This window comes from Panthera uncia (genome assembly GCF_023721935.1).
Source record: "Panthera uncia isolate 11264 chromosome E2 unlocalized genomic scaffold, Puncia_PCG_1.0 HiC_scaffold_20, whole genome shotgun sequence".
NCBI lineage: Eukaryota > Metazoa > Chordata > Mammalia > Carnivora > Felidae > Panthera > Panthera uncia.
In genome coordinates this window covers 18,886,168-19,029,938 of record NW_026057589.1, presented here as the reverse complement: position 1 = coordinate 19,029,938, position 143,771 = coordinate 18,886,168, and the positions used below count along the sequence as shown (strand labels likewise).

At 48.4% G+C, this 143,771-nt stretch overlaps 2 protein-coding genes and 1 pseudogene across 4 annotated transcripts in view; 1 reads left to right on the top strand and 2 right to left on the bottom strand.

Moving 5' to 3' along the window:
• Positions 1-32,268: 32,268 nt before the first annotated feature.
• On the bottom strand, positions 32,269-92,077 carry GAN (gigaxonin). Its single transcript, XM_049622965.1, has 11 exons — positions 91,558-92,077; positions 62,908-63,022; positions 59,944-60,294; positions 56,981-57,198; positions 56,641-56,762; positions 53,347-53,459; positions 52,285-52,434; positions 51,084-51,220; positions 50,285-50,413; positions 40,702-40,811; positions 32,269-40,612 (listed from the first exon to the last, which is right to left on the bottom strand). Exons 1-11 carry the CDS (start codon positions 91,722-91,724, stop codon positions 40,431-40,433), a joined length of 1,794 nt encoding a protein of 597 aa, XP_049478922.1. The 5' UTR covers positions 91,725-92,077; the 3' UTR covers positions 32,269-40,430.
• Positions 85,711-87,183, top strand: LOC125916645 (40S ribosomal protein S21-like; annotated as a pseudogene).
• Positions 92,078-111,225: 19,148 nt separating the features above from the next.
• BCO1 (beta-carotene oxygenase 1) overlaps positions 111,226-143,771 on the bottom strand; it is a 59,272-nt gene continuing 26,726 nt past the window's right edge. For all 3 annotated transcript variants that reach the window (XM_049622886.1, XM_049622887.1, XM_049622885.1), the window contains 9 exons: positions 137,742-137,871; positions 136,037-136,184; positions 134,296-134,443; positions 131,738-131,958; positions 128,739-128,996; positions 120,795-120,900; positions 117,682-117,776; positions 115,546-115,657; positions 111,226-113,581 (listed from right to left, as the gene is read on the bottom strand). In XM_049622886.1, coding sequence (XP_049478843.1) covers positions 113,352-113,581; positions 115,546-115,657; positions 117,682-117,776; positions 120,795-120,900; positions 128,739-128,996; positions 131,738-131,958; positions 134,296-134,443; positions 136,037-136,184; positions 137,742-137,871 — 1,448 coding nt within the window. In that variant the 3' untranslated portion in view covers positions 111,226-113,351. The remainder of the gene's footprint in view (positions 113,582-115,545; positions 115,658-117,681; positions 117,777-120,794; positions 120,901-128,738; positions 128,997-131,737; positions 131,959-134,295; positions 134,444-136,036; positions 136,185-137,741; positions 137,872-143,771) is intronic.

The window sequence follows — 143,771 nt, the reverse complement described above, 5'->3', positions numbered from 1 at the left end:
AGACCAGAAACCAGGGCCCGGGGCCTTCTTTCTGCTTTGTGCGTCTGCTTTTCCCCACGTCATCCTTGCCCCCACCCTGGCCTTCTCTACTGTGTCACTTCAGCAGGACAGAAGGTGGCCATTTGAGAGGCCATCTGGGATCAAACTAGGAGCTCTTTGGCCCGCTTCCAAGGGAAGGACTTGGTTAGCTCAGCTTGGGCCAGATGCCCACCCCAGCCGGTGTTGGAACCAAGTTGTACAAATGTGGTTGCCGGCGACCAGTCCCCAAAGGTGAGAGGGATGGTCATACAGGTAGGTCATTGTGAGCCAGGCAGCACCCCCCCCACCCCCGCCCGCCAGAAATGTCTGATTGCAAGTGACATCCACTTCTTTCGCTGTGTTCCCCAACCTCATGCATTTCTTTATTAATAATCATAGCAAATAACCATGTAGGGCTTACCGTGCACCAGCTGCTGGGCTAAGCGCTTTGCATAGGTTGGCTCCTTAATCCTCACGAAAGTGCAATGAGGTTTATTTTGTGCATTGCACAGATGAGGACACCGAGGTACGGAGAGGTTAAGCAACTGGCCCAAGGTCACGCCTGCACTCGGCCAATCTGGTACCAGACCCACTCTCTTACCTGCTCGTGCTGTGTTTTCCATTTTAGCCCCAATCGTGCTTTTTGCAACTCCTCTGTTAGCCCAAGTCTCTCAAAATGAGAAAAAACAGAAGACGAGGAAGGAGAAGGATGTAATATCTGACATTTCACAAAAGCATTCAACAGTCGACAATGGAAAACACTGGGACTTCACTGGCTTTCTCTTTCTCTCTGTCCCGTTCTGAGTTAGAGTTGGGGGACAGGCATGGGTAGCATTGCTGTTGCCTCTCTGTGCAGCCCTGTGACACCTCCCTGGCCTGGAACACCGGGGACAGGGTCGGCCGCTTCTTTATGCCCTACCCTGTACCTACGCACAGCTGAGAAAACGTGTACCCCACTTCACGGTTTTCAAAATGCTTCCGAAAACAGGCAAAGAGATCAGTGCCAATGCCGTCCCTGTGACACCACAGGGAAAGGGGGTTTGTGGAAAGAATGTACACGTGAGAACCCAGCCGACGATGAACAGCCAGGCCTTGGGAGGGACGGGAGTCACGGCAGGGTCTGCACAGAACCTCCTGTCTCCCCTCTTTCTCCCTCATCTCTGTGGGAATCTGTTCCAGTGCCCCCTGCCTGTGTGCCTGGCACAGGGCCCCAAAAGGCCACCTCACCCCAGTCCCCCAGGGCCTCCCAGTTTCCCACTCCCAAACGTCCACGTAAAGAATCTGATGATCTGGCTACCCTTTATCCAGCCGGGCCCCCCTGAGCCTCAGGTTCCAGGCCCCGGGCTCAAGAAGGAAAGCAGCTTGCCAGAAGTCTCCCAGAGAAGGCGCCAAGCCAGGACCCTGGTCTGTCAGCACCTGGGTCAGTCTCATGGGGCTGCCGTGACAAAGCCCCACAAACTGGGCAGCTTGGACAACAGAAATGTATCCTCTCCAGCTCTGGAGGCTTGAAGCCCAAAATCAAGGTGTCAGCAGGTGCCCTCTGAGGTCTAAGGAAAGGAGCCGCGTTCACGCAGCTTCCCGTGGCTTGCTGGCAGTCTCTCGTGTTCCCTGGCTTGTGAGCGCATCCCCCCCCCATCCCTGCCTTCACGTTCAAGGCGTTCTCCCCGTGCGTGCCTGTGTCCAAAATTCCTTTTTTTATAAGGACACAGTCATATTGGATTCAGGGCCCGCCCTGCTCCAGTATGACCTCATCGTAACTTACTACATTTGTGACAGCGCTATTTCCAAACCCGGACCCAGTCGGAGGTCAGGGGGGTTAGGACTTTGCAGGGATGCCCCCACCCCCAGCTAGTTCGCCCCACAACACACCTCACTGCCCAGCCCCGGAGGGCGTGGCTCTTCCTGTTTCCTCTGGGACAGGCAGGGACACCCAGGTCTGCCCTACTGTCCTCGAGTGCACACCAGGGTGTTCAGAGGGAGCCCCTTCGGGTGGCCCGGGTGGGGCATGACTCAACTCTGGTGAAGCACTTAGGCAGTTTTAGAGGCATTAAACCTGAACAGCACACAAGGGGCTCATGAACCTCATTCGGCATGGACAACAATGACCCCCAAGATCAAAGCTGGCCGGTGCAACCTCTGACCACGTAGCTTCATAATGACAGGTGGCTGTGTCCTGAGCCACTCATTCAGGTAAAGGGGTTATTTCTGTATTTATCTCCCCCCCCCCGTTTTGGTGGGGCGGCTAAAAATCTTAAGCAGATTTTGAGAGGTTAACTAGCCAAATCTACCCTGAGGATTTGTTGCATTTCAGAAGCCCTGGATCTGGGTTCAGGGTGGGAAAGCTGGCTGGCCCTGCCCATTTCTCTGGCCATGACAGACATCACCAATCTGCCGTGGAGACCTACCTAAGATTGCAGGTCGGGGAGACTGGGGTTCAGAGAAGGGAAGGAGCCTTACCCAAGCCCAGACAGGTGGATAAAACCAGGCTCAGAGCTCCTGACCCCTCACCGCAGAGCTCCCTCCCACCGACCCGCTTCTCCGCTCCAGCGGCTGACGGACACAGAGCATTCCTCATCTGTCTGCTTGTCGTCTGAGTTTATGATGTCAAATCCCAGCGGAGGCTCCTTCTTCTTGTTCCACCTGCCCCAGCCCCTGAAAAGCAGGCTGTGCGATCCCTCTTGCATGCCTTTGTTTTCACCCTCTCCTGGGATTTCTACAGCTTCCCACACCTCCCTGTCTTCAGGGCCTCTCTCCTGGTATGGCATCCCTCAGCCCCAGGGAAGGAGCCCATCCTGGTGCCTGCCCTCCCCCGTTGCCGCTGAGCCCCTCTGGCGCTGGTCCCCACCACCGGCCCCACTGTGTGTCACCTCCCACTGCCCACGGGGTCCTTCCTGGGGGCCTAAAGGATGGGCCAGCCCAGCATCAAGGTGAGCACACTGTGTGGCCACAAACCAGTGGCACTGTGACAAGTCCTCACAGTCCAAGAACATCTTGAAACCCATTACTTTCCTTTTTACAAAAATGATACATTTTCACTTGGAAAAATAAAAAGATACACTAAGTATAAAAACCATGGGGTGCCTGGGTGGCTCCGTTGGTCGAGCATCCAACTCTTGATTTCGGCTGGGGTCGTGATCCCAGGGTCACAGGCTCAAGCCCTGCATCAGGCTCTAACCCTGAGCGTGGAGCCTGCTTGAGATTCTCTCTCTCCCTCCCTTGGCCTCCCCCTCTAAAAATTAAAATATAATAATAAAAATAAATTAAAAAGCAAATCATAATGACTATTACTTAGGTACCTGGTCTAGTCTGAGCACAATGTACATCTTAGCTCATTTAATCCTCAAATGAGAAATTCCACAGACAAATGAAACAGTTTCATCAGCAAATAAATGGCAAGGCAAAAACAGGGGAGAAGGGATAGTATTTAGATTTTAAAAGACTTAAAAAAAGTGTTATCAACTGGAGGGAGGCAGGCAGATGGGTAGGCGTGTGACAAAGCATGGTAACGGGTTAGTGATGGAGTCTGGGGGATTGTGCCAGAGCCCACGGTAAAATTCCTCCACTTTCGCTGGACATTTGGAAATTGTCTTAATAAATTGCTGGGGAAAAAGATATAATGTGTGGACCTTGCAGATCCCAATTCAAGCAAATCAAATTAAAAAGGCATTTATGGGATAGCCAAGGACGATTAACCACTGATGAGATATTAGATGATCTTCAGAAATTGTTGAAAAAAATTTTTAGGCGTGACCATGGTATTGTAGTGATTCTCTTTTAAAGAGTCTGTTTGGGATTTGCTTTAAAATAGTGAGCAGGAGGAAGGACGGATGAAACACCATCGACGATTACATCGCCAATTGTTGAAGCTGGTTAATGGAGGTCCATTGGACGGTTCCTTCTTTTGTGGGGGGTTGAAATGCCCATAATAAAGAATTTAAAAAAACCCTCTATAGGGGGACGCCTGGGTAGCTCCGTCGGTTAAGCGTCAGGCTCTTTATTTTGGCTCAGATCATGATCTCACGGGTCTTGGGTCCAAGCCCTGAGTCGGGTTCTGCACTAGCCATGCAGAGCTGTTTGGGATATTCTCACTCTCTCTCTCTCTATCTCTCTCTCTCTCTCTCTCTCTCTCTCAAAATAAATAAATAGACTTACAAAAAAGCCCAATAAACAAAAAACCAAAACGCTCTATAGGTGGGAATTATTATTTTACAGTTGAGGAAACTGAACTGAGGTTAAAAGACGTCAGGTTATTTGCCTGAGATCATCCAGCCAGAAAATCCCTTAATACGATTAAAAAAAATGTCCTACCTGACATCCTATCTCCCATTCCCCACACCCTGGTGAATACCCACCTAGAACCTCTGTGTGTATAAAAGGATTTTGCATACCTTCAAAATATATACACTGCCTGTCTGCCTCCCCATGGAACACAAATTATGTTGGTGCGTCCTGAAGCATAGATTTCTGATTTTGAACTATGAGAAAGGAACTCAGCCATATAGAGCAGCCCCTAAGCCGAGCACTCTTTGCCTGGGCCATTTAGAGGACACTCACTGGCCCTCCAGCGTCATTATCAGGGCATATGATTGTCCCCATTTTCACAGAGAAGGAAACAAATTCAGAAAGCTAAAGTGGATCGTCCAAGGTCACAGAGCTAGTAACTGATAGGAAATTCATGCACGTATTTGATGATGTGATTTGAGTAAGGTCTGCCTGTCCCTATCGCCTGGACCCCCAGGAGGGCAGCAATCCTGTCTGCTTCCCTCACCACCTCCCCTGACAGAGAAATAAAGATTTGCTGAATAGACAAAGGAGCTCTCAATGACAGGCAGCTCTCTGCCAATGAGCTAGATGTCCTTTGTAAAAAAAAAAAAAAAATTATGGGGGCGCCTGGGTGGCTCAGTCGGCTAAGCGTCTGACTTCGGCTCAGGTGATGATCTCACAGTCCATGAGTTCGAGCCCTGGGTCGGGCTCTGTGCTGACAGCTCAGAGCCTGGAGCCTGCTTCAGATTCTGTGTCTCCCTCTCTGTCTGTCTGTCTGTCTCTCTCTCCCCTCTCTCTCAAAAAATAAACATTAAAACTTTGTTTAAAAATAAAATAAAAATTTAAAAATCATGGTAAAATACACACAACCTAACATTTGCCACCTTACCCATTTTTAACTGCACGGTTCTGTTAAGTTCAGTACATCCACACCATCCACCTCCAGAACTCTTTAATCTTCCCGAACTGAAACTCTGTCCCCAGTAAACACTAATTCCCCATCCCTGGGGCCTCGTAGCCGCCATCTGACTGCTCTCGCGCCTCGTGTGAGGGGACCCATACAGTGTTCGTCCTTTTACGACTAGCTTATTTCACTAGGCAGAATGTCTTCGAGATTCATCCAGTTGTAACATACGCCACAATTTCATTTTGAGGCAAATGAATAACATGCCATCGTATGTATACACTACATGTCAGTTATCCACTTATCCACCAATGGACATTTGGGTTGTCGCCACCTTTTGACTATTGTGAGTAATGCCGCTATGAACATAGATGTGCACACGTCTCTGAATCCCCGTTTTCTGTTTGTTTCTTTCTTTCTTTCTTTCTTTCTTTCTTTCTTTCTTTCTTTCTTTCTTTCTTTCTTTTGTTTTTCATATGGGTAGATGTCCAGAGGTGGGATTGCTGGGTCATAGGGCAATTTTTATTTTCCAGCCACCCTTGTGAATCCACTTTTATGCTGTATTTTTCACGGAGTCACGAGCCATTCCGTGTTGCCATGTTTTGGGGACTTTGGTGGCCAGTCATGGGTCCCAGGGACATGAAGCCCTTCCTGCCATTTTGGTGCACGCTCCTTCCTGTCTCTGCCTGGTCTGCCAGAGTCAACTTAGCGCTCACGACTCAGCTTCACAGACTCAGGCTAGCTTAGGGTCCCCGTCCTAATTTACATTATGTGATCTTTCCGGTCATCACGTGGGAATGTTCCCTCCTCACTCTGGGGGTAGCAATAGCCATCATCTTGTTCTCTGCCCTCTCTCTCTCATGTCTACCGCTAAACCGTCAGTAAGTTTGCATGATCAAATATTACTGAAGTAATTAAGTAGTTACCTCCTCTCCTGGGGGCTGTTTCCACCCTCTCAATATTAGTAACAAAGCAATGACAAAGAGAGGATTTTTTTTTTAATGCTGTTGAACCAGTTCCTTAAGATATATTTCCAGGGGTGGGATAGCGCATCACCGGATGTGGGAGTGGAAGGAGGAAATGAAAGAAAATGGCGGACTCGGTGCCATTCACCGAACAAGGGAGCCAGAAGGAAGCGTATGTTGGTGAGGGAGACAGGTGTTGGTCTGTTCCTTTCCCACACCCTGTCGGAGAAACTCTTCTCCCCACTTAGTGGGGTTGAATGTGTCCAAAAGAGGTGTCTACCCAGAATCTGCAAATGTGACCTTATTTGGGAAAAGGGTTTTGGTAAATGTAATTAACTTCTGGAACTCAAGATGAGATCATCCTGGATTAGGGCGGGCCCTAAATCTAATGACAATCCTTGGAAGAGAAGAGGAGGGGACACAGACATAGAGCAGAAAGACAGGCAGAGACTGGAGGGATGCGTCTCCAGGCTCAGGACAAGAATTGCTGATGGCCGCAAGGCGTGGAATAGGTCCTCCCTTCCGGCCCCAGAAGGAAACAATCCTGATGATACCTCGACTTCAAACTTCCGACCCCCTGAACTGTGAGAGAATACATTTCTGCTACTTTAAGGCCCCGTGTTTGCGGCAATATGTTATGGCGGACCCAGGAGACTAATACAGAGCCCGTCCCTGCAGCCCCTTCCAGAAGGATGCACCCAGCGTTCAGGCTCCAGCTGGGCTCATCCTTGGGGACAGGCACAGGTGTCACTGTGTTGGGTGCTCTACTCTGTCAGAGGGTGGTCCCCAGGTATGCCACGGATGCTGATGTCGGGGAACTGGATGCGGGGCCTGGGTCCACCAGGGATCCCAGAGTGTGGAATGGGGAGGGGACAGCCACTGGCAATCCGTCTGGGAAAACAGAATTAGACTCTTCTCACACATTACACACACAGACAAATTCCAGGTGGACTGAGGCCAGGACTTGAGAAACAAAACTTGGAATGATTTAGTAGGAAATATAAGGCATTATTTCTATGACCTTGGGGTAGGGAAGGATTTCTTAACAAGATAAACCTTGGTGCTTGCAGCATTTGACTACATTAAAATGAAAAACCTCTGCACATCAAAGAATAAACAAGTATAAAGATGAGCTAAAGACCAGCAGAAATGTCTTGCAGTGCAGGCTGGGATCCAGGATTTACAAAGAATTCCTACAATGTGACATGAGAGGTAACACTTTCTTTGTTTTTTTTTTTTTTCTTTTAGAGACAGAGAGTGGGGGAAGGGCAGAGGAAGAGGGACAGGGAGAGAGAGAATCTTAAGCAGGCTCTATGCCCAATGCAGAGCCAGACGCAGGTCTCGACCTCACGAACCATGAGATCGTGACCTGAGCTGAAATCAAGAACCGACTGAGCCACCCAGGTGACCTCCAAATTCACACGTTGAGACCCTAATCCCCAGTGCCTCTGAATGTAACTTTATTTGGAGACAGTTCTTCAAAAAGTTAATTGAGTTCAAATGAGGTCATATAAGTGGGCCCTAATCCAACAAGACTGGTGTCCTTATGAAAACGGTAACATTTGGCCACAGAGACAGAAATGCACGGAGAGAAAGCAATGGGTAGACTCCGGGCGGGGAGAACGGCGTTTGGGAGCCCAGGAACGCCCGAGGCCACCAGGCCTGGAGTAGATTGTCCCCTCCTGACCTCCAGAAGGAACTCATCCTGACAACACCTTCACTTTGGACTTCCAGCCTCCAGAACTGTGGGAGAATAAACTTCTGTTGTTTAAGCCGCTCAGCCTGTGATACTTTTACCGTGGTGGCCCTAGAAAGCCAATACAGCCATCGACCAAAGAGTGGCTCATTAACTGTGGTCCACGCACCCAGTGGGGAACTACATAAGAGCATAAGCAGTGGGCAAAGCAAGCCACAGAGCCGTGCAGACAGCTTAGTACCGTTGACGTAGATGTGGACACACGAAAACGCTGGTTTTCACAGGCGTACGTGAACGGTGGTCACACCGAAACACGCGTGGCAAGAGACGCGCAGGAGAGGGGTGATGTATCCCTGCAGAGAGAAGGAAAACCTGGATCCAAAACAGCCCCCCTGAACTCAGGGCCTTTAGCTGTACCTAGAATGTTATGCTTCTTAAAAAGAATTGAGGGAAATACGGCAAAATTCACGCGTCCAACAAACATTGCCCGCTAGGTGAGGGGCGGGGTGGGCCCCAAGCAAAATTGCACACGAGAGTCTGGGTACATGCTCCTTAATTCGTGACACTTTTCCAGGCACACTGCACCCCTTCTCCCGGCAGACATCACAAAGGTTTGTCTGTATACAAGACGAGAAGTATGTCAGAAAGAAGTACTTTACCCGTATTTCTGAGTACACTGTACACACACACACACACACACACACGCACACACACATGCACACACATGCACACATGCATGCACACAGACTTGAAAAGGAGCAGCACAAGATAGCAATTTTCTCTCCCTATTTTTTCTTTTATAAAGAGACAGAAAAATCCAGATACACCTTTCACATCGTGTTAACAGGAAAGAGAAGAACAAAAATATGCCAAAGGAGAAGCTGCTGGCAAGACAAAATGAACCCAGTTTCCAGCAAAAAAGGCATGCAAATCCCAGAGCCTGTAAACCTACAAGGGCCCAGGAGGAGATGCAAAGAGTAAACAAATACATGGAAAATGTTCAAACTCAGGTGTGGCCAGAATCCTACCTCCCACCCCCACCCGCTCATGTCAGGAGGCTCTGGGGGCGGGTGGGGTCCGAGAGTTACCGCCTGAGCTGGCCAACTGGGAAAACAGAGGGAGGAAAGCCCCACGTCTTCTTTCGGATCTGAGCAGTTAGAGTTAGCCATCGATGCCGGGTCGGGGCTGGCGAGTGAGGCAGGCCCAGCCACCTGGGGTCTCGTGTCAGGACCAGGCAGACGGGCTCCTTGGGGAAGCAATCTGGCAGCTTGTGGCTAACACTGTGAAGTTGTTCATACCCTTTGACTGAATAATATTAGGCTTGGAAAACTATTCTAAGGAAATTATCCTTTTTTAAAAAATTAAAAAGCTACTGGAAAGAAACGGTTCCCCGCAGAGTTTTCTGGAAGAGAAAATAAACCCGAAGAGTCCACACAGGGCAATGGCTTCGTACGTCACGACCCGTCTGGCCAGGGACACTGTCACACAGCCACAAAAAATGTAACTTTGATGACTGCGGATGACACGGAAAACCCGTACGACATCAAGGGGTATCTTATGGAACAGAATAAAAATGATACGCCTGTAACTTCGCAAAATGCTTCTGGTTGAGGACCAGGCTGGCAGGGAAGACGCAGAGAGCGGTAGGTGTGGTGGGGACAAGGGAAGATTTTTTTTTTTAATTAAAGATTGGTTTTAATCCCCTTACGCTGTCTTTCATAAACCAAAGAAGCGAAGCTGGGGATTTTCTGCACAGATAGGCTCACGCACGTTGTCAAAGCCACCACTTGCCAAGACGGTCTTGGGTGCACCGGTGGGAATGGCAGATGATTGGAAGCAACCTGAATATTCAGAATATTCATCGAGAGGAGAATGGCTAAATAAGGCGGGTGCACCCACCCAAGGAGGACTATACAGCTGTTAGGAGGAGTAGGTCAGCTGTATGGTCATGGGATGATTACTAAGATGCATTAAGAAAGGCCAAGTACAGAAGTGTGTAGAGAATGCAGTTTGTGGAAAAATCTCACACACACACACACACACACACACACACACCACCCCTCTTACACAGGCAGGGACTGGCTCTGGAAGGACACGTTGGAACTCTGTGGAAGACAAGGACGGGAAGGCAGTCACCTCCACTCTGCATTTGGTGACTGCCGTGAATTAAACGGTGAATCCAAGGACACCTGGGTGGTTCAGCCAGTTAAGCGTCTGACTTAGGCTCAGGTCATGATCTCACGGTTCGGGGGTTCAAGCCCCGCGTCCAGCTCTGTGCCGACAGCTCAGAGCCTGGAGCTCGCTTCCGATTCTGTGTCTCCCTCTCTCTCTGCCCCTCCCCTGCTCCCGCTCTGTCTCTCGGTCTCTCTCTCTCTCAAAAATAAACATTAAAAAAAAACTTTTCGTGGTGAATCCAAAAGGATATGTTCACGTCCTAACCCCCAGAACCCGTGACTGTGACCTTATTGGAAAAAGAGTCTCTTAAGAATCTCCAGATGAGGTCAACCTGGATTACCTGGGTGGGCCCCAAGTCCAATAACAAATGTCCTTATAAAAGACACACAGAGAAGACTGGCGGAGAAGATGACAGCCATGTGAGGATCAGGGCAGAGGTGGGAGGCATGTGGTCACAAGCCCAGGAGCACCTAGAGCACCACCAGAAGCTGGAAGAGATGAGGAGGACCCCCCCCCCCCCCCCCCCGCCCGCCCAACCCATAGCCTTCGGAGGGAGCCTGGCCCTGCCCACGCCTTGATTTCAGACTCTTGCCTCCAGACTGTAAGAGGGCAGTTTCTGTTGTATTAAGCCCCTCACCGCGTCGTCACTTTTTAGGGTAACCCTGGAAAACGTGCTGGCCCGCCTGGTGGACGGCCTGCCGGGTGGGTCAGAATGGGGGTTACCTTGGGGGTTACTGACTGGGAGGGGAGATGGGCGGCCCGGGGGTCGAGTTTTACATGTTGATCTCAGTGGTAGTTTCTCAGAGTAGACATGTATAAAAAATCACGGAGCGGTACGCTTAAGATGTGTTCATTTTACGGTATGTTAACTATACCCTAACTTTTAAAAATTAAGAAGTTTAAAAATTAAAAAAATTTAATGAAAAAATTAAACATTAAAAAGGAACGATGGGTCAGGAGATCCCCTACAGAGAGCTAGACACTTCATTTTGAAGAGGTTTCGGGTGGAGTGACCAAAAAAAAAAAAAAAAATTGTGTTCAGTACAAAGAGTCGGTACAACGGGATTCCCAGGAACCTTCCAGCAGCAGACGGGATTCTGGCAGCCATGTGCACGCCTTCGCCCAGCAGGTTGTCCACCAAGTGCTGGTGGCTGGCCAGCCTGCCTGCCTGCCTGCCTGCTGGGGGGCTGTGTTGTCCGTGCCCGCCATGGGCACCTGGCACCCGCCTCGACCTTGCTCTGCTTTTGGTCTCCCATCCACCTGGAAGGCAGAACGTCCGAGGGCTGAGCCTGTGAGACCCTGGGCACAGCCCCGCCCTCCAGGAGCTCCCAGCCTGGTGGGTAGAGAGCAGGCGTCTACTTGGTCATTTACACGGATGCTGTGCCGGGACGGGCCGGCGTCCAGGATGCTGCAGGGAGGTCAGAGTTAAGGCGCTCATTCCACAGAGCCCAAAAGAAGAGCAGGGATGTGCCTGGCAGGGAGGGAGGGGCTGGGGAAGGGTTTTCCCAGGCGCAGGGAACCGCAGGTGCAAAGGCACAGAGTACGAAAATAAAAGATCCACAACATCCAGGAAGCTGCTCACTGTGCCGGGAGGGTTCGGCTGGTAGCAGCTGAGGAACGTGCCCACAATCCCGGAGACCGGTTGCTTGCGGTCTGGGAACAGATTGCCTTCTCTGGAAGGCAGCGCTAACCTGGCCTCCTACACAACCTCTTGCGGGTTTGAGGAGGCGCAAAAGAGGTAACAGGAATATTGTGAGGATCACAGCTCACTCTAAAAAGATGGTCTTCACTGTGTGTCCTTGTGAGTTCGTACTCGAGATGCCACACAGAGCATTTAATGCAGGCGTAGAGTCAGGGGCGGGATGGTGGGGGAGGACAGCGGATCCGAAGCAGGCTCTGCGCGGACAGCAGAGAGCCCGACATGGGGCTCGAACTCACAAACCGTGAGACCACGGCCTGAGCCGAAATCAGATGCTTACCGACTGAGCCACCCAGGCGCCCCTCAGTGTGTATCTATCGAGTGCCTACTATGTGCTGACCCTGCTCCCGTTGCCGCGGACAGAGACACATGGCAAAGGAGACACCCGCGTGAAATCAAAGGTATTTCAGGTGCTGTTAAAAGCTAAGGAAAAATCAAGTGGGCTGCAGGGAGGCCAGGGAGTGGGGAGGGTTTGATCTTGGGTAGGATGGCCCTTTAATTTTGTTCTGGGATGCATCGCACTCTCCAGGTACTTAGTTGGTGCTCCAAAATTGTTGTTGGACGAATCCTACAACATAAAAGGCACAAGAGACCTTGAAGATCACCTGCTCCCAAACTCTCAGGTACAGGTGACGAAACGGAGGAACAGAGAAGAGAAATCAGCAGCCACGTGTCGCTGTAGCTATGGAATAGACCCCGCAAGGAAGACGGCCAGGCCGTTTGCTAGGTGACCCCGCGGCTCCACAAACGGTCCTCCCTGCCCCTCACCCACCACAACCAGTACAGGGCAACCCCTCATCCATTTGCGGCTGGAAGCTCGTCGAAGCCTGTGGAGCCGACCCTGTTCGGGGGGAAGGGGGCACTGACACTTAGACGCTGAGCCTTGCCTGCGTCCCGGGCCAGCCGGATGTCAGCAACCTTCTCCGCAATTGCAATTTCTGGGAAGATTCCAGACGCCCCTGCCTGCCCCTCTGCCCCCTCCACTGCCTGGCGTGCGTTCGTAGTTATTCGGCTGACCCGGAGCCCGGCCAGCTGTGGGGACCCCCACGTGATTGGTCACCCCTGGGCTACAGGTGCGGCCCTGTGCCGGCCCCCCCTTGGGGCTGGGCCCCAGGGGTGAGCAAGGCCTGGGCCCCACCTTCCAGGCGCTGCCCTCCAGCAGGACGGATGAGCTGGGGTGGCGGGGACGGAGGGGGAGGCTGGGAGGCGGGAACGCTGCTGTGTTCAGGTGCAGGGAGCCTGTGGGTGTGGGCTGGGCGGGTGCCGGACACCCCAGCAGGGCAGGGTCACCCCTGGGGCCGGTGGCGTCCCGGCGAATGTGTCTGGGGTGGAGAAGCCGCTGGGTGTGCTGAGCAGGGCGGCAGGGGAGACCCACCGGAAGATGCCTCTCTAGGGGACCTGACACTCCAGACTCGTGTCCCGGTTTGCTGTGTGACCTGGGGCCCGTCACCTGACCTCTCTGAGCCTCATTCCCTCGTCCGAAACAGGAATAAGAATACTTCCTGGGCTGTTAGGAGGATCGAGTGAGCGCAGCACAGAGGCAGGAACCACTACCAGGATCCCGTCTTGGACGAGAATTTACGGAGCGCCTCTCGTCTGCCAGGCACTCAGGCTGACCTGGGGGGCAGAGGTGAAGGCCAAAGGCTCCTGGCCTCCCGGGGGCGCCGAGAAGGGCGGTCACCCAGCCTGGCAGTCAGGGTGGGCTTCCCGGAGGAATGACAACTACGTGAAACCTGCAGAAAGAGTAACCCCTCGGTGAAACGGCGAGGGAGCCGGTGGACGGTCTGCCCCCCTCCCCCGCTGTTGTTTTCCTGGGGGCACGATTGCCCCTCCGAAGGCTGGAAATTCGTCCCGACGACACGTGTGTGGGGGCCACAGGCATTCGGTGGCAGCAGTGGGCAGGAAGGCTACCTGTGCTGCCCCGTGCTGGCCAGGCCTCCCTGACGAAGAACGGGTCCGAGTCCCGCAGGACGGTCCGACGCCTCACAGGGCGGCACTCGTGTAGGTGAGTCCCTGCCAGACGTTATCTGCGTCTAGAATCCAACTTCGTTTTACATATAAATGCAAATTTCTCTTCCCTGCCCAGTTTTATAGTCGCCGACTTTTCCGGGACTGCAACCACCGTGTCAGCGGAGGGAAGGTTGTTCTTTGTTTCTTTTGGACGTTGACCAAGAGCTGGTCGCCATTTCCAAAAACCACGTCACCCACGGCCTCACCCACACGTACACCTGTGACCATCTGCTTTTGTGGTCGCGGCCTTCCTGGGGATCCTGGAACGGGGCCAAGCTTCCGATTCCTTCTTTGTATCTTTGAGGGGGTCCAGCATTCTCACATACGACTTGATGGTCAGTTAGTTTCCTTTTAATCCTTCCCCTTGAGATTATAAGCAGGGCATCGTGTCGTTTTGGAAACCACACATACAGGTGAATTACACACCTATAAATTCAACTTCGGGACGGAAAGTCACATGACCAAGTATCAGTTGTATAAGCGAGGCGGCAGGTCTGAATGTTTGCGAGCCCCGGAGTCAGGAGACGGGGAGGTGGTTTCGCGAGGGCGAGCCAGGGCCGAATGGACGCGGCGGCCAGCCCTCGGGGCACCCACCAAGAAGCCCGCGTGCCTCGGGAACGAATCAGTCATGTGGCAGTGACTCAGGCCAGGGGGATCGGAAGGTCACACGGGCCCCTCTGAAACGGTGCCCTCAGGTGGGCGTGGCAAGGGCACCTCTGCCTGGTGTTGACCCACCTGTGTTCTCATGTACGCATCTCGGGTGAGGACGCGGCTCTGAGACCGGCTGCGTGTACGCGGCTGCCCCCGTTCGGGTCGGGAAGGCAGAGGCCCTCTACGGTGGAGAAGACTTTGACACAGAATCTACCCAAGACGCAGTGTGTCAGGAGTGAGGACGACTGCATCATCCACCAACGCGGCCGGGAAATGCCGAATGAAAGACCCTTCCGGGTCAGTCGTCAGGCTACCCGGATTGAGTCCACACTCTTGTATTCACCCGGAGAGAGAGAGAGAGGTCCTTTCTGTTAACAAACAACGGAGGGTCCTCTGGGACCAAAGTGCACACATATTTAACAACTATCAAGCGGAGGGTCCTATTTCCAACCTGCCTGGGACCCCCATGGTCATGCCCTGTCACTTAGAGGGATGAGCCGGACATTGGCCAGATGACCAAGGGGGTCACATCAAGGAGCTGCACCTTCATCCCCAATTTCATGGGAGGCCCTTGGTGGGTGTTGAGCAAGAAGTGATGTGATCAAATTTGCATTTGAGAAAAGTCATTCTGGGGGCCGCTGGGCGGCTCAGTCGGTTAGGTGCCCAACACTTGATTTTGGTTTAAGTCATGATTTCAAGGTGGTGGGATCGAGTCCCAGGTCAGGCTCCGTGCTGCTTAAGATTCTCTCTCTCTCTCTCTCTCTCTCTCTCTCTCTCTCTCTCTCTCAAAAATAAATAAACACTGGGGCACCTGGGTGGCTCAGTCAGTTAAGCATCCGACTTTGGCTCAGGTCACCATCTTGTAGCTCATGGGTTTGAGCCCCACATCGGGCTCTGTGCCGACAGCTCAGAGCCTGGAGCCTGCTTCGGATCCTGTGTCTCCCTCTCTCTCTGCTCCTCCCCTGCTCACCCTCTGTCTCTTTCTCAAAAATAAGTAGACATTAAACAATTAAAAAAAAATAAACAAATAAATAAGAGAGCAGTCATTTTGGCTACAGGGTACACAGTGGATGGGGGTGGGGGCTGAGCCTAGAGGCGGGGAGGTCATTCAGGAGCCCGGGGGGGTCGAGCAGGGGAAGAAGATGGTGGCCCAGATTGTCTAGGGGCAAGAAATGACAGCAGGGGCTGTGGGGGTGGACGAAGGTGGCCTGAGTTGTCTGGAGGGTGGGGGTGGGGGACAGAGGTGGCCTGTCGTGTCCTGTCTGGGTGGGGGCAGAGGAGAGTGGCCTGGATTAGCAAGTGGGCGTCGAGGAGAGTGGTCAAGCGCAAGCCTTCTGTAGCCCACGGTCCTTGCAGGCATCAGCCACACGGTCCTGCAGCAAACCTCTCTGGCAGGTCCATCGGGATGATGGTCACCGTTTTTACAGACAAAGGAAACGGACGACTTAAGCCCTTGCCATGGGCACCAGGGTGACCACTGTGGCCACAAGGCACCTGCCTCTCGGAGAGATTCTAGAGCTCTTTCAGGGGAATTGTTGACAGGTCCCAGATTGGACGTGTGCTAAGGGAGAACGCATGGACCATCCGGGGTCTGCCTGACCACACACAGGGACAAAGGACTGTGGTTCTTCTGTTGGGCCTGGAGCCTCTAAGCCAGATGCTCCAGCCGCAAACCCGGTGCTCAAACCCCCCAGAGTCAGGGGTAGCCTCGATGGGGACCACCCCACCCTTCGTGCCTCCACCATCACCAGCAAGAATCACCCAGTCTTGTCCAGAGTCCCGCGGCCCCCTTGGGGAAACCTGGCTGAGAGGTGAGAGAGCGAAACCAGAGACCTTGCTCCTCCCCTGGACACCAGCCGGGGTGGGGACCCAGAGGACTCCCTCGCCCTGCTGGTAGGAGCCCCTGGCCCTGTGGGTTTGGGGCGCCCTCTGCCGGCCGCTTCCACCGTTAACGGGCTGAGACTGGACATGCTTCGGGAATTGATTTTTAGGGTCTATGGCAGGGAGGGGGCAGGCTGGGAAGAGGGTCTCCTTTCTCCGCGGGTGGGGAGGGGCAGACAGTCACAGGGAGAAGGTGGCCGGTCCCCCAGCGATGAGAAAGGATGCGGCAGATAAGCCTATGGTTTCCAGTTCAGATCCTGTGTCCCCCTGTGTCTGCCCTGTGGGCACCCCCGACTCTGTCCCTCCCACAAGCCATCTTTTATGGCATCTCTTAGGATTCACAATAGTCCGCGGTGATTACAGGATTACAATTATTTCAATGGATATGACTGCTACCACTATGTATTTTATTGGATGTTGGGTATTATCTACTGGATATCGGATTCATAGTAGCCCACGGTAATAATGGTATTAAAATTATTTTAATGGGTATAACTATTGCTCCAACATAATTATTGGATATTCTTTGAAGGGATACAACCACTACTCCTACTTATTATGGATATTTTATTCAGTATTATTTGTTAGACATTGGATGTTATTTATTGGCTATTGACTATTATCAGATATCATACTATTTACTGGCTACTGGATTCACAGAAGCCCATGATAATCATTGTATAAAAGTTATTTTGTTTTTTATTTATTAAGTTTTTATTTATTTACTTTGAGAGAGAGAGAAATCGCAAGCAGGGGAAAACAGAGAGAGAGAGAATCCCGGGCAGGCCCTGCCCTGTCAGCACAGAGCCTGACGCGGGGCTCAAACTCACAAATCCTAAGATCATGATCGGAGCTCAAGTCGGATGCTTAACTGGCTGAGCCACCCAGGTGCCCCTAAAAGTTACTTTAATGACTAGAATTACTCCTTCTATTTTTGGATATGCATTTGAGTGATAAATAGGGCTACAGCTATCACTGATGGAGTAGCCATGATGTGCCCCACGTTCATTACTTAGCTTAATCCTCATTTCTATTATCCAGCCCATTTTTCAGATGAGAAACCTGAGGTTCCCACAGTCTAAGCGCCATGCCCAAAGCCACACAGCTCGGCAGGTGCGGACTCTGGTCAAACCCTGGGCTGGACCCCGAGGTCAGCGCGCTCTCCTTTCCCGTGCCGGCCCCCTCAGCTGAGCCAGAACACAGGCCCTGCCTATTACGTTGAGGACCCCTCATTCGTCCCGGAGGCAGTGGGCTCGTGCGCTTTCGAAAGCTGCTTACCTTCTGCTATCCCCCGGAGCGGCTCTGTCTGGTAGCTCCTTGTCTGAGAGGCGGCTGAGGAGGGCTCAGTGCAAATGACATCGGGCCTGGTACGTGTGTACCCCGAGTTCCTGCAGGGCCCTTAGCACTACTGAGTGGAAGGTCAAGGATCCCCAGGCATCCTGGAACCCCTCACTCCCGAGAGTGACAGGACTGCCTGGAAGTGAGGAGGGCTTTGGGCGAATCTGTCTCTGTGATCGGCAAGGTCATTTCCTGGGTGGGGATGAAGAGCTTCTGCTCACAGCATCTTTTCAAAGCCAACCCACGTCAGCTCTGTGGGGTGAGCCCCAGGCTGGCAGCACTTTATGGAGACCCAGTAGGTCAAAAAGACCCCCTTCGGGTTTTCTCTCTGGGGAACGGCAGGAGAGACGTGGAGGTGGGGGGAGAAAGGCAGAGGCAGAATGACTCCTTACTGAGCGGCCTCCACGTTACTGGCCAGGCTCGGTGTCAGGTGTTTTCCGTTTGCCATCTCACCAGCTCTGTATGCGGCAATAAGCACTCATTCTCCCACGGGGAGACTGAGGCATGCAAAGGCTAATTTCCTTGCTCAGGGGTCGAGCAGCTGGGGAGTGACAGGTGAAGGATTTCCGCGCTCCAAAACACCCTTGCTTTTCCCATTAAAGGGACATTCGTATCTGGCCTGTGGGCCACTTTGACTTCTAGATCTTTCTCTTGTCTGGGTTTACAGAGGCCTGTCCTTTCCCATCTGGCAGCAGTGTGTGATGTTTAAGTGTGCAGGCTCAGTGATCGGCTTCTCTGGGACTTAATCCTGGGCCTGCCACTCTCTGGCGCTGGATAAATGACTTCACCACTCTGTGCCTCAGTTTCCTCATCTGTAAAATAGGGATAAGGGTAACAGTACTCACCTCCGAGGGGTCATGCGAAGAGTAAATGAAATAATATTTACACATATAAAATTCTGAGAGCAAGGTACAAGATAAATGCTCAACAAATGTGGGTTTTTATTCATCCGGGTGGTAGCTCTCGGCCCTGGTTGCAAATCAACCCGGGAGCTTTAGAAAAATGCCAACGTGCGGGTCCCACGCCAGAGGTTCTGACTCAATTGGTCTCAGGTGGAGCCCAAGTGTGGGTGTCACAGCTCCCCAGGTGATTCCAATGCTTAAGCAGAAGCGAGATGCACCGGGCCAGAGTTTCCACGGCAGGGGTGGCGTCCGGGGCACCAGGGACAGTGGGTGGCACCCAGCAGGTGTCAGGAAATGCTGGAGGGCTGCTCGGATGCCCTTTGGGTCTATGTCACTCTTCATCCGGCATCAGGATCCCGGTGAGTTTGGATCTCACCTCCCATCAGGTAGGAGGGAGGTCACCCACTCAGACCGAGGTCATCGGTCCGAAATAAAGACGAGCTTTGTCCCATCCTGAAAGTGTCTAATGCAAACATGAAGTCATCCCAGGCCTGCCTCCGCCGGGGGCTGTGGGAGATCCGCCCGGGGCTGAGCCAAGTTCCTGAGAATCCCCGAGAAGGGACCCACCCTGTTTCCTTCTAAGTCACATGCTGCTGGCCCCTGGTTTCCCTGGGATGTGCCAGGAGGAGAAATTCAGGTTCAGCGAGGGGGTGGGGGTGGGCAGACGCCTCTGAGCTCCGGCCTGTGGCTCTGGTCTGGGTCCACCCCTTCCAAGTCACTCAAATCCCTGTCCCGTGACACATGCTGGCTCCTTCCATTTTACAGATGACTTCAACTCTCTAGGTCTTTGTTTTCTCGTCTGAAAATACCCCACAGGTTTTTGTGAGGATCAGCAACGGAAGAGAGGACGCGTTAAGGGGTGGCCGCAACTCGGTAGTCAGGCTGGCGGCTGTGACGGGGGTGGTCCAGGAGGTGACCGGAAGTGTCCTTCTGGAGGCGGCCTGTGGCCGAGTCACCGAGGGGGGCGGGTGTAGCTGGCAAGGCTCAAGGCCTGCGGCCCCTGAGGGGAGGGGCTGGGGGCTGGCAGAGAGGAAACGTAGCCGGCACCACAACCAGACCCGTCCCTTGCTAGGATGCGAGCATCTCCTCCAAAGACACGAAGGGACCTGGATTTCCCATGCCCCTGTGCGGGCCAGGCGGGGGACGGGGTATGCGGGCACCACAGGCGTCTCGGGTGAGCCTCCTGGCAGCCTTTCAGGTGGATGTTAGCCTCTGTCCCCATTTAAAGACAACGCGATGGAGGGGCGAGCCCTGCAGGATGCGTGTCCAACCACCCAGGCATGCAGCCTTACCTCCTGTACTTGGTTTGCTCGCCCGATGGGATGCGGCTGAAACGGCAGCCAGGGGTCTAAGGGACCTCCCTGAATTACCTGTTTAAAATAAGAAAATCAGGGCTGCCCGGCAGGTTCATTCAGTAGACCATGCGACTCTTGATCTCGGTGTCATGAGTGCAAGCCCTACTTAAATTAATAGATGGGCACCTGGGTGGCTCCATTGGGTTGAGTGTCCGACTTCTGATTTGGGCTCAGGTCAGGATCTCATGGTTCGTGGGTCTCAGTCCCACATAGGGACAGCATAGAGCCTGCATGAGACTCTCTCCCTCTCTCTCTCTCTGCCCCTCCCCCTAGTTTGTGCTCTCTCTCCCTCTCTCAAAATAAATAAATAAAACTTTATCTTTTTAAATATTTATTCATTTTTGAGAGTGAGAGAGAGCACATGAGTGGGAATGGCACAGAAAGAGAAGGGGACAGAGACTGTGAAGCAGGCTCTGCACTGACAGCAGTAAGCCCGGTGTGGGGCTCGAACCCACAAACCATGAGATCATGACCTGAGCCGAGATCATGACCTGAGCTGAAATCAAGAGTCGGACACTCAACCGACTGAATCTCCCAGCACCCCAAATACATAAAACTTCAAAAAAATGAATATAAACTAAAAGAAGAGGATATAACGGAAAATGAGCCACGAGTCTAGGAAGCTACGAGGTCCCTCTGCAGCTACCGGGTCACCTCTCATCTCCAGCTTGGTGTCGTGTGACGCAGGGCGGGCATTACAAATGTTTGCTGACCTAAACGTTTACTTATTCATTTTTCCAGTGAGTATGTATTGAGCACCCACTGGGTGTTATAGGAGGCACTGGGAACCCAACAGGGAACAGGAAAGACAAGGTCTGGGGGTTAACGGAGTCCACATCCAGGGAGTGTGTGGGGAGTGGGATGCACAGGGCAGAGAGACAAAACAGAAGCAAAGGTGGCCAAAGGCTGTGATAAGGGCTATGTGTCAGTTATCTGCTGCTGCATAACAAGCATTCCCAAAACACACGGCCCCAAAGAACCACCATTCATTTCCTCACAGTTCTGCAACTTGGGCTGGGCTCAGCGGGGAGCTTCCTTTTGCGGATCTTGTCAGAGGTCACCTGTAGGCTCAGCAGGCATCGGGCGGCTTGACCGGGGGCTGGAGGGCTTCAGAGGGGCTCACGGCATCTCCTCCTGCCCCCCCGTTAATCTGACAGTCTAGCCTGAGGGCTTCCCCACATGATGGCTGGAACGTTTCTGGGCCCGGCTCTGGAACTAGCTCATGGTCACTTCTGCCGGGCTCTGCTGAGTGAGTCACTGACCGGCCCAGATTCAGGACGCAGCAAAATGAACTCCCGTTTTTTGGTGGCAGCAGCCGCAAAATCACATGGCCATGTTTTTTAATTTATCCCAGGCTAGGAAAAACATAAACCGGGGGACGAAATAGGGAAGAAGCCAAAACCAGGCCCATAGACATATCTGTTTGATCGGAACGGTGTTATACTTCTTTGAAAAATGGAATTAACTTTAAATGCAGAAGCTTGGGGTGCCTGGGTGGCTCAGTCAGTTAAGCGTCTGACTTCGGCTCAGGTCATGATCTCGCGGGGTTCGAGCCTCACGTTGGGCTCTGTGCTGACAGCTCGGAGCCTGGAGCCTGCTTTGGATTCTCTCTCTCTCTCTCTCTCTCTCTCTCTCTGCCCCTCCCCTGCTTGCATTCTGTCTCTCTCTCTCAAAGATAAAATAAACATTAAAAAAAATAATAATAAATGCAGAAACCAGAGCCTTTCCTCCAGGTTTCCCAGCTTCTTTGGAAAAGTCAGGATGCATGGCAACACTGGACCCCATTTCCACAAGGCAGCACAGTGACCGGTGGCCGCCTCCACTAGCTGGCTCTCCCTACCGATTGCTTACCCTGGGGCTGGGCGTCTGTTCCCACTCAGGACTCGTGAGCTATTGTTGCCCTGACAGGAGAGCTGAAGAGGACAGCGCAACATCGCCCCAACCTGAAAGGTGAACCGAGAAGAGCCCGCTTTTGGCTGTTTGTGTGTTATTTGTATTTGTAAAGAGTCAGCAGTGGACTCTCTATACCTCTTGCTTCGCTTTGGAATCCCTTAGGCCTTTTCGGCATCTTGGGTCCTCCTGATACAGAGCGGGGGGGGAGAGGAACAGAGAAGCTCTCCATAAAGCGGTGCCATTGATAACACACCCTGAAGGATGAGGGGCCAGCAAGACTGGTAGGTGAAGGTGCACAGCACGTGCCAATGTCCTGTGGTCACAGAGGGCTCCCGTGGCCGGCCGGAGGGCGTGTCAAGTGGCATAAAATGAGGCTGGAGCAGTGGGTAAGGGACACCTTGCAGTGCTTCAGAGCCTAGAGCATGAAGGTCAGGTTTCCTTCTCAAGGTGGGGGACAACAGCAAAGGGTTTTTAAGCTGAGGGGTGGGGGAACACGGTGGGATTTCCAAAGACTGCGAAAGCAGACTGCAAAGGGAGGGAGCTAGGATTTGGGGGGGGATGGGTTTTTTACAGAAGTTGAGCGGCATGGGCAGAGATCAGCGATGAAGACAGGAGGGGCTGTCTGTCGAGATTCCTGGTCCTCGATGCTGTCTGAAGGAAGCCTGGGTAAGGAGAGGCCTCCGGGAACTCAGGTGGGCCCAGGGACTTGTAGTAGAGCCTCGGTAGAGTAGAAAGTGTGAGTGGCTCAGGGGTAGGGAGTAGGACCAGCGAGCTCTGGCCAGTGAAAGTCTTGGCCGCATCTGGCCAGCAGTGGAAGCAGGTGCATCATCTCCAAGATGTCTAAAGATGGATGGTTCGCGGCTCTGGCTGCACGTTAGGGCCCCCCGGGGCCCACTCCTGGGCCGCTCCGGACTAGTCAAATCTGAACTCCTAGAAGTTGGGATGATGGGAGTTCCCGTGGCTGCCGTAACAAAGGACACAAGCCAAGCGGTTTGAAACAACACACATTTATTATCTTGCCGTTCTGGAGGTGGAAAGTCCAACAAGGAGCTCACTGGGCTGAAACCAAGGGGTCGCACGGCTGTCTGTCTGTGGGAGGCTGCTGGGGGGTGGGGGGTGGGGGAGAATCCGCCTCCTGGCCTTTTCCAGCTTCAGGGAGGCTGCTTGTACTCCTTGGCCTGGAGCCCGGGGTCACTCCAACCCCTGCTGCTTCGCTTGCACCGTCTTCTGTCTGCCCCTTTGGCCTCCCTGTTACAAGGGCCCTTGTGATGGCATGAGGCCAGCCTGGATAATCCAGAATAATCTCCCCATCTCAGAACTTCTAACTCATCTATCACATCTGCAGAGTCTCTCTTGGCCATGTTAGCTCACTGGTCTGGGGATCAGGACGTGAATGTACTTGGGGTACGGCCGGCATCTTCCCATCTGCCATGGGAGTTAAGGTACCCCGAGGCTTTTGTGCAGAGCGAGCCTGCTGAAGTTGGGGGGCGGGTGCCCTGAGCACAGCCGCCTCTTCTGGCCACGTCTTGGGGCCAGGTGCTGGGGGGGGGGGGGCCACTGGAGGGGACACTTCGTGAGTGCCAGTCCCACGGTATTGTGTCTGATGACAAAAAGAGATGGGATCAGAGCACAAGGACACTTGTTGAAAAAACACAGGCCGCGGTATCAGACAGACCTGGGTCCAAACCCCCAGCTCTGCCTCGGATCAGCCACATGACTTGGACCAAGGAACTCAAACGGCTTGTGACCTTCCCATCTGTTAAGAGAGAATGTTGTGAGGGGAACCAGCCGCACAGGACCCGTCACTGGGATGGTAGGTGTTAGGTGGCTGTTGGCCACCAAGTCTCTGGGCAGTTTCGAGGGCGCAGGGGGAGACCGGCAAGGGGAGCCGACTCCCCAGGCAGGTGATGTCTCTTCTTCGTCCTCCCTCCCTGCCTCAGGGCTGCACTGGGTTCACGGAGAATCTGGAGAATCTGGCCAGGCTGGAGTTGTCAGTGGGTTTCCCCTCTCCTGGCCCTAGCTGATAAGTATATCCTGCCGGATAAAAACACACCTACCCTGCGGTGGGACTCCCAGGCCGGGGGTTCTCCAGCCTCAGGGAGCGGGCATCGCGTTACAGGCTAGCTGTGGTTCGATCCAGCTGAGGTTCCCGGGCAGTGGCGAATGGGTGTGAGGTCTTGCCGCCACCCTGCCATGTTCTGGGACTGAGCGGGGGCTGTTGCTGCCCCTGGGGAAGAGGCGGGCCGGGCTGGGCAGCGCGACAAGGTACAGACCATGGCTTCTTTTCAAGCCTGTCTGTAAGTGGTCGCGCCCACTGAGCTAAGAGACAGAAGCCCAGCAGCCAGCACGGGGTCTTACCGAGTGTTCTCAGCCACAGCCGCAGACTAGCTCAGTTCTCCCCGTGACCCTGTGGCCGCAGGTCCTGTCACTGTCCCCTGGAGACCTGAGGCACAGCATGGGGGGCGGTGTGTGTGGAAGGCTCTAGCCAAAGCCTGAGTTGGTGGCAGAGGCTGGATTTGAACCCGGCAGTCCGGTGCTTAACTGGTAGGCTGGTTCCTCTTGAATCTAATTCAGAAATGCAGTTCGAAAGGCTCCTTTCACTTTCCTGATGGCACGGATCACTCCAGGCACTGCAGGCCCGTGGGTGTGCCAGCTCCGAGTGGCCTCCCCAGGGCCCCACGGTGGCCCTCTCTATCAAGGGTCTGGCTAGGTCAGGGCCCTGGGCAACACCCACCACTGTGCATGCGAAACCCGACTCCCTACTTCCTCAATCTTCCCAGCAGTATCGGGGTTGATCTGTTTTCTTAACTGCTCTATTCCATCCCTCGTTGTTTTTTTAAAGTTTGTTTATTGATTGATAGAGAGAGAGAGAGAGAGAGAGAGAGAGAGAAAGAGAGAGAATCCCAAGCAGGCTCCATGCCGTCAGTGCAGAGCCTGATGCGGGACTCGATCCTGTGACCGTGAGATCATGCCCCAAGCCGAAATCAAGAGTCGTATGCTTAACCGCCTGAGCCACCCGAGGCGCCCCCATCCCTCACTACTTTTTATTGAGGTGAACTTTACATAACGCAGACCACTGAAAAGTGCACAATTCGGTGGTATTTCGTACAGTCACAATGGTGTGCAAGCGTCATTTCTACCCAGTTCCAGAACATTCTCGTCACCCCGTGCCCGTTAGCACTCTCTCCCCACTCCTCCCTGCCCCCGGGCCCTGGCAACCTCGAATCTACTTCCTGTGTCTAGGGATTTGCCTTTTCTGGACATTTCACGTGAATGCAATCATGTCATTGTGATGTGGCCTTTCGTGTCTGGCTTTTCGCGCAGCATGACGGTCTCAAGGTTCATCCACATTGGAACGTGCACCAACGCTCCAGTCCTTTTCACGGCTGGATAATATTCCAGTGTGTGGAGAGAGCACGGCTTGGGTATCCACCCGTCTGCTGTCTCCACCTTGTGGCTAATGCGAGCACAGGCATGCAGGTGCTGTCTCAGTCCGTTTTCAGTTCTCCTGGGCATATACATACACACACCGAGGAGTGGAAGGACTGGCTTGCGAACTCTGTGCTTAACTTGTCGAGGAACCGCCAATCGGCTTTCCACAGAGGCTTCGCCATTTCCCATCCCCACCAGCAGCACGGGAGGGCTCCAATCTCTCTTCGCCCTCAGCAACAGGCATTTTCTCTCATTTTTTGACAGCTATCCTCAGTGTGTGTGATGTGTTCGTCCTCCTCTTTGAAAGCAGAGCTGGGACACCATCCGGCCCCACCTCACGGATCCAGCCGAGGAAATGGGTTCCCAAGGTCACCCCAGAACTCGAACCCTGGGCCTGTGGCCCCTGCAGCGCCCCGCCCCCACCCCGGGGCACCGTTATTAGTAGGGAATGAATGGCATGCAGAGAAAGATCCTTGGGTACAAACACGCTGGGACCAGTGAAAAGCAGCTGACCCAGCCCTTAGAAAAAATCCGGAGCAGACGACCCGGAGGACGCCCAAATTTCAGAAGCTACTCTGAACCTCAGGCAATTAACAGCAACGACCTCCATCGGGTTCTCCAGAAAACTACAGGTTTCTTTTTTTCTGGTACCAAAACACAGGAACAAAGCAGTACAGGTTTCTTAAAAAACAAAACAAAGGAAAACACACACCAATTCACTCAAACCTGGTCTTGTTTTTTGTTTTTTTGTTTTTTTGTTTTTTTTAAAGAAAAGACCTTGGCTCTCACCGGCTTTTGTTCCAGCCAAAAGTGGTGGCAGCAGCAGCATGGGCCCTCCTAAGTGGCTCCCATCTGGGAGTCTCCGGGACTAACCCCTTCGGCCACAACATCGTTTGATCTGCCACCTTGGCCATCAAGGGAGCAAATGAGTGGCTTGCAAAAAGGCCTGTCCCCTTTCCAGAGAGACAGGATGCTGGACTGCCTGGCCCTGGAGCCCAGCTCTGCCCCCTCCCCGCCCACACTGGGGCCCGTGAATTTGGTTAAGTGACAACTTCTCTGGGTCTCAAGTTTTTCTGCTGTAAAAATGGGCTGTTGGGAGGATGAAGCGAGTTAACATGTGACGTACTCAGCAGCCCCTGTCACAGAGCTGGTGAACAAGGTATGTATTCTCTGCTGTAGCAGCCACAGGTATTAGGAGGGTGACAGGGTCAACCCCACGTCCCCCACATCACCTGCATCACAGCAGCAAAGCACCCCCTTCCCCACCGATAACAGGCAACCTGGGGTATATTCCCCCAGGACTGGGTTCCTTAATATACGTTATATATATGTATATTATATATGTTACATATATGTATCACATATGTGAATTCATTATATATTCATATATTCATTTTATATTACATTCACATACATAATACATATTCATCATATATTCGCATATACATATGTATCCATATGTATCCATATGTATCCATTCCATTTCTTCTCTTCCTGTGACGTCAGGAGTGATTCTGGCAGACTCCACCTGACTTTGACACGTGTGGTAGATTCTCTAAGCTCTTTGCCCCTGACCTTTGGGGAGAGGTGCCTTTGGCGTTTTTTCAGTAGCAGTGGTCTTTGTGGGTTTGCTGTCTCTGGGCACGGCGGCGAGAGGAAACTACAGAGGATTCCACGTGCCACAGACGGAATTCTGCAACATACAACGAACGGCACCCTCGCTATCAAGGTCCTCTATTACCTGACAGTCTAATGTCTGTCTGTCTTCCAGGGAAGGGAAACTTGCAACCGTTTTCTGGGCAGGACAGAGTAGCGACTTCCTCTGATAGGGCCGGAAGCCACCGAGGCAACGCCAGTGGAGAGTGCCTGTCAAGGCATCGATCTTACATCAAGAGCCAGGATCCAGGCAGCTGAGACCCAAAGCGCTTCAGGTGTGGCACAAAGGCAACCTTCTGTTCGGAAATCAAATCGAGCGACATCGATAGTGCAAACTTAGGCAGGAGCCGCTGTAAAAATTAGAGCCAATCAGAATGCCTTCCCCATCAAATTGTTTTATTAGGCTAAACAGCTTGAACGACTCATTTTGTTCGGTACCCTTCTAGAAAATATTTCAAGTTTTAAATGAACTTCCAATACATAAAACAAAATTACTTTACCATAGACAAATTTCAGATCAAAATACAACACTCTGTTTTCTGTTTTCTTACAGTTATAAAACCCAGTCAATACAAACTACATAAAAAAGATAAAACACTTTCCGTGATCCTCGGTACAAGAGAACAGCACGACGGCAACGTGTTCCCAGAGCACAAACCCCGTGCGCGCGGAGAGGGATCGACCCCCGGTTACCCCGCAACACACGGAAGCGGGCCGACAAAGTGCATGCTGCCGGATGGGACAAGGCGGACACACCCCCTTGGCATCAGTGTTACTTGTAAACCATGAAGCAACTCTGTGAGAAAAGTTACGGATTCAAAATTACTTCAACTTCGCTACATTTCACGCCAGCACAGGAACAGAAAGTTACTCCACAGAACAAACCCACAGAACACACGAGCGCACGTGGACCACAGGGTGTTTGAGACTGCGACGCTCCCGCGAACTGTCCCACAGTGTGAGCGGTACGACTCTCTCGGCTGCAGCTTCCCCGTCCTTCAGGTCGTTTCAACGGTCCGTACCAGGTCCTTCGAGTAGCTTCTGCGTATTTCACGGCAAATCTCTTGCCTCTCAGCAGCAGGTGTTTGTTTCGAGATCGGGATCCCTGGCTGCACACAACACCACCCCGGCTGAACACACGTCTAAGCAGACTGCTCAACCCGGAATCTTCCCAGATAGCAAAACCTGCGGGATTTACACTCAAACGATCTGTCTGTGTCGTGTCAGAAAATAGAAACGTGTTCGTTCAACAAATGCTTGTGTTTTAACCAGATGAGTCCTGACACGGCGTTTTTTTTGAGTTGGCTATTTATGAAATTCTCCTTACGGTATGAAAAGCGGCAAAACGGCAAATCAAAAGTGTGCTAAAACCCACTTCTCGACAAGGGCGACCGTCAGGTAGTTACGCCTGGAACCACACGGGCAACCAGCCGGGCCAGGGCCCACAGTGAACATCAGCCCTGAGTCTCGGAGAGTCCAGTGGGATTTACAGCCCCGTTTTAAGGAATTCCCTTGACACTTTGCTCACAGCAGGAGAGCTGCATCAAACAGTAGAGACCGAACGAATCTACGCGTTTATAACGAGCTACGGATGGACCTCCTTCCCAGACAGACACGTGCATCCCTGTCGCCGGGAACATTAACAGCGATAAAACGGACTCTGCCCCAGCCTGCCTCCGGTGCTTCCGTGGGACAGTTCCTAACGAGGGCGGGAGGGGGCAGCTGGGGCGGGGACGTGCTTTTGTTCAATCCGCTGACCACCCCGGTTCGGCGGAGGCGTCACCGCACAGCAGGCTGCCGCGGCCACGGCTCCTCCTTTTGTACGGCTGTCACAGTTCACAAATGGTACGATTCGAAACAAAGTATCACTGCGTCCCTGGCCACTCGAAGGGGTACAAGAGTGAGGCACCAAACAAATGCTGTGCTACCAGCGGGTCAAAATGAAAAGAATCCCATCAGTAGAAAAAGCCACTGATGATTTAACTAAGCAAGTGTTGCTAATATCTGTGCTTTTCTCAACTAAAGGCCTCTTGGCACACCTCCCACCACAAAATTACCTGCCCCCTGGAATGTGGCTGTTTTCAAGGACAACTTGAATTCTGAGGTCCCATGTAGGAAAAAAAGATGCTGTGAACCCACATACATTGGTTTGTTTTGAAGCTGATGACACCCTTTTGCCCCCCCCCCCCCACCAGATCCTACCTAGTTTTTTTACAAAGCGTTAAGAGTCAAGTTCAATGAGCACATGCTAGATTAATAATAGCACATTTATTTTCTGGAGTTTCTTCGGAAGCAGAAATCCCTTTTGAAGAAAATAGGAAAAGATGGTCTCTCTCTGATTGTAAACGAGTGGTTCTAATTTCCGATTCTGCTCACAACTTGGAGTGGTGGTTTTAAGTTCCGAGCCCACCAAGAGACAAGGAGACCACGGTCTCGCTCTGCTCTGGTGGATACAATGATGGTGCAGAGCCCGGGGCCCGGCCCCCAGGCTCTGCGTGTGGCCGAGACACAAGGCTCGCTTCTGCAAGCGTCCGAGCCACCCGGGGCCTGACCACGCCTTGCCGGGCCATCTGAGGCCCGCACGGCGCCTCGTGGCCTGGTGCTGAGGTAGAGTACGTGTGGCACCTCGAGCCCCTTCTCCCGGCTCAGGGAGGAGCCCCGAGGGCCTCCGGGCAGGCGTGGCGGGCGGGCCGAGCTGGGGCCCAGGGAGACTGTTCTAGCCTACAGCTGCTTAAGGAGCCTCCACTGTGTCGTCGCGGGCCGGGCCTCGGAGGGGAGGCTCCGGCCCAAACTCTCACCCGGGAGGAGGGGGGGGTGGCGTGGACTCTGGGAAGCTCCCCGGGGCCTGGGGGACGGGTCTGGCTCTCTTGCAGCCAGGGCCAGCTGGCTGTGGAAAGTGCTAGTCACAAAGGCTGGGTCAGGAGCTCCTAGAAGAATGCCTTTTCAGTAAACACTTTTAGGCGAATGGTCTGGGGAACAAGAAGAGTTGTGTGTTTGTTTTTTCTTTTTCTCGCCTTTTTGAGATACATAATTTAAGCAGTTAAAACCTCCGGCTGGGACAGGCGTAGGATGAGGAGCAGAGGGCGGGATGGGAGGGGCAACCAGAGGGTGTAAACAGGATGAGATAACCTCTTCCACCCTGACCCAGTCTCTACACTGGCGCAGGGAGATGCGACAGGCGCGGAGGGGCCTGTTTCCCCGGAGGCCCCACCAGCGGGGTCCTTGGGCGGCCGCGGCGGGTCGTGGGCAGGAGGACCAACACTGGTTCAAACAGCGCTTCTCAGTAAGCGAAGACCACTCAAGAAATGGGGAGAAAATATACCCAAGTGACGAGAGCACACAGACGGCTCCCTCACGAGGACGTGGGTGCGAGCCCCCACTGGCGCCTGTCTTTCTCTGTTTTGGGACAGATCTTTGCAAGGCCGGGGGTGGGGGCGCAGAAGAGACACGCAGAGTGAGGGGCCGCCTCCGTCTCCTCCAGACTGAGACTGCCATGTGCCTTCACAGAAGAGAGAGAGCAAACCACAGAATCGGATGCTTTGGAAATTCTTCTCAAAGGACGACGAGAATCCACCCCAAGGCTGCCGACTGCTCAAGCTAGAAGGAGCCCCAAGAGGTGGCCCAGCACACGAGCCCCCTGGAGAGCATCCCGGGCCGGGGGGTCACCTGGGCCCTGCTTGAAAGAATGCAATTTTACTCATCAGCTTTCTTAAATCTGCACAGGTACACGACAGATTTAGAGCAAAAAGTATATAAAAAGCAAGAATCGCTGTTCTGGATGACAGAGTGGTTTTAGGGAAATCTCTAGAACTAGGCCTACTTCTGAAAGCTCTCTGAAGAAGGCTGTGGCTGCTGGCCAGGGGCTGCAGCCAGAAGGCAGAAAATGGGCAGTGGGCAGCGGGGAGAGGAGGAGAGGGAGCACAGGTTGAAAATAACAAAGACTTTTGTCCTCAAAATCAATGAAGTACAAGCTCCCCCTTCCCCACATCACTCACTCAACTGTTTACTAAGCTGTTCGTCTGCAAGGAGCTTTGGAGATGGTGCCCAATATCCTGCCACAGGTAAGAACCCTCTCACCGATGCTGGCGTGCTGTCAGTCACAGCCGCAAGGACTCATCCTAGGGGGCACTTCCAGAGACGAGCACTCAGTACCGCAGAGGCCACCCATTTTTCCACGAGGCCACTCTGTCTCTGTGTCCACTGCTGGCCTGAGCCATGCACACCGGCTCGCTCTAAAGACATCCCCACAGGCCAGAGCCTCAGGCCTCCGGAGGTCCTGATTCCAGCTCCCAGAGCGCCTACCACCCACACTGCCGTCCCTTGGGGGGCCCCAGGCTTGCTCAGGTCTCTCTGATGGTGGCACCTAGAACTGGCAGCTAAATGCAGTGGCCCAGGGGCCCATCTGGGGCAGCCCGTGGATGAAGGAGCAGAAGACGTCCTTTTCTAGCTACCAGCCCACTCCCCCAACAAACACTATTCTTTTTTTTTTTTTTACAAAATTTATTATTATTATTATTTTTTTACTGTTTGTTTTTGAGAGAGAGACAGCACAAATGGGAGATGGGCAGAGAATGGGGGGCGGGGAGACAGAGGACCCGAAGCAGGCTCAGTGCTAACAGCAGAGAGCCCGACACGGGGCTCGAACCCACAAACTGTGAGACCATGACCTGAGCCGAAGTGGGACGCCTAACTGACTGAGCCACCTAGGCGCCCCATAAAAAATTTACTTATTTTTTAAAGTAAGCTCTATGCCCAACACGGGGCTTGAACTCACGACCCTGAGATCAAGAGTCGAATGCTCTACCAACTAAGCCAGTCAGGTGCCCCTATTCTTTTTTTTTTTTTTTTTACCGTGACAGTGTCCATTTTTTTTTTTTTTTTGAGAGAGAGAGTGCAAGCTGGAGTGGGGCAGAGAGAGAGGGAGACAGAGGATCTGAAGCGGGCTCTTCACTGCCAGCACAGAGCCCGATGTGCAGGGCTGGAGCTCATGAACCGTGAGATCATGACCTGAGCTGAAGTCAGATGTTTAACTGACTGAAGGTGCCACTCTTCTTTTTTTTAAACAGTTGGCTTGTGTTCACATTGTCAGTGATTCCCCTCCACCCCCCACCCCGCCACGTTTTTTTTCTTTCTTTTTCATTTAGGAACTATCTCCTCTGAACCTAGATACAAGACTTTCTATTTAGCCATGTATTAGACTGTAGCATCACTAAAGACCCTAACACCCAACACTTCATCCCTCCCAGCACTTTTCTCTGCCTTTTATACTTTTATACAAATCACTAAGAAAAAGAGTAAAAATGGACACTGTCACGGTACCACAGAAGCTGTTCTCAGTGGCACTGTCTGGCATGGCTGTTCGATCCATTTCTCGGCCCTTGTAGCCCTGTTTCTACTTCCTGTTTTATTCACAAAGGTACTAAGAATGACTTTATACAATGTCTTACATGCTGCTAAACCCGCCAGTCCCAGAGTGCGAACCGGAAAGGAAGCGATGTGATGAAAGGAATTAAGTAGCTCACTTTCTGCATCACTTTGTTAAATAACCCTTCTTTATCCAAAGGGGCGGAAGCTCTACACACACACACACACACACACACACACACACACACACACACACAGACACGCACGTACCTGTAACAAATTCTGTTTGTTTTTTTGCTTTAGTTTCACATGGCATCCACGTTAAGAGAGAATAGGTATACTGATCTCAAACAGAGATCTAGAAAATATCCAGTTGATCTGACCAGGGTACTCTACTACTTGTGGATTTTAAGGGAAAAAGAAAAATCAACTTCGGTAAAGAATTTAAAGTATTCTTAGAGGGCTTCATGACGCAAATTCGGAACGGAGGGTTATTTAAAACAACTCTAAGTGGTCTAAGCACGCATTAGGGGATGCTGCAGCTCTACAGAACCATCCTGGATCCAGATATTAGAGCAGTGGAAGGAGAGCAGTGGCCTGGGTCCAGGAAGTAAATCATTTTATCAACAGATACATCCATTTACTTGTAGGTCCCACGGTGGCAGACGTCCGAACGCGGAAGTGCCGAGGTCAGGACGCGCAGCGAGGGCACCGACGACCGGAGGCCGGGCTGGGTGGCCACGGCGGCCACGGTCACACGGTGGCGCCAGGCTCTCATCGCCCTCACGGCTCTGGTCCTCAGAGCAGCCCGAAGACGTAAACACCCCTGTCGTCCTACGTCTACGGGTAAGGAACCGGGCTTCAGGGTTAAAGGGCTCCCAGCGGTCACAAAACAGCCTTCGGTGCAAGCCCTCAAACCCACCTGTGCCTGGCTCCGGGGCCCGTGCACGCTCACAGCCACTAGGCTTGCTTGCGCACGTCCATAAAGTGTTTACACAGGTTTTCCTCGAGATAATCGAAAGGAAAAGGCTGGGGCCCTGAAGCGGTAAGTGTCGGTTCTCTTGGAAACCACTTAGGAAAATGTCTCACGCCTGCTGCCAGACCCGCTGGTGCTGACGTCCTGTCATCTGGGGAGAAACTCTGCCTTTCACCCTCAAAAGCACAAGCTTAAAAACTAGATCATGTCGGAGGGTAACGGCAGTTCTGTCGCTAGCTTTTATCTGGTCTCTACGTTATTCCCGGGACGCTAGGTTTTTAGGAACGGGCAGAAGTCTTTTGGGCACCAGGGATGCTGGGTAATTCCTGTAAGAAACCGCTCCGGGAGGAGGAAGGTCTGACTGGAGGAATCGATGGGCCTCGGGGCGGCTCGCTCCCCTAACTTACCGACCAGGGAAGGCGACAGGCGCTGGCGAGGACAGAGCCCGCCGTGCGCCGTGCGGAGAAGGCGCGTTCCACTGATGCTCAGAAAAAAATCCAATCGCTCGTGATTTTAAGCATCCTGCAGTTCTAAGTTGTTTGGTCAACCTCAACCTTGTCCTTTGGAAACACTTTCAGATTTCATTTTAAAACTCTAGACTGTCAGAATGAAAAGAGAAGAGGAATCTACTAATGAGCCTCTACTGTCATCAAAATTAAAAGATTCTCGGGAAACAAATTCATGGAAATACACTTAATAGCTCCTTAAACCAACCACAGTAGCACCTTAAGACAAAGAAAAACAGTAGCCCCAAGCATCTGAATTCCCACCGCTGGGTCAGATTACAGGTAGACACCTTCTCGGGTCTGATCCTAACAAGGATGGAGAGTAAGCCCTCTGTTTTACACAGCAGTGGTGTTTAAATATACTACTTTTCTACATCATGAAAACATAGCCTTTTCAAGACTCTTTAAAGTTCAAGTTGAGTTTCAAGTAATCACTTTGCAGCAGCTCTAGGAGAATGACTGTTCCTCCTGATTAAAAGTGCCTGTTTAAAAAAAAAAATAGTAAAATGGAAAATAAGCCTTAGAGAATTGTATTCCTCAAGGCCGCCTGCTGCTGGCTTCCAGGCTTTTGTTAAAGGACAGAATGTGTTGAATTCTCCTAAATTGGCAGGGGGTCAAGCACAACACCACATAATGAGGTAGCGGAGAACAGAGTTTTTCCTATAAACACAAAGAACAAGGGAATAGGTGCATGTAATTCTCATCCAATTAAACAGGAAACACGATAAAGCGAGCTACGTATAGTCATATTCATACCAAGTTCACGGGTTTAACTGGAAAAAGTTTTACCCAAGGTTCTAAAGTATGCCTTATTTGTAATTGATAAGCAGGAACAATAAAAATAAAGTTTTAAAACCTATGAATTTTACTTAAATGCTAAAAAGTAAGGTCTAATAAATATAATTCGTTGACCAGAAAGATGAGCCTGTGTCTACTTGGGATCTGAATCATCCAAAGTGGCCACATATTTATATGGGTCGTAAGAACGGGCGATCTTTCCCTGTGTGATCTTATGCAGCATGTATGGGCTACACCTGTGTAATTGCTACACCCAACCAACGTGGGGCTTGAACTCATGACCCCAAGACCAAGAGTCACCCGTTCCACCAAGTGAGCCAGCCAGGCTGCTTAACTTATCAGATATCTGATGTGATGAGGAAGGGAAGAAGTCTAAAGACCCAGTCACTGACAGAACTTCGGGGACAGAACTGAACATGAGCAAACCTTCCTCGACCGCATGCATTTAGACCAAAGAACACAGAATCTTAACTGAGCTCCTCAGATGTCATGTAAATGCATTGTAAAGGTGAGAAGTATTTATAATTAAAAACAGAATCACGTGAGAAACATGCAAAAGTTTTAAAAGTTTTACCAGTTGGCTTGCAAACAAACAATAGCAAACATAAGAGTTCAACACCACTGAGACTTTCCCACCAGCAGGCAGCAAAGCCTTGACCTGATTTCATGTCCTTCTCCAACCTGGGTAAGCAAGTCACAACCCACCTTTATACCATGCATCTCCATCATTTCTGAACTGGCTAGGAAGAGTACCTCAGGGGTTATTAGAGAGCTAGCAAAATACTTCCTTCTACCTTCGAAGACACACTCTCTTCTCCCTTACTGTACACGTGGTAAGAAAAGAAATATAAACGAAGTTTCTGCTCTTTAAGAATAAAAAGTGCTTTTCTGTCAAACACACTTAGTACTTCCGTTCTTATAACTTTAGTCAATTCTTAAATTTCCTATCCTATCGCTAACTGACAAAGAAAACCAAAGACCTTTCAGCTGATGTCTGTATAACTTTAAAGGACATGTTTGAGGGCTTACGTTATACCACAAATGATTATCTTAGGACTGAAAATACTTGCATGCCTAGAAAATTAAGCGATTGTCTCAGAGGCTGAACGGTGAAATGATAATACAAAGACCTGGCTTCTGCTTTGGGTTTCTACTTGCATGTGAGGTGGGAAATGAAGCCGTATCTCCTGGGCCTCAGAGACTGCTCTCTGTCCAGTGGGGCCACTGCACCCATCATGGAGAAGTGAGGATCACAGCAGTATGTTCTGGAAAACACCCAGAGGCACGTGTAAAAAGCAATCAATCCCAACACTAAATGTGATCAGTGGTATTAGGTGTGCTGAGCATAGTAGGGTCCTCCAAACCCTAAAGAACATATGGAAACCACAGAAGTGTGTGTGTGCACGTCGGGCACTTTGTGTGTTGTATCTGTACTAGTTTCTCACTCTAGAATAGGAGGCCAGCACATCTGCATACAAAGCCTCTCATTTAAAATCCAACAAAATAAATCGCTCTTGGAGAGGGCTTCTCAATCCCACAAAGAACATCACTTTGATCACAAGGGTACTGTACTCACTGGCCAACCATTTCCTGACTACCTGCTGTGTGTCAGGCACTGGGGTTAGCAGATGGCCAAGACAGGGTCACTGCCCACGAGGAGTTTACAGGCTAGAGGGAGAGCAGCATGACAGCCCCCCCAGAAATCCAAGCAGAATCCCTAGGGGGTCCTCCATAAGCATTTGCTGATTAAACCCAGGGCAGCTTTTCTGTACAAATCCGTCTCCTCCCTTCCTGGCTCCCCCAAGGCTCTCACAGACATGAGGGGCAGCCACGGAACGAGAGCAAGCTCACACTTCCCTTCCACCAGGTGCTTTTTAAGGGGGTCCCAGCACCTTTTAAATCCATGCAGGGGTGCCTGGGTGGCTCAGTTGGCTGAGTGTCCGACCTCGGCTCGGGTCATTATCTCATGGCTCGTGAGTTCAAGCCCCGCGTCAAGCTCTCTGCTGTCATTGCAGAGTCTGCTTCTGGTTCTCTGTCCCCTTCCCCTGCTCAAGCTCTCTCAAAAAACAAACAAACAAAAACAAAACACAAAAACCAAAACCCAAACATTAAAGAATAAGTAAATAAATCCACGCAAAGTGCCACCTCATTCTTTCCCCAGATATTCAAATGTCTCCATCTGACCACAGGAGGCATCTTCTAGAATCAGAAAGGCCAACAAGAAGGTAATACTGTAGCATTTTTAGCACTCCTTGGGAAACTTTTTGGTCTGGTACACAGGAGGAGGAACATACCAAATGGAACCCCAACGGACCAAGGCAGCTGACGAATTTCTCTAAAAACCCAACTTACTACCATGAGTAACTGAGGTGACACAGCAAAGACAGCCCTATCCCTACCAGGTCAATATAAGGATGTGCTTCCTGCATATTGCAGGGAACCCCCCTCCCACCCATGAATTATAAAAATGGCACCCCAAAGCATCACGAAAGTGGTAGTACAATATAACAGGACACTTTAGCACAGGGAGCACACCATCCATCATCGCCCAAATATTCTTTTCTGGTTGCTGCGGTTTGAAAACAGCCTACTGTTACCTATCAACTCCTCACAGCAATGAAATAAAGAACTAATGAAAGAAACAAAGAGTTCAAAGATTTCCAAGGCCAAATCTTTACAGCTATATCGACTATACTAGTTGGTAAGCACTGTTTTAGTCCCACTGAAGGAATGCAAACACCAGGTAAAACTTACTATACAGACTACGACTCTATGAATATTTACACCCAACGTGAGTTGAACATAGTAGTATAAACTGAAGGGCCACAGGCTCAAGGATTTATCGGAAGCACCAGGAGACAGTAATATATGTAGTTTGGAACTACAATTTTAAAAGTAAACATGTATAAACAGACTTACCAAGTCACATAACACACACACACACACACACACACACACGCACGCACACTCTGTCCCTCACACTTTTCCCTCTCACAGGATAGAAGCACTAACACACACTCACACACACACACAAAATGAAAAACAAAAAACAAACCCCCAAAACAGCACTTCATTTTAAATTAAATACTTATATGTTTGAAAAATCTATATTTGGATGTTAAACAAACAAACAAACAAACAAACAAGCCTACTTTAGACTGTAGCCTACGAGAGATCCTTTAAATATTCACTGACTCTAACCCCGAAACAAGTTTCCTTCTGTTGGCGGGATAATGAAAATAAATTGCACTTCCCCCAATGATATTCATTTAAAATTTTAACATCTATCCTCAACTGCCTATTCCAACCTACGCCTGGTAAAAGTGCCTTACGGAAAAAGAAGTATTAAAAATTTATCGAGAAAAAGATGTTTCAAGGCATAAGTGGAATGTTAAAACAAACCTGCATGAAATGACTTAAAATTTATTTCACAATACTGAAGTAACTGTCATTTACAAAAAAGTCACGATTAATTTTGGAGCCTAATAAAATTAAATATATTCCTACCCTTCAGCAGAATATTTTTATATTTATATATAGGAAAATAACAGTTTGGCACTTAGCAGTTCTTGTTGGTTATTGCATCCCGTATTATGTGGCAAATTTATTTTAAAAAACATCATCTAATTTCTGCAGCTACCGTGTCAATGAACTGAATAAAAAACTAAAAAAGAACTGTTTTTATAAAATGAATTGACTAAGTCATGCAGGCACTGATAATATTGCAACAATATTGCAATAACCCATTCACTCCTCAACAATGAATTGTCTCCTTGGAGAGGCCTGGTGTGGGAAGAATTATAAACTTCAGAAATTAAGAGAATGGCTTATGAAGAGAATTCAGAATTAAGAGAAAGCCTGCCATGGCTTTCACAGGACATCCGTTACTGCTTTACTGTATGTCAGATGCAACTTCTGAAGGCCAAGGTTCGGTTCTGTTCAGGAGATTTTACCAAAGAAAATTCACTTCTTCAGCAATTTGTTTCCTCTAAAAAACGAGTATCTAGCTGTCAAAAAAGAAAGTCTGCTTTCTTTGCAGTGGCCGCGTAGCTTGCTTTGATGAGAAGACATCCCAGGTATCACTGGGACGGTGTGCGGACGACAGCTGACTGGTACACGATTCAGAGGAAAAAGGCCGGCTTTGCTTTACGTCTCGAATTCGATTGTGTTACGTGAATGTGTGGCAAATCTGGCCCGGGGCCTCTGATACAGAAGATAGACACCTCACGCCTTCTTTCAGCAGTATCTTCTCCACACACAACATTCTTTAGAACCCCCCCCCCCACCCCGACAAGTCTTCCTTCAGCAACGTTTACAGCATTGTACTGACTCCTAACAGATGCAAGAAAAAAAAACCGCAGATAGGAGGTTACCCTTTTTTCTGTTCACGGTTGGGGAAACACAAGCGAGGTTTCCTATGCATGTTAACAGCGTATAAGCATTCCATCTAGGAAGTTTCTAGAAGAAACTCCTATTCTCAAATGTATAAGCAAAGGATACATTGATACATTTATTAATCATTAAGACAAAATACTGCTTCTTACAGCCATTTACTGAGGGCGGTGGAAACTGTAGAAAACAATTAAAATTGAAGAGCTCTGTATTAAATTGATTAGAAACCTGACATTACATAAAATTCAAATTATGATGTAACCAAGCACTTTGAAGTCCCCGATTTCACACTAAGGTGGCATAATTCGAATGGAAAACAAAGTATCTTACAAGGTAAGTGCTACTAATGACAGATTTTCTCCCCGCGGTGGGAAGTGCGGCAGCACGGGGAGACAAGGGAAGGTGGGAGAGTGGAGAAGCAGAGAAGAGATGAATTTGCTCTACTATGAACAGAATGAAATTAAGTTGAGGTAGTTTTATTCTACCAGCCAAACTTTACTTATAATGTAATTTGTCTAAAACTCTTGCTAGTGAACGGCATCGAGAAAATTCTGCTACAAAGACTAGATTCTTAATGCAGGTTCGCGCTCTAAGACAGGTTTTCAATCCGAAACAGTAGTAAACGACACTCTGTGTGCTTTCAGACAGATTAAAGTTTTTTGATCCCTATATATTTTGTCTGGACAGCTTGTGCAGTCACAGCAGACCTTGGTCACTTGTCTGACTCGGGTCTTTCTTCTGTAACATCCCTTACTCTGCTAATCTCCTCGTGTTTACAAAATGGTTCTGGTTAACTGAACAGGAAGAACGAACGGCACGGCACGGGACCCTTCACAGCTCCGAGAGAACTACCCCAGAAATTACGGCATGACGTATCTAAGTTAACACAGAAGCTAGCAACTGCCTTTAAACTCGCACGAGGGCTGCAACCTGACTCATTAATTTATCGAACCTTTAGATTACTAAGATAGAATGTCATGAGAGAGAAATTTTATCTTAGTTTCAATTCATGATAATATAGTTTAAAAAAGATTCTGAGGACACAGTACTAGTAGTAAGTGGAGACTACGTGGCCCGATCTAACATCTTAGGCACAAACCTGAATCTGTCGGGCAGGGTTAGGCATGGTATTTCCTTTCAAGTGCAGCAGGAACGCAGTCTCGGTGTGTTTGGATACGTTGATTTGCATATACGGATTTCTGTTGTTTCCCCCAGCCAGGTACCGGAACACAGCAGTCGCTCGGAAAGGAGTCCCCTTCCGGGAGAATGCACCTTAGTACGCTAACTTCGATATTTTACATGACCCCGATTCCCACTTCCCTTTGCCTCTACCGGATAGTTACTCCGTTCGTCTGCAGACACATCTACCTGGAGGAACGGATTCCTCCAAGGGAGCTTTTTCGACAGTCACGGGTTCTCCGCGAGAGGAGCTGAAGCGCGGGCTTCTAAGCGTTACAGTAAAACCACCGGAGATACGCTGCCACCTCTGGTCCCCTCGCAGAAAGCCAGGTTATGGTGCGCCGGGTCAGGAGCTCTGCCTCCGCTCTGCCGCCTCTTCAGGGTGAATGAACACGGATACGGAATAGGCCTTGCTGGAGCTGCAGGCGGAAAAGCTTGCAATTTGCAATACGTAAGGCTGCACAGCCGGTGCGGCGGAGGTCGGACGGGAGGAGCGGTTTGGTATGGTGCCACGTCCCCGTGCTTCTTTTAAACTCACGCACGTAGTCGTAATTGGTACCTGAACCACAAGAAGCAGCACAGGTGATACAACAACACGTCTTGGAATCGCCAGAAACAGCTCCAGCAAAATCGCCGTAACGTGCTTACCTGTATCGAGATCTCCGATAACATAAATACTGGCTCCTATGGGGACAGCTCCATAAACAAAAGAAGAACTGGCGGGGATGCATAAATTCTGGTCGTTAAGGTAGATCCACCTGAAAACGAACAGACAGACAAAACGAAGGAAGTCAAGAGGATGAGGTCTAGGAAGACGACAAAGGTGGTTGGCCCGTCCAGAGGACAAGGCGCCGCGCCAGTTCAGCTCAACCTGTTTCCCCATTTCCTTCCTGTCACTATGGATGATACCTTATTTTGTCCGTTCTAGAACGGCACCCACTTTGAAACACAAAGTGTACGCACTTTTCAATCTGCTTCTTTGGCTCTGCAAAACGTTCCCGAGACTCAGTACCCCGTGGCTTATACCATACTTTGTTTCTTACAATTTTAAGTGGTTTTCCATTGTATGGATGTACCAGAATTTGTTTATGCGTTCCCTCGCCCGTGTTCCTTTGGGTGCTTTCTGGCGTTCAGCTCTTGTGAATAAAGCTGTTTTGGACACTGGAGTGTAAATCTTCTTTGCGGATGTTATGTCACAAAACTGGTTATACAGCTAAAGCTGTATTCCACCGGGTAAGGAAATGCCGCACCGTCTTCCAAAGTGTTGTGCCATTCTCCGTCCCAGTGAGCAACATCTGAGGCTTCCTATCGCTGGGGATTACTGCCAGCTCTCGGGAATGTGGGTCTTTCTGATTTCGGCCATGTTCGTGGTGTGGGCTTGCGGGCTTCCCGGAAAAGAAGGATGCTGGGTGTCTCTGTGTGTGCTCACTGGCCATTTTATCAATCTTCTTTTGTGAAATGTCTGCTCAAAGATTTGCTCATTCTTAAAACTGGGTTTTCTATTTTCTTCTTGAATCGTAAGATTCTTTGTGCTTTGGGGATACAAGTCCTTTGTTAGATACGCAGATCATGAATATTTTCCCCGGCTTGTAGATTATCTTTTCATGTTCTTAATGGAGACTTTTGAAGAAGAGTTTTTAATTTTGATGAATCACAATTTATTCTTTTCTTCCTTTCTTTCTTTTTCTCTCTCTCTCTCCCTCCCCCCCTCTCTCTCTCCCTCTTTCTTTCTTTCTTAAAGGTCACGCTTTCTATGTCCTTCTAGGAAATCCCTGTCTATTCCAAGGCTGCAGAGGTTTTCCTCTTATGCTTTCTTCTGGAGACTTCACAGTTTCAGCTTTTACACTCACGTCTTATGACACATTTCAAGTTGAATTTTCGGTACGGAATTAGGTAGATGTTCACTTTCCTTCCATGCAGACCTCTAATGGCTCTAGTACCATTTGCCGAAGAGACGTTTCTTTCCCCACTAAATTGTCTTGGCCCTTCTGTTGAAAATCAATTTAGGGGCGCCTGGGTGGCTCAGTCGGTTAAGCGTCCGACTTCAGCTCAGGTCACGATCTCGCGGTCAGTGAGTTCGAGCCCCGAGTCGGGCTCTGGGCTGACGGCTCAGAGCCTGGAGCCTGCTTCCGATTCTGTGTCTCCCTCTCTCTCTGCCCCTCCCCCGTTCATGCTCTGTCTCTCACTGTCTCAAAAAAAAAATAAAAACGTTAAAAAAAAAAAAAAAGAAAATCAATTTAATAGGCACTAAAAGGACCCAGGCCTCTAAAAAGATATGGCTGATTCCCCAGGCGAGACAGAAAACGCAAGATGAGCCTGGAGTGCCTTGTGCGCCTGACAGGAAGTGCTTAAAGGACGGGGTGTGTCCGAAGGACACAGAGCTGACAGGAAGGCATTCCCAGTGGCCAAAGCTGGAACGGTTGAGCAACAAAATAAAAAACGATAGCAATGCATTTATAACTCACAGAGTTGCGCGGTGTCCCAGCCAAAAATGCGTAACCAAACCTCAGCTTGATCATGAGAAATCATCAGACACACCCAAATTAAAAGACATCCTATAAAAACACAGACCAATTACCTTCAAGAATACCATGGTCATCAAAGGCAGGGAAAGACCAAGGAACCATCGCAGATGAAAAAAGACTAAAGAAACACACCTGAGTATGTTGTTGGATCCCACATGGGATCCCAGAGCAAAGGGAAAAGAGATTAGTGGATGAGCTGGTGAAATTCGAATGAAGACTGTATTTACTTAACAGTGCTGTACCAACGTAAATATCCTGATTTTGCTATCTGTACTATGGTTACATAAGATGTTAACATGAGGAGAAGCTGGGTGCATGGCTTAATGCAGACTCTATTTTTGCAACTTTCCTATCAGTGTAAAACTTTTCCAAAATAAAAGCGTTTTTTTTCGTTTGTTGGTCAGTTTGAACACCACCACCACCAACCATAGATTCTGCTATATAATGGCATTCGCTTAAAGTGATTGGACCAAACAATTTCCCTTTAATAGCTAAAGACATAGCTGCGGGTGTAGCAGACCTCATCAGACCCCGGGATTGTATCTAAGCCCTTAAGAACTACCACGTCCATGGGGCGCCTGGGTGGCGCAGTCGGTTAAGCGTCCGACTTCAGCCAGGTCACGATCTCGCGGTCCGTGAGTTCGAGCCCCGCGTCAGGCTCTGGGCTGATGGCTCGGAGCCTGGAGCCTGTTTCCGATTCTGTGTCTCCCTCTCTCTCTGCCCCTCCCCCGTTCATGCTCTGTCTCTCTCTGTCCCAAAAATAAATAAAAAATGTTGGAAAAAAAAAAAAAAAAAAAAAAAGAACTACCACGTCCAGGCCTACACTCGTTACTGGAGCGCAGGGCGTATGGACGTTATTCCTGTATCTCCAACTCTGTGCTATCGAGTGTCCAGGAAGACGGCGGCTGAGATCCAGCGCATCTCCGTGTTAAATACAAATGTGAAACTGTTTCACTAAGAGCAGCACTTTCCTTTCAAAGAACTCTTCCCAGATTGTTACAAAGCAGCAGCTTCCATATTTGGAATTCTAAGAAGCACGGACCTTCCGAGATCACGTAACCACTGCAAAGCAAGGCTAATGTAAGGCTGCCAGAGTCTTAAGCCCTTCGTGCAACATTTGATTCATCTTACATCGGAATGGTGACTGGTACCCAGCAGTTTGCTGGGACTAGGAATGGTTTGGTCCCTGCTCCCAAAATGTCTCTAGGAAATAGGGAAACGGAAACATCCAAGAGCTCTCCCTGAAAAGTAAAAATGGGGACCTGAACAGGCCTTTGAAAGAAAGTGTCTGAAAACGGCAAACTACAGTAACTGGCTTATTCACATTTTATGTCTTCAGGGAGAAACATCACTATTGAAGCCCTGACATTTCAATTCTTCCCAGGCTCTGAATCAAATGAAGCCAGTGAGTGTCCCCAGGCCTTGTCTCCAGCTGCACCCTACATCCAGGACCAAGGCCAGCGGGGAGGCACACGACCCCTCCAGGCGAATCCATGACGGGGCCATGTGTATCCGCACGAGGGTAACCGGCACTGCTGACTGAACATCTGTGACTAGATTATTTACTGAAAAGCACATCAGAACACAACAATATTTTGGCATAATTTTGTAGAGTTGAGAATCTCTCATTATTCCTCCCTGGAATAATTAAACAAAGCTGAGGCAATCGGTTTATGTAGATGATCTACCAAATTTGGTCCAAAGTGGATCAATGACTCAGAGTTCCTGGGTTTCAGACAAATAACCCTAGGTGATCTATTTCATATAATGCGGAGGCTTCAGATGAAATAAAACTGATACAAAAACTTAAGTGTATCGTGTATTTACCTGCTGCTTGTAAAACGGATATAAAACGGGCACCTGGGTGGCTCAGTCGGTTAAGCGTCCGACTTCAGCTCAGGTCATGATCTCACAGTTCGTGGGTTGGAGCCTTGCATCAGGCTCTGCGCTGGCAGCAGGGAGGCTGCTTTGGATCCTCTGTCTCCCTCTCTCTCTGCCCCTTTCCCCCCCAAAAAGACACATTAAAAAAAACAAAACAGGAATAAAAGGCATACGGTTTTGCCTTTCTTTCTCTGCCATCTAGCACCTCGTCGACCTTGGACAATTTAGCTGTCATGTGTCAAATGCAGAGACCAAACACCCCCACTGACATCGAATGACCTGTGGGCATGAGCTCAAGTGGCCAGTGTAAAGTGCTTTGCGCAGCGGCCAGCACCTAGCGGCCGTCCCAGAGTGATAGTCATTTTTGTAACGGACAGGGCAGTGGTATGCCTTTAGTTACAGTGTTTTCAAACACGGTCTTATGAGGACTTGAGGCTGCAAGGATGGTCCTCTGCTAACTTAGAATGAGCAATGTCCCCTGTGAAGGAGACTTCAGAATATAGCCCGGCTTGTGGCAGTGAGCTTTAGAGAGAGCAGGACAGGAGGGAAGGTCAGGGGAGGAGGGACAGTGAAGAGGGGAGAGGGACGGGCGATCAACTGGAGAGGAAAAAGACAGAGGGAGCTTTAGTGAGGTTCTGCTTCCAGGAGGGAGAAGGAAGCTCTTAACAAGCTGATCCCCCTGGGAGAAAGCAGGTGCCATAAACTTCGGGCAAGAGATCAAAGCCACTGCCCGACGGCTCTGGAGACTAAGCCAAAGCAGGCAGATTTGGGGAAAGAAGGTGAGAGTTGAGCACACAACCCCAGGGAAGGAGCCTGCCAGTGGTCTGGCAGTGTGGGCCAAAGGCAGCCTTGAGTCCGTGAGCCCGGAACCGTGAGAACTTGAACCTGAGGTGGGCCTCCAGAACTGAAGACGGGCTCGAGCGGCTGTGTGCAGCAGGTGTTACAGCCGCCAAGGAATCCTACCAGGTGCGTGGCTGCTAAAACTGTCAGCACAATGCTCTGACAGCACCAGAAAGGACCTCGGGGCCCCGACAACGTACCATTCACGATGTCCGGGACACAGCCCAGAATTACTCAACCGACGAAGAGCCAGAGAAAGGAGGACCCATTCTCAAGGGAACAAACCATAAACAGACACCAACTCTGACGTGCCCGGGGTGCCGGGATGATCTATCAGGTGGGGACTTGAACGTGGCCAGAGTAACTACGCTTGAGAGAGAAAGGGAAACACGCTTCCGAGAAGATAGGAGATTTCGGCAAAGAAAGGAAGAAATCTAAAATTCTACCTGAAGAATCTGGCAAGGGAAGAGCAAAGCAAACCCAAAGTAAGTCAAAAGAAGGAAATAGTACATGAGATGAGAGCAAAACACAGTGCAGAAAATGAAGGGCCTTGAAAAGATGAACTCCGTGTTGGGCTTTGCCAATAGGGGGCGCCGGAGGGACCGCGAGGCCAGGTAGGGGAAAGGGCTTCTTTCCCGGGCTTGGTGTGCCTCTTTTCTTCCTCCCGCGGGCTGCAGGCAGGAGGCCTGGAGGTGCTTGCCCTCAGCAAGGTCCTCTGCCACCCAGCAGGCCGCTTCCTGCACACCAGCTCTGCCCCCAGCTCCCCGGCGTCCTGCACGCAGTGGCCACGGAGCACCCTTGCAGGGTGGGGAGGCCTCTTCCCAACATGCTCCTTCTTAGGGTACTTCTCTCAGCCCTAAAGATAGTAGTGGCTGCACTGCCCAAATTAGCTATTTCTGCACTCCTCAGAGCTCTCTTTCACCCATCAGCAGTTAACCACCTCTTACTAGTGAGTGATCGTGTGAATTACGTCTTCCCTGTTCAGATGACTGGTGTGGTTTCTGCCCCTTGACTGGGCCACGGCTGAAACAGATCTGGTCAGGAGTGCGGTTCATCTCCCGGTGTCTTACAAAGGCTACTTCCTAACCATCAGATTCAAACAGCATAACGCCAAGGGGCAGACCAATAGGATGTCTTAATGGAACACCAAGATGATCAAAATCTCCCCGGACTAAAAGAGGGCAGAGAGCAGGGCTGACGTGGCTCTGAGGCCAGGCAGTGCAGGGGTACCACTGGCCCTGCCAGGCAAACTGCTTCTGGGAGTCCTTGCATATCGGTATGAAGAAAAAGCAAGAGCTAGGTCAACAGCAGCATACCAAGGCCGGGGACCGCGTTGCATAAGGACACAACATCCACATAAAGATACTACATCTGGGACTAAGTCTGTGATCCGTGTAACGATCTGATTATGTTTATGAAAGCACACGGCTGTTGTCCAAAATCCACCTGCCTTTTCTACCTTTTAGGCGAATTAAGTGGGGACGTGAGAGGTAGCCCCACTCTTGCATTTTCAAGTCTTTGATGGCAGAACCAATTTCTGTCAATTGCTCAAGGGGACAGAACTGCTTCCGGTCTTCCGTCGTGGTAGGGAAGGAAAGTTACAGCAGACTTCCCTTAGCCCTTCTTACCACAATGGCCCCGACCCCGCGGGAGAACCAACACGGGATTCCGCCAGCTGTTAAGTAAGTCTGCTCAACTACACGTTCAGGGATCAAAACATGAAACCGACAGGCCTTGACTTCAACAGTCACCATGACTGGTCTATAGAAACCAAAGGGGGGCATCCAGGCTGAACGCACGTGGGGAGGCCGTCAAACACAGGATGCGTAAAGAAGGGGGCTGGAGTGCAGGACACGGAAGGAAGAGACTGGAAAAGGCTGAGCATTTCTCTTAACCTCAGAGAGCGGGGAACCCCAGCAGGGGGTACACACTACCATCTCTGTTCGGTAAGCAGTGGGGAAATACCAAGAATTTCCAGCGGGAGACTGCAACGACCGAAGTCCGATTCATCTTTCAAAAACACAAATAGGGAACAAGTACAGGAAACCTGGTTAGAAGGCTAATGATGCTACACACAGGGCGGCACGGACACAGTGGGGCGGGAGCAGAGAAATGAAGGCGGGTGATGTGGAAAATATGCCAGAGTCTAAAAAAGGGGACAAGACTGGGCGATGGATGAGAGGTGAAGCACAAGACAGAATCGAAGATGAGCTTTTCTGGGTGTGGGTAACCGGGAGGGTGGCAGGACTAGTGAGGGAGCCGTGACACCGGGCGCAGTAGTAGGGGATGCCTGTCATTCTGGATTCACGAAGTGGCTGCTACGACGTGGCACGAGTTAGGGCAATTTCTTTGCTCTCCTTCAAACAGTTTTGTTTTTAGTCAGAAACACAGAAAATACGATATGGCATTTTTCCAGGAAAGTTTTAACCTAAAAATAGGGAACAAAGACAGGAAAGACAAGAGATTACTTAAAAACAATAAATGTTCTCCAATCTCACACAGATTGCTCATCTGGCAACAGTTTCCATGGTATGCAAATATAACATACTTGGAAACATCTGCTCTGTTGAGAAATAAACTCCTGCTATATGTAACTTTCTTCCTGTAGAGATTTATGGGAAAGCCTGTGTTTTAAGGCCATACGGTGTGGTGGCTGGAAAGGTGACTGTGTGGCCAGAGTGCCTGAGTTCAAATTCCAGCCCCACCACTTGTGAGACCTGTGTGTCTTCGGGCACATTACGTAACCTCTCTGTGCTTCGATGTAAAATTGGAAGAAAAGGAGCACTGATACTCAGAGGGTTGCTTTTTGAAGACCGAATGAGTTATGAACGAGTTAATCCACGGCACTTACTGTTATGTATATCTCTAGTGTCACCTAAACAAGTAAGAATCGTAGATGTCACACTGACAAGAGAAATTCAGCTTTCCTCATTCTATTATTTAAAAACGAACACTGGCGGGTGCCTGGCTGGCTCGGTCGGTAGAGCATGTGACTCTTGATCTCGGGGTCTTGAGTTCAAGCCCCACATGGGGCCTTGAGCTTACTTTAAAAACTAACAATGCACAGGGGTGCCTGGGTGGCTCAGTCAGTTAAGCACCTGACTCTCGATTTCCCCTCAGGTCATGATCTTACAGTTTGTGAGTTTGAGCCCTGTGTTGGGTTCTACGGTGACAGAATCCCTGCTTGGGATTCTCTCTCTCCCTCTCTCTGTGTCCCTACCCTGCTTGTACATGCATGCTCTCTCTCTCTCAAAATAAGTAAATAAACATTAGAAAACAAAAAAACTTAACACTGGACAGCTTAGATAGAAGGAAACTAACAATCCCTGAATTTACTTGGAAGTGCTTTTAAGTAGCAAGGAAGGAGCCATGCTCTTATGTCTAATACTTACGAACCGAAGGCAAGTAATACACTTACATTCAAGATTATCAACTATAAATATGAAACAGCCTGAAAGAAATATAAAGGTTCTAGTGATTTATAGCATATCAAGGACAGACTGAGAAACTGTGTAGCCAGATTTAAGTCCTATAAACCAACAGGGACAGGGAAGAGTGAGGCATCAGCGGCCTTAATTATTCCAGCAGACAAGCGGCATTCTATAGCTCATGCTGCCTAAACAGTAACTCGGTCATCACGAAAAAGGTGCGTGTCAGTATTTTACCAGAAATCAAACGCACTGACCAGTGCTTTTAAGTCAAATTGAGCAGACGGTCTCAAGATTCAGTCGGGCAGGAATTAACACAGTACTTTATACCTTGGACAGTTGGCCCTCACAGTAATGTATCAAGAGAAATGTAGAAAGTCTTTGAAATTCTGCCCCCCCCACCCCCCACCTTAACCCCACAGCAGACATTCTCTCAATTGCTCTCAAACTTTGTCTAATAAATTTTCCTAACACTGTCTATTCCTGTAATTGAAGGAGGGAAAAAGGCTATGCAAATATCCTGAATATAAAATATGTTAAAAGTTAGGTGACATTTATTTCTATCTCTAAAGTCTTGGAAACTGCACCTTGTTTGCCCTAATCTAAAATGGTAAGAAATTAAATGCTGCATGATAGCACCCCCTTCTGGTAACACGGTTGAAATCCCGTAACAAGACGAATTTTCCCATGACCTCTAGGATTTAAAGGGAATAGTCCTGTTTAGTGGCTATCACAGTAAGATGTGTGAGAGGCGAGAAGGGGAGGGGGCGGGTGGGAGGGTGCCCGCTCTACAAGACAGGTATGGCAACCTATCAGACGCTTGAAGACTGACACCACACTTCCATCCACAGAACCAACCTTCCATTGAGCAGCTGACACAGGTAAGGTGTGCTGCTGAAGCTAAGATCCAGAGCTGGCCGAGCTGAATCTCGCCCCTAAGAACCTTAGGGTTAACGACTGCAATCCATGAGACATGAATTGAATGTCCCGGCATCACAGACTGAGGAACCTAAATCGGACCGGGAGGTGTGAGAAGGCTTTCTCCGGGCAGCAGACCATCAAGCACAGTCTCGGAAAAGGCCATATTAATTGGATGAATATTGGAAGGGAAATTTTAGGCAAAAGGAATAGTACAACAGCACAGAGCTGAGATCATCGTAACGTGTTTGGGGGGAAAATGCTGCTCGGCATGACTCAAGCAAAGCATCTGTGTTGAAGACTAGCAGAGAGAATAGACAAAGGCCGTATCATGCTAGGTCATACATGCTAGGTTAACGAGTTTAAACTTTAAAAGCTATAGCTTTTTTTATAGCCAAAAATGATTTTAAGTAACCAAGGATCGAGGTCTGATACAGATTTCGGAAACACTTTTCAATGGTTTTAAGGTTAGAAATACTTCTGAAGTCAGATTAAATATCTAGTGGGCATCAGGCATATGTCCTAAATGGATGAGATAATTCAGTAAAGTAACTTGAAAACCAAACTAAACAACTCTAAGACATGACTGAAAGCGTAAAGGAAAAGTTGCAGAAGTTACGTGAAACCGCTCATAATTACCTTTTAAACTCATCGTGGTAGAATTCAGACTTGCAAGTGACCATCTCACTGCCCTGGATGTCTTCACGACTTCTGACTCCCCCAAAAACATACAGTTCCATGGCAACTCCACAGGCCACAGCTCCAAATCTGAAAGACCACACAGAGCATATCAGCTATTGGATTTACAACCTGTGGTTGTAAATGGATTGATTCCCTAACTCCTCTTATGCTTGTTGTAACACCATGACATACAGGGTTTCATGAATATGTGGGTCTTCCTTTTTAGGAAATGGATTATTCATGGACTTTTTTAAAAATTTATTTATTTATTTAATATGAAATTTATTGTCAAATTGGTTTCCATACGACACCCAGTGCTCATCCCAACAGGTGCCCTCCTCATTGCCCATCACCCACTTTCCCCTCTCCCCCAGCTCCCACCTACCCTTAGTTTATTCTCAGGCCTTAAGAGTCTCTTATGGTTTGCCTCCTTCCCTCTCTGTGACTTCCCCCCCTTCCCCTCCCCCTTTATTTATTTTTGAGAGACAGAGACAGAGAGAGTGGGCGGGGGAGGGGAGAGACAGAGAGAGACGGAGACAGGATCCAAAGCAGGCTCCGCACGGTCAACGCAGAGCCTGACGTGGGGCTGAAACTCATGAACCATAAGATCATGACCTGGGTGGAAATCAGACGCTTAACTGACTGAGCCACCCAGGTGCCCCTCATTTACTTTCAGAGAAACCAAATGCCAAGTCAAGACAAAGGTTCATTTGAAAGAAAGGGGGGATCTACAAAGTCCACGTCCACGCTCTCCTACCTTCTCTCTTTTAGCGGACAAATAGCAGTCCACTGCTGGGTCCTTGGGTCGTAACATTCCACAGATTCGAAGAGTTTTCCATATGATCCTCCGCCCATGGCATAGATTTTCTTTTTCATAGCCGCATAGCAGCCAATCTGAAAGGAGAAAGCAACAGAGGGGAGGCAAGACTGATTATTCAAGTTAGACAAAGGCTACCTTTAGTCTAGAGGGCACCCTAGGGTATCTGGGAAAGGATCTGATTTTTAGTAGTCAAACTATGGTGTTTTCCAACCTCACAAACACAGGATTTTAAAAACGAGAAGAGGAGGAAGCACACATACTGTTTGTCAAACTCCATCTAATACTGTTACACTGAGATATACAAATACCGTAAGTTTTTAAAGTTTATTTATTTATTTATTTACTTATTGAGAGAGAGAGAGAGAAGAAGAAGGGAGGGAGAGAGAGAGAGCACATAAGTAGAGGAGAGGCAGAGAGAGAAAGAATCCCAAGCAGGCTCCGCACTGTCCATGCAGAGCCTGATGCGGGGCTTGATCTCACAAACCGTGCGACCATGACCTGAGCCGAAATCAAGAGCCGGACACTTAACAGACTGAGCCACCTGAACCACCCGGGCACCCGAAGCCTAGTTGTTAAGGGGGCTTTCCAGGCTCTCCATTCTTCCACCACTCTTCGAAGATTCCAAGATTTAGATTCCATCTTGAATGGATGTCACTTAGTTCCTGCTCCGAAGTGAGCAGGGACCGATAGTGGGAACCCAGCACTTGAGCTGTAAATACCCACGGGACTGCCCGAAGGTCTGGCGTGATCAAGAGCCCCTCCGTCCCACACCAGGGAATGGGGGCCGTGTCTTCACTCTACTCAGTCTGCAACGGAGGTTCTTGCCTGCAGACTGCGTCTCCTCAGGCCTGAACAATGATTGAGAAAACAGGTCTGGAAGACCTGCTCGCTTCCTAGGACAGCGCCCTCGGGACACATCTGGCAAGCACGGGTGTGGACACCGCAGGGCCCACCATCAGGGTGAGCACTCACACGCTATCCTGGCGGACGGCTGGTAACAGAGGCGAGCCACCGACAGCGACAGAAGTTCGCGACACTCGTTCTTCTAACGCTGTTGATCCTACTAAAGGGCGTGTGTGGGAAACGAGCAAACGCTAACTTTAAAACCCAACGAGTAATCCCAAGACGTGGTTCTCACCTTTCTAACCATGGTCAAGTCAGGTTGCTTTGTCCAGGTTTTAGAATAAATGTCGTAGCGCTCCATGGAGATCAGCTCTTTCTCACCGTCTTCTCCTCCTAAAATGTACAGCATTCCATCTATCTCCACAATTCCAAAATTATGCCGCGGCTGAAAAGACAGCAAAGGTCTCTGCACACGGAAGGCCAACTGCCAGACTGAAAGCAGGTAGCCACACGCTATTACAAATTACAGATACCATGATATTCCAGAGTTCCAGGCTCAAAGCCTTCTCTCTCAGATATTTGTGATTTCGCTGGCAGCTCACCCTTCTGCCACAACAAAGAACCCCCATCCCGGAGCGATTCCGAATAAGGGAACCACCCATGTGATAAAAAATCACTGGTAGAATCATTATTTCTCACTCGCCGTGGCTCACAACAACAGTACCTTCTGGGTGAATAAAATTATCCGTGTTTAGTTAATTGTTTCCAGGTTGGTGTGAAAGCCAAGTAAGAGCCACAGCGACAGCGCTGCCTGAGGCTGGGAGAGGCATGGGGAGGCCAGGCTCACGCTAAGGCCATCTGGAATGACAGAGGCCTGAGGTAGCTCACACTCGTTTGCCAGCAAATACTTCCTTAGCGTCCCCACTGTGCCCGGGATTGTCGCAGCACTGAAGATAGAGCCCTCAGCACACAGACAAAATCCCCGGCCACCAAGGAGTTTGTGGGAACGCTAAAAATGCCCAGCACGTGAGAAGGTGCCATGCCTCACGAAGAGAAAGAAAACAGGAAGTGTGGTGGGAGCTGAGGGGCCGACGGAAGGCCTCCTGGAGAGTGCTGTGAGGACACTGAGGGAAACAAGGAGCGAGGTGCAAGGGCATCTGGGAAAGATCCCAAAGCAAGAGCGTGCGTAGGCTGGAGAAAGGCACAGGGAGGAGCGGGAAGGTGGGCACTAGCACAGTGGGGGTGGGGGGCGTGTGGCAGGCTCCCTGCTTCTCCTCTCACATCTCTGCAAATGCAAAACAAAAAGCGCTAAAGGGAAGAAAGACACCCTCTCAAAGCAAATGAAAAAGCTTTTTACCTCATTCATTGGCGGCAATGCAGTCCACGTATTTGCATCTGGGTCGTATTTTTCTCCTGAGCTCAGGGTCTGCTTATTTTCATCTTGGCCCCCAAATACAAACAAGAATCCCTCTGCAAAAATCAAATGAGACACACAAGGAAGTTGAAACTTTGGTCTCCACCCCCCTCCTGCCGAATATAAACGCCCCAGCTGTAGAGACAGTATGTGGAGACAACTTCTCTAAGTACAACAGCAGTGGGTGTGAGGTCTTGACCACAGTTCACTGGATCCTTAGTGAGGGAGCCTAATCACATCTGAGAGTCACTATGACTATTGTAGCTCCCTCAGCACCCGAATGCATTCCCATTGCCCTACAGCATACAACCAAGACTGACACCGCCCATGCAGACACTGGGCAGCCGCATCAATTCTATTTCCCCTTTGTGACTCTCAGACGGCTTCTCATCTACAGCCCACGTCCGCTCGTTCAAGACCCAGGAGCACTCAGATCCAGGGCACCGTGGGCACTTCGTATTCAAGACAGGATCTAAGAGTCACTGTTCAACTTCCTGTTTCAGGTAATGGTGGATCCGATTATTTATACCAATTCTTGTGCAACACAGCTAACCTCCTGGACCAAACAGTTTTGAAATGAAATAATCTTCTGAAAAGAGAAGAAGCCAACAGGACAGTATGGCAAAGCTTGAGATAAAGCGGGAGCTGGAGAGGTTACCAACCATGGAAACCGTTTTGCTCTGAGGGCATTTACCAATCTGGGAAATTTCCAACCTATCAGGTAAGGCTTTGAGGGCATGAAAAAGACAGAAATCAAAACCCCAGGCCCATAGAAAGTGTGGCTTCTGGCAGGGGAGCCTCTCCCAAGTTCAACCAGAACCAGAACCCAGATTTAAATCTCCTTGCTTGTCTGGAAGACCTCAGGGTTTGCATCTGATTTCCAGTAATTACAAATTTATAGTGTTTACAGGCAACTGGAAGAAACAAACGTAAAACTTGTGTGGAAGAAAGTACCTTTATCTAATTTTTAGATTAGAATATTCTAAGATTCTAGAGCACTAAGTTATTCCTATAAACACTTTTTAATAAAATGACCAGCACCCACCCAAAGATACTAGGACATAGAAAGCAGACTATGAAGAAGAACCGGCAACAGAAGACAATAGGAAGCAGCCTTGCAGAGACTTCAAATTTCAAATACTGGACTAATCAGAAAGCCAACAAAATGACAAAGCTTACTATGTTTAAAAACTGAAAGACACATTTTAAGATAACTCTTGGGAAAAGGGGACTACAGAAGTGACACAGCAGATTTAAAAAAGATCTAAAGAGAATTTCCAGGAATAAAAAAAGAAAAAAAAACTAGATTACAAAAAAAATCCAGTAGGTTGGTTTAATGGCAGATCTGTCAGTGTTAAAGAGAGCACTCATTAAATGGAGGGTACATCAAAAGAAATCACAAAGAGGGCAACACATGGAAAGACAAACACATGGAAAACAAAACAAAATGAAGGCAGGAGGCTGAGGACAGAGCAAAAAGGAGTAGCCATGTTTAATCTGACTTCCAAAAAGCAGGAGGAGAGAGGACAATGGAAGAAAGGCGATATTTAAAGACATGAACATGAATAAGAATTTTCCACATTTGAGGAAAGGCCAAGCCACAGAGGTAAGATGCCCTGAAATTCTATACCCAGCACAAGTATCCATTAGGAATGAAGTCAAAATAATGACATTTTTAGACAAACAAATCCAAGTGTTTGCTACCCGTAGACCCACATTAAGGGAAATTCAAGAGGATGAACTTCAGGGAGAAGGAAAATAATCCTAGATGGAAGGTCTGAAGAAGAAGAAAGAAAAACAAAGAAAGTGGTGGATAGGCCGGTAAACAGACACTCCATAGATACATATATAAAACATAGATGAATAAAACATGTTTATATGTAAATATTTATTCATAAAGTCCTATTTTAATACTGCAAGACTGTGGAACATGAAAAACAGCAGAAATGCACTTAGACTTTGATAACTTAAGAATACAGGCTATGGTTTCTATGATGACTTTCAAAGGAATATAGACAAAGACTATAACTTCTAACCTGGAAGAGAGGGAAAAAAGTGAACGACAAAAAAAAAAAAAAGCCCATCAGTTAAAGCAAAAAAGAGGGGGCACGGGCAGGAACAGGAACCACTCGGTCACCTCACAGACACACTCACTACAGCTGGACACAACCCCATCCTCGCTGTTCAATGTTTCTGAAGCACCAACCCCTCCAGGAAATCTTGCAAAATTCATGACACTGGAACCACAGTGGTGGGTGTATGTGTGTGAAAATCACGAATATATATACATACTATGGGAAGAAAATGTGAGGAAGCTAATTCTGAGAAGACAGAACAGGGAAATCAGACCCACATCCTGTTGGCTACACCGCTGCCTCCCGCTGCTTATTCCTAACAATTAACTTCAATAACCTTGGAACCCACAAAATGATTCCACTTCTGTCCTATGGTTTAGCTTTAGCCAGCTCTATAATCTGGTACAGCTTTCAAAATCTTTAAAGCAATGGTAGCGGGCAAGAAGAGACTATATAAGAAGAGGGGTTCCAGGAAGACGATTGACAGTAATTAGAATTTAGTGAAATGGCACCTGTGGGTGAACCCAAGTGGGCAGGCCCAGGTGCAGAGAAAAGCAGCCAACAGTCAGAAGGCAGCAAGTACAACCTTTCCCATAACCTCGAGGAAGGCCTTTGAATGATGTGGAGCTGTTTTCAAACTTGCAAAGGTCAGTGAAAGATACTTTCTATTGTAATGTAATTTGAAGCCTTTGAAGGAAAGTAATATTTTCTGAAGTCTCACACGAAATGCCTGCTTTCACATAACAGCTTTACTTTTGATACAGTTACTATAATTCTGAATGGCATGAATTTCAAAAATGGGGCTGGTGTGGCTCAAAGGAATTCTGTGTTCAGGGTGTGGCCACACAGGCAACTGATGGGAAGAGTCACTGAGTCCTGCTTTTTCATCAGTTACATCATCAGGGAAAATGCTCCTCTACTAAAATTCTCAAAAATAGCTCGGTATGAGAGATTCAGGAGCAATAAAGACTGACAGAAGACACTCTCCTCCTTACAGAGTCTCGAAGGCTAGAGCTAGACAGAAGATGTCACCAGAGAGATAATACAATTATCTCTCAAAATTAAACTTAAATCTCTACAAGGTTTTGCGTCATTCTGTACAGCCCTGACATTACATATTACTTGATCTTGTGTTTAAATAAAATTGACCACAGAATGGTACCTGCTGAGAGAACTCCGTGGTTAATTCTTGGCATGCTTAAAGGGGCCAGTTCAATCCAAAGCTGCCTATTAGGGTCATAAAGAGGGCACATACATCGCATCGCTGCTGTTGGTTTCCGGGAACTAAGGAAATAAATAATTGATTAGCAGTTAAAGTGCTTTATATAGTTCTGCTCACAATAACGATGACTAGTTTCATTGCTCTCGAGAACGTTTAAAACATTTTTAAAACTCTATTGCCATGATGCTTAGATACCAAAAACAACACTATGAATCCCTGCTCGCGTGGAAATAGCTCTCCCCTTACACGACTGTTGAAACGATTCACGTCCAATACTCACACTCTCTCTTCTCCACCCACAGTCACGATGCACTCGGAGTAACCCCGCGGCTTGAAGTTCGCCAGCATGGCCTCCCCCTGCTGCGGCTGACTCAGAGGTATGTTGCTGCACTCCTTGACGATTTCTCGCACCAACGGTTCGTTCAGCATCTGTTCCCGTAAGTAGCTGGAGTCTAACCCTGAAACCCAGAGCGCTGACATCACGTCCTTCATGTGGACCTGCACGACAGGGTAGAAAGAATGGGGAGAAAAACAATGAAGGATGCAGCACACAGTGTTTAGAACATCCCTCTTCTGGCTCACGGAGACCTGAAATGAGTAACAGCTCATTGGCGGGCAAGTCACAAGCGCGGGCGCTGCGTGAATATGCTTTACCGGCCCCTTTCCTTCCTACTTCCCACGGCCTTAATAAATAATACAAGTTTAACTTGAAAAATAATCAGTTCTGGGGTGCCTGGGTGGCTCAGTCGGTTAAGCGGCCGACTTCAGCTCAGGTCATGATCTCGTGGTCCGTGAGTCCAAGCCCCGCATTGGGCTCTGTGCTGACAGCTCAGAGCCCGGAGCCTGTTTCAGATTCTGTCTCCCTCTCTCTGACCCTCCCCCATTCATGCTCTGTCTCTCTCTGTCTCAAAAATAAATAAACGTTAAAAAAAAAAAATTAAAAAAAAAAAAAAAAAGAAAAATAATCAGTTCAGATTTATATCTGATACAGCACCGAGAAGTTTCAAGCGGCTTTCTTTACACCCTGAAGGGTCACCTTACCAACGGGAAACCTTGGAGCTCGGCTGGAGTGGCCTTATTTCACACGGCTGGATGTGCTGGGAGTTCAATCACATTTACGGAAACGTTACACACAGTAATAGCTTGATTCGATAAGGTGCAACAGGCAATGAAAATGGAGCAACATTAATATCACAAGATTGGGACGCCTGGGTGGCTCAGTCAGTTGAGCGTCTGACTTCAGCTCAGGCATGATCTCGCGGTCCGTGAGTTCGAGCCCCACATCAGGCTCTGTGCTGACAGCTCAGAGCCTGAAGCCTGTTCCAGATTCTGTGTCTCCCTCTCTCTCTGCTCCTCCCCCACTCACGCTCTGTCTTTCAAAAATAAATAAATGGTAAAATAAATAAATAAATAAATATTACAAGAAAAATATAAAAAAGCCAAAGTTCACAAGAATCCTGAGTACTCTGTGTTTCTTCAATTATTATTGTTAAAAAATATCTAACATGTATAGTATGAATTATATACTTTTCACAATGGATCGTTAAACTTGAACTGACGGCAGCATTCTACACACGAGGCGAAACTCCTTAATGAAGTTTTTCTTGATTTGGCAACAGTCGTTTTAGAGTATACTCTTCTGTATCCTGAGTCATACATAACAGCCTTTAAGATATGAAGTCTGTAAGTCTTCGAACCAAAGGAGGAAGAAATGCCTCTTGTTTCCCTGGCAACCTCATCACTTGAAGAAGAAAGGAAGGGGCAGCTAGTGACGGTGGTCTCCACGAGCAGCAGCGAACCGAGAACGCTCCTATCTCCTTTCCTCATCCACCTGCCTAACGTGGAAAAGAGAGCGCTAACTACCGTACTGAGACTACAACCATACAGCAGCGTGTATTTCTGTATCATACCATGTAAGAGTTTCTATCTATAATATAGTAGTCCATCATTTCTACAGAATTAAAATTAAAGTTAATTCTACAGAATTAGAATTAAAAGCCTACAGAATTAAAAGTTTTTTTTTTTTAATTTATTTTGAGAGAGAGAGAAAGAGGGAGAGAACGTGAGTGGGGAAGGGCAGAGAGAGAGAGGGAGAGAGAGAGAATTCCAAGCAGGCTCCACGCTGTCAGAACAGAGCCTGATGCGGGGCTTGAACCCACAAACCGTGAGATCATGACCTGAGCCAAAATCAAGATTCAGACGCTCCACTGATTGAGCCACCCAGGTGCCCCAACGGCCCTACAGAATTTTCACTAGAACCTCAGTCAACAGTTACAGAGAACAATTAACAATGCAATGATACATTCTGAAAACTACTTTAAAACCTGACATAGTTCTTTTTTTGCATACAGTAATCGATGCTGGAGTCTATAAATATTGGACTCAAAGCTCTGTGATTTCCTCCGGCCCCCAGTGTAGAAACAATGTGGCTCTAAAGCCTGATATTCTCTGAGACCCTTCCTCTGCAGCTGTCGCTCCCAGACTCATCCCATCTAGAACTGCATCACCATGAAGACGGCAGAGAGCTCTCCTGCCTTCTGCTGAACGGTGTCCATCACCCAGGGAGAGTCCCCTCCCCTCACCCGTCTGCCAGAGCCTGTGTGCCCCCTCTCGCTCCATGGCCTCTGTCAGAGTCCCGCACGGGTTAGCCCAGTAATGGTGGACGGAAGCATGCTGAACAAAAGAGTGGGGACGCTGAATTTCTATAATCTCCAGCCTAAGCCTGAGATGCATTTTCCCATTAAAAACAATGTACAAGAGAGATCACGTTCCTTACAAGTACTAAAGGTTTCATTGCTATATTACAAGTTATGTGAGCTTTTGCAGTGTGGTCTGAAGAAACAATGGCTCCAGTGATCCTATGCAAAGATGTACCACAGACACCTTTTATTTTTTTAAATGTTTTACTTACTTTTGAAAGAGAGAGAGAGAGAGCAAGAGTGAGCAGGGGAGGGGAAGACGGAGAGGAAGACAGAGGATCTGAAGTGGGCTCTACAATGAGAGTGGGGAGCCCGATGTGGGGCTCGAACTCACGAACCGTTCGATCATGACCTGAACCAAAGTCCAACGCTTAACCGACTGAGCCACCCAGGCGCCCCCCACAGACATCTTTTAGATCACAACTTTGTAAGTCCATCAGGCTGAAGGGGAAAGACAACACATCTATTCTGTGGATTAAATAAACAAATGAATGACATAAGTAAGTAAGAAGGCAAATTAGACCATGTTATACCCCACAGGTACCTTTCTTAGCTCTGTATCGTGTGCTATCCACCGGATCACTGCTTCAAACACGTATCTTTCATTGCCAACATTTAACTTCTCCAGAGAAATCACTTCTTTAAGCTTCTGTGGACTGAGTTCTAGGAACTCTTCTGTGCTGCTGACGTCTCGGAAATGAGTCTCCAGGTACTCCGTGGCCAGGTAATGGACGTGGTGCAGGCAGTAATGAAGTGCAAAGTCGCGGATACCGATGCAGTTCTCTGCGGCGATGCAGCCTTCTAAAAACTCACAGCACAGAGTTTTCAGATCCGTCAGCAGGAGCAGGTCCGCTGCCTGCACAACATCTTGGATTGTGTCTTCGCTCAACCGGATCTGCAAGAGTATCATCAATATTTTACATTGGAATGTACAGATTGAAAACCCAAACCGCTAACCTATTAGGCCGAACCACACGAAAGCTCCACTTTTGTAGGTGAAAGATGATCGAATGAATATTGGCAACGTCACACGGTCCAGCCTAGGGCTTCTTTGTCAAGAGGAGTTCGAGGGCACCCGGTGAACCCTCACAAAACATGAGCAGCACGTGGCCGGCTGACTTTTCCCAGGGCTTCCCTTGCTTTACCGACATGAACCACCATGAACCCTCCGCAGGCGAACTGTCCACCCTGCTCACTTCCAGGCCTATGTGCTGGGAGTGGACAGGTCCGCATTCTGTGGTCAACTGAAGGAGGTTTCTTTAAATGCCAGCCCCGAAACTGTGGCACATCTTGCCTCCAGATGTATCACATTCCGTCTTTTGCCAGGTGGCACGTCAGACACGCCACTCTAGCCCCTTGGCGAGGGGAGGGCCACGCTGCCCGAGAACCTCATTCCCAATGCCAAACATCGCACTCGGTGCGACCCGTGCACTCTGGTCTCAAAGGTACTCTCTGGCAGAAATCCCTAAGGTAGTATTTCTTGTTTATCGTTACGAATTTCGCTTTTCCTTAATCTTCTGATTCTTCTTCCTCCACCCACTTGACAGTTTCTGCACGCAACACGGAGGCGACGTAAAGAAACAAGTCTCTACAAGACCGCCACCATCACAACAGTCCAGATTCTCCTCTCCCAAAGAATGGATGCTTCTCCCACCCTCGGAAATGAGAGGGAGGGATTCCAGGTTACAGGACCACAGGGAACATTTTACACATTCTGCACCACAGATGCAGAAAAAGAATGTATGACTGCCAATCACCTTAGAAAGCGAGCAACACAACTGTGGAAAGAAGTGTGTCGAGTAGGTCACAAGTAGGGAAACCTTTCCCTTTTACTTGAGGTGTTCAATTCAGCCACAAAACAGCGGCTAGTGGTACACCAGTCAGATACACGCATGTGAAAACACCACGAAATTCCATCTCAATTAAGACTAGACTGTCGGGGCGCCTGGATGGCGCAGTCGGTTAAGCGTCCGACTTCAGCCAGGTCACGATCTCGCGGTCCGTGAGTTCGAGCCCCGCGTCAGGCTCTGGGCTGATGGCTCGGAGCCTGGAGCCTGTTTCCGATTCTGTGTCTCCCTCTCTCTCTGCCCCTCCCCCGTTCATGCTCTGTCTCTCTCTGTCCCAAAAATAAAATAAACGTAAAAAAAAAAAAAAAAAAAAAAAAAAAAGACTAGACTGTCAAATCAAGAGTTCGTTATAACTTATGCTGCAACTATGGTTTTAAACCATAATTAATTTAAATTGGGGACAAAAAACACAGAAGTCAATCTATAAATAAGGTTTCAAGATTCAAATCCAAGCCTGAAAAGGAATATGCTCTTATTGGCTTATAACTTATTATAGCTGCTGCTGAGCTGATTTTAAAAGTGAGATGAGAGGCTGGTCCTCAGCCTGGTTTTGTGATGCTCCCAATTTTGTGATGCTTCGGTATTTTAAGGACCATCCCAAAATTAATCTAAATTCATTTATTTTTAACAATCACACACAAAACCTTACATGCCCACAACCCCCCCCCCCCCCCCCCACCTAGCGCTCAGAGGAAAGAGAAGAGTGTTCAGAGAAAAGAAAAGGGGAGGACATCATGAAATTAACCCAAAACCTTCAAAAGGAATGACAATCACCAAGGTTGACCAAATGAGTATATTCAGAGAAGGTAAGCAGTGCGTCCAGAATGCTTAGAAAACATGGAGGAGATGGCTCTTACAAACGAGAAAGGTAAAACAAGATGAGGAAGGAATAAGGGAGAGAGTAGGAGAGAAGCTCTCAAAAAGACTCAAGATAAAATGCATTCTCACATAACTAAATGTAAGATATGCTACGTTCCTCCTGTCATAAGCCAGCCCTGGCGCGCACCTACGGTCATTCTTGGGAGCCCTCGTGCTACACTTCAAACCACGTAATCAGGGACTAGGGGCTCGAGGATGGCGAAGAAAAAGAAAGAAGTCTAATCACTCACTTTCTTCGCTGGGCTTCATTAAATCCCCCAGAAATGGAAGTGGGCACAGAGAGCAAAGGGACACGGGCAAGAACGGGGTACAGCAGGGATATTGGTCCTACCGAGGCAACAGGAGCCAGGAATCATGAATACAGGTGCCTGCCATTAGAGTAAATCTCAAACTCTTTATTTCTACAAAATAAACTCCCACCGCCCAACGAAGCTCCCATTTCCAGGCTATGGGTACAGAGTAAGATGGGGATTAAGATTTAAAAACAAACAAACAAAAAAAGACAGCCGTGGAAGGAGCACCCAGTTTCTTCCTCTCTCACAATGGAAGGTGGAGGTTGGAATGATAAATACAAAAACCGGTACGGGGTGAAGATTCTACCCAGTCTGCTCTTAAGAACAGAGCCCGGCAAGAACAGTTGGGTGCCATTCCCAGCAGGAGAGGCGCGTCACACGGACAATGACAGATGAAGAGGGTGGGGATGCTCCGTCACAGAATGATGAAGGAGACCCTGACCTTGAGAGGCTTCTCCTTAGTCTTCCTCCCTGTGTGTCTCATCATACCTGCCCACTGAAGATGTAATCCAGGATCTCTCTCATAACCATTACCGATATCCCTTCAAGTTCAATCTTATAGGTTGATCCATCATCTTTTGGAGGATTATAGTTTAACTTTGTCCTAAGAAAGGGAAAAAAATGTAAAATTTCTATGAAAGAACAGACATAGCTGTAAATATTTATGCAGTAAAACTCTATAAAGTAGATTATTTATCAACATATGAACCCCAGCTGGGAAATGTAGCTTCTTAACTTTAGGTTAATATACAGATATTTTTATAACTGTCAACTACAAAACACTTGTTCCAGGGTTCAGAACGACTTCTTAAAAACCAAAACAGACAACCACAGAACTGAGATCCACCTGAGCAAGGATCTCTGTCTACTTCACCTCGGGAGACCCACCCCATTAGGCTTATTTTTTTCATGTATTTAATTGCCTAATTATTTTCAATAATGTAACAAGGACCCCACGAGCCTACCACCCAAAACAAAAGCTGGGACCTTGACTTCCACCTGCTCCTACCCACACATTCCTTCTCCCCATTCACCCCTCTGCAGTGACTATCCATCCTAAATCCTGGGTTCCATCTTCCTTTGCTTCGTTGTTATTCCTGTACCCACGGAACCGCTCTCCTGGGGGTTGCAGCCGCAGCACCCTCGCCACACAGGTGCTGAATTATCTCCTCTTGTTTGTGGCCACGTGCGTTTCCTCTTCTGCAAAACACACGCTACGTTCAAGTCTCTTGTTCATTTTTTTAAATTGGGCTCATTGTCTTTGTATTGAGGTGGGGGAGTTCTGTATTATATTCTTGATACTAATCCTTCGGCAGGCTTCGCGCTTTTGTTAAAGGTGATGAAGAACGTGAAGCATTTTTTCACAGTGAATGCTTTTTAGGTCTTGTTTAAGAGCTGGGACCTTACTTGACGTCTAAAAGATGTTTGTAACTTAGCAGTGAACCTAAATTTGACTTAAGATCCCAACCCCACCCCTGGAGGCTGGGAACTGGTCGTAAGGGGCAGCTGTGAAAGGAGGGTGAGCCATGAGCAGAGAACACACGCAGGGTGACGGTGGTGACAAGGAGTCGAATTCCCAGGTCCTGCCTCCACGTACCTATGCGACTCCCCGTGAGGCCCTCCCCAGCGCCAGCAGAAGATAAGTGATTTACACCCTGAAGGGTGTAAGACTGAGGCTAGGTCTGGACAGGGGGGAATATCAGGCACGTTTGAGGGTGGGTATATACTGCACCAGAAACAGAGAGAGCAAAGACTTGTTTACATACTGAATGCTGCGACCATCAATCTTTTCCCCCTCAATTCTGCTCTTAAAATGTTAAAAACCAGACCTACATTCTCCAGACAAAAATACCTGGAGGATGTGATCGGCCCTGAAAGCAAAGGCCCAAAGATAAGGACATAGGTCTACCCCAAGAGCACATGACTTCAAAATTCTGAAGGAAAATTATTTCCCACCTACATTTTTATAACCAGCCAAATGTCAGGATAGGGCAGATATTTTCAGCTGTACGTGGTCTCAAAACAAACGATCTCCCATGCGGCCTTCTCAGTGTGCTGCTGGAAAACGTGCCCCAACAAACAAGTGAGTACATCAAGAAAAAGGAAGATTTCAGTCATGGAAAGACATGACCCAACTCGGGGAAGAAGTGCAGTGAATGCAGGGAATGGTGCAGAATGGTCTTAGGGCAACAGCTGTATACAAGCAGAAGGAAGCCAGTCCATCCTGGTGCCAGCGGGAAGCCTTGGGAAGCCTTGGGAGCCCCTGAAGACCCCGAGAAGATGAAACTGATGGGACAGATAATATATCTGGAGGTGCGAAGAAGATACGCAGACATCCTTGTTTCCTCCCTGTATTTCAGGTCTGCTGTTGCCCCTACAGTTCCTATTGAAATAAATTGTTTTCCTCAAAAGGTATTTCAGGGGCACCTCGGAGGCTCAGTCGGTTAAGCGTCCGACTTTGGCTCAAGTCATGATCACAGTAAATGAGTTTGAGCCCCGCATCGGGCTTGTTGCTGTCAGCTTGGAGCCTGCTCCTGATCCTGTCTCCCTCTCTTTCTCAAAAAGAAAAAAGAAAAAAACATTAAAAAATAAAAAATAAGAGGCACCTGGGTGGCTCAGTCGGTTGAGCGGCCAACTTCGGCTCAGGTCATGATCTCGTGGTCTGTGAGTTCGAGCCCCGCGTCAGGCCCTGTGCTGACAGCAAGCTCAGAGCCAAGGGGCCTGCTTCAGATTCTGTGTCTCCCTCTCTCTCTAGCCCTCCCCCGTTTGCACTCTCTCTCTCACAAGTAAATAAACATAAAAAAAAAAAAGTTAACTATACTTTAAGAAAAAAAAGGGCCGGGGGCGGGGGGGTGGTGGTGGTGGTGGTGGGTGCCTGGGTGGGTCAGTCGGTTGAGCGTCCTACTTTGGCTCAGGTCAAGATCTCACGGTTCATGAGTTCAAGCTCCACATCAGGCACACTGCTGTCAGTGTGGAGCCCACATTGGATCCTCTGCTCCCCTCTTTCTCTTCTCCTTCCCCGCTCATGCTCTGTCTCTCTCTCTCTCTCAAAAAATAAACATAAAAAAAAAGTTGACCATACTGTCATGTGTGTTCACAATGAAGGATCCCTTTTAACGAGTACAGTTTTCTCTCAGCAGGTGGAAGTGAGAAATGGCTAAGAAAGAGTCCTGTAGATATGAGCACTATTTCAGACCTCTCTAAAAGCAGATCCTCTCAAAGCCCACGAAAAACGAATCACTGTACTATCGAAGTCTCTAAACATCTGAAGGCTAAATCACAAAGCTTTATAATGGTTTAAGTTCCGATCCCTACACGTGCCCCACGCCTCCCTACCCTGCTTCTGATCTCTCCTGGTACTGTCTGTGCACATTCAGTTCCTACCCGTCTCGTAAAGATTGGTTTCACTGCCAGTTCTACAAAAAGTGCTTCTCAGTCACTCCATCCTCCACAGGCTGCACCTCTGCCCTCACCGCCATGCACGTAAAAATAATTTCTCCTGCTATAAATTTCCCAAGCACTTTATCTTACAGGTTCATCAAGTTCTGTTTTTATTGCAATATTTAAGTACATACCCCATTTCCTATCTATTTAACTGGAAGTTCCTTGAGGCCAGAGTCCTCTTTATCACCATAACTCTACAATGTAGCCCAGCAGTTTGCAAAGAACAGACCTTCAACAATTATTTGTAAAATACGTGTTTGAATTGATAGCGGTTTTTCAAGCGCTATCACAGGAGATCTCCTTCCTGCGTGATGTCAGGTACGGTGAAGCGGAACCAGAAGCAGCATGAGGAAGAACTTCTAATTATGTCACCCGTCCGACACTGAAAGGACTGAAGCACGGGGCTCCTCAAACTTCAGCGTTCATAAGAGCCATCCAGGGGTCTTGATTCAGAAGGTCTGTGCGGGGCCTGAGTGTCTGCATTTGTAACAAGGTCTCAGGCGGAGCGGATGCTGCTGGTCTCCAGACCCCTCTGAGTGGCCAACAGATGCTTCTCAAATTCCCCATGGTGGGTTTGGTATGTCCCAGATGAATACCTTGTGAAATATGTATATAATGAGGAGGGGCACCGGGGTGGCTCAATCGGTTAAGGGTCCAACTTCGGCTCAAGTCATGATCTCGCGGTTCGTGAGTTTGAGCCCCGCATCGGGCTCTGTGCTGACAGCTCAGAGCCTACCTCAGATCCTGTCTCCCTCTGCCCTTTCCCTGTTTGTGCTCTCTCTCTCTCTTAAAAGTAAACATTAAATAAACAAACATTAAAAAGAAATATAACGGGGATATAATGTACCACATGGCGACTACAGTTCATTGTACTGCATATTTGAAAGTTGCTAAGAGAGTAGACCTTAAAAATTCTCATCACAAGAAAAAAAAATTGGAATTATGTAAGGTGACAGCTGTTAACTAGACTTGCTGTGGCTATCATTTTACAATGTGTACAAGTATCAAATCATTATGTTGTACACCAGAAGCTAATACAATGTCACTTATACCTCAACGAAAAAAAGAATTACTAAAAAAAAATGAATTATTTAAAAAAAATGAAATTAAAAGACACATAATAAAATACAGGCTCCAATGGTCTTATCATCAGATTCAAAAGACATACAATTACTCTGCCAAATTGTGACAAGTTTCTAAATTCTTGACCTCCATGTGTGCACCTGTATTATGGCAGGTAACCGTTCACAGCCCATCACCGGTGTGCAGGTGATGTCTAGTAGGCTGGGTGGCCACCCATCCATCAAGAACACAGTGAAAGCTGATCTTGAGTCCCTTCCGGTCCTGGCTGGTAAGAGTCACTCAAATCTATTTTGAAATAGTCTTGCTTCAGAGCCTACCATCATTCTGTTCTTCTCTCATTTCTTGGAGAGCTGCCATCCCTTTCCAACTTAGTAACCTCAAACGTGTCGTATTCTCCCTTTTTTTAAACATTTATTTATTTATTTTGAGAGAGACAGAGACAGTGGAGGTGGAGGACGGGCAGAGAGAGAGAGAGGGAGAGAGAGAATCCCAAGCAGGCTTTGCTGTCAGCGTGGAGCCGGATGGGGGCTCAAACCCACGAAACTGTGAGATCACGGCAGGAACCGAAACCAAGAGTCAGATGCTTAACTGACTGAGCCACCCAGGGGCCCCTCTCCCCCTTTTTTGTCTTCATTTTTTTCTGACTCCCCAACTAAGTCTCTTAATCCTGTTAGTTTTTGTTCCATTCTGTCTGACATCTATTTCCTTCAGTAAATACCTTAATTTATACAAGACCCACCAATTAACTATCCTTCTCACTCTCCAGACCAACACATTTTCTCCATAGCTTTCCCTTTCTTATCTAGAATTTTCTTGTCTTGTACACACCATTTCTCTCTCTTCTGCCACAGACAACTGAGAAGTCAGTGAACTGAACTCAATGTGTTGACTTAAAAAAAAAAAAAAAAAACCAACCCAATGCGTTAATAACTGAGTTTTGCTCTGAAAGCCCACAAAAAAAAAAAGTGGTAAATCAACTGTTCTTTTCTCTGTCCTTCATCTGTGCTCTAGGAAGCTATGGGGTCAGATGTAAATTTACTGGAAGTCACAATACCCTTGGGTTTTATTTTGATGTGATGTCGATTTATAAACTCTCTCCCGGAAAATGCGGTAGCCTTAACGTATCACTTTGGAGAATTTCATCACACTCTGAAAAAAGTAGAAATAATTGAGAGTAGTACAAAATTGGGCCTCAGGTGTTCAGATATAAATATCCACGCCCGTCACGTTCTTCCCCAGTTTTGTTTCTAGGGCAAGACATTTCCCCTCTCTGCCCCTGTTTTCTCATTTGTAAAAAGAAGAGGTTAGATAAGGTGATCTGGGAGCTCTCCCGCCCCCATACGTTTCTGGACAAAGCTGCTGAAACAGGCCATCAAGTTAGCGCAGAGACTCAGCTCTGGAGGCGTCCTGTGGAGTCCCACAAGCCAACCGGTGAGGTATGATTTATGACATGCCTTCTGTGGGTTGTGCCGTGCAAGTTTATTTTTCCTCTGGGTGAACATTTATTTTCCATCCTATTGAAGTTGAACAGGTGTGAAACAAAATCAATTTTTGTTTTTTTTGTTTCTTTCTTGGCAACACTGAAGAGTGATTTTGTAAGAAAAAAAGCTGTTGGCTACTAGCTAAGAAGCTGCTGTAATAATTCTATTCTCACTGGCTGCCAAGTGCTGAGAAAGTTCAAGGTGTCTGAATGCCCAGGTAACCGGGCCTGGTCCTCCTCTTCCAAGAACCACTTTAGACATCACTGAATGGGATCTGATGTAACAGGGACAGAGAATAAGTCTAAAAGCAAGGAAATGTACTCAAATAGAATGCAAGAGAATGTAATGTTTAAGTCAAGATTTACAGAAATTCTGGGGTGATTCACGGGCATTACTCACAGAGTTTTAAGTGATTCATGTCACCTCAAATTGGGCCGCTGCCGGTATCAGGCTCTTTGAGATACGTGCAGAGGGGCTTAGGCTCCCCACTTCTATGCCCAACTAAGAATTTACGTTCCCAGGGGGAACCTGTTTTATATATGCTCCCCCCTCCTTTTTGATCTTCATGAGCTCCTAAAAACCACATCCAAAATGGATGTTTAGGGCAGTGAAACTCTTCTGTATGAGGCAATAATGACAGATCGCCGTCATCGTACATCTGCCTGAACCCCCAAAATGTACACCACCCAAAGTGACCACTAACGCAAGCCATGGCTCTGGGTGACAGCGATAGGTCAGGGCAGACCCATCAACTGTAACAGACGTACCACTCTCGTGGGGGCACTGACAATGGGAGAGGTTGTGCACGCAGGGGGAAACGGGGGTACGTGGGACACATCTGTACCTTCCTTTCAATTTGGCCGTGAACCTTACTGCTCTAAAAAAAATCAAGTCTGTTTTAAAAATGTATTGTTTTAGTCCCCGTTCAACTTAATGAAATCCAAATTTGCAGGTCAGATTTCCATCAACAGATGGCACCCTCTCATGACAAGGCCTTTTATGGCCTGCTTTCCTACGGGTGGGAAAGCAGGAACCCGTCTTTCTCAGCGCCCTGCCACCCAAGAACACCGTCTCCATGAAAGAAAAGCATTTACGTGGGTACCTGAGACAGGAGCAAGGGTCCCGGTGGGCGGCCCAACGAAGCCCCCAGGCCCCCCCACGGTGGGAGAGGAAGCAGGTGCCCCGGGCCTCTAGGTGAGCGCCCTCCCACGGCACCGGCACTGGTGCAGGCTAACGAGCCAGTCACCAGTCACTCAGCGCTCTTCCCACAGGGCCTAAGTCAGGGAGCAGCGGGCAGGGGAAGCAGGGGCGGGCGCGATGCCACAGGACCTGGCCGGGAAGTGCCCCCAGCCTAACCCTGCACGGCTAGGGCACAGATCACAAGTGGGAGGTGGGAAAGGGAGAACGGGGCCGGGCCGCACTCCTCCCTTAGGATGGCGGGACAGCAGTGGGGCACATGCTGTTGGAGGCCCTGAACTGTTTCTTCCCCTTCACTATTTCCATGAATCTCCCTCCACTCCCTTCTCTTGGCCTCCAGCTCTTTTTACCTAGACGGATTACGGTGTTCACTTGCTTACCACCCAACACCTCCCTCCTCACACAGATCCTGCAATGACTCATAATTTGAATGGGTTTTAAGAGGAGCTCCTGAACCTGGCTTCCCAGAATCTTCTGGCAAGCTCTTATAGAAAAACAGATCCCTGGGTCCCATCCCAGACCAACTGAGTCAGGTCCAAGACTGTACATTTAAAGAGTTCCTCAGCTGACTGTGACACATTCCCCGCTGCCTGGAATGTTCCCTCCGCCCCCCGACTCCCCAGTCACATGGTTTCGTACCTCACTCACTTCAGGTCTCTGCTCCGAAGAGTAGCCCAGGTACCACACTGTCGAAAATAACACCACTCCTCCCTTCCCTGCTTTATTTTTCTGCAGAGACTTTACCATCGTCTCATAAACCGCATCGGTGACTCTGTCTCGTTGACCGCTCTACCCCCTTACCTCATGAAGTGGCTGGTTCTGAACGGGCACCTGACAAGTATGTATGAGCTTAAAGTAACAGCAGCACAGGGGCAGCCCGGGTAGACACAGCATTACTGACCGGCCGGATGGTCGTGAGCTTTTCCGCACAGCATCCCACTGGCTCGGCCACACTGAGGGGAGCATCCTACAGACGTGTGCTGTAGTCGGCGACTCCAGAAGTCCGTGTTCCACTACGGCAGAGCGACCCAAATGCCCGCAGTGCCACCACCTGCCTGTGTGCTCCAGCCCATGTATGCTGGACTCTGAGGTGGCCGTACGGGAGGTCCGTGGCCTGCGAATGGACCCAACTAACTGGACGCTCCCTCACCTCACTCTGCTCACCACCCCCAGCGCGCTGCATGGAAATTGCAAAGATTGGGAAAGGTTTCCGGAAAACGAAGGGTTTGCTGTTCAGGCGTCGCCCTACCAACCAGGCCTATAGTACGGAAGCTGGAACAGAACCACTTCACTACAGAAGATGCAGGAACAAGTCCAGAGAGGTCCTGGCCACAGTGCTCTCCATCCCTGACCACCTCCCTGCCCCTCCCTCCCCGCACACAAGGGGTCACAAACACGTCTTCTGTTTTCTGTCTGATAGTGCATCATCCACTATGCAGATGAAATACAGTGTTCCTATTTAGATCTGCTCTGAGTAACCAATTACATCAATATCTGGAAGAGATATGAGCACAGAAAGTGTATGCCTTTGAGTCATGTGATCTGAACAAAGGAAAAACGAATCTGAAGGAAGATAATGCTTTTGGAAAAGAGAACACACAAAGCGGGAGGACACCGCTTTGGAACGCTTTGGAAAGGAACACCTTCAGCAGCAGGACGGTGTGTGCGCTTAGGTGACAGGGTCGGGTGGGGCCATCACAGGGACCGTGGACAAGCACAGCTACGAGTGACATCACTTACACCTGCACAGGCACGACGACCCTTGGCGGGAGAGACACAAAGTGTGACCAACCCAGTAAAAACTGTAGTGCGAGGCCAGCGACTTTGCTATAAGGTACGGATTCAGAAATCAGACCTCAGCTAGTGGGTGGGCCCCAATCTCGAGGAACTCACAAACCATTACCTCTAACCACGGGCTTCAGTCAGTAAAGTGAAACGTTACGGTTATTTATTTCTAGGAGTGTGAAGCCTCTAGCATTATATCCCCCAATAAATCTCTTTCCAGCCTGCTGGACGGCTGTTCTTCCCCAGGTTGACCCCACCTTAGGATGTGGGGCTATTCTCTGCACAGCTGCATAAGCCAGGAAGTCAGGAGTCTAACTAATAAATAACAGAAGGAGTGACTAAGTTACAAGGCACAAGTGGACACGAAAGTGAGCGAGTGAAAGTTGGTGAGGCATGGGATACGTCCATGATCTCAAAGTATCGCCCCATAAATGACTTATTAATTACACAGAAACAGTGGATGAAACCAGGGGACGCCATCTTTAACCACGTGATCAAACCAACATTAGCAACGTTAGGACAAACCAACGTTAGGGGGCCCTCACTGGGTGCACGGAGAAGGACGCCACATCACTCCTGTGGTATTCCTGTCACAAATGCAATGCCCTGAATATAATTGTAAGAAATCAAACAAACCTAAGGGGAGGGACAGTCTACCACGTAACTGAAGAGCACCCACCCAAAGTGCCAAGGCCAAGAAAGCTGAGGGAAGACGGAGGAACTGTCACAGGAGTGACGCAGGAGGAGACCAAGGGGACGCTGCAAACGCTGTGCTAAGTATAACGGAGGCAGAAAGTCAACTCTCTGGGGAGAGGGGTCAGAAAAGGCTTCACGGAGGTGACACCTGGTGTCACCGGGCCTCAGCTGGGTGTTTCACACGGAGAAGGGGGGCCGTGAAACGCGATGGCGTGTGCATTGTACATTCAAGGAACGACAGGTGCAAGTAGTTCAACAAGGCCAGAGCAAGAGAAATACAACATGGGTGGAGCAAGCCAGCTCTGGGAGGACCTACACACACATACATACACACACACACACACACACACACACACACACACACACACACAGTGTGGACTTCACCTCGAGGGAAATGGAGCTGCACGTGAGTTGTTGGGTTTTTGTAAACCTTTTATTAATTTTGATTAAAAGCACTTTTAGATGTACATTTTTAATGTTTGTTTATTTTGACGGTGGGGAGGGGCAGAGAGAGAGAGAGAATCCCAAGCAGGCTCCACGCTCAGTGAGGAGCCCGACGTGGGACTTGATTTCACCAGCCTGGGATCATGATCTGAGCCGAAACCAAGAGTTGGATGCTCAACCAACTGAGCCACCCAGGGGCCCCAAATCTTTTTATTTTAAAATAATTTTAGACTTGGGGTGCCTGGATGGCTCAGTCGGTTAAGCGTCCGACTTCGGCTCAGATCATGATCCCACGGTTCATGGGTTTGAACCCCGCGTTCGGCTCTGTGCTGACAGCTCAGAGACTGGAGCCTGCTTCTGATTCTGTGTCTCCCTCTCTCTCGGTCCCTCCCCCACTCATGCTCTGTCTCTCTCTGTCTCAGAAATAAATAAACATTTTAAAAAATTTAAAAATAAAAAAAATAATTTTAGACTTACATAAAAGTTAATCATAGAGTTCCTGTATACCCTTCATCTAGCTTCTGTTAATATTAATAGTTTCAATAATCTTACTACAATTATCAACGCTAAGAACTAAAGATTGGTACAATACTGTTACATAAACTATGGACTCTATTTGGATTTCACCAGTTTTCCCTGTAATGTCCTCTCTCTGGGTGCAATCTAGGGTTCCAAACGTCAGTTTATGATTGTGTCTCCAAACTGTACCAGTCCATCTTTCAAGGCCCTCTTTGGTGACTACTTGTTAATTATTTTGTACAATGTCCCTCGACTTGGGTTTAATTTCTTATGATTAGATTGAGGCTATGTGTTTTGCACAGGAAACCTACAGATATGATGTGACGTCCTTCTGTGCATCGTACAAGGATGTCGATCTGTATGATATTAACCTTGGCCACTCGCCCAAGATGGTGTCTACTGGGTTTCAAGTTAAAGTCTCTATTTATCCCTTTGTTATTATTCCAACTAATAGAGGGATAATTGAGAACATACGAATATCCTTTTCTCCTCAAACTCTTGCCCACTAATTTTAGTATCTACTGGTGGATCTTGCCTGTAACAATTATTAGTATGGTGTTCAAATGATAATTTTCTATTTTTTTACATTTTTAATGTTTATTTATTTTTGAGAGAGAGAGAGAGAGAGAGAGAGAGAGAGAGGGGGGGGGGGGGGGGGGCAGAGAGAGCGAGAGGGAGACAGAATCCAAAGCAGGCTCCAGGCTCTGAGCTGTCAGCACAAAGTGTGATGTGGGGCTCAAACCGTGAGATGATGACCTGAGCAGAAGTCAGACGCTTAACCGACTGAGCCACCCAAGTGCTCCATGATTTTCAATTCTCTTATTCTGCCCACATTTATTAATGTAAATTCTTCTGTAAGAGCTATTTCTTCTCTCCATTTATTTACTTATCCACTCATTCATTCGCTCATGCCTACATACATGGATGTTTCTTCTATTCTGTGGCTTTTATTCCAGTGTTACTGATATTCATTTCCTTGCTCAAAATGCCACAGCTTTGGCCACTCAGAGTTCTTTCACGTTGGCTCTATTGTCTTTAGAGCACCTCCTTATTTTCTGGCACAAATACTCTAGGCTCACGGAGTATTTTTCCTGCTCCAGTACCTGAATCAACCACGTCTCAGAAGACATTGGTTTTAAGTATTATATAATTAATTACATTCTAGAAGCATCACTGTGGTAGCAGCAGTGTGGAAGATTGATGGGGACCGAGCACAGAGGCAGACAGACCAGTTCTGTCACCATTCGGAATTAGTAACCGCTGGAACTTGAGCAGCAGTGATGGTGAAGGCGAGGCAGGCTGCAGAGATCTGAGAGGTCAAAATGATGGGGGGCGCCTGGATGGCGCAGTCGGTTAAGCGTCCGACTTCAGCCAGGTCACGATCTCGCGGTCCGTGAGTTCGAGCCCCGCGTCAGGCTCTGGGCTGATGGCTCGGAGCCTGGAGCCTGTTTCCGATTCTGTGTCTCCCTCTCTCTCTGCCCCTCCCCCGTTCATGCTCTGTCTCTCTCTGTCCCAAAAATAAATTAAAAAAAAAAAAAAAAAATGATGGGCCATGGCATCACTAGGTGCAGAGGGAGAGGGAGGTGCATCCCCAAGGACCCCCAGTTTCTCCCAGTGAAGGGAGGACCACCCACCTGGGGGAGGAGAACTAGCCTGCCAGGGTTGGGGGGCAGGGTGGCCCTGCAGCAGGCCGTCAAGGCCTGGTGCTCAGGAGAGAGGCCAAGGAGCAGGCAACGTCTCTGGAGTAGATGATGTCGTGAGAGGGCGGACGGGCGGACGGAAACCTGGGCCGCATCACCTTATCACGTATAGGGACAGACGGGAGGGGAGCCAGCAAAGCCGACTGCAGGTGAAAAGGGACAAGAGGCATCACAGAAGCCTGGAGAGACCAGGTGTCAAGAGAATGGCCACGAGTGATACATACAGCAGACAGGTCAAGTCAGATGAACACTTCCAGGTTTTCGCTAGATTTGGCAATTCTATTTTAGCAATTTTATTTGTTTTAATTTGTTTACATTTATTTAGTTTTGAGAGAAAGAGAGAGAAAATGAGTGGGGGAGGGACAAAGAGAAGGAGACACAGAATCTGAAGCAGGCTCCAGGCTCTGAGCTGTTAGGACAGAGCCCAAGGTGGGGCTTGAACCCATGACCCGTGAGATCATGGCCTGAGAGGAAGTTGGACGCTTAGCAATTTTATTTTATTTTTTTTAATTTTATTTTTTTTTAAGGTTTTATTTATTTTTGAGACAGAGAGAGACAGAGCATGAACGGGGGAGGGGCAGAGAGAGAGGGAGACACAGAATCGGAAGCAGGCTCCAGGCTCTGAGCCGTCAGCCCAGAGCCCGACGCGGGGCTCGAACCCACGGACCGCGAGATCGTGACCTGAGCTGAAGTCGGACGCTTAACCGACTGAGCCACCCAGGCGCCCCTCCCCTTAGCAATTTTAAAAGAACAGTTTTATGGAGTGGTAAGATAGGAACAGAGGGAAGGAAAAAGAGGAGAGGAGACCACGGACATGATAAAGAGAGACTCTTGTTTGAAGGACCAGGTGGTTGTAGCAGAGGATGCAGAGACGCATCCACAGGACATTTGCACGTCTCCTGTGTGTCAGTAGTGGCGGTGATGCAAGCACGTCTCTGTGCTGGGGCAAAGGAGCCAGAAGAGAAGGGAAAAAATACGAACTGCAGAAGGAAGAGCTATGCAACACAACAATCTCCTGGAAGAAAGAGAAGACGGGACGGCGGGCCAGGGAGAATCAGCCTGGACTGTGCATCTCTGCTCAGTGTGAGGCTGCCTTGCAAATCATCATTACCTGATCTAAACAGCTTTAGAGATGATCATCACAGCTAGGGTTTCCATGTCCAAAGTCTAAAAAATTTAATACTCTACGATCAATGGTCAACAAAAACTACAACCTACAGCCTGTTTCTGTATGCCCTTTGAGTTACAAGTGGTTTTTATATTTTTCAAAGGTTGTTAAAACAAAAACAGAGAATAATATGTGACAGAGGTGGCCTGAAATACCTCTTTTTTAAAAAAAGTTTTACTTTATTTTTGAGAGAGCATGAGTAGGGAAGGGGCAGAGAGAGAAGGAGACAGAGGATCTGTGCTGACAGCAGGGTGTCCGATGCAGGACTCAAAACTCACAAACCACGAGATCATGACCCGAGCCAAAGTCAGCCGCTCAGCTGACTGAGCCACCCAGGCGCCCCCTAAAAGTTTCTGATTCTTTACAGAAAAGCTTTACCAAACCCTGCTCTAAATATTTTTTAAAAAATTGTTTTTTACTAAGTTTATCTATTTATTTTGAGAGAAACAGAGATAGTGTGAGTGGGGGAGGGGTAAAAAGGGAGAGGGAGAGGGAGGAAAAGAGGGAGAAGGAGAGAGAGAGAGGGAAAGGAAGGGAGAGAGAGAATCACAAGCAGGCTCTGCAGAGCCCAGCGTGGGGCTCGAACTCACGAAACCGCAAGATAATGACCTGAGCCAAAACTGAGAGTCGGATGCTTAACCAACTGAGCCACCCAGGCGCCCCTAAATATTTTTTTACAGGAGTAAGCACACAACAGTTGAAACTCCAGTCTAACAGATATGCAAAATAGCAGGAACTTTGAGAAAACTCTTGCGAAAGTGACAAGGCCATCGTGATGGACCTGAGGGGGGAAAAAACCCATCAGATACGCCAGGGCCTTTCCGTGATAATCCAATCTTCCTGGGTGGTTTCTATCTTCAGAAACAGATATCCTGGGGTCACAGCCCCCAAAGTGGGTTTATATGCACCTACAAAAAGTACAAAGAAAAAAGAACACCAAAGCTTTTCTTTTTTTCTGATTTGTTTATAGAGTCACTACTCAGAAGAAGAAAGAACTGGAAATTAAAATGTCAAAGGGGAATGATGAAGCAAATTGCATCACACAGCAATATGATGTAGTAACAGCTGGCCATTTACAAGGATGATTACGGGCGTTATACTGAGCTGTGAGACAGGAGGGCTATAAAATGACTTCCAGGGAAAGATGAACCGTAAGTGATAGGTCCACTTGGCTTACGACTACAACACTTAACTACCCTGTTCACAACCAGAATTCAGGGTGACACAAGTAATTCTCACGTGATTTTCCATGATTTTTGTGTGTGTGTGTGTGTGTGTGTATATATATATATATAAAAAAAAGATTCTTAAAATTTAAATCTGGTTCTTGTAATTTTACAAGTAAAGCAGTCAATAAAATCACCTCTTAGAAGACAAGGTTTGAAAATGCACGTTAAAATTTTAAGACGAGTTCAAAGGCAGGATCATGATGCAGCAACTTGTGAAGCAAAAAATTCCTCTAGAATGAAACAAGTCGGAGCCCTCGTCCTGGTCACACCCTGACCTTTCGGAAACGCGCATAAAACAAAGACATTCATGCCGCGACCTGTCAGACAGTTCCAGATTTTCTACCCGGGATGCATTTTCAGAGGCTATTTGAGAGAGGCGCCTTCTGTGCCCGTGAGGACCCCACGCACCGCGGTCACGTCCAGCGCCAGCCCTGTCATTTGGGGGCGCTTCTCACAGCGCTGACTGAGAACTGGCTCCTCTGGGTCTCTTCTGCCGCGGGGTACAAACGGACCTTCCCTTCCGAGTGTCTACCCACCTTCCGTTCTCTTTCGCGACGCGCAGAGTTACAAGGACGCTGTATGCCATTTCAAAGGCACAGGAGATAGAACTGAAAACGTTCAAAGGAAAAGTAAGAATTGATATGCATTTATCATTGTCTCTGTATTCATCCTTTTAAGGCAGTTCAAACCAAAGCATTAAGTGAAGGCTAGGAAATGGTTTTTTTTTTGTTTCTGTTTTTTTGTTTTTTTCTTTTTAAAAAAGGAGATGGCGGCGGTAGGGAAAAACAAAAACAAAAACACAGCCTCCAACACAGTCCCTTTAAGAAAGGCTGGGCTGCACTTCTCTCCAGCAGCTTCGAGCTGCCCTCTCGCTTCTGGCGCCTCTGTAATTTATAATTTACTGTTACAAACTTCTCGAAACAACTTAGAGCTGAAAGTGCCTTCCAAAATGTTGTCAAGGGAATGAATGCTTCTCGATTAATTCTTTGGTCCTGCCGTAACAAAAGCTCTCTCACTGGAGCTGCTCCTCTGGAAGAAAGAATCTGGTCCCTTCTTCTCCCAGGCTTCTTGGCACCAGAAATGGCCTGTTGGGTTGACTGTGCATCTCAAACAGGGCAAATTAAAGACTCTTTTGTAGTAACCTCTGCTGCAGGACAGTTTATTCTGCCCCTCTCCCCCATCTCCAGTACACAGTCAGCTATTCAGTAAAATGTTACAGCTAAAAGTGGAACCCTGTCCAGAAGCAGTGTGTCCGGCGTCCTGACCTCTCATCTTCCACGTCTTCGGCGGTACTCACAGACAGCAGTCAACTCAACTCTCCCGTGGACGAGGTTTCAGTGACGGACTTAGTGCCTCTAGCCCTAGAGATAAAGACGAGGCCTTTGAAAGCACCCAGCCCACCTGTCTGTTCTCTTTCTCCCCACGGAATGAAAGACAGACAACGCTGAAGGCACATGTAACACAGTAAGGGAGCCTGGAGGAGGGAGTGATTATTTGGCAGAGTCGGGAAAACGTTACAACGGAAGGGATACTGGAAACAGGCCCTGAAGGATGGATACAAATGCATCTGCCGGAGAAGAGGAGGTCGAGAAAGGCAGAGACGAGAAACGCGTGCAAGCAGAGACACACATACGCGCAGATCTGTGAGGCACTTGTAGAATTTCCAAGACCCAGGAGAGTGTAATTGAGATGTGTACTCAGCACCGTTATTCCACATTCAACACAAAAACAGATGCCGCGTTCCCCACTTTGCTGAAGCAGCCAGGCTCAAAAAACCTACTATCTCCTCCGCCACCCTCGTCCTTGGTTCCCACATTCCGGGAGCGACAGGCTGCTTTCTTCCCGAATTCTGGACACCGGCCACTGCCCGGTGCCCGGGACGCTGCCGTGGTGGGCTACCCACATCAGCCGGCAACACCAGTCCCTTCCCGGTCCCGTGGACACACAACAACCAAGGCACCTTCTTAAAGGGGAGCACATCCAGAGCACAGCTACTCGTACGACGAAAATAGCTTCCGTCCTGTAACTAAGGACACGACGGTGTACAACTGATGTAAACTTTGACAACAGGTTCTGCACTTTACGGAATCTTTTCAAACTACCCCTCATTGAATGCTGGCAGTAAGTGATAAGCAGGGTTTACTGGTATCTCCTTGCCCTTTCCATTTTCTCACCGACAAGTCCTACTGCTACCACCTCTAACCCAGACACGTCATCCCGACTCACCGACGAACCCCAGCCCAGGGCCTCCTTATTTCCCGTCCCCACAACTGCAGCACCCTCCTAAATAAGACTTCATCTCTCCTTCTTAAAGCCCCTCAACGTCTGCCCACAACCCTTAAAATAAAACCTCAACTCTCACGTGGACTACACTGCGTGGGATGATTATACGGGGTCCCTCTCCTGCACCCGACCCCCTCCCCAGTCAGCTCTTCAGGACATACTCGGTAACTCCGGGAAACGCTACAGGGGAAGTTTAATCGTACTGGAGCGCAGGGCGAGCGCCAACCCAGAACGACAGGGCCCTGCCCGCTCCCTGAATCTTGTTTCGAGCCATTCTACCCGCCACTCACCATCTTGGCACGATGGTGTCCTTTTGCTCCCCAGTCTCGGGTGCCAGCCTGTTCTTGTCCCTGGACCACAGCACTGCCGTTTTCTGTGCCCCCGGCATTATCCCTGCCCTACTCCCCAGCCCAACCGTGCTCCCATCAGATCCTCCCCCTCCTCCTGCACCTTCAGACCCGCAGAGCAGGGGTCCCTCCATCCACATGGTAGCAGCGACCACATCCAGACTTCTTGTCTGCCTCCTCTGACGGGCTCCATGGGCCCTGGAGCCCTATGTGCCCAGGACACAGCTGTGCTGCACAAAAATGCTCAGGAGGTTTAGTGAATGAACAAGCATATTAGGGAAACTTGACCAAGAATCCAAGTTCTCTACTTAAAGATAGTTGTTAGGGTGCCTGGGTGGTTCAGCAGGTTGAGCATCTGACTTCAGCTCAGGTCATGATCTCACAGTTCGTGGGTTCGAGCCCCGCGTCGGGCTCTGTGCTGACAGCCCAGAGCCTGGAGCTTGCTTCACATCTGTGTCTCCCTCTCTCTCCAACCCTCCCTGACTCAGTCTCTGTCTCTCAAAAATAAACATTAAAGAAAAAAAAGATAAGTGTTTCTGTAAATGCGATTAATTGGGGTCACTTAATTGCAGTAGTGAACGAGCAGATGGGCCATTTTAAATATACTTTTGGAAGGGCGCCTGGGGTGGCTCAGTCAGTGAAGCGTCCAACTTCAGCTCAGGTCAAGATCTCACAGTTCGTGGGTTCGAGCCCTGCGTCGGGCTCTGTGCTGACAGCTCAGAGCCCGGAGCCTGCTTCAGATTCAGTGTCTCCCTCTCTCTCTGCCCCTCCCCTGCTCACGCTCTGTCTCTCTCTCAAATAAACACACACAAAAATGAAACCAGAAGTTCTTTGAAATAATAAATGAATCTACTTTTGGAGCAGACTTTCAGAATGATCTACTCTAAAAATAAAGACAGTCTATTCTGTCCCCATTCCTGAAATTTCTCCTACTGCACAACATTCGGATACGCAGCACTGAAAATTGAAGTGAACGTCGAAAGTAAGTTGAAAAGTCTTTGGCTCTGTGTTCATTTCCTTTACTAGCCCCAGAGAGGTAGCAAAAATCAGTTGAGTGACTTAGGTGTCCACGTAAGGTGTCTCAGTTTTTTTTTTTTTTTTTAATTTTTTTTTTTTAACGTTTTATTTATTTTTGAGACAGGGAGAGACAGAGCATGAACGGGGGAGGGGCAGAGAGAGAGGGAGACACAGAATCCGAAACAGGCTCCAGGCTCTGAACTGTCAGCACAGAGCCCGACGCGGGGCTCGAACTCACGGACCGTGAGATCATGACCTGAGCCAAAGTCGGCCGCTTAACCGACTGAGCCACCCAGGCGCCCCAAGGTGTCTCAGTTTTGACGCTGTTGATGGGGGATGCACTCAAATAGCAGCCAGCACGCAAGAAAGAAAACAAAGCCCCGGGAGGTGCAGGACTCTGTCCACTAGTGAAACGTGAGCTCCCTTGTCTATCGCCTGGCCCCAGAGTCCCCCCAGCACCTAGCTGTCACTGAGTCTCTTCTTGTGTGTTTGGGAACAAATGGCTAAACCCATAATCAAGTCTCTAAACAGTTAACACTACTGATATAAGGTCCCTTTACTGCCAACTCTTGCTGGGATGAGTTAATAAACAGTACATTTCAATACTTTGAGACAAATGCTGACTTTTTGAAAATGGAATTTCTTTTCTTTCTTAGTTGAGTATAGTGGTCATTCAATGTGACATCAGTTTCAGGTGTCCAACACAGTGATTGAACAGATTTGTACACAACGCTATGCTCACCACAGGCGTGGCTCCCTTCTGTCCCTATACGTCGCGGTTACAGTATCACTGCCTATATTCCTATTGCTGTGCCTTTCATACCCGTGACTTCCTCGTTCCATAACTAGAGACCTGTATCCTCTTAACTCATTTTGCCCAACCTCCTATCCCCCTGCCCTTCCGGGAACCATCAGTATTTTTCTCTGTATTTATACGTATGCTATTTTGCTTTTTGGATTTTATTTTTTCTTTTGTTTTCAGATTTCACTTAGGAATGAAACCACATGGTATTTGCCTTTCTCAGTCTGACTTATTTCACTGGGCACAATACCTTCTAGGTCCATCCATGTTGTCTCAAACGGCAGGATCTCATCCTTTTTTATGGCTGCATAATGCTCTATTGTGTATGCACACCACATCTTCCTTATCTAGTCATCTGCTGATGGACACTTAGGTTGCCTCCATACCTTGGCTATTGTAAACAATGCTGCCATAGATGTAGGGGTGCATGTATCTTTCAAATCCGTGTTTTCGTTTTCTTTGGTTAAACATTCGATAGTGTAATTATCGGCTCACATGGTCTTTGTATTTTTAATTTTTTTGAGGAAGCTCCATACCGTCTTCCACAGTGACCTACCAATTTACATTCCCAGCAACAGCGTACAAGGGCTCCTTCTCCACATCCTTGCCAACACTTGTTTTTTCTTGTCTCTTTGGTTTGACCCCTTCTAACAGGTATGAGGTGATAGCTCATTGTGGTTTTGATTTGCATTTCCCTTATTAGTGATGTTGAGCATCTTTTCATGTGTCTGTTGGCCATATATATGTCTTCTTTGGAAAAAAGGGCAGTGTTAAATATATTTAGCGTTTTATTTATTTATTTATTTTGAGAGGGAGCGTGCGCGAGACAGAAAACGAATCCCAAGCAGACTCTGCGATGTCAGCACAAAGCCCAATGTGGGGTTTGATCCCACGAACCATGAGATCATGACCTGAGCCAAAATCAAGAGTCGGACACTCAACTGACGAAGCCACCCAGGTGCTCCAGGACAGAGTTAATTCTTGAACTGTAGTTTACTACGGGTCAGCACAATCGTAGAAGCGTATGGGTTAAGGCAGTGATGACATTTCTAAATAATGTAACAACAGCTGTGACAGTGGTGCAAATTTTCATAATTCACGTTCCTACCAACAGCAGAGACGACGGAAGAGAAAGGAAACAAAAAGCATCTACTTTGTTCCTGCCCCCTCCATCCCCCCACCTCCAACTGCAGGAGGTGATAAAAACTAGAATTTTATTCCCTCCCTGCCAACCACAGGTATTTCCATTTTCACGCAGGTAACAAAGTTGGTCGCTCTGTTCACACAAGGCAGTGCTACCAGTACTTAAAAGGGGCCAGGCAGGTAAACAAACAAGCAAACAAACAAACAAACAAACAGCCAATTAACCAACCAACCACACCCGAAGGGTCCCATATCTGAGTGGGTAGGGTCTAAAGTACACACACTGACTGTGGTGTAGGAAGAAAACCAGGCGTTGGCGGGAAACTCTTCCTTTCACTAAGGAAATGGAAGACTAGACAGAGGCGGAGCCTACTGGCCTCTGATTCCATCCCAGAGTAGAACTGGGCTATGGCAGGGGCGCCTGGGTGTCTCAGTCGGTTGAGCGTCCGACTTCGGCTCAGGTCATGATCTCACGGCTCGTGAGTTCGAGCCCCGCGTCGGGCTCTGTGCCGGCAGCTCAGAGCTGGAGCCTGCTTGGGATTCTGTGTCTCCCTCTCTCTCTGCTCCTCCCCTGCTCACGTTCTGTCTCTTTCCCTCTTTCTCTCAAAAATAAATAAACATTTAAAAAAAAAAAAAAAGGAGAAGAAGCGGGCGATGGCAAGGAGAGAAGGGAAACCCAGGATCTAAGGACTCTCTCGGCTCTGCACAGGGCCACTTGCCTCAAACTTCTGGCTACGCCCAGTGAATGTGCTCCACCGTGTCAGAAGAGGCTCACACTCACCTCACCTTCCTAAAAGGGAGGTTTCCTCCAAGTCAAGGACTGACAGGTACAAGTTAAGTGACAAAAGTCTGAAGATATTTTGAGCTTAGTATTACTAAACAATTTACAATTATTCAGAGGTCCAGGCAATTGGTTACCGGTATGTTAATGTGCCTACAAAACCATGTCCCGTGATATTTCTACGGGCTAATATAAAAATCACAAGCATAGGGGCGCCTGGGGGCTCAGTCGGTTAAGCGGCCGTCTTCGGCTCAGGTCGTCATCTCACGGTCCGGGAGTTCGAGCCCCACGTCAGGTTCTATGCTGATAGCTCGGAGCCTGGAGCCTGCTTCTGTTTCTGTGTCTCCCTCTCTTTCTGCCCCTCCCCCGTCCGCGCTCTGTCTCTCTCTGCCTTTCAAAAACGAATGTTAAAAAAATTAAAAAAAAAATCACAAGCATAAAATGGTCTTTCAAATTGTTCCTAAAATACAGAAATACTCAATAGTTGAAAGAATCACAAAATACCTGTGAGCAAAATATATATTTAAGGTTCTATATCCATTAGCGCATTAACTCTACAAAGGAAAACGAAGGGCATTTTTTTTTTTTTTCCCACATCCCATTACTCAACAGTCTATTTTTTAAAACCGGCCCTTCCTTCTTCCATTTCTGATATACGCTACCTCTCAAAGCTTTATTGCTTGAAGGCTGTTTCATCCAACAACATTACACGCAGACCTTATTTTCCCTAAGTGTTCTACTTTTCTAGTATCTCTGACTGAGGGAAAAATATTATAATTTATTCTCACAGAGAAATGAAATCAGCAAACATGAGACCATCATTTTATAGCTAAGTCACTCTTTGGCAATAAACACCAAGAGAGGAGACTTCACTCTCTGCTCTTTTGAGCACGGGGGTCAAGAGCTCTGGCTGAGCATTGGAGGGCATTTAGATGGACACATGACCTTGACCCTCCAAAGAGCTACAGATGCCACGTTCACCTGAGCCTTTGATGTCCTTCCTTCTTTGGACTCGCTGCGTCTTAGGCAACAGAGAACTCACAGGAGGATCTCGAACTGTAACCACAGTCTGCCACTTGTCACACCCCACACCTCCACATCTCCACCCTTAACCTAGAATTCCCACTTACAAATTATTCATTTATATTACAGCTTCAGTACACAAAATGATAGACCTGTCTCCTGCCGAAGGCTCATGCGGCTCCCTCAGGGACTAACCTACAGTACGCATAAGCCAAATGACTCCTTATTTGTCCTAATTATGTTTTCTTGATGGATTATAAATAGATTTTAAGCCTCACTTTGATATCATAAGACAAACTGATGAACAGTTTAAACAATGGATAGAGTGGCTTTGTAATCCGGACGCTTAGGCTGTATTATCGAAATCTACATCCTAAGAAACAGAGTTTATGGAAAAGCACTTTGCTTGACTCTCTAAGTATATAACAGAAAGTACGGTAAGAACACTGAAGAAGACTAATACAAACTCTAAGAGGTAGAAGTCAAAGGGCAAAGGTAAAAGAATGAGAACTTATCCATCAGTGTTCATTAGAGCTACGTTTTATTTCTATCACATGTACTGTTACTCAAGATAACAATCCTCAGGAAAGTTCCACAATAAGCCTAAACATTCAACACTTCACTTTATGTCAGACTCACTAGTCTAACAAGAATTGTATTGATTTGCTTCTTCATTCGAAACCTTCCAAAACCCTCTCCAGAATAAGAGCATTCGTGGCTACTAACAGTGGCGACCGCCATCTTGTATAAATAAATAAATACCTTTAAGCTGAAATAAGTAATCTGTGTTGAACTTAGAGCTCCAATTTCAAGGGCTTAGTCTCCTTAGAAGCCAGAGAAAAGGCTCCTTTGGTCTTCTGAAACAGAACATACTTTAATATCAGATCTGAAAAACCCACATAAGAAAAGGATTTAATCAAACACAGTTGCAAATACTAAAAAGGAGGAGGAGGAAGAGGAAGAAGAAGGAGGGGAAGAGGGAGGAAGAGGAGGAGAAGAAATCATTTTGCAGCACGTGACTGTAAGCCCTCTGGGGCAGATTTCATCTTCTTTGGGATGCGGCTGTTTGGGACACGTATAGCAGGTGGATGAAAACAAACAAGGTGTAGATCCATTAAAGATATTCAGGCCCAGCTCAGCTCCCATCGCCATGAAGGTGCAGCAAGGGGCAGGTGTCGTCATTGAGCTGAAGACTGCTCCAGAACCGGGAGCTTCTAGCTGAACCCTTAGGCACTAAGAAACTTAACAGACGACAGTCACCGAGGAGCAGCTGCAGGCAGGTGATTACAAACTCAAAGCACAAGTGAAAGAAAAGGGAAAAGGGACGTGGGCACGAACAGCATGCTCTGCACACAGTGGACAAAACGAACGGACGTTAGTGCCTCTCAAGTACAGGGTGGGCACCAGATGCCCAAAGACAGGATGGTGACAATCTCCATGCTGCCATGAAACTTGCACTTCCTACAGAGATCGTACTGGTCTCCTTAAGTAGTTCATCAGCATCATCTATGAGTCAAAGTTTGGATTTAAATAGCGAAACAGGCTCATCGATAATCAGGCCTTGGAACACGTCCAAAGGGAACAGCAGAAAATAAATGCTTGTTACAAAACAGCTCTACGGGGCTGGGTTTACACAGCAGAACACCCAACCAAATCCTGTATGACTGGGCAAAAGAAATGCTTTAATGTCAACACGCACAAAAAAAACTTTAAATGATACAATAAAGCTCTAAGAACAGAAGCAGACCCCCTCCCCACAACATATACACACAAAGCCAAAAACAAAAAAACAACAAACCAAAAAAAAACACTGTCCAAGATGACCTAGAATGGGGGCGCCTGGAGGGCTCGGCCGGTAAGAGTCTGACTCTCGATTTCGGCTCAGGTCACACCCATCATCTCAAGGTTCACGAGTTTGAGCCCTGCAAAGGGCTCTGTGCTGACAGTGCAGAGCCTGCTTGAGATTCTCTCCTCTCCCCCTCTCTCTCTGCCCCTGCCCAGCTCACAGGCTCTCTCCTTTCTCTCTCTCAAAATAAACAAATAAACTTGGGGAAAAAAAAAAAAAAAGAAGATCTAGACTGGATTCTGGGCCCAGTGTCTCCACTCCACCCTCCAAAGACCAGCTTTCCCTGAAAACACAAGGGAGAAATACTGCTGTTCTCACTGTTGGCTGACTCATCGAGGGATCCACAAATCTTGAGACTCTTTCTTTCCTTTACTCTCCAGGATGAAAAGCTCAACAAAGTAAGGTTCCAACAGATCCCCAGGAAAAAAACCAAACCAAAACATAATGAATTCTCAAAAGTGAATAGAGGCTTTTCTGCACCCACGCTCCCGGTGGTTCCTGGTGCTGGCAGCAGGCGCCCTGGACGTGCAGAACAAGGTGGGCGAGTTCGTGCACCTGTCCGTGCTGTGGAAGTGCTCTGCCAGCAACTGCATCATCGGGGCCAGGGACCACGCGTCCATCCAGGTGAATGTGGCCCAGGTGGACAAGGTGACAGGCAAGCTCAACGGCCAGTTTAAAACCTACGCTATCTGTGGGGCCATTCACGGGATGGGGGAGTCAGATGACTCCATCCTCTGACTGGCCAAAGCCAATGGCATCGTTTCAAAGAACTTCTGACTCCAAAGGATCACGGATGTGGAATATTTTTCATTAATAAATAGCACCTCCCCTGCCAAAAAAGTGAACAGAGGACAGGAACCTGCATGTGTCCCTGCAGAACCACCCAGCAGTTCATCTTCAAATCCTTTTCACGTACATCACTCCCAAAGCACCACAGCTCACAAGGGAAAAAGAGTCTGAACTTCGTATCAGATCGATGGGATTGTGCCAGAACCAGAAGAGCCTCAGACATGAAGCAAAGCAAACTTTGCAATATTCAAGAGAAAGGGAAATTTCCTATAAGCCTCAGGGAACCTTTCCCAGAAGGTCTCAGGGTTGCTGAGAAAGGAAAGATTCTGTGGGTCATTATACCAACGAATTCAATGTTGCCGTCCTTAAAGGTCGTCAGCTACATTTAGGTTTAGTTTTCCAACAAACCAAAGGGAAGATGTCATTCAGGGATCAGAATGAGGAAGAGCTGGGAAGAGGGCATTCTGGGAAAGCAGCATCCCACTTACTGAGCGTAACGATGGACCATGGAAAGTCCTGTCTGCCTTCCAGTAGCATCTGTATCCTAACACCGCATGATACATACATGCCCTACCCAACTTTTTTTCAGGTTAGCATTAGGGTTCTATTGCTAAAGCTGAGTTTTATGTTTTTTTCCCTCTTATACTGAAAGTCCTTCTAGTGTATGATAGCTAAGACTATCAGAGGAAAAATAAATGCTAAGCCAAAGAAGGAGCACAGGAAAAGATTAAACCAGTTAGTTAGGTTAAAAGACTTTTCTATATTAAGTAGAAAGTATGCCAAATGAGCTGCTTTCATTCCTACTCTGACAAAATTGAACTGGTTCCCTCTGTTGGGAGTGCAGAAAATATATAACATTGTTTCCAAATCATACAACTTTATACTGCTTAAGACAGTTACTTAAACTAGGCTACCTAAGGACATTATATAAACAAAACTCACATTTTTATAGTTTCTCAGACTACTAAACTTTTCAACACCCAATCCACATGTTAATGACATCACAGGCCTAAATGCTTAAGCTTCAACAAAAGGGAAAGGCAGAAACATCAAGTACCAGAACATGCAAACTTATTTTGTTTCAACGTGATTCTTTCAAGTTCCTTCCAAACATGGGGTGCCTGGCTGCCTCAGTTGGCTAAGCCACTGACTTTGGCTTAGGTCATGATCTTGCAGTTCATGAGTTCAAGTCCAGCTCTGGGCTGACAGCTCAGGGCCTGGAGCCTGCTTCAGATTCATATTCTCTCTCTCTCTCTCTCTCTCTCTCTCTCAAAAATAAATACACATTAAAAAAACACTTAAAGTTCCTTCCAAACAAAACAGATATATGATAGCGGCATCAGGGTGGCTCAGCTGGTTAAGCAGAGGACTCTTGATTTCAGCTCAGGTCATGATCTCACAGTTCATGAGGTCTAGCCCCACGCAGGGCTCTGTGTTGTCAGCATGGAGCCTACTCGGGATTCTATCTCTGCCCCTCACCTACTCATTCTCTCTCACTCTCCCTCAAAATAAATACACTTAAAAAAAAAAACAAACAGATATGTTATGAAAGCTGGATATCACTGATGTCAAAAATTATTAGTTCATTTGTAAGTAGTAATACAGATAAATCAAATTACTTGTAAGTAGTTTTGAGATTGATCATTTTTTAAATGTTTTTTATTTATTTTTGAGAGAGAGAGAGTGCACAAGCAGGGAAGGGGCAGAGAGAGAAGGTGACAGAGGATCCGAAGCAGGCTCCACGCTGGCAGCAACGAGCCCGATGTGGGGCTTGAACTCACGAACCCTGAAATCATGACCTGAGCCAAAGTCGGAAGCTCAACCCACTGAGCCACCCAGGCGCCCTGAGACTGATCATCTTAAAATACTCCCAAGAACACCACTTCAACAGCCAAATAAACTTAAAAGAGTCACTGACAAAAACATACACTGACTGATTCGGGGTCATCTACAAAATGTCAAAAATATCTGTCCTATCCGTTGAACAAGATGGTTAAAAATGAAAATCAGAAGGAGATAGTGTGTAAAAGTACATTTAAATGATAACATATTGTGAGTTGATAAGCAGTACAGGTTGCATAAAGAAGAGTTAAATACGAGTAATGTTGTAACTTGGTATCATAAATGGGTGGGAGACAAGGTGTCATTAACCAGGAGTCTAATCTGACTTCACCCACTAAGAACGAGCAACTTCATCATAATACAAATCACTAAGGCCCACTGAACCCCATTTCCTTATTTGGAAAGTAGCAGAATTAGGGCAGCGAAGATCTGAAGTCCCTTTCACTTGGCCACTTTGATTAGCAATATTTAACAAAGAAATCACTGCTTTTATTAATGAGCACCATTTCACATTACTAAATATTCTCATTATTTGCCACCACGTGACAAGTCAATCCCCCACGTCTTCTAATGCAGCAGACACAGCAGCGATCTACCTTTGCAGATCCGCGTGCAGACCTGGAAAGTTCAAACACTATTACATACTCCTGCACAGGTCAAAGATTAAAGGAGACCAAGACACATTTTATCCCTCATTTATCAGACTAGTGAGCTGAAGCCGAGATTAAGTCATCTGCCAACAGCTCCCAGCTATGAGAGTAGCCGGATTGGGAAAGCAGGGACAGGGCTCTTCCCAGTTACGGATAAGTGGGCATCTGAAATGAAATATAACCGAGCCAGTCGTGTAATGGCCCACCTGCTGGGGAAGACAGGCAGGTAATCACTCATTCAACATATGTGCTAAACCATGAGGCACGGTTCTCTCTGGCTGCCAGGGACACAGAAACGGACAAAGGAAAACTCCCTGGCCTCATGGAGCTTACGGCGTGGTTGGGGAAGGCGGGCAAAGTGAGTATATTAACAGTGGTAAGTGGTGTGGAGAAAGCTCAGGCACTGAAAGGGATACACAGCATGTGTCTGGCAATTTGCAATTTTCTTAAAAGCCTGCTGGACGCCTCTTAGAGAACGACAACAATAATGCATCTAAAGTAACCGTCCTTAGCATTTCCCCACACAGGGAATCCTTGGGGTGCAGGGAACACTCTGACCTCCTGATTCCAGCTTGATACGGATTGCTCAAACCTCTCAGCTGCCAGCTAGGCGCTGTCCATCCCACTGACAATCCAAATTCCATACTAACAAAGACTCCCCCCACCCCCATCCCACCTTTGCATCCACAAAGAGTGCAGGGAGATTTACAAAACACGGCCAGAAGTTAGGGGAGCGCTTGGAGGTATCTCCTAATGCAAAGGGTAAAATGGAGTTTGGGGGCTGAGTTCTGCTGGGACAAAGCAGTAAGAATACCTTACACTTCATTTTGCTTTTTCTGACCTGTCAATTCTAGTGACATTCTCTACTATGAGTCTATATTTAACCAGCTTACTGGACAGTTTCTTCAGCTTTTAGCGTTTCCCCCCCCCCTCCCTTTTATTAAACGAGCAACCCAGTTTGCAAGAAAGTTGCTCTACGAAACGACAGTCCCCTGCAAGATCCGGTATACCTGGTTAAGCACTATCTTAATCAACCTTTAATTAATTAACCTGGTTAGTTGAGCTGGCATATCAGGTTAAGCTTTGTTTCAATGAAGTTTTAGAATGTCCTCTGAGTCTCTCAAAATCTCACGATCCTCCGTTGTGACCGCATCCTGAGAATTACAGGAAGAGCTCTAAAATTAGCTGCAGCTTATTTTAACGTGTGTCCATAACGCACAGCCCTCCTTTTACATGCAGCGCCCACTGGGAGTGTAAGAAGGCACGTCTGACAAGAACTTCGGCCTTGGGGGGTCGATCGCTGATCCTAGGGACACGATCCCGCGGGGCTTCCCCTCCGCCCACAGCCGGCGAGGAAGTGTTTGTTTGGCTTCTCCTCGGGAGAGACGCGCCCGGCTCGCTTCGCCGCGCCGGCCCGGCCCACTGCGCGATCCGGAGGCGAGCGGCGGGCAAACTTCAGCCGGGCTCCGCCGGCCGGGCCCCGGCGAGGCCCCGCCCTGCTCGCGGGTGCGGGTGCGGGTCCCGGGCCGGCCCAGGACGGCGTCCGGGGGCGTCGGCGGCCCGGAGGCCCGGGCGAGCGCCGGGCAACGGAGCAGGGAGGGCGGGAGGGCAGCGGCCCGGCTCCGCGGGGGTCGCCAGGGAGCACTGCCCCGGCTCGAGGGCGGCCGAAGCTAAGGGACCGTCCCGGGGGCCCGGCAGGGTGTCCGCCGGCAGGGACAGCGCGCCGGGCGGTGGCCGGCCTGGGGGTGGGGGGGACCTGGGCGGCTGGCGGGTGGTGGCGACCAGGGGCTCCGGGGACACGCCCGGCCCGGCCCGCCCCCGGGCTCCGGGCAGCGCGGCCCCGCCCGGCCCGCCGCGGCCCGGTCCTCACCTGATGTACGGGCTGGCCGCCGCCAGGATGTTCTTCTGCACCGGGATCTCCTCCCCGTCGAGGACCAGGTGCGCGTCGCAGAAGCGGGACTCCTCGCGGAAAGAGCTGAGCGCTCGCAGCAGACGCGCGGCATGCTGAGGATCGGACACGGCGCTGCCCTCTGCCATCGCGGCGCCCGCTCGTCAGCCGTCCGGTCCAGCTGCCCCAGCCGCCCCGCGGGCCCCCTCGAGCTGCCCGCGTCCGGCGCGCGCCCTGTCTGCACAGTCCGCGCGCGCGCGCGCCCGTCCGGCCCGGCTCTCAGCTCTCGGAGAAGAAGCGGGAGCCCCCGGAACGCGCCTGCGCCATCCGCGGCGCTAGGGGCTGGCGCCTTTAAGGAGCCGCGGCGTTGCGTCATTTCTCCGCGACGCCCCCGCTCCCTCGGTCCCTCCCTCTCGCCAGTAGTCGCCGGAGGCAGCCAATCAGAAGCCTCGTTCCTCCGCTGGCCCAGCTGGTAGCGGTCCCCGCGCAGCAAGGGGCTGTCGTTCGCCGGGAGCTGTAGCTGCTGCGGTGGAGGGTGTGCGGGCAGGCTGGCACTCTGTGGTTAAGCCCCGGGCCTCTAGCGCCGCGAGTCTGAATCCGAGCCTCGGCTTTCCACTCAGTAGCTGTGTGGCCATGGGTAAGGCGTCCATCCTCACTTTCTCCATCTGCAAAAGGCAGGTGATGGCTTCTCAGTGGGGTCGTGGACTCTTGTGAGCTCTCGCGTGGAAAAAAGGGCGCAGTAGGTGTAGCTTTTGTTATTCCCGAAAGAAAGGGCGCTTCCTAGGTAAGAGCGCAGACCCGAGAAAGCAGACCCTCAAAAAGAGCATTTGGTTGCAGGCTAGGGAAGGAGATGAAGCAGACGAAGCTGGAGAAGCACACAAGAAACCTTATATTTTGCAGGGCCTCCCTGTCTACGGTAAGGAGCATGGTCTTGATTCTGTAGGGGTTAGGAACTATGAAAGCGTTTGAAACAGGGTGTTTTATAAAGATGACCCAGCTGCTGCGTGGAGAATGAGGAGGGTGGTGCTAAAGGCAGAAAGATGCTTAAATAATTGCAGTACTTGAAGGAAGGGTCTGGGGACCTAAATCGAAGGATCTTGGTGTATGTAAGTGGATATTAATGGATGCTTTTAAAGGAACAGGCAGAATTGTGAGGGAGAGGGAGTCCTGGACAACGTTCTGGGTTGAGTAACTGCGTGGATGTTGGTACCCATCAGACAGACAGGAGACGCTGAAGGGGTGGAGGGCATAGAGATCAGATGTCCACATAGGACTAGGTTCCCAACCCCGTGAAGATCAAGGATGTGACAGGAAGCAGCTTTGACTCAGCTCCTTCCCCAGGGCAAGCCCATATGGTCTGAGGCCCCCCCCCCCCCCCCCCCGGAGGTTAAGGGCACATGGGAATGTGGAATGTAGCCACCGTTTTGTACAAACACTATGTTGTTTGTACAACCTAATTGTACAAACATTAGGTCATTTGTACAACCCTCAATAAGCTTCTAAAGAATTAAGCAATTTTTCTGAAGGATTATTAATTAGGACCAAGCACCTGAAGAATGAACAGCATTTCAGATAAGGCAGGATGGGGTTTTCACTGGATCCGTTCAGTCTTTTCTTTCAACCAGCTCAGAGGGTCCAATGCAGCCATGGGTCTTTACCCTGAACTAGCGAAGGCTTTGGAGTCGCTGGCAGAAGAGTAATTGGGGAAAAGGAAGTTATTAGTGGAAGGTCTAGACTTTTCCAGTTCCTTCTTCAAACTCAGCTTAGTATTTATGGGTGAAATAAAAATGTCTAGGGCTGGCTTCAAAACCAAATGAAGGGATGGAGGGAAGCGAGTGAGGGTACAGATGAATCGAGTGTCTATGAGTTACTAATTGTTAAAGCAGGTTGTGGGTACGTGGAGTTTCGTTGTACTGGTCTCCGTATTTCTGTGTATGTTGTAAAATGTCACAATAAAAATAAAAAAACAAGATAAGCAGCTCAGACTCCTCCATGATACCTGCCCCATATCCCTGGGAGCGGTCGACACTCCTTTCCCCCAGTTGTTGTTGTACTTTGAAACGGCTCTGGCAGGTAACTTATTATAAATGGGTTTCTTTATCCATGTCACCTGCCAGCTTATATGTTTCAGTGGCTCGATTTCCAGGTGCTAAGCACAGTGCTTGGCCCTAGCAGTACTCAGTGTCATTCACTGAGCACTACTAGGAGGGATGCACGGAGGGAGTAACAAAATTGTGAATAACGAACACTTAATAAATGTTTTCTGAATTTTATCTTTTCTGTTTTTAGTTTATTTGTCTTCATTCTCAACTGGGTTGCTGTTGGGATCAAAAATGATGTATGTGACAGAGAGAGTTCTCTACAATGTAGATATTTGATAAATACTTATTAATTGCTTGGAATGCTGGTTTACTCTCCCAACTATCAGGAGGTTCCAAAACAAAGAGTTCAAATAACAGAATCATCCTCAGGTAACCAGTTTCCCCAGAATGGGGGTGTTGCGTTAGTTGAAATAACTGGAAGTGAGTGGGGATTAGTCAGGTAGGCTCTTCCTGGTAGAGGTGAACATTCTCTGGCATTTTGACAGAAGGAAGGAAGGAAGGGGTGGAGGGGTAAAACACCTGGGCAGAGGGTTGTAGACAGACCCGCATCAACCAGGGAAAAGTTGCTGGCTTGAGACGGTCAGATCAGCAAAAGACCTCATAGATGCTTTCAAAAGCACCCCCGCTGTTGGCAATATTTACCACCATCCCACCCACCCGAATAACTCATCTTTCAAAACCAAGCACAAACATGACCTTCAAGGAACCTCCAAACAGCCTCGCAGGGCAGAGTCCCCGTGCTGTGCCATGTTCCTGCTTTCTGGGCTGCGCTGTATCCCCTTACCACACTGTAATTAACCGGTTTCTTTGTTGGTTTGCGAGCTCCTCCAAGGTCGGAGCTGTGTTGAATTCACTCGTGTTCCAAGGGACTTGCACAGTGCCTGGTACTTCATAGATGCTCCTCGAGCGCTTTTGCATAATTAGTTAGAGGTAGCAAGTTGGGTCAATGAGCACAGTAGTCAGGATGGAACACAGCAGGATGGCAGGGAGCTGAACACCCTGTCTAGAGCAAGAGGCTGCCCCTCAGCCCTAGCTGACTGCCCCATGGGATAAGGACCCCGTGGTGCCAGATGCAGGGGTTTTTCAAGAGATCTGAAATTCACATGTCAAATGTCCCAGTTTTTCAACATCACCCACCACTTCCATTTGGGAGAAAAAGATAAAGCGTGTGTCTACACACACCTTCTGGCTTTCATTCATTTCCTGAAGTAATCGGAAAACCATCTTGGTTTACCAAGAGGGGAGTTAACAATCAAAAGAATGCTAGGTTTTCAATCAGGTGTTGAGGTCAGCTCAGGTACCACGAGAAACCCCTGCCTTGTGTAGGAAAGCAAGAGCACCCACACGTGGGAGGAAGGCTTGTGGGGCACAGCCTGCAGGAGCCACTCCCGGTTAGACCTTGGACTGTTGTGTAGCCTTTCTTGTTATTGCTCAAACTGTGCCGCCTGTGATACTGTTTACGGCCATCAGAATGGTGTCTTTGGTGTGACTGTTTCCCTGCATTCCATAGATTTCCGACCTCAGCTGTTGTGAAACGAGTCATTTGAGATCCGGTACGGTCCCAGCCATGTCAGTCTCTGGGACTAAGTGGCCCCTCCTGCTTTAGTGGCTAAACAACCCCCAGAGAAAGAATTTTCTCCTCCCCCTCCTCCTGTCGGGAGACTAAAAAGGGTGTTCACAAGATATCAGCAGAAGTCATTCATTCAACAAATATCTATTAAGTAACTGCCATGTGATACATTGCAGATACAATGATGGCGAAAACAGACATGGTTGCCTCAGTGGATCACTGCAGAGACTTTTTACTGTCTTCGTGATTTTCACAAAGCACATGTATCATTTCTACAATCAGAAAAAAACATTTTCTTTCCATTTGCAAAAAGCCGGGCGGGAGGAGGGGAACTCTAGCTTTATTTTGCTTTGAACAACGAGCCCTTGAAGAAGAGAAGAATCACCTTGGAGTTTGAGGTTTTGGTTTTTAGTAAGTGTTGGAAAGAGGAGGGAGAGTCCAGTAAAAAAAAAAAATAATGCAAAGAAAACAACAACAGTTAGGAGGCTCTTGAGAAAACACTGGCTCTCAGATTCAATTTATTGGAGAGGACACCGAAGCAAGATGAGCCAAGGACTCAGCCAAGGTCATACATGCGACCTAGTCGGAGAAGAACACAGGCCTCGAGCTCCTGCCTTCCAGCCCTGTAAGCTTTTCCATTACACCAAGTTGACTCTTCGTAAACATGAATTTGGTTGAGACAGTCCCTTCTGATTCATTTGAAGGCGGTCTTCACATATTTTATGGGTAAGTCTGTCATTTGTCCAAATCTATTTATAGCTCCTTTCTTTCGGAAAATCTAAGCTCTTCCAAATTGCTGAGTCAGAGAACATCTCAGTATTTATAACTCTAGAGAGTCGATTCCACATATTTACACAATATTCAGAGAGGTGTCTCAGAAACCAGTGAACTAATTAAGTTGTATTGAAGACAGTTGAGTGTTTCTGACCAAATCTATGCTATACTCCTCAGCACCCAGTGCAGTGCCTGATACACAGTAGGGGCTCAGTAAATATTTGCTGAAGGAATAAATGTTAGTAACTAGGGAGAACTGAGATTTTTCTGTCCATAAGGGATTACTTGGGATGTTTTCGAAGATTGCCCCACCGAACACCAAGCAACAGCCTGCTAACATCTCCAAGTGAGTATCTAGTAGGCATCCGCAACTATGAATTTAACTCTTGGTTTTACCGCTTCAACCTGCTCATTCCCAAAATCAGTGGCAGCATCCTTCATTTAAGGACAGAGGGCAGAAACTTAGGGACATCCTTGACCTCTGTCTCTCACACCCTTCATCCAATTCCCCAGCAAAGCCTGCAGCTCTTTGTGCAGACTTTGTCCTGAATGCAGCCTTAGCCTCACAACCCCTGCCAGTACTGCTCTGGGAGAGCCACTGATCAACTCCCCCTGGACTCCTGCGGCGGCCTCCCAGTGCTCCCCTTGCTTTTCTCTTGCCTCCTTATGAGTCCTTTCTCCCCATAAGCTAATCAGATCAAGTTGCTTCCGAGTGCAAAACTTTCCAATGGCTTCCCCGTGGCTTACAAAAGCCCTATGTGAGCTCTTCCTTCCTCTGTGACCTCATTTCCGATGACTTTCCTCTTCCTCAGTGTGCACTAACCAAACCAGCCTTTTTTTTTTTTTTCCCTGAGTTTATTTTGAGAGAGCGTGAGAGTGAGTGAGCAGGGGAGGAGAAGAGAGAGAGAGGGAGAGAGAGAATCCCAAGCAGGCTCCATGCTGTCAGCACAGAGCCAAAGAGGGGCTGGATCCCACAAACTTCAAGATCATGACATGAGCTGAGATCAAGAGTCAGCCGCTTAACCAACTGAGCCACCCACGTGCCCCTCAAACCGGCCTTCTCGCTCTTGCCTGACCAAGCTTCACATACGCCCACCTCCGGGCCTTTGCACTGGCTGCTTTCTGAGCCTGGAAGTCTCCTCACATTCTCATAACTTGCTCTTTCATTCTACTTAGATCAGGGCTTAAATGTCAACTCCTCAGAAAGGCCTCCACCTAGCTAACTTCATTTTTCCTTGCTGCATAAAACTGTGTATGTTTATTTGCATATTGTGTATCTCCTCTGACTATAATACAAGCTTCATGAGGCCTGGTAGGAACTTCCTGTTTTATTTATCACTGTATCCTCAGCCTCTAAAACAATGCGTGGAAAATAATATATGTAATAAGTATATACTTCTTGAAAGAAAGAAACGGAAGGAAGGTGGGGGAGGAGGAGAGGAAAGCTGGATCTTTTCAACCCTTGCTGCCTAACCTGACATTGCCAAGGTGGTGGAAGGTGAATTATTAAGAGTGACTCAAAGGACATGAAAGGAAAGTTACAAATCTTGGGACGTCACAATATAACAGCTCTGGGCACAGGCCAGCCCAATAGCTACTTTCCAACCAAGTTCCATGCAAGAATCTTTACTGTCCCCCTTCCAGGCACACCCTGTTGGCACACTGTGCCCTTTAAATTTACTTTGGTCACTGTATGTTGTTGATCTACCCGAAAGCATACAAAAAGTACTCCGTCTCTGTTCTTCTCCTCGGATTCTGGTCACTACACTGCTGGGTGTACCCCGAGCTGGTTTATCCTGCACACTTTGTATCTCAGGAGTAATTTGCTCCTCAGACCTGTTCAAATGTCTGAAGTCGTCTCAGTTCCTTAAATTCACTGGATTTCCTGCCTGCCTGCCCGGAGTCTCTTTCTCTTGCCCTTGGAGACCCCAAGGAAGTGACTTCAGTCTGTCAACTGGGGGTAACCAGAGTCACTTCACAGAGTGGTCGTGAGGAGTAAACATGAGAAGACTGCAGTGAGGCACTGACCACTGACCACGGGGCGTGGCACGTGGTAGGTGCTCAGTACATGCTGAGCCTCATGTCTGTAGTCGCTGTCGCCACCTGCTTTTCAGTGGCATCCTTGCCCACCGCAGGGATGATCAGCTTTGAGCCGACTTGCACATCAGAATCTAGGCTCTTCCCCTCTGCAGTCAGGGCCCCAGCCACCGTGTCCACATGGGTCTGGGTTGATGGTCTCTCCCTGACGTCAGTGCTCACCTCGACGTGGCCCTGGTCTGTCTTCTGACTCCCTCGGACACTTCCTTTTCCTGCTCCAGCTCTTAAACTGACCCCCTCCCCCCATTTCCAGTCCTTTTATTTCATGCTCCATGTCTTCAGTTGTATTGTTTTAACATTTAAATTCACTCTTACGTTTTTCAAAATATGGCAGACCTCTTCTTCAGCACTTTTCTAACACTTTAATATATTATGTTTCAACACCTCTTTATTGAGGTATAACATAAAGTGCACTGATCTCGAGGGTACGGCTCAGTGAAGCGTTGCGTATGAGTACTCCTGTGCAATCGCCACCCGGATCAAGAGAAAGAACTCCGGTGACCCAGACGCGTCTACCCAGGGAAAGCACGGTCTCCTGTCTGTCCCTGTTGATTGGCTTTTCTGGTTCTTGAACCTTAGTGTCTGGCTTTTTTCACCCAATACAACATCTTTGAAATTCTTTCGTTTTGTTGCCTATAGCAAGGTGGGTTTTTGTTTTATTTTGTTTTGTTTTGTTTATAACTGTGACTATACCACCATGTGAATATGCCACAATATACTTATCCGTTTTCCCGTTGATGGCTGTTTGCATTGTTTCCAGTTTGGGGCTATTACCATAGAGCTGTTATGGACGTTCCTAAACAGGTCTCAGGGTGGGCTGTGGACACTTGCCTCTCGTGTGGACATGCGCAGGAGTTGAATTGCTGAGTCATAGAGCCAGCTCATGTTCAGCTTCAGTAAATACTGGCAGACGGTTTTCCAAAGTGGTCGCACCAAATGATACTCGCACCAGGCGTGCGTGAGCGTTCCAGCTGTTCTACATCCTTCTGTAATTGGTGGTGCTGGTCATGTAATTACACCCATTCCGGTGGGTGTGTGGTGGTATGCGTAGGTTACGTATGTATGTTAATATATGTATATATGTATGTGTATATTTGTTTATTAAATGCATGTGTGTAAACACACTATTTAAGTGCTTATTCAAGTGGTGCCTCATTTTTAAAAATTCACTTCTCAAAGTGATTTTTAGGAGTTCTTTATCATATATATGGAAATGCACATTTCTTCTCCTTATCTGCAGCTTGCCTTTCACTCTCTAAATGTCATCTATGATGAACAGATCTTCTTAATTTAAATGAAGTGGAGTTTATTATTACCTCCTTTTATGGCTAGTGCTTTTCTTTCATGGTCTGTTGGACACTCTTTGTGACCACCGTGATACTTTCCTGTGCTTTCTTCTGGAAGCTTTTCTTGTTTTGTTTTGTTTTTAATTTTTTAATGTTTATTTCTTGAGAGAAAGACAGAACATGAGTGGGGGAGGTGCAGAGAGAGAGGGAAACACAGAATCCGAAGCAGGCTCCAGGTTTGAGCTGTCAGCACAGAACCCAACACGGGGCTTAAACTCATGAACCACGAGATCAGGACCTGAGCTGAAGTCAGACCAGCTGACCGACTCAACCAGCTGAGCCACCTAGGTGCCCCTTCTGGAAACTTTTCTGTTTCCCTTTCACATTTAGGTCTGTGATCCACCTTGGCTATATGCATTTCCTTAAATCCAGCTCACAATTCAGTTCTTCAGAGACTCATTTATTCATTCATGCTTTTTTTAAAAAATAATTTTTTAAAGTTTATTTATTTATCTTGGGAGAGAGACAGCAGGGGAGGCTCAGAGAGACAGAAAGAGAGAGCATCCCAAGCAGGCTCCATGCTGCCAGCGCAGAGCCCAGTGTGGGGCTCGAACTTACAAACCATGAGATCATGATCTGAACTGAAACCAAGAGTCAGACGCTCAACCAGATGAGCCTCCCAGGACCCCCATTCATGCTCTTGATCACTCATTCATTTAACAGATTCTTTTAGTACCTACATTTGCCGGGCACTTGCGGGAGAAGGAAAGCAGTCAGGGTCAACATTTAAGGAACTGAGTGGCCAGGAGAGGAGAGGGGAAACTCGCACACATATAATAGCTAGAAAGTTAGTAATTCAGTTGGAAAACGTGATACAGCCTGACTATTCAAACAGACCAGCCAGAGTCATGTCTCTCTGAGCCTAGCATGTAGGCGCATTCCCTACCTGCCAGCGACCCTGTCTTCCTCATCCTTCATCGGCCCCTTATCTCCTCCAGGTAAAAGGCCAAGTCCCCATGCCTGGCATCTGAGGTGTCACACTGTCTGCCCCTGCTTCCCCACCTTCATCTTCTGGATCCCCACCACCCTCATCCCGACCCCCCCTGCACGCACCCACCTGGATTCCTGGACAGAACAAGCTGTTCGTCCTGCCAGCTCTTTGCCTCTGCTTCTCCCTCCTGCCTGGGCGCCTTCTCACATGACTCTGGTGCCCGAAAAACTGCTCGCCGTTTTAGCATCACGTCTGTGAAGCCTCTCTGGGCTTCCCTTCTCTCTCATTGTTGTGCCTTGAAATCTCATTCTGGAGCCAGACCTCTGGGTTCAAACCCTGCTTCTTACCGCTTTCCAGCCCCGTGACCCTGGGCATGTTACTTAACCTGCCTACGCCTCACGTTCCCCACCGGGAACAACTGTGGTTCCTGCCTCATAGAGTTTTGTGCAGAAGAAATGGGATTATCCGGCTACAGTTGTTTAACACAGTATCTGGCACATAGTAAGTGCTCAGTAAATGTTCACTTAAAACAGTCACACCCATCACAGTAATGACCTTTATCTGTTAGCATGCTAGTCTTTTCACTAGACCTAAGGTTTCTGGAAATCAGAGATCACTTCCTTAATTTTGCCACAATTGCCCCTTCTATTTGTGCCCATTTGTGGAGGTCTTAGTACAGTTCCCTGTGCAGGGAGCTTTTTGTCTGTCACCCCAATGAACCTTTACAACAACCTACAAGGTAAGTATTAGGATCCCATGCTGCGGTTTAAAAAACCAAGGCTCCGGGCGCCTGGGTGGCTCAGTCGGTTGAGCGCCGACTTCGGCTCAGGTCACGATCTCGTGGTCGGTGAGTTCGAGCCCCGCATTGGGCCCCTGTGCTGACGGCTCAGAGCCTGGAGCCTGTTTCAGATTCTGTCTCCCTCTCTCTGACCCTCCCCCATTCATGCTCTGTGTCTCTCTCTCTCAAAAATAAATAAATGTTAAAAAAAATAATAAAAATAAAATAAAAATAAAAAACCAAGGCTCAGAGAGGTAGAAACCCTGTCCCACATCCCCCAGCTGATTCACGGAAGAGCCAGGGTTCTGACTCCCTGTGTGAGCCCTCATCAGGCACCCCTGCCTCTCACTGCATGGCCGGTACTGACACAGTCAGTTCAGTGAACATCTGATGAATAGAATTCACTCTAATAAACCCAGAACCTACCCACGTCTGTCAAAAGGGACGTGGGTTTACGTGTGCTGCCCAAGTTCTGAACGTGGCCCTCACAGGCCAAGCAATCAGAGGCTCAGACCCTTGTGGCGAAACAGATAGCATCTAGAGCAGGCGACTTGGCTCTCAACCTTTCCCTCTTGGGAAACAGGCATGTTTCATCACTGATAATTTGTACTTTGTGACTGCAAGTTGTGCTAACTTGACACAATGCTGCCTTTCCAGAGGAACAGGTTGTCACTTTTCATGAAATTTGTCCTATTTCATGACACTTTTTGTTTGGTGTCTAATTACCTACCATGTCTTCTCTTGCTCTATTATAGTCCCAAGCTTTTAAAAATGTTGTGCCAAGAGTCTCGGAAAGATCCTTTTCAAGCGGATTCTGGAAGCTTGGCCTCTCCAGCTCAGTTGTAATTGTCTCGAGAGCAGGGAGCACTATCTGTCCTATCTGTCTCTATCTCCCATAGCACCTGGCTTGGTGCATGCCGGGCATTCAATAAGTATTTGCCAGATTCATGATCTGTGTACTTATTTCACGCTGGATACCGGACAAGGTCTCGGGAGGCAGCAATAAGGAATCAGGTTCAGCTCTTGTCCTCCCCCAGTCCCACGCAGGAGGTAAATCTCAAAAATAAACAGCAAGCATCCGACGTGCAAAGTGGTGTTCGTGGTGCGGAATGTAGCAGAACTACCCTGGGGTAAACACCCTTCCCAGAGCATCACTTGTACGCAAAGATTGCTGGGAAATTCTTTGATATTAAAAAAAGCAGGGGCATAATACAAAGTACACTGTAACACATGTAAGCATGTTAAGGTAAATCATAGATTTCAAGGTGCTCTGTCCTCCCCTCTTCCTTCCGAGGGGTATCTCCCCTCCCCTCTCGCCTTCAGGAGTATTTTGCTAGGTGATCATGGTGAACATTGCCATTGCATCAATAAGGTTTCCAATCAGGCTCTGCTCCATCACTTTCTAGACTTTGAGCAAGTAACCTGAGCTCTCTGAACCTCAGTTTATTCATGATTTTCTAAAATGAGGCTTAGTGTTTTATATAAAGCTTTTGTTACATACACAGTAGCTTTTGTGAAGGTTGTGAGGAAGTGAATACTTATTGGATGGATGGATGGATGGACAGATAAACAGAGTAGGGAGCAAGCCAGTCTGTTGCCACATAACAAAAAAAGGCACATATTTTCTTTATCGTTAATACTATGCGATTCGACAGCATTTTGTACCCTTGAAGAACCTTCATATTCACACAAAATCAGAGAAAGTAGAGCGGTCCCAAGTCTACCAAGGAGAACTACTGAGGCCTCAAGAAACACCCAGAGTCTTACAAAAAATGAGACTGGTCAACTTGAGATCTGAACCAGTGCCTGGTTCAGCACCTTTAACATAGTAGCTTGGGGACCTGTTACGGGTTAGGAGTGGGGGGGAAGGGGTCATGCCTCTCACCCCTGATCTGTGTACAGCCTGTTCACTTGAGCTGTGTGTTGTGAGTCCCAGGATCGCAGAGCCCTCCCAGCTGGGGCAGTGCAGGAGTTCTCCACTTTCCCTCCTAAGAAGCTGATAGAAGCAATCGACTCTACTCTCCTTAAGAACATACAGACACACAGACGTTCACGTGCCGTTTCAGGAAGCTCATGGGCACCCCGAAGCCCCTCCACCATGCCCCCCGCCCCCCAATCAGTGCTCAAGACCTTTCTACAGCCAACCTCTTGAGGCCAGCCAACCGCAGAAGTCGCAAACTCATTACCTCCAGGCCAGCTGGTAGAAACAGTATAACTCAATACAACAAACCTTGGTGACTTCAGCCAGGGTCAACTTACCCTTCCATCTCTACACCATCTCAATTCTCAAAAGTTTATCTTCCAGTAAAATCCAAAGCCAAACCATTCACTGTCCTCCCAGACTTTCGCAAGTGTTGGCAGAGATAAGAATTGAGGTTATGTGTGTTTTAGAGATCAAAATTGCCAGTGTGTTAATGGAATGGGGTGGGGACCGTGAACAGGATAATACCTAGGTTGCCTGGAATCGGTTGGCCTCACCACAGGCAATGCCTTCATTGTTATGAAAGCCATGATCAACCCTAAAAGATAAAGAAGCAGACTCACAGCTGAGAGAAACTCGGTCAGGCCATCCAGGTCGTATGTTCACTCAACACTCAGGTACTGAACACCTGCGTGTGCCCAGTACAGTTCTAGACCCCTAGGAGATGTGTGAGGCTACAACAGAAAAGTCCATGGGGCGCCTGGCTGGCTCAGTTGGTTAAGCATCTGACTCTCAATTTTGGCTCTGGTCATGATCTCAAGGTTCGTGAATTCGATCCCCACATTGGGCTCTGCTTGGGATTCTCTCTCTCTCTCCCTCGCTCTCTGCCCCACCCCAGCTCGCGCTCATGCTCACACACACACTCTCTCTAAATAAATAAATAAACTTAACAAGAAAAACAAGGGCCGCCTGGGTGGCTCAGTTGGTTAAACATCCGACTTCAGCTCAGGTTGTGATCTCGCAGTTCGTGAGCTCAAGCCCCGCATTGGTCTCTTTGCTGACAGCTCAGAGCCTGGAGCCTGCTTCAGATTCTGTGTCTCCCTCTCTCTCTGCCCCTACCCCACTTGTGCTCTGTCTTTCTCTCTCTCAAAAATAAGTAAACATTACAAAAATATAAACAAACAAAAACCCCAAAAAGTCCTTGCCCTGAAGTAATCCTTGAGCTTACATTCCAGTGAGGAGGATGGACAAATACCAATAACCCTAGCAAACACATATATTTTACAGTATGCTAGAAGGCCAAACGTGCTTCGGGGAAAACTACTTAAACCACGTGATAAAGGGATGACGAGTGTGTGTGATGGAGGAGTTAACTGGCAGTTAACTTGGGGCCAGGAAAGCCACACCGAAGGTGAGATGTGAGTACGACCTGAAGGCAAGGAGGCCAGATGTGCTGCTGTGGTCATTCCTGAAAGGACCCAGCCGAGGTGATGCCGATGGCACCACTGAGCGTCTGATGTTCACGTGGCCGGGATTTACCGAGTGCATTATGAGCCAGGCGCTTGGGGTGGGCTGGATAATGGTCCCCAAAGATATCCAGGTCCTAATGCCTGGAACCTGTGAATGTCACCTAGATGGCAAAGGGACTTTGCAGATGTCATGAAGTTAAGGATTTTAGATAGCAAGGGTATCCTGAGTTATCTGGTGCAGTGTCATCTTATGGGTCCTTATAAGAGGGAGGTACAGGGAGACTTTGACTACAGAAGGAGGAAAGCAGTGGGATGCTAAACCAGGAGGACAAAAGTGTGAGTCCCCGCGCCAGGGGATGAGGAAGCTGAAAGAGGCAAGAAAACAGACTCTCCCCTGCAGCTTCCAGAGGGGAGCTGTCCTTCTGCATGTTGATTTTATTCCTGTAAGACTCATTTTGGACTTCTGACCTCCAGAACTGTAGGAATAAGTCTGCGTTGTTTTACACACCAGGTCTGTGGTGATATGTTCCAGCAGCCGTAGAAAACAGTGCTATTTCCGACAAGGATATGGTGATGAACCAAACCGACGAAAATGCCTGCCATGCGGACCACTGCCATTCTGTGCCAGGTGCTGTCCTGTGCCCTTGATGCGTAGTATCCCTTTCGTTGTCGCATAGATCCTAGGAGACGGCTGCTATTCGAACCCAAACCAAGTAACTCGGAGACCCTTTCTCTAAGCATCATAACCGTGTCCTGCCCATGACCAATTAGGCTGTCAGTGTGTGGCAGCTATTGGGGGTGTGCCAGTGATCTGCTCATGTCATTTCTGATGCCATTGGCCAGCCGGGTGGATTGGATGACTCTGGGTGCCTGGGAGGCTGACCCCTTCTGTTCTCACCACAGCAGGAGAAGGTCTTGCCCAGAGAGAGGAGGAACATCCTTCATTCAAGGGTTTATGAGTAGCATCCTCTGCCTGAATGGCCTGCATCAGCTCAGCTAATTCAGATTGTGGTGACTAAGTGGCAGGCACTTCTTCTGAGGACTTTAAGAACCGGATTTATTTCATCCTCACGGTACCCTTATGAGGTACATATGTTCTGTTCTTCTCCTCATGTCACAGATGAGGAAACAGAGGCACAGAGAAGTTAAATAACTTATCAAAGGTCCCGAGACTTATCAGGAGCCAAGATTCAACCTCTCGACTGTTTTAAGGCTCATTAATACAACGGCTACAGTTTATTGAGCAGCTACTGTGTGTCTGGCACTCTTCGTGTACGTGTCACAACAACCCTTCGAATGAGGTACAAGTACTATCTCTATTTTATGGATGGTGAAACAGAGAGGATCAAAACCCAGGCAGTGAGCCTGGAGCCCCTGTGCTCATCATTGTCCTATTACTTGTATCTTCTTTGTCCCAGGCACTGTACTAAGCACTGAAGGTGGAGAAGTGAGTAAGATTCAGGCAATAAAAGTAGTGGTCAAGAAGTCGGACTTTGGAGTCTCCGGAACCATCTGGGTGATCTTAGGCAAGTCACTTAACTGTTCTGAGACTCAGTTTTCTCATCCATAAATGGGAATGGTACCAGGATCTACCTCCGGGGCATTATGAGGGTTATATGAGACCCAGCACACGCAGTGCTCAGGCTCAGTGCTTGGCACAGCATAAGTTGTCAGTACATGTCAGCTGTTGTTATACAGTTGTTGCTGTAATAAGAAAGCTCAGTTCCTGCCCTTGCCTGAGAAGACCCATGCGTGATGTAGCCATCACTGTTCCTCCCATGTTCATTCCGACGGTAATTTAACAAACTTTGAACTAGGCTAAGTCTCTAGCCTGCTCAACCCAATGGCAGACTGAAGACAAAATGAGGAAACTCATGCTTCTCACTAGCTTCAAAGCCGCCCACCATCTCTTTTTCCTCCTGGGATGGGCTAGGACCTCTAGGAAGACCAGTCACCCTCCGCCCTCCTGGAACACAGTGGATGTACTTAAAGAAAGAAAATACTGGAAAATCCCACCAGAGCATATGACTGTGAATTGAACACACATATGCTAGACTTACCTGGAAGTTTGCCAAGACCCAGTGATGAAGACGGAGGGAGGATATTAAGCCTCCAACACAGAGGAGCCATGGGAACCACCACTGACTGAGCCCTTCCATCTTGGCTTCCCTGTTTCTGAACCCAGGCCTCGCTGGGGTCACCGGAGAGCTGCCCTACAGCTCCTTCTTGCTGGCTGAAGGAAACATCTTCTACGGAATGATGGAAGAAAAGGAGACACATTTTTATTTCCTGCCTGCCAGATTTATCAACCCTAAAAAGTGACTTTGATGCTGGCACAACCGGATATCCATACACATCACACTGTCTGCGAAAATTAACTCAAAATGGATCATAGACCTAAATGTAAGTGCTAAAGCCATCAAATTCATAAAAGCAAACAGTAACATATCCTTGGGACCATGGGTTAAGTAATGATTTCTTGGATATGACATCAAAAGCAGAAGAAACAGAAGAAAAATTACATAAAGTAGACTTCATCAAAATCTTAAAACTTTTGTACTTCAAATGGCATCATCAAGAAAATAAAGATCACCCACAAAATGGGAGAAAACATTGTAAATCACATACTTGATAAGGGATTTACATCTATAATATATAAAGAACCCTCACAACTCAACAATAAAAAGACAAATACCCCAGTCTAAAAACGGGAAAAGATTTGAGTAGGTAGTTCACCAAAGAAGATACACAGATGGCCAATAAGCACATGGAAGGATGTCTAACATCATTAGTTATTAGGGAAATGCAAATCAAAATCACAAGACACCACATCATTGTATCCAGGATGGCTAACAGAAAAACATCAGACCATAACAAATTAGGAAGGATGTGGATATACTGAAATGCTCATATATTTCTGGTGGAAACTAAAACGGTGCAGTCACTTTGAAAAGCAGCTTGGCAGTTTCTCTAAATGTCAAATATACAGTTATCATATGACACGGCAGTTTTGCTCCTAGGAATATACATAAGAGGAATGAAAACATAGGTCCACATAGAAACGGGTCCATGAATGTTCATTCACAGCAGCATTATTCATGACAACCAAAGAGACTAAACAACCCAGATGTCTATCACCTGATGCATGGATAGACAAAATGTGGTCTATTCATAGAAGGGAACATTATTCGGCCACAAAAGAAATGAAGTGTTGATTCATGCAACAATACAAACAAACGTGAAAACATTATGCTGAGTGAAAGAAGTCTGTCACAGAACCCTCGTACACTGTGTGATGCAATTTATATGAAATGTCTGGAACAGGGAGATCCATGGAAATAGAAAGTAGACTTGTGGTTGCCTAGAATTTGGGGTAGGGGTGTGGAAGGAGGAGTGATAGCTAATGGGGACAGGGTTCCTTTCATGGGGCAATGAAAATGTTCTAAAATTGGTGGTGATTGTTACACAGCACTGAATATACTAAAAACCATTGAGTTGTATACTTTCAATGAGTGAATTTTATGGTATATGGATTAGATCTCAAAAAAGTATTGTTAAGAAGAATGACTCTCAGTCCCCGATTGTCCTTGAAGAGGCTGCTGGAGATTTCTCCATTTCTTACCTCACTACAGATGAATTGGGGATCTGGCTGAATACTTGTCTTTTCTGCCCGCTTTCTACTCCAAAGTTCAAGTTTTTTTCTAAATTCTCCAACTTCTCTTCTGATTCCAGGCCTAAGCACAGGGCTATTTCTTTATCTGGATTTTGCCCATTTCCCCTAGTTCCCTGCTGCCATTCTTCATGTATCAGCCAAACCAGGGGTGGGTAGGGATTTCAAGGTAGCATTGGGTGTCCCCGGGGGTGTTCTATTTTCTTACCACCGTTCCACTGAAGTGTGTTGGGGTGTTCCCTTTTCTTACCACCGTTCCACTGAAGTGTGTTGGTATGTTCCCCGAGGACAGTTCCCTGAGGACAGTTGCCAACATAGGCTTGGTTATCACTGAATGAATGAATAAATAAACGAATGAGTGAAGTGAATATATGCCGGAAAAAGAACAAGTGTCTATACAGAATGGAAAGATACGGAGAAGACAGAACAGGGAAAAGGAAGAAGGGAGGATTTGGATGAAAGGTATATTACCATGTACCCCTTTTTTTCCTGTTTGTTGAGAAATGTGGATTTCCCTACAGCCACTTTGACCATGTGAACCTCTCACATTCTATAATGGCTTCTCATTTTCCTGTGAATCAAACCAAAACCTTAGGCATGTCAAAGAACACCCAAAACCTTGTTTTTCTACTCTTTGGCTCAAGAAATACCAAGTTGGGAACCTAGCCAAAGAAAACATCATTAACAAGCATTTGAATCCAGAGTGGGGAGAGGGGTGAACTCTGGAAACACGTGCACAAAGTTACCGATCTGGCATGATTTCTAATAGTCAGAAATTGGAAACAACCTAAATGTCCAGTGGTAGGATAGCACACATCACGCCATGTCCCAAAGATGAAATAATGTGCTCCCATTAGAAGAATTTAGTAGTTTGGGGCACCTGGCTAGCTCAGTAGGTTAAGCATCTGACACTAGATTTCAGCTCAGGCCATCATGGTTCCGAGCTGCCAGTGGGGAGCCTGCTTGGGATTCTCTCTTTCCCTCTCTGTTCCTCCCCCGCTTGTGAGCACATGATCTCTCTCTCTCTCTCAAATAAATGAACTTAAAAAAAACAGAATTTAGTAGTTTGAGAAAATACTTGTATCATATATCAAATGAAAGAAGGTTATAAACTGGTAGGTAGGTTATAAACTAACTGCTACTATATAATTTGTGTACAAAACTATTTTAACTTTTTTTAATGTTTATTTATTTTTGAGAGACAGAGAGAGCCAGAGTGCGAGCAGGGGAGGGGCAGAGAGAGACAGGGGGACACAGAATCAGAAGCAGGCTCCAGGCTCCGAGCTGTCAGCACAGAGCCTGATGTGGGGCTCGAACTCATGAACGGCGAGATCATGACCTGAGCCGAAGTTGGAAGCTTAACTGACTGGGCCACCCAGGCACCCCTGTACCAAAATATTTTATTTAATTAATTTTTTTAAATGTTTATTTTTGAGACAGAGCATGAGTAGGGGAGGGGCAGAGAGAGAGAGGGAGACATAGAATCCGAAGCAGGCTCCAGGCTCTGAGCTGTCAGCACAGAGCCTGGCATGGGTCTCGAACTCACAAACCATGAGATCATGACCTGAGCCGAAGTCAGATGCTTGATCGACTGAGCCACCCAGGTGCCACTGCACAAAAATATTTTAAGTATTGAAAAACAAAACCACAGCAGAATGATTTCAGGGGTTTTCCTTTGACAGTAGGACTACGGGTGTCTTTCTCATTCCTTCTTCAATGTAACCAGGTGTTCCATGATGGCACATGTGACTTTTATAACCAGAGAAAAATATTCACCTAATTCTCTCACTCTTTCAACTGCTCTTTTTTGGGGAATTCACTCTCCGAGTGCTTTGTTCACCCATCTCCAACTCTTTTCCTGCACACACCGCTCTGCCTGCAAGGACAGCTGTCTGTCACGAGCTCCCTCCAAACAGTGCTCCTGAAGGTGCCCGGCTCCGGGAAGCCTTGCCTGAGCACCAAGAGGAAAGAAGGCTGGCCCATCCCCACCTCGCCCAAACATGGTGCCTCCATGTCTCTCTCTGCTCGCCTTGTCCAAGAAAATCCTCAGCCTCTTTGCTGGTGCTTGCCCTCAAGAGACTGTTTCCCGATGTGCCCCAACAGCTGGTACAGCCGACTGTTTGTGTGTCTGCACCTGGCGGCTGAGCTAAACGCCTAGAAGGAAGTTGAGGTAGAGGCCACAGGCCTCATGAGCGTTGGACGATGAGGAAGGTGGTGATGACTCTTCTGCATGTCCTGATTTGCCAAGGGGAAGACTTCTCTTGGCCATTTAAAAACCACCCAGTCTTTAAACAACTTAAGAAGTGATCAAAGGTGTTTGTGCTTAACCTGGACCAGCAACCCTTCCTAATGGCGTCAGCCCCACGCTGGGGAACTTTGGTTGGGAGGAAATGAATGTGAACGAGTAACGCGGATGTAGCACGAAAGCGCGAAGATTTCTCTTGAGTTGATTCGTCCAAGTATACACCCAGCTTATTCCTGAATTGGCATCAAAGTAGAAAAACCTTTGAAGGAAAAAGTCAGTGGGTCTGCAAACATCTGAGGGCTTACCCAGTACCCGACACATCTCAGGGCACTTGTGAAATGCTGTGGCTTTATCAAAGCAACAAACAAATCTGAGTGATTGTTCCTGTAAAACTTCCTGGTCATGCGTTACACCCACATGAAGCATAACAAGGAAGGCTCAGAGGATAAGACGGACCGCCTCGTGGCACCTTCAAGAAAGGCGCGTGCATCTTAGCTCCTGTGACATTTTGAGCTAATTACCCTGGCCTGTGTATGAAACACAATGGAGTTAAGGATCAAGATAAATCGGGTATCCTGCCACAGACCTGTGATGTTTTTGAAACTGGGGGAAAAAAGATTTGGTGCGCCAGCCTTCCTCATCAGTCTGGTATCTCACCTGTCATCTTGAACAAGGTAAACAAACCACGGACATATTTTTCTTCCCCGCAGAACTGCACCCTTTTTCGTGAGTAGGTCTGGATACTGTTTGGCAATTGGCATTGAGCAGAGTGGGGGTGGGGAAGCACTTTTTAATTCCACCCTCTTCTCAAATATCTGAAGTAGAATAATGAGTAGGTGAGTGTCACATCTGTCGACTCTTTTCCGTTCGTGCCATCTGAATGCAGACCTCAGTCGTACTGGTCTCAGGCCACCATGGCTGGCATTTCCTCCCAGCCCATCTCATGAAGGCTGGAGGTGCTGGGATCTCCAAAGGAAGCGTAGATGGTCTTCATTCTGCCATCTCCAGGGGTCACGTTTCTGTTTAATGGGATCCATGAGCTGAGGGTGAAATGGAAAGACTGGGGTGGTGGAGGGGATTTGAGGAACCAACAGGGAAAGAGAGAGAGGAGGGGGTCAGGGATGGCAGGGCAGGAACCTGTGTGTCGTCATTGGGGTCCATGTGAACTGTCTTCCTCGTCTTCCCAGGAGAACATTAGTAAAATATCCATTTCTTGTTGGTACATTATCGACCAACAATCTGTGTGTTGAAGGAATTCACTCGTGCAATCACTCAACAAATATTTATTATTGAGAGCCTGTGAGGCACCAGGCAGTGTTCTAGGTGCTGAGGATACAGTAGTGAACAAAACACACCCAACATAGAACAATGTGGATGAATCTGCAAGCGATTCTGTGGAGAAGAGTCAATCCCCAACAGTTAATTCTGGTGATTCCATTGATACAGCAGTTTTCAAATGATAAAATTTTAGAAATGGTGGTTGCCATGGGTTAGGGATGGGGGAAGGTCATGGTGGGAGACAGGTAGGTATAGTGATAAGAAAGCACCCCACGGAATCCTTGTGTTGATGTGCCATTTGGTATCTTGATCATGGTGGTGGAATAAGGAATCTACACGCATGATAAAATTGCGTAGAACTAAGCATGCACACCAACGAATACAAATAAAACTGGGGGGATCTGAAAAAGATCTATGGACTGAATCAATGTCATATCCTGGTTGTGATAACTATACTATAATGTTACCATTGGAAAAAATGGGTAAAGTCCACGAGGGATCTCTTTTGTATTATTTCTTACACGCGTACATGAATCTTCAATTATTTAAATAAAAATGTCCAAAAAACACCCCCAAAACAAAACCCAACCCCCAGACCTGATGGACCCTACATTTCAGTGGGAGCTAAGTATGGCTTCATGGTGTTTTTGCAGGGTAAAAGTCCAGACCATCCTTCAGAGCTCTGCCCGCTCTGGGGTATTCCATGCAATGTCACTAGAGATTCATTCCTTCCTGTCTCAATACATGTCACTGAATCTCTACTGGTGACTGCGTGAAATCCAGATTTAGGAGAGGAGGCAGGTGCAGAATAAGGGTGGAATCCCAGCTGGCGGGGCTCCCTGCCCTGGTTCTCAGCATTAGGCAAGAACTCCTCATGCCAGCCCTGGCCTGGGCCTTGGTCCTGGATTCTAGCCCCTTGGCCATGGCTAGTTGGGTCACCATCCAACTCCTTAACCCTCTCCTGCAAAGGGGACTGCCACACCAATCTGCTGTCCCAATCTGTTGTACTGGGGCATCTGGCTGGCTACGAACTGCACTCTATTTTATTGCCTTAGAAGAACTTCAGAGAAAAGAAGCCACGTAAAAATTAAATAAGGTTGGAACAGACTTTAACACTTTTATTATTTTATATTATGCCATGCCTTGCATGGAATGACAACAAGGCAATATGCCTTCCTGGCCACAGATATTACTAACAACGCATGGTTGGGAAATCCAGATCTCCCAGATGCACAGTCTAGTCTACTGGAAAGAGGGAGACGAGGGGCAGGAGGAAGGAGCAATGACAAATAGTTACCTGCCTCTTCTCTGGTACATCAGTGGTTGCTCATTCTAAGAAGGCTGATTATGTGCCTTAATACAATTTCTGGGCATGGTTTTATAAGAAAGGAAAAGGGCTTTCTTGGAAATGCTTAAGCTAATCAATACATATTTGATCCACTTTCAAACAATGGTTTTAGGGCCAAAATAAGACGAAAGAAAAGACACTATTTCCATACCTGCGTCTCAAAGCCACCGCAGAAAGCATAAGTGCAAAGGGAAATGAAGGATCCCCCTTCGCCCAGAGAGGAAGCGAGCCCACAGGCCCAACCCACTCAGGTCCGCGGGGCCACCTGGCAGTCTGGAACCCTGTCCGGCTGTTCCTGGGAAGGGGCCTGCTCCCTTGCGTCCCCGTCTGCGTCCGGGATGAATAACCCGTGGAGATCCAGGTGCACCTCTGCGTCAATGGACGCACGAGCCAGTTCTGTGAAACTTTTGGCATCCAGAACAAGCAGAAAAGGAAGCTTCTGGGGATCGGTAGAGACGATGGCCGATAAGATAATTCCTTTGGGGAAACAAAAAGAGACGTTTTGTAGAAGTGCAGACTTGAACTTCCTCCAGCTGGAGGGATACATTTCTCAGCTGTATCTCCCCGTCCTCTTTGAAGGTAAGGACGTAATCAAAACAAAAGGAAGGCAAATTTGATGTTCTGTGTGAGCAGGAGGCAACTAGGAATGAGGAACCAGAATACCTGGCTCCAGCCCTTCTGGGGGCCAGTTCCTTGACCTCTCCGACCCTTACTCCGCTCATCTGCAGAGTAAGGATGATTCTCGCTACCCTTGCAGGGCTGCTGGGACGATCTCTTGCATGGTGAATCGTGAAAGCATTTTGTAAAATATTGTGTGCACTGAAGAATGGCTATCGGACTACTGTTTAGAAAGCCTGATCATCGAGGATTAGTTTCGAGGCTGCATTGAAGCTAATACATGGCACTTAGCTAGACTCAGACTAGTTGCACTCGATGGCATTTGAATGAGCCCAAGGGACTTCATGCCCAAAGCAGCACACTAGTAGCCTCCGCCTTCCCCTCTGTAAAGAAATAAATGGAAATATTCTAAGTATTCACTCTCAAGGGAGGTAGGATTAAATGAAAGAATGCACATAAACTTAACAACAAGTGTTCGTGAGTCCTCCCAAAGCCTTCTGGGCTTCAGGGTGGTTGAGCATAGTCCAAGTTAGATTGGTGTGGATTAAAATTCTAACTTGGTAGGTACGGGGTGTGTGGCTGTAGGTAAATCACATCATCTTCTCAGCCTCTCCTTTGGTGGAATGAACACAATGCCACTCCCTGCTCAGCAGAGAATGTAGGGGGAGCACTGGCCCAGCCAGTGGGAGGCCAGCCTCAACAGGAGGTGCTATGAACAATCCCCCACCTCAGAGATGACAGCAACCTGGGGCCCCCTGCCTGGTGTGCCATGCCATGCATGATTAGTAGGAAGACACAGCCCAGGCAGAAAACCACTCCCCACCTCAGGGAAGCAGCTGGCAGGCCCAGTGGGGCAGCTCGCCCTCCCCTGCAGGTGTGGACAGCCCCACCCGTGGTCCTAGTTGTCCCTGCCTTGGCATCCCCGGAAGTGTGTGCAGAGGATTCTGGGGCAAAGACTGAATCAAGGAGGGAAAAGACCATTTGGTCATGTGGAAATCTACAAAAGAGAGGTGGGCCACAAACGTGCATTTACCGGTGCTCCGAACAAAAGGTACACGCTTAGAGATGGTTAAGAATTGTGTCCCAGCCACTGCAATGAATTCTCAAGTGGAAAGGAAGTGGGCTTTGTGTAGTAAACAATTTAATGTCCCGCAAAGGGAGGTCTGACCTTTCCTCCTGGGAGGTGACCTCTAAGCCCCTGTAATGTCCTGCCTCCTAAGAATATCTTTATTTACCTGGGGCCAGTCTGATGATCTATCCTAGCAAAGCAATTTGGACGTCATCTTGACCTCCAGAGGGGCTGAAGGCTAAGGATCAACCACACAGCCAACCAACCATGTGTACACGACCAGGCACCTAAAAAGCTCTGACCCCAAGGCTTGGGTGAGTTGCCTCGGTCAGTGATATTCCATAGATACTGTTGGAGCTGGGGTGGGCCATGACCTCCTGGGACAACCAGACACTCCACGAATAGAAATCTCCTGGATTCTGTCCCATGAGCCTCTTTTCTTTCAATCTGCATCCTTTCACTGTGACAAACCACAACCCTAACAGTTTTCAGTGTGTTCTGTGAATCCTTCTATCGAAACCCAGGGACTGGGGGACCCCTGAACTTGCAGTTGGTGTCAGCAGCGAGGGTGTTTAGAGGGACTCCCTAACTCACAGCTTTGGACTCAGAAGGACCCGGGCTTCGAAGCCTGGCTCCACTGGCAGTGTGATGTGGGGGATGCGGAGGGAGGGTCACTGCCTCCACATGACGTCTCTGACTGAGGGGGGATCACAAGCAGAATGCAGCAAGCGGGCTCCCCTTCCTGGAGTCTTACCGTCATCCTCGTCCTTGGCACCCGGCATGGGGACAAACAGGGGTTCTGCTGGCCAGCAGTGCTCCTGTCCCCATTTTAAGGATGACTTTGTGAGAACGTCATATTTCAGGATCTGTATACCCAAAGAGGAGAGACATGTGAGCAAATTATTAGAGAGCATGGTCTTCCCCTGAAAACACACAGCAACAATTCCCACAGAGAGGATTAAGCCCCTCGAGTGCAGGCTACAAATGACATCTACCTGGGGTCCGTATAACAGCGGACACGAAAGCAGCTAGCTTCCTCCTCCACCTGTAAGCAGAGATCCTCCTGCCAAACCATAGCTAACACTATGCACTGAATTCTTTTAAAAATAAAAATCCTAAATTTATCTGGTGTTTGACACTACATTGCGACTTTTGTGTGTGTTAAATAAACTAGTGAACTCAATGCAAACATTTAAAGGATAATACTATCCTTCCGTTGTTTTAAAAGTGCAAGTCCCTAATCAACAATAGCCAAAGTATGCAAAGAGCCCAAATGTCCACTGATGGATGAATGGATAAAGAAGATGTGGTATATATATATATATATACATACACACACACACACACACACACACACACACACACACACACACACACAATGGAGTATTACTCGGCAATCAAAAAGAATGAAATCTTGCCATTTGCAACTATGTGGATGGAACTAGAGGGTATTATGCTAAGTGAAATTAGTCAGAGAAAGACAAATATCATATGACTTCACTCATATGGGGACCTTAAGACACAGAACAGATGAACACAAGGGAAGGGAAGCAAAAATAATATAAAAACAGGGAGAGACAAAACATAAGAGACTCTTAAATATGGAGAACAAACAGAGGGTTCCTGGAGGGATTGTGATGGGGGGATGGGCTAAATGGGTAAGGGGCATTAGGGAATCTACTCCTGAAATCATTGTTGCACTATATGCTAACCTGGATGTAAATTTTTAAAAAATAGTAAAAACTTTTACTTAAAAAATAAATAAAATAAAAAACTGGGAACAAAATGAGGGTTGAGGGGGGGGGGGGGAGGGAGGGTAGGGTGGGTGATGGGTATTGAGGAGGGCACCTTTTGGGATGAGCACTGGGTATTGTATGGAAACCAATTTGACAGTAAATTTCATATATTAAAAAAATAAATTAAAAAAAATAAATAAACTAAACTAAACTAAACTAAAATAAAATAAAACAAAATATGAAAAAAAAAACCAACACTGAAGTTTGAGGGGCGCCTGGGTGGCTTGGTCAGTTAAGCCTCCAACTTCAGCTCAGGTCATGATCTCGCAGTTTGCGAGTTTGAGCCCCGTGTTGGGCTCTGTGCTGACAGCTCAGAGCCTGGAGCCTGCTTCAGATTGTGTGTCTCCCTCTCTGTCTCCCCCTGCTCATTCCCTGTCTCTCTCTGTCTCTCAAAAACTGAATAAACGTAACCAAAAAAAAAAAAAAAAAGTGCAAGTCCCTGGACTTCTCTTAATCCGTAACAGACCTGTTTCCCCTCAGGGTGTGGGACAAGTGGGGAGTGGCTAGGGGTGTGTGTGTGTGAACCTTAATTGTTTGCTCTGTACATTTTTGCACTGTTTGCATTTTTTAAAAAAGGTATTCCATTTTATTATTAAAAAATGAAGATGTTAAAGACAAGTGACGCGTGTATAACACTGAGTATAGTCCCTGGGATATAGTAATTGTTCAACAAATCGTAGTTTTAAAAAACAAAATAAATGCTCCGAGTTTCAGCCCTCTGCTCGAGAGGGTGAGTTCCTTGAAGGCAGAGGCTGGGATCCCCCTGTTCACTTCCTTATCCTCAGTGCCTGCACGGTGTAGCACATGGTTGGTGCTCAATAGACATGCTAAATAAAGAAATCAATGGATGAACCATAGCTGTGACCTCCTTCCTGAGCTTCAGCCCCTCAGGTATGGCTCCCTCCCTTGGCTGGCCTATCATTGCTTTCCCTGTATTTTGTCCCCCTGACCTCACTCTCTGATCTGCCCTCTGTCCCCAAAAAGACCTCCCTTTTCTGATCAAGGTCACCCAGTCTGAGATCCTGGAGTTCAGCTTTGCAGGTGGACACGATCATTGTTGGGAGCGCCAGCCCAAATCACACGGGGGTTGGTACCTCGGTTGGGATGGGACTCCAGTGAACTTCGGCCGCAAACACATAGCGGTAGGGCTTCCCGTTGTGAGCATAATTGATCCGAGGCAGCTCTAAGCCTGGAGAGAAGGACACGGCTGATGAAGTCCCCATCACCGCGGGCTGGGAACATCTACCCTTCATGCCAGGCTGGGCATCCTTTCCACAAAAATGGCTCCCTATCCAGGATCCCTGAACTTGCTTCAGGCCCTGGATTAGATCAAGGTTGGTAGCAGAGCAGGGGGAGGGAACCTCTGATAATTACTCTGGCTCTATTAGAAGGTTCCGGAGCAAGGTAAGACAGACCTAGTTTTTTAAGTGTGTAAGCATCTTTAATTATCCAAGATAGAAATCAGAGAGAATTGCATGATTAAAATCAGAGGCCACTGCAATTTTTTTTAAAGCTCTTCAAAAAAAAAAAAAAAAATACTCGTGTGCATGCACATGTGTGGGGGTGTAGACCAAAAAGAAAAACCCCTGAAACCGTGGAAAGGAGTCTCAATGGGGAATAGTCAAACAAATCTGGTGAATTCACGTAATAACATACATAAAACTAATGTTTACAAAGAATTTTAATAATACAGGAAAGTGTCCATATCATAAGAAAAAGTATAAAAGGCTGGTTATAGAATTATCTCCACTATGTTACAAAAGAAGAGAAAAGGTTCAGAAGCACTGCTGGGGTTAGAACTTCCTTGTAGTTTATGTTTCATAGTGTATACCTATGGGTTTCATGTTTCATGAAATTTTTGTTGTACCTATTACTTTTGTAATCAAAAAGACCTGAAAATTTTGTCGATGTACATGCATACATACATGTCTGGTGTGTCAGGTTGAATCTCTAAGTTTAATGTTTATTTATGAGAGGAAGAGACAGACAGACAGAGTGTAAGCAGGGGAGGGGCAGAGAGAAGGAGACACAGAATCCAAAGCAGGCTCCATGCTCTGAGCTGTCAGCATAGAGCCCGATGTAGGGCTCGAACCCACGAACCATGAGATCATGACCTGAGCTGAAGTCACTTAACCGACTGAGCCACCAGGAGCCCTTGAATCTCTAACTTTAAGTGCTGGGATAAAAGTCCCCTTTGTATGAAATATTCCAGGCAGCTGGAGCCAACTGCTGGTGAAAATATAATGTCTGGGAAAAGAGGAAGCAGGCGGGGAGCATCAGTTATCAGGCTCTCGTGCCCCTGCATGGCTGGGAGAGGTGGGAAGATGTCCAGTCCCACAGGCAAGTAGTCGGGAGAGTTCCAAGAGATGTCTTGGTGAATGTGAAGAGGGACCACCCACATACAGAAATCAGAAAAAGATGCCCACAGTTGGCCCCAGACTTCCTGTGGTGCTCCTGGGCCTCAAACCTGGTCTAGGATCGCACCCCACCCCCCCAATCTCCACCCTGTAAATGACTTGGTTATGTAAAATATGATTCATCCCTGCGAATTCCGTGAGGCTATTGAAGCCACGCTCTTGAAGAATCTTCAGGATGTAGGGAAGTTCCCAGGCTATATCCATTAAACGGAAGAAGCCATTTCTAGATATCCTGGATGGTATGGTATGCCTTTTGTAAAACTATAGATCCAGAGGGTAAGGGCTTTGGAGTCTGAGAGACCTGGGTTCAGATCCTGACTCTGCTGCCTATCTGTGGGCAGGTTACTGAATTATCCTCACCTTTGCCATCCTCAGCTCTAAAACAAGAATAACACGTGCCAACACCTGCCTCCCAGGATTGTTCTGGTAACTTCTACTTTGTGCTGGACTCTCACTAGGGTACAGGTTCTCGGTGAAGCGCTTCACGGACGCGAACTCATGTAACGTCAAGGACAACAGGATGAGACTGTCGGGGTGAGATGAGGCGATGTCTGGGGAGCCCTAGAAGAGGGCTGGCATATGCCAAGGAACCCACACCCGACAGAAAGACAATGGGGATTTCCAAAGGGTTGCCATGGACGGAGGGATTACGAGGGAGCTGTCTATTGCCATGCTTCTCAGCATTGCCCAAGTTTGCCACAATAAGCGAGAATTCTCTTCTCAGATGCAAAAAGACCCAGAACGTTTTAAGCCTCCGTCTGCCCATGCCATGTGGCGGGTGAGCAGAGATGGGGGCTAATGCCTTAAGAATTGGGACCAAGATCTATACATTCACTTCTAAAGATGACTCCCAGCGGTGGGGGCCCCACACAGAGCCTGTTCAAACATCCATAAGATGCCGTTTACAGCAGGGGTTCTTATGGGCAAAGCTGGGGTCATCCTAACAAAGTCCCCAGGACGGTGTCCCTCTAGATGCCTGAACCTGGTAGGGGGCAGCTGACGTGGAGAGCAAGGCAAAACCGCGCCCTGCCACCGTCTAGCACCCTCGTTCCTTGCCCGTGTTGAGCACAGACCTCCCCCTCTAAGTCACGCTTTTGTCACGTGCTGGTGATACACTGAGAACAGGAACACGGTCCCTGCCTCATAGGCTCCTAGGGCAGCGGTTCTCAGTCAGGGTGATGGTGCCCCCAGGGACGTTGGCGATGTCTGGACATGTTTTTGGTCGCGCCAATTCAGGGTGCAGGTGCTACAGGCATCTGGTGGGTCAAGGCCAGGGATGCTGCTCCACACCCTAGTGCCCAGGATGGCCCCCGTCACAGACAATGACTCAGCCCCCATTGTCAGGGGTGCCCAGGTTGAGAAGACCTGCCCTTACGGGTACGACTTTTATGGGAGGGGTTTACACGCTGTGTCGAGCCCAGCCTCTCTGAGCCATTTTCTCCTCCATAAAATGGGGCTGATGGCCCCTGTCCCGCAGGGTATTTTCAACGGGTACAAGCAGAAATGCAGTAAGTCAGTAAGTCAGCCTTTGACAAATTGGAGCATTTACAGAGGCCAGCTGTGAAATCATCCAATGAGCACCCCCACTCCCAGTGCCCTCCTGGGAGGCGTTTGAAGATACGCGAAAGAGAACTGTCCCCAGATGCTTTCTACCGGGGCACCCCAAGAGCCTTTCCGTTTGCCCCGTGTCCATGCACAGCTCTCCTGCATCAGAAGGAGGTACTGAGAGGCCTCAGGGGATTCCTGAGGTCCTGCTCCTTCCCTGAGCATCCGGAAGGGAGGCATTTTACCTTCATAAAGCAGCTCCGGCTGGCAGTAGACTCGGTCATCTTTTTCCTTCAGGGCTCTTGCCGTTGTGGATGCCAGTTTGACTACATTTGATCCCACTTCTGCATTCTGAAAGAATCAGTTTTCAAGAAAAAAATCGACCACTTGTTACCCAGAGCAAACAAGTGCTATACCGTGTATGTTTAACAAAGTGGTTTAGGGGAGCCTGCTTGGGATTTTCTCTCATCCTCTCTCTTTCTCTCTCTTAAAGTAAATAAATAAACTCATAGCATTAAAAAAAAGTGCTTCAGAGGATGTCATCTTTCAAAAAAAATTTTGTAATGTTTTTAATTATTTTTGAGAGCGTGACACAGCACGCAAGCTACGGAGGGGCGGAGAGAGGGGGAGACACAGAATCCGAAGCAGGCTCCAGGCTCTGAGCTGTCAGCACAGAGCCCGAGGCGGGGCTCAAACTTGTGAACCACGAGATCATGACCTGGGCTGAAGTTGCTCAGCCAACTGAGCTAGCCAGGTGCCCCTAGAGGATGTCATCTTCTTCTGGCCTCATGTAAACCACAGGAAGCAGCTATTATATTATTGGTATTCTTTTTTTTTTAATGTATATTTTGAGAGGGGGGGGGGGAAGGAGGGAGAGTGAACACACATGCACAATGGGGAAGAGCAGAGAGAGAGGGAAAGAAAGAATCCCAAGCAGGATCCACAATGTCAGCACAGAGCCCAGCATGGGGCTCGATCTCATGGACCCATGGGATCGTGACCTGAGCTCACATCAAGAGTTTGATGCTTAACCGACTGAGCCACCCAGGCGCCCCTGTATTACCAGTATTATTCTCATTCTCTGAGAGGGTGTAGCTCGTAGGTGGTGGGGTGAGCGTCCCTAAACTCCTGGCTCTTTTCTACTACTCTGGGCTACATTATCTTTCACAGGTGAAACTAATGTGCTGGTAGGTTCTCGCTTTTTAAATACTAGGTGATTCACCTGTACAAGGCTGCATCAGTCATTAAAAGGATGTTTATAAAGAGTTCATAATAACATGGGAAATGCTCATGAGAGACTACTGAGAACCGCAGCAAATTGTATACGCAGCCTGAGCTCAATCAGGTAAAAAAAAAATGACACTGAAAAGAGCCTGGGGGAATACACCAAATACTAACAAGACAGCAGGCAGTGGAATTATGGGGACTTCCTTTTTCTACACTTCCCTGTATTTTCAGGACTTTCTTCTATGAAAACCACTGCTGAAATGAAAACAAACAGGCAATCATCATTACTTGGGAGTCAAAGATCGACCAAGGACATTCCTTGGTCTCAACTTACAATCGGACTTTGTTTAGGGTCTTACCCGTCGTGGTTGTAATCCAGGAGAGTGATTGAAAACAATCGATTATTTATTGAGCTTCTACTACTCCCCATTTCCCTACGTAGGAGCTACGGGGCCTTGAGCAAGTTACTTAGTACCTGGGAAGCCGCTGCCTCATCTTTATAGTGAGGTACAGCAGATGTGTATATGTGTAAAGAGTGTATATAAAGAGTGTATATGTGTCTCTAAGTTATTGTGCAGGTTGAATAAAATAATCCCTGAAAACGGTTTACAGGAGGGTCTGGTTAACAGTCAGGGCTAAATAAATGCTAGTTGCAAGCTGATAACACCATCATTGTTTTATTATTACCATTGTTGTTATTATATTACTCGCTATACCACTGGGGGCGAGCGCAGGTCAGAGAAGCAAGACGGAGTCCCTGCCTTCACGGAGTTTACAGGGCGAGAGTTATTGTTATGGCTGACTTCTCCTCATTTAAACTTTTCTCTACTTCCCAAATTTTCCAAGATGGGATTTTATAATTAAATGAAACCTGTCTGAGGGATAGCAGCTTTTTGCCGGGAAGGGGATGCTAAGGTACTGCATCCTATAGCAGCGGGGCTGCAGGGGCCCTTTGAGATTTGCTTAGTTCAACCCCTCAACTTACAGAAGAGGAAGCAGGCCCGGAGAAGGAAGGTGATTTGTCCAAGGCCACAGAGGGAAGAAGAGTTTGGGCCCTTCACACTGCAAGTCTTTCGCTCCAAAGCAAGAGCACTGCAGGCAGTAGGGCAAAGCAGGTACAAAGGCCCTGAGGCCAGTCCCTTCCCATCCTGCAGGTCTCTGCTCAAAACATCCCCTCCCTTGACCACTCAATCTGCAATGTCGCCAAGGCACAGCTCCCAGGAAGGAACAGCTGGATGAACAGAGTGGATGCATAACTCAGTAAGCTTTTCCTTCCACTGTCAAGGTGCAAAACATGTGCTTCACAGGGTGGCTGCAGGAATTCAAGGAGATGAAATGCGTGAAAAAGTCCCGCCTGGCACCCGGCACCTCGGTGCTGTCTTGTAAACTGAAGTTCTGGAATGCCTCCTCCTGCATCGAGCCACAAATCGGCAGAGGCTCTGCCTGGTGCCTTATAGTCACCTGACAGCAACAGGCCTGTTGTGCATGCCCTGGGCTTGTGTCTCGGGGAGTCGGTCTGCAGAGACTTATAATTCTGGCCTGAAACTGGTCAGACTGGTTGAGGGATAAACTGAATTTTTCCACATAGCAGTCACCAACGTGACTCAGCTGCTTTTTGTGGCCGGCGTGCTCAGCTTTGGGAAGAAACAGCTTTCCAGCCAAAATTCAACAAAATCCTACAGGTTTGTTTTGAAATCCCCCAACTCGAGGCAACTCTGTGCGAAGCAGCCATCTTGGTAATTCCCCGAAACACTGGCTTTGGGGTTCAGAAGCCCTGTGTGTGAAATCTGGCTCTCTGGCTTTCTGTGTGAACTTGAGGAGCCTCCCCCCCACCCTCAGCCCCCAGGCCTCCCTGAGGCTGTTCGGCAGTTTGTAAAATATGGGGGCGATTTGTAACTTTTTGAATGGGTGGTGAGCACAAGTGAGGTTGCTTTGACCTGCAGCTGAAGACTGTAGTTACAATTAAACAATGGTGATGAAAACACCTGGGCCAGGGCCAGGCACATTGTAGTTAGTAACTTGAAACCACAGAGACACGCATTCAAATCCCAGCTCAAAATCCCACTGATATTTCTGCAAGTTGGGCAAGTTACTTTCTCTCTCATCCGTAGTCATGGGGATAACAAGCAACTCAGAGGGGCGTCCTACTGATTAGATGAGAGGCTTGCAAAGCATTTAACAGTTCCACAAATTTTCAGGACCAAGAAGTAGAGTGGAGACCCACGTACCCTATGTCTAAATGCGTTGAGCAAACTGTTACATGAAATACCATTTTCTCCCCCTCCTCGATACACAGACCTTCATAACGCAGAAGTGCGCTGTCCGAGAGGGCAACCGCTAACCACATGTGGCTATTTACATTTTCCTTACACTTAAGAACAATTACACATCTTCTTCCTCAGCTGCACAAGGCACATTTCAATGGCACACGTGTCTCGTGGCTACTGCCTCAGATAGAGAATGTGTCATAGCCGCAGTGGACTCTTGCATAGTGCTGGTCTGGAAGGATGTGTGAATTTGGAATTCTAGGACTCCTTGAGTTCTGAGTCAGAATAGGGTGGCAGACAAGGGCCAGCCTCTGGGCCCGGGTTCTTTGTCCCTGTCCCCCTTTCTTCCCACTGCACAGAAGCCCCAGCCAGCACGACCGAAGCCAAGAGCCAAATTCTGGCCACCTTGTGGGTCTGAGGCCTGTACACCAGGGGCACGGCCTGCCTTTAGGAAGACAGAGGCAGGTGCTGGAAGCAGTGTGGGGGCTTTTGGGGGAGGGAATTCACGGATCCCAGGTAGCTGGTTCGTGGCTGGGGAAGGGGAAGGCACCTGGCTGGGTGGGCATGGCCCCTTGGCCCGAAGAACCCCCGACTCTGTGAAGGAGGGACACTGCCAGAGAAAGTCTGGATTAGGGCCCCCCAGTGCCCAGGCCAGAGCAGGGGCCCCTCTTGCCGGGGTCTAAAAGCAAAAACGACATCTAACACAGGTCCCGGCAGATAATGAGCTCTCAATAAATGGCAGCTTTTGAGGTATGGGGGGGGGGGGTGTCTTTGTTTTCACATTTAGGATCAAGACAAAAAACCAAACTACTGAGCCAGGAGTGGAAGCCACCCCTCGTAGGTCCACAAAGCCTCCTCCCACGGTGGCGGCTTACGCAAGGATAGCTGCCGAAAGGGAAGGCTAGTGCTCACGAACCCCCCTGGAGGCAGCCCCCGGAGCCCCGCCGGATGCGCAGGGCGGCCACGGAGCTGTCTGTACGCGCCCACGCCCCTCCCAGCCCGGCCCCGCCTGGGACAACCCCTGCACCGCCCTACAAAAACAGGCCACCGTGCCAAGGGGCCCCACCTTCCTCTGACCCCAGCTGGCCCAAACGCAAGAGAATCTGGGGCAGCCGGGACATCCCAGACTTTTAAGTATACTTCACTCTTGCCCATTCTCTGTGGAGAGCACTTGCCACTTGGGAAATGTTCCCAATGTTAAAGACAGACCCGCGTCCTTTCAGAGACCCACTCATTTCTCATCTGCACGTCACGCGTTCATTGAGTTCAAGTGGTTAAAAGCTTAACGAGGACCCTCCAAGGACCAGGCCCTGTGACGCGCGTGGGACAATTAGCTGACAGGAGGATGGGCTCTGGCTCTCAGAGCTTCACGGGTCCGGTGACTGAACAAGTTCCCTTGCCGGGGACAAGGGTTCAGCAGGAGCTGCAAGTGCCATTGGCACGAATGAGGTCCTCTGAGGGGAGCAATGACCCTGACACCTGTAGGGCCAACAGGAATTTGCCAGACTGAGGTTGGTTCTCCCTGGTTGCAAATTGAAAGCCTCTGTGGGCCGAGACCACGCCCCCCCCCCCCCCCCCCCCTCCAGGTCCTCCACCTCCACCCAGAGGTTCTGCCTTCACTGGTCTACACCGGGGTCCGCCCAGGTGTGGTCTCAGAACCCCCAGGTGAGTCCAACCTGCAGCCAAGTCAGGAGCAGAGGCCTGATCCGAGTAGGACAGGGTTTCAGGCAGGGGGACAGCCATGAGCAATGGCCCCAGACTGAAGGGTGCCAGAGGCAGGTGGTATCTCCTTCGGTCCGTCCTAATAAGCCTTTGGGTAGAAGGGAATTGGAGCTGCCAGACCGGGACATGTCTGCCATGGGCATGTGCTCAGCTTCCTGATTTCAATACGCAGGCAGGGCAACTTGAAAGTGAAGCAAGGAGCCTTTTTAAGGGACAATAAACAGCAATTAAAAAGCGTGGCCAGAGCTACCCTTCCCAGGGCTCACTCTTCTTTGCTGGTTTCAAAGCAGTAGATGGTTCACACGGTGGCTTTTCAAAATCTACATGCTGAACTTCTTAGCTTGGTTCCAAGGAAGCAAATCATTTTTCAAGCACGATAAAAGGCTATAAAATCCCTCGGTGTGTGGGCAGTGGGAGGGAGTGTTTCCTGTCCAGGTTTCATCCCCAGGCTGAGGTCGGCGTGAGGCAGGGCCGGGCCTCGGGATGTGCACCTGTGTGCTCTGTGACATCACCTCCCACCACTGCTTCCCGGAACCAGGACACCAAGACTGGCCCTGCTTGGCCCTGCGGGGCTGCCCAGAGTGGAGACCGCAGAGGCCAGGAGCCCATGTGATGACTTCGTGGAATGTGGCCACTCACTCAACAGCCCTGAACCCCGTGAGGAGAAAGTTCACTCCTTTTTCTCTTCCCGATCTTTCCGACCGGGTCAAGGAGAGTCTGAGTCAGGTGCCATTAGCTCTTTAACACCTAGTACTTTTAGGACTTTCTTCTTAACAAAGAGGTGAAGTCTTGGCAAGCCGCGGTTATCCGACCAGAGAGTAAGACCTCTGCTTTATTGCCACTGCTTCCCCCGGGCTTGTCTTCCGTTTGCAGTGAGCGATGCTCTCTTTCCAGTGACTAGTGTCGGGTTACCTCTCAAGAGGGAGATGGTTTAAACAAAACACGATTTTGTAAGGGTTAAATTGAGGTGATAAAAATGAAAATTGGGACAGAGATAAACCAATGACGGCAGATGGGGAAATGCCGACAAGACAGGAAAGAACCCCGACTCCGGGACCAGAGAAACCTGGGTGCACACGCAGGCCCCATTGACTGATGGGAGCCCGGCAGTGAGGTGGGAGGAGGCTCCCTGGGCCTTCTGTCCGAGCGTCTTCCATTTCCCAGGCCTGCAGAGGGGGACCCGTCTGGGCTCTTTCCAGGTGTTAGGCTGCTGGGGAGAGCAGGAGAGTTGCACCTTTACCAGCTACGAGTATGCACGGAGAGACAGGCAGGTGCCAATCATGGCTCTGCCACTTGGGGCATGTTCCTGAACCTCTCCGGGCCTCGGTTTCTCCATCTGTAAAATGAGGCTAACATGAGGACCTCTCCCATAGGTTGTTTTGCTCATTAAGTGAGGCAAGGAAAATGAAACGCCTGGCAAAGTACCCGGCACATAAAGGGCATTTAGTAATAGGAGCCACCAAAATCGAGGTGAATTGGATTTGCTTTCATTTAAATTAATTAAGTCGTGAAGTCAGTGAGTTCTGGAGCCAGAAGTCTCTGTAGCCTCTGGGAGCATCACCCTAATTGAAGATAATGTCTGGCCTCGTGGTCATTTTTAATGCAAGACGCGGACGATTCAATAGCAGGGCATTAGGTGAGTGAATAGTGACGAATCCCGGCCTGGGACCGTCACACGAATATTTAAAATGATGTTGCAGAAGAGTATTTAATGTCATGGGGAGATGTTTAGATACACGTGTAAGTGAAAACAGTCGCACACAAAACAGTATGCACATAATCCTCCGTGAAAAGGAAGGAAGGGCTGACACACGCTGCAACAGAGACGGACCTCCGAAACACCGTGCTGAGGGAGGGCAGCCAGCCGCAGGGGACCACCTGGCGCGTGGGTCCACGTACATGACGTGTCTCCAACAGGCAGATCCTCAGAGAGAGGAAGGGGATGAGTGGTTACCTAGAGCTGGGGGAGGGGCGTGGCTTAAGGGGCGCAAGGTTCCTTTCCAGGGTCGCGAAAATGTTTTAAAATCCATCGTCGTGATGGTCACACAAGTCTGTAAAGATACTAAAGGCAACTGAATTGTACACTTTAAATGAGTGAAACGGGTGGATGCTATGTGAAATTCTATCTCAATAAGTCTATTGAGAATTCTGCGATCTCCTCTAAAATTAAGCAATATATAAAATATACGTATATATTTCTAAATTTTAGAGAAGTCATACTACACAGAATTTTTAACTGCTTTATCGAGAGACATATTCATGTGTATGTGTGTTAGAGCCACATATACACAGATACATCGACAGATGTACCAATATGTCTGTCTAGCGAGAGACTTTGGAGGCAATACAAATATATCTACAGTAGGTCTGTGGGTTTGTTTCCTTTTTATCTAATCTATATTTTAAGTTTTTTTTTTTTTTAATGTTTATTTATTTTTGACAGAGAGACAGAGCATGAGTGGGGGAGGGGCAGAGAGAGAGGGAGACAGAATTTGAAGCAGGCTTCAGGCTCCGAGCGGTCAGCACAGAGCCCGACACGGGGCTCGAACTCACAGACTGCGAGATCATGACCTGAGCCAAAGTCAGACGCTCAACCGACTGAGCCACCCAGGTGCCCCTTGAGTTTTTTTTTAACTTATTTTGAAGGCAGAGAGGGAAGGGGGGAGGGAGGGAGGGAGGCAGCAAGCGCGCGCAGACACAAGTTGGGGAGGGGCAGAGAGAGAGGGAGAGAGAGAGAGAAACCCAACCAGGCTCTGGACACTTAACCAACTGAGCACCCAGGTACCCCTCCCTAATCTATATTTTCTAAGGCTTCTGCTATAAACACGTATCATTCTTGGAGAAACAATGAAAAGATGTCTTTAAGAACAGCTCACTTTGGATTTCAATGTCAATCAAGCCGACGCCAAAGTAACTGCCCACTTGGGCTCACGACGCCCCAGGAATGAAATGGGCCCCCGTCCCGCCCATTACCTTGTCCACATCGAGGGGCACGGCGAACCTCTGGAGGGTGGGAACGGAGGTGAGCCTGGAGTTCTCCTCAAAGTCCTGGTTCAGGTTGGCCAAGTGGAAGAGCTGATAAAGGCTGCCGTCCTCGTAGGCGATGACGTCAAACACAAGGCAGCCGTCCTCTTCGTAGGCGTTGACGTGATGAAACACCACCACGGGGTCCGTGTAAAACTGGGTCGGCACGGGCTTCCCAGTCCTTTGGTCGATGATGTGAATGTAAGTCTGAAAGGAGACGCGCATCCAGGGGTCAGCCTTCCCTCTGCTGGCCTGGCGCTGTGGCATCGGGTACGGGACGGGATGCGGCCCTGCCCTCCACTAGCTCGTGACCCTGAAACGTCCCCTGTCCCAGAGTCGGCCACGCAGAAGCTGAGGACACGGGAGCTGCCTGCCGTTACACGTCTGTGATCACCTCCTTCAGATGGATCGGAGGGAAGCTTTGCCGCTGGAGCCTCTGCACCACCAGGAGGACTGCCTGGAGGAGTCCCCGAGGGTGCGCTGTCCCCTCCCCACCCCCTTCACTCGACTCCAGGTGGGTGGCAACTACGCAGCTCCCTGGCAACAAATGGCCAAGCTGGGGAGAACTGGCCAGTCCTCTAGCCCTCCCCGGGCTCCAGCCACAGCTGGATCCCCTAAAACCACACCAGCCCTTCGGGGGCCCCTCTCCCGACCTCCTGGTTTGCCAGCTTGTCGCAGCAACCTCCTTTACCCTGGGGGCTGCAGCGGGAGAGACCGTTCTGGTGAAGGAGCCCCCACGGGTATCTGCACACGCCTCCGGCTGTCATGAGGTGGTATCACTCTGGGTGGTAATTAGCCATATCTGCAGCCCCACTTGCCTAATCCAAAGCATGTGTGGGGTTCTTCCTTCTGGCAGCTTTGGCCCAGCCACCCTCCTTCCGAAAGGCAGGGCGGGACTGCTCCAGGCTGTTCCCTGGTCACCTCCTCCCAGCGTATCCACCTCTTTCTCTCCTTCCCCAGAATCTAGCTTTGAACATTAAGTGGGAGTGCAGAAGAGGAAGGCTTTGACAGCCTACGGGCGGGGGGTTGGAACGGGCAGGTGACTACAGAGGTAATTATTTTAGCTCTTTTCTTCTCCATGATCCCAATTCCTGGGGTCAGGCACAGGAGCTTTTAAGAAAGCTCTCTTCTGAAAAAAATTTTTTAATGTTTATTTGTTTTTGAGAGACAGAACAGGAGCAGGGGAGGGACAGAGAGAGAGGGAGACACAGAATCCAGAGCAGGCTCCAGGCTCTGAGCCGTCAGCACAGAGCCTGACGTGGGGCTCGAAGCCACGAACCACGAGATCATGACTTGAGCTGAAGTCGGATGCTTAACTGACTGAGCCCCTCAGGCACCCCAGAAAGCTCTCTTCTAAATGCATTCTAAAACCCTTCCCGGGGCTTTCTGCCCTGCCTCTGGGGGCTCGGTTTTCCCACTGTGGGATTCTCTGAGGGCCACGGGATCTCCAGGGGCTGAAGAGAAAACCCAACTACCGCTAGCTTCCCTGCTGGCCCCCTTGGCCCACTGTTCATTCCAAAAATAGAGAGAGAGGGTCTGTGACATAGGAGACACTTTTTCAGTAAAAAGAGAATAAAAGCAAGCCCTGCCTTCATGGAGCTTCTATTCCAGTGGGGGGAAAGGCCAGCAGTCAATGGTCAAGTAACGTGCCAAGGACAATGAGCACCACTGAGAAAAATGAAGCCGGGTAGGGGATGGAGAAAGCCTGGAGTGGGGTCTATTACAGATTGGTTCATCACGGAAGGCCTCAGGAATCTGGACTCTGAGGAAGGAAGTGATCTGGGGAAGGATATTCCAGGTAGAAGGGACAGGAAATGCAAAGGCCCTGAGGCAGGAATGTGTTAGGCTGGTTTGAGATACAGGAGGACCAAGAGGGAGGCTGGGTGAGCAGGAAGCCAGTGGTTGGGATGTAGACATGTGAGGATTTGCAAGCTGGTCAGTGAAGTCTTGGATCTTATTCTGAGGAAGGTGGGAAATCACTAGAAGGCTCTGAGCAGAGGAGGGACCTCACTCTCCTCGTGGAAGAGGACAGGTTTTAAAGAGGTGGCCAGCTGCAAACAGGATGCATAGTTGCATACGTACATAAAGACGTCCATAATGGGCAGAAAGGGGAGAGGGATGTCAGAGCATTGTAGTGGTTCCCTCTGGAGAGGGCACTGGCCGTGAGTGGGGGGAGAAGGGGCTTGATACGTTGCTTTCTATACTTGGGTATTGTTTGAATAGAGGACACTAAGAATTAATGGGTATTTATCACAAGTAAACGTTGAGTTATTTCAACAGGAAGTAAGTACACACACATATCCATGCATAGATATATTCATATGCATACAAATGTACACACATATGCAGACATCCATATATACAGGCCTGCATATACACAAGTGCAGACACACACGTGTGCACACATCCATGCTTTGAGCACACAGGTGTGCCTGAATGGAAGCTGTTTCTGTTTACCACTGTTGGAACGCTCTATCATTACGATGTCTAAATCACCTCTGGCTCTGCTTCCCTGACATTGTATAGTGGCTGCAGGATGCTGAAAGGGCCTTGTCCATAGACAGTGGAAGCTGCAAGGAGCCCGGACATGGGTCAGGACTGAGGAGTGGCCCTCGGCTGAGGGGGCCGCCTGGCTGATGAGAGCCGGCTTGCCCAAGGGCACACACTCACCCAGGGACAGTCCACTCTACTGACTCAGTGACTTGGGACTTGGCTCTCTTGCCCTAACTCAAGACCACTCTGCAGGACCATCCAGCTTCAGAACTCTCTGGAAGCGTGGCTGATGCTTCCGGGGAGACTGCCCGGTAGCTCACTTCCTCCCTCCCTTGGAAACCCCCTGCATGCTAACCTCCATCTCAGCCTGCTTCCCGGGATACCCCACTCTGGCCATCCTGATGTTGCGGGCTCGGCCGACCCAGTGGGGGCTGGGGGTCTTGTCCAGGCCTTACCTGGTCCTCCCTGTGGAAAGCCAGGCAGGAAGCCCAGTTCACTCCCCGGATGTACGCAGTTGACATCTTGAGGACGTCCAGCTTGAAAGGCTGCTCGAGGAAAACGATGTAGTTCTCGGTGACTCCGAAGCTGTGGTAATAGCTCGGGGAGAGGAGCGAGCGGGAGGTGATGGAACCGAACACCTCTGTGTGCTTCAACGGGTTCTTCCCCTTCGCGTCCTCTAGAGAAAGGTAAGCCTGAGGAGCAGTGCGGGGCCTAGCTGCCCCCAGACAACGCCACGATCACCTGCAGCTGAGCCTTTCAAACTGACCTGGTCACTAAGAAGAGCCTTTGGGTAAGAGCCAACAAGTAAACCGATGAAGGGGTTGCTGTCTGACTGACACAGGGGCTCTGGTTGTGGGTTAGGGCTTCTCACCAAGGCCTACCCGCCTCTCCTGCTCTGTAAGACCCAGTGCTACAATCTGCAAACACTGAGCCACAGAGCTAGGCTTCTGGGCCACGGCCCGCAGCGCAGCCTGGGGGCTAAGCCCAGCCTCCACCTGCTTCTAGCATCGAGGTTTCTTTGGAACACAGCCACACTCCCTTCTTTCACAGGGTCTGAGGATGCTCTTGCTTTGGAACTGCAACGGCGTTGTTCAGTAGTTGTGACAGAGACCACACAGCTGCACAGCGTCAGGTATTTACTCTTGGACCCTCTACGGAAAAAGCTTGTCAGCCCCTACCCTGGAACAATGCCTCTCGTGCACACGGATTATCCGGGATTGTGATAAAGTGTGGAGTTTGACCCAGTAGATGGGGCCGGGGCCTGAGGGTCTGTATTTCTATTACAGCGCCTGAGGGATAGGGCAGCTTCCCAGGCTTCAACTTTGCTTTTTGCCGGGGACCATCATCTGATACATATTTCGTAGGGTTTCCATGAACTTCTTTCGGCACTGCGCATTCCCAAACACCTGGGAGACTAAGTACCCGTTGTGATGTGGGGCTGCTATATACCTTCTGATGATCCAAGCAGGCTGTAGGGTTCCCATTTTACAGATGGGAAACTGAGGTGCGATGGAATGGGCCCATCATTATGGCCAAAGGCACAAGGTTAAGCCAAGAAGACCCGGCCCCCCGCTGAGCCTGACTGCCTCCTCTGTTATTAGCGAGAACAACACTCCCAGAATGAAGAGAGAGAACAGAATGCAATAATGGGGCAGCCCAAGCTCCAGGGAGCTCTTATTCTCCTGCAAGGGTGAGTCACCATTGGCCAAAAGGTCTTCCCACCCAGGCCTGGGGCTCATTTATAATGAGTTACCTGCAAGCGTCCCCACCTTTCTTGTGGTCACCTGTGCACACCATAAACAGCTGGCTGGTGGGAGGGGTGCTGTGGGGTTGTGGGGTGGTTCTTTTCTTCACCAAACAAATGGAGCACAAAGCAGACCGAAATGAAAAGTACCCTGGCCTGGGAGGCAGGAGGCGGGCGTGAATCCCAGGGAAGCCGCCAGCATAGAGCAGGCGATCAGAGAGGAGCTGTTGGCAAGATGTAGGGGCTCCTGTGAGCTGTGTGGTGGTGGGCATGTCACCTGATCCCCCTGGGCCTCATCGTCCTCCTTTGAAATAGAAGGTGTTAAACTCAAATGCCTAGACCTCCCCTAGGTCTGACGTTCTAGGATTCTGACTAGGCCCTATATTCCTCTATTGGCTTAATTCCTGGGAGTTCCATTTAACAAGAATACACTCATTGTGCCTTCTGACCTTAGGGGCTCCCATCTGCCTGGAGCCTGGTAATTAGCTCAGGAGGTGCTACAGGACTATGACGGAGGGCACCAGCAGGGGTCACACATGGAAGCCACTTGCCCTAAACTTGTAAGTTCTGCCCTGTCTCCTGAGTCCTGTGCAGCCACCCTCGGGGGCCTGGTTTCCTGGGTGTGGTTCCCAGGAGGGTCCTGGACAAAGAAGGGCCAGGAGCCTCCTCCCTCGGGAACATGCAATCACAATGGGCCTGGGCTTTGCTCCACATTCCTGGCCTTAAATGGAGAAGGTTCAGAAGGCCCAGAGAATGGGGTGGGGGTCTGAAAGGCTGACAGTCTGAAGCAGGGCTGAGCCCCCACAACGACACTGGGAGCCTGGCTTCAGGGGCTGGGATGAGAGTGGGCAGCACAGCTTTGGCATACAAAGTTTTGTGAGAAAACTAAAAGATATCAATGGAAGGAAGGAAGGATGGATGGAAGGATACTTGATGGGTGCGTGGATGGACAGACGGACAGTTGGATGATGACTGATAGGTGGATGGATGGATGGATGGATAGGGAAATGGGTGAATAATGGGTAAATTAATGAATCAATGAACTGGAGCCTAAAGAAAAACAGGTTAGAATAGTAAAGGAACTTACTTCTTCCAAAAGGAAGTCCAGCCACACCTCTTTTCTCCTTTAGGAAAAAAGATTCAAGGTCATCTGAATCACCCATGTAGGAAAGTGTCAGATTGAGTCTCAGGTCATCAACAAAAATCAGAACTCTTTGGAAGGAGCCACCCTTGACATCTGTGTTTCATCATATCCCCAGAATGACCTACCTGGTACTGTGGCAGGGATCTTAAAGATCACATATTTTGTCTTCCCCTTGTCCATGATGGATGTGCCCATATTAAGAACATTTCCAGCCGCATCATAATGAGGATGCGATGTTGCCAGATTTACCGCCACGTAATTGCGATAATCCACCTGCAAAATGACAAACACCTGGTTTTAAAAAGGAGGTGGGGAGGGTGAGATGATGAAAAGCTGGCCGCTTCTAGATTCAGAGTGATGATGGCTACCATCTTGGTCTGAAGGTAAGGCGACTTCACCTTTCAAGAGGATGTTTACTCTTGAAACCTGATATGACCTCAGGGGGAGCCTCCTACAGCAGAGAGGCTGCAGGGGAGCTGGTGAGCTGTATGCTCTTCCCTGCCCCCTGGCCCTGCCCCCTGGGTGTCCTCAGCATGGAGGCAGATTGCCTGGCCAGAGTGATGACCTAGGCAGAGAGGCAGCCTTAGCGCTAATCTTAGCCACTGCTCGGTGTCTTTCTGGTTACATCATTTAAATTCTCCCCTTTTGCATGCCACAGAGGCATAAATCTCCAGGCCTCTCCCATAGGATTATTCTGGGAACAGAGTTATAAAAACACTTGGTCGAAGGGAAACTCAACTAACGAGCTCCATAATGACCCCCCACTCCCAACAGGGCACAGCCATAGAATAATGTGTGGCCGGGGGAACAACTGTCTTCCTTTCCTCTCCAAGAATAGCACAACCTCCGGCCAGAAGTCAGCCAGTACTTCATGCTCTCTTAGTATTTCCTCTCTGAGGCTTTGTGGAGAGCATACGTTGGTTGGACCTATGCTGCCCAGCTTCAAAGGTGCTGGCCATAACTTCGCAGCTATGAAAAGCACTCCCTTTACCAGATCGTTAAAATGTACTGAGGAGACAATGAGGCTTTGGCCAGCCAGCTGGAGAAGAAAGTGGGTCTATTGATTTTCGTGAAAATGTTGACTTGATTCTGCCCGGGGAAAGGCATCTGCTTGGGGATTTATTTCCATCCCCTCGCTCTCTGCCTAAGGCCTCCCTCTTCAGGTCAACGCCAGGTAGGGCTGCTAGAGTCTGGGCACTCTGGTGCCATCATTCATTCCAACTCCCATTAAACTTCCCACTCAGTGCCAAGACGGTGGACAGTGTTATGGGCTGAATTGTGTCTTCCAAAAAGATCTATGTACCAAGGGTTAGGGCTTCAACATATTTGGAAACAGGGCCTTTGTAGATGTCATCAAGTTAAAATGAGGTCATTCTGGATGGAGGTGGGCCCTAATCCAATGATTTGTATCTCTAGAAGAGATTAGAGTGATGCATCTACAAGCCAAGGAGCACTGAGGATTCCTGGCAGCCACCAGCAGCTGGAAGAGGCATGCCAGAATCTTCCCCTAGAGCCTTCAGAGAGAGAGAGAGAGAGAGAGAGAGAGAGAGAGAGAGAGAGAGAGAATGGCTCCACGGACACCCGGATTTCAGACTTCCAGCCTCCAGAACTGTGAGAGGATAGATTTCTGTTGTTTTAATCCACCTAGTTCATGGTACTTTGTTTTGGTAACCCTACAAATAAACAAGATGAACCCACAGAGTCCCAACCCTATTAGAATCTAGTGCTAAGTGTTGTGCTGGGGAAATTCAAGATCCGATGGCTTTAGAGGAGGGGATGCTCCTGTGAGTTCCTGCAGGCCAAATGACCCCACTCAGGTCCCTTTCACAGACCAGGAACTGATGCTGGTTACACATTCACTGGTACCTTCTCCAGGGTTTCCAGAGTCTGTGGGTTGATTTTCCTGATGTAATTGGTCTCTGTGGTCGCATAGAAGTCTTCTCCACACTTCATGATGTTTATCAGGCAGTTGTCTGTGAAATCAGGGATGGTATGGGACAAGTAGGAAAAAGCTCTGTGGAGGAAAGCAGATCAATAGCAAATCACTGGCTGTGTCTACCCAGCTGGAAAGTTCTGCATAAGATAGCTTTAGTTTCCCTACCATTTAAAATGCTCTACTTCAGGGTCTCAAAGACTTGAGGAGTCTGGAGGACTTGGGTATCAAGTTGCCCAAAGATACCCCCACATTGAGTTAGCTAAGACATGAGTCATCTGGGGAAAAGATGGCCACCAACTGAACCCTCCTGGGCTCTCAAAAATCCATTGGTCTCCCACACCACAGATATCAAGAGCTGGTAGGTTGTTCTGAAGTGTTTTAAGAAGCTCCACAGAAATCGTATGTACCCATCCATAATGGCTCCCAAAGACTAGAAAAACAGCTAATTCTTGCTTTTGGCAGGAACGAGAACCCTCTGAATTTGTCCAGGAAATTAGTTTTCTTTTATTTTCTTTAAAGGAAAGCAAACAAATTGTGAGATTAAAAACTCATCATTAGTTTGATCAGAAGATCCGGGATCCATGTATTGGTTAGTGCTCCCCCTACTGGCAAGCAGTGAAGCAGCAAAGATGTCTCACAGATGCTGGTTTTGCATTCATTTCCTCCCCCTCCCCTGTTCCTGCCTGGTTCCTCCCCACACCTGCAAACCTGAGTTCAGTGCTTGCTGTGCGCCAGCCCCAGCACTGGATCCTGGAACTGGAAAGATGAGGTCAGTTCCAGAAAAGGAGAAGCAATCTTCTGTCTCTGGGCCAGCGTACTAACACATTTCCTAACTCTCCTAGATCTGAAGAGTATCAGGAAGGAGATACGGACAGCAGGTCTGATTCCCTGGCCAACAATTTAGTTGTCAAGGGTGTGACACATTCAGAGTCATCAGAGCGCAGAGGATTTGAAATGTAGTCAACAACAACAACAAACTCTTCCATATCTCTTTCTCCCATTTGCCCATTTCCCTCCTCATAGACCCTACGAGTTTCTCTAGACACATATAAGTACAAATAAATCTACATTTCTTCCTGCTTTTTTTGCACACTACACCACATATTATATGCTCTTTCTATACCTCATTCCGCCCCATGCTCACCACTCAACAATGTATCTTGGAAATTTTTCCATTGAGTACATAGAGAGCATCCTTATTCTTTTTTTTACTTCTGCCTGGTATTTTCTTGTATATATTTCACTTTTATTTAACTACCCTTCTGTCAATGAACATTTGGGGTTATTTTCAGTTCCTCATCACAACAAATGACACAACCGTGAATAATATTGCACGTTTGTCATTCCAGATGTGAGCACGATTATCTCTAGATTGAAGAGAACACACGTTTGTGATTTTGAGACAGAATTCCAAATTGCTCTCCTACCAGCCATATGGAAAAAATACCTAATCATCTGTCAGACGCTCACTGCCCCTCTTGCTGTCAGTGATCAAGAATTGCATAGTATAGACGGTCAAAGCCCGGTCAGGTGGTTTTCATGCACCCTAAAGATGACTCTCAGGGAAGTGAATGCTGGTTGTTTTGACCACCAAGGATGTCAAAAAGCATCACCAGATTCAAAACGGACAGTTACTTAGAAAACATGTTTTTGCAGGGGTCTGGATGGGCCATCGTTCCAAACTCTGACACCACAATCCTGTTGGCCTTGGTGTTGGCATTGTAGGTATCACTTCTCAGGTATTTGCTCCTGTAATAGACTTCACCTGAAAAAAAAAAAAAAAAAAAAAAAAAAGATGCAGAATCATCCCAGGCTGACATTTTTACAGAGTTTTAAGGTCAATTTCAGCCATTTTAGGGGGGTTTTTGGGGGGGGGGGGGTACAGGGGAGGTGAGTTCAGTAAAGCAGTCCCCTTTAACGTGTGCTGGATATAAGAGCATTTGCAGCGAGCTCTCACACACATTTTCTCACTTGAGACTCACAACTGTATGTCAGGGTAAGTATCCCGATGAGCTCCATTTTACATGGCAGGGAACAGGAACATTCAGTTGCCCGGCCAAATGTCATCTAACCAAGAGGTGCTGACTTGGCCCATTGACCATCTCTTCTACCATGTTGGTTTCCCTCCAGGGAGGTCCAGATTTGGAGGACTGGTTCAGAAGGCCTCATACTTGGGGGCTGGGTTTCCCCAGGGTCTGGTTCAGCCTTGGAAGCCTTTTAGCCCCTGGAGTAATATTTGATGCCTATTACAACCAGAGGGTGACCTAGGGCCCAATTCTATGTAGGTCAGTACGTGTGTGGATGTCTAATTCATGCAGTTACTGGAGAAAATCTAAGTCACTACATAAAATCAGGGACTCTTGGGGACCCTTGGTGGCTCAGTGGGTTGAGCTTCCGACTTTAGCTCAGATCATGATCACATGGTTTGTGAGTTCGAGCCCCGCATCAGACTCTGTGCTGACAGCTTGAAGCCTGGAACCTGCTTTGGATTCTGTGTCTCCCTCTCTCTCTGCCCCTAACCCACTCTCATTCTGTCTCTGTCTCAAAAATAAAAACATTAAAAAAAATTTTTTTAAAGCAGGGACTCTTGACCAGTTCATCAAGACTAACTGAAAATGTACTGGATGGTTCTAGACCTGTATTAGGTTCCTATGGCTATTGTAACAAATTACCACAAACTTAGTGGCTTAAAACAACACAAACTTGCTATCTTACCATTTTGGAAGATATAGGCTGAAATGGGTCTTAAGGGCTAAAAAGCAAGGGGTCAGCAGAGAATCCTTTTCTTGCTTTTCTAGCTTCTAGAAGTTGCCTGCATTGCTTGGCTTGTGGTCACATCACTCTACCCTCTGACCCTCCTCTTTCCCTTGTGATTACACCCAGCCTACCAGGATAAACTCCCCAACTCAAGGTCCTTAACTTAGTCACATCTGCAAAGACCCTGTTACTTTGCAGGCTGACCTGTAACATATTCACAGGTCCCTTCTGGGAGACAAAGGGGAGCAGGGGTGGGGGAGAAAAGAGGAGAGAGCTGAGTAGGCCCACCTGGGAGTGGATGGATCAGGAAAGTCTTCCTGGAGGAGGGAAGCACTCGAGAGAGCGCTTGGAAGACGAATAAAATTGTTTGCCCACAATAGACTGGGGAGGTGCAAGTCGGAGAGGGAGTAAGGCATTTGCATTCACTCTTCCTGGAAAGTGTGAAAGCACAGGTCTGGCGGTGTAAAGGCCAGCCCACCTCCTGTAAGAGCTGAGTCAAGATGGGCTTGAGCATGAGGTAGGGGCTTGGAGCAGCAGGAATGAGATGAGGTCAATGGATGGCACCCTACTGGGCTACAGGAGGCCTCTGAACTTCATTTGCCAGACAACTTGAAACCTGTGGGTTTTTAAATTTTCATTTAATTTTGCTGTTAATTAGCAAGTGACATGTTGATTTTTCCACCCTAAAGAACACATTCCTTGCTGTAGTCAAATGTAGGTTTCCAATGCTGGTACAATTATATATAATATGCAAAAAAGGAGGGTGCAGGTCATACTGACATTTCATTCCCATAAAAAAAGTTGATCCGAGAAATGCCCATCACATATCCACTGCGAGTAATGGGCTTGGGAACACCTTCCCAAGAAATTCTGGTCCGGTGACTTTTTATATTCAAGAAAGGAAATCGTGCTAAGAGCTAACATTTATTGAGCATGGGTGTGCTAAGTGCTGTGTGGACATTAAAAAAAAAACTATTTTATTTTTTTACGTTTATTTATTTTTGAGAGACAGGGAGAGACAGAGCACAAGTGGGGAAGGGGCAAAGAGAGAAGGAGACACAGAATCTGAAGCAGGTTCCAGGCTCTGAGCGGTCAGCACAGAGACTGACGTGGGGCTCGAACCCACAAACCACGAGATCATGACCTGAGCCAAAGTCGGATGCTCAACCGAGCCACCCAGGCGCCCCAACTGTGTGGACGCTTTATGTGTATTTTCTGGTTTAATTCTCAGAACAGTGGAAGTGTATAGAATACACCAACTAGAAACACATTCTTTAAGGGGAAAAAAAAAAAAATCAACCTAATGTCATTAGCTAATTAACAGCGAAACAAAATTTAAACAACGCAGGGAGGTTTCAACTTTCTTAGCAAATGAAGTACAAAGAGCCAAGGCACTCGTGGCCCTGCAGACCCATTTCCAATTCCTAAAACCGAGGCACAGAGAGATTCAGTATGTTGCTTGAAGCCACACAGCTAGTGAGGGGGTAAGCTGGGTTCAGATCCTGACACAGCCACCACCATCAGGTTGACCATTCTGTCCGATGGTTGTTATTAAAAATACACTTAGAGAAATGTGCTACCGTTAACTGCATGGTTTGATGAAGCCTCACCAAATGAACCTACCCATATGAGCTACCTCCTGACTGACAGAACAAGAACCTCCTTGGAAGCCCCTCATATCTTGTCCAGTCACCAGCTTCCCCCTACCCAGAGAACCACTATCTCGCCCTCTGATGGCCTCAATTAGCTTCACCCTCAGGATTGTATTGTATCCAAAGGATGGGAGTGTCCACTTCAGTGGTAATGATTCCCATCTGTGCGCTTAGATGGATGTAACAATAATGGTGACACTAGGCTTCATAAAATTGGAAGAGATCATGAAGAACCTTCTAGTTCTTTCTCCAGTCTTCAGGAGGTAAATGGTGTGTGCCCAGGGGCAGATAACCATTCATTCTGTCCTCAAACATCTTTTCAGAGGTGGCTGCTGTGAATAAAGACCACTGAGATAATTCAGGATGGAAAGTTCTGTTCTGGGGCAGCAGGAAGAAATAGAGAGGAATTGTTGGGAGCTGGGGCTTTCGGTTAATCCAGCTCTGGGTTCACGTGTTCATCTACTACCCAGGAAACACCTCTGTGGGCCAGGAAGCGGGGGGCACGCAGGGCAGGCAAATCTCTACCCCTGAGGGGATTCAACTCTGCTCGGTCATCCACCATCCATGCCCTTGACCTGTGTCAGAGGCAAGGCTCTGTCTTCTCTGCTCTGATGTGAGGATCTTGGTATGTTCCTTACAGAGCTGCTATAACACTTAAGGCCTGTAAAGCACGCAGCACATAGTAGGTGTTCAGTGAAAGCTACATATGCTATTGAAATGCAGCAGGTAGAGTGGGCAGGGCTTTGGCTCCATGTTTAGTCCCAGTCCAAGCTGTGTGACCCTGGGTGAGTCTCTTTCTCTCATTGAACTTCAGTTTTCTCAACTGGAAATTCGGGATCACCCAACCCTTCCCCAGATGGGATTGGTTGTTTGAAATAAGATGGAATGATACAAGGAGTTCGGCCCGTTGGCACACAGCATGCACTTGCCAAGTAACGACTGCTGAACTTCTGAATTATCCAAAAAAAATCCTGGAGGCAGGAAGACTCAGCTGGGGGTTGGTGAGGCCACACGCACATTGGTCTTTGGTCACGTGTTACACAGAATCTGCTACAGGGCCATCCTGGCCTCCCCCAGAGCCAGCCTGTCCTTCACTGGTCGCTCTCTCTGAGGTATGCCACCCACAGACACTAGCTAAGGTGCTTCACCTAAAATGCTGAATTATGCTCACTTGAAATGTAAACATCCAATCCAGGCTGGCTGTCGGCAGGAGGCCCATTTCGTATAAACAACCAGTCCCAGAGCACCGAGGGCTCAGGGGCCACAGGAAAACGGGTCTCTGGAGTTGCTCAAGGCTGACACTCAACTCGGAGGCTGAGATTAAAGGCCACTGCACATTCCCCAGCACCCTGATCCCTGGTGAGCCCCAATTAGCCACACTCTTTCTAAAGGGACACAAGTAAACAGCTGTGCTCCTGCCTGGAATCTTCTAGAACTGGGTCAAGTTTGATATTCTGTGGGGAGTGGGATCTTTATATATACCTATCTCCCCATTTTAAGCAAACTTCTAAAAGGCTAATTTAGGGCTATAATAATTCAAAAAAGTCCGCTTCAGAAAAGGTTAAGTTCTTAAGAGCTCTTTTTGTCCCTAAACCTTGGTGATGCTGGCTCTTGGAATTCACATGTTCAAATCCTCATGGGACAATGACCTTGCCTCTTATTAGAAAAGTATCAAATGTACTGCTGAGGGAGACTTGGGTTCATTCTCCTCTATGCCTGCTTTATAAAAAATTTTTAATTTTCAAACAATTTTAGACTTAACAAAAAAGAGCACTCCTTTGTCTGTCTGGTTTCTCCTGCACTCTGCCTCCTTTAGTTAAATCTTTGTTAGGTTTTCATTTTATTTTATTTTATTATTCTTTTTTTACTGTTTGTTAATTTTGAAGGAGAGAGAGAGAGAGAGAGAGAGAGAGAGAGCATGAGCAGGGGCGGGGCAGAGAGAGAGGGAGACACAGGATCCAAAGCAGGCTCCAGGTTCTGAGTTGTCAGCAGAGAGCCTGATGAGGGGCTCAAACCCATGAACCGTGAGATCATGACCTGAGCCGAAGTTGGATCCTCAACCAACTGAGCCACCCAGATGCCCCAAATCTTCGCTAGGTTTTCAAAACATTAACTTTCACTGGCCTCTGCTGAAGGCCACAAACCATTTTTCTGTCTTTTTGCTTTCTTACTCCAGTCTCTTCTTACTGGTCTGGCACTGATTCAGGTTCTCTGTGCTGGCTGCACACTAAATCACCTGGGGCTCTGAAACAATGGCAGAAGCTTGAGCGCCACCTTGGTCTTGGGTGGGACAGGGCGGCTAGGATACAGGTCCACTGTGGTGGTCTGCTCGAAGTTTTTTTCGAGTTAGGGTTTCTTTTGATTGATGTGATCTATCATCTAGGAAACGCATTAGAAACATTGATGCTCTGACCTTACTCTTTAGGATGATGACCCACTCAGGCCTGGGTGGGGTCTCAGGATTTGCAGCTTTATTCCTAGGGGAAGCTGATGTGAGAAGCACACAAACCACCTTTTGAGAAATACTGGCTCTGTGTTATCTGCAAATCAGAGAACCCTGCTCACTCTGTGTATGCCCTCTTGAATCATGTATAGTAGTATGTAATATATTTGGTTTATGTTTCCACTCTTGGGGAGTGGAATGGGGAGCCATTGGGAGTTCTATAAGGAGGAGACATGAGGCCAGGCTGTGCCACACCAGGGTTGGCAATCTGGCAGCCTTGAGAGGACTGAGCTGGAGAGATGAAGAGGGGGGAGGTAGCTGGCAGGAGAGGGAAGGGGGACAGAACTGCATAAAGCTTAGGTCTTTGGATTCTGGATTATACTTGCCCTCCACCACTTCTTAGCTGTGTGTATTTGAGTAAGTTACATGTCCTCTCTGGGCCTCAGACTCTTCTGTAAAATCGAGAGGTACCTTCCTTAGGAGCTGTAGGGGGGGCTGAGTTGTGGGTAGACCTGAAGCACTTGGGCCAGTGGCCATCAAGCACTCCCGTAGTGAGTGGTGAAGAGATGGGCTGGGAGATTGCTTCCTTCTTCCAAAACAAGCTTTACCTCGTTCATGCCATTTTGGCTCCATAAAGAGTTTTCTAGTGTCCCTTAGGGCCAGGCCCTGTGTTGGGTGATGAAACACAATTTGAACAGAAACCCTGTGCTCTGGGCTTCCAACCACAGGCTGGAGAATGGCGAGCTGACCACTGCAAAGCAGATCAAGTCACGTACGCTTGACACCAGGTTCAAGAGCAGCATGGGGAAGGGT

Excerpts from the sequence above, each read along its gene's own strand:
- GAN (XM_049622965.1), bottom strand. The coding sequence starts at position 91,724 with ATGGCAGAGGGCAGCGCCGTGTCCGATCCTCAGCATGCCGCGCGTCTG. Across the intron at positions 53,460-56,640 it reads CCACGGAGTTCTCTCAGCAG|AGGGATTCTTGTTTGTATTT; the intron begins GTACCATTCTGT and ends TGATTTTTGCAG. Across the intron at positions 52,435-53,346 it reads CATTGCCGCCAATGAATGAG|CCGCGGCATAATTTTGGAAT; the intron begins GTAAAAAGCTTT and ends CTGTCTTTTCAG.